Source organism: Adiantum capillus-veneris, chromosome 2 (genome assembly GCF_014529385.1).
Source record: "Adiantum capillus-veneris isolate H3 chromosome 2, ASM1452938v2, whole genome shotgun sequence".
In the NCBI taxonomy this organism is placed as follows: Eukaryota; Viridiplantae; Streptophyta; class Polypodiopsida; order Polypodiales; family Pteridaceae; genus Adiantum; species Adiantum capillus-veneris.
In genome coordinates this window covers 136,316,075-136,460,253 of record NC_140932.1, presented here as the reverse complement: position 1 = coordinate 136,460,253, position 144,179 = coordinate 136,316,075, and the positions used below count along the sequence as shown (strand labels likewise).

At 43.0% G+C, this 144,179-nt stretch overlaps 2 protein-coding genes and 1 pseudogene across 2 annotated transcripts; 2 read left to right on the top strand and 1 right to left on the bottom strand.

Annotated features, from left to right (window-relative positions):
* Positions 1-15,278: 15,278 nt before the first annotated feature.
* LOC147463707 (uncharacterized) lies at positions 15,279-15,899 on the top strand (annotated as a pseudogene).
* A 3,750-nt stretch (positions 15,900-19,649) lies between these two features.
* LOC147463706 (pentatricopeptide repeat-containing protein At3g09040, mitochondrial-like) lies at positions 19,650-21,932 on the top strand. The gene has a single exon (XM_086490367.1). The coding sequence runs from the start codon at positions 19,752-19,754 to the stop codon at positions 21,585-21,587; it is 1,836 nt and encodes a 611-aa protein (XP_086346493.1). The 5' UTR covers positions 19,650-19,751; the 3' UTR covers positions 21,588-21,932.
* Positions 21,933-28,680: 6,748 nt separating this feature from the next.
* On the bottom strand, positions 28,681-104,403 carry SWC2 (DNA binding protein SWC2). The gene is made up of 11 exons (XM_086490356.1): positions 104,126-104,403; positions 32,864-32,933; positions 32,524-32,595; positions 32,391-32,434; positions 31,996-32,305; positions 31,853-31,925; positions 29,927-30,046; positions 29,791-29,859; positions 29,677-29,722; positions 29,426-29,491; positions 28,681-29,354 (listed from the first exon to the last, which is right to left on the bottom strand). Exons 1-11 carry the CDS (start codon positions 104,191-104,193, stop codon positions 28,727-28,729), a joined length of 1,566 nt encoding a protein of 521 aa, XP_086346482.1. The 5' UTR covers positions 104,194-104,403; the 3' UTR covers positions 28,681-28,726.
* Positions 104,404-144,179: the final 39,776 nt, after the last annotated feature.

Here is a 144,179-nt window from a genome sequence, read left to right as displayed (position 1 = left end):
CCTTGGCAATCTCAAATGGTGACTTCCTATTAAAGTGTGAAGAATGTTGTTGTAAGAAAACTCCATCAATGGAAAATACTACTCCCACTGAGACTTATGTTCAAAGATGTAATGTTTAAGAAAATCCAAAACCAATGAATTGGTTATCTTTGATTGCCCATTGGCATGTAAATGAAACTATGATGAGAATTTGAGCGTAAATCCCACACTCTCACACACTACTCTCCAAAACAATACTTGTAGGAATCCTAGTAATGTTGGATGCTTTAGGAATCACCCTAGGAACCATTCTTGCACAACTTGATGGTGACATAGAATTCTCCAATCTATTTTGTTAGTCAATGCTTCTCTAATGCTAAGAAAAATTACATTATTACAAAACCGGAAGTGCTAGGTCTAGTTTGTAGAGAATTTTTCCCATTATCTAGATAATGCGTTTATTTTCTTTTTAGATCATCAAGAATTTCTCTTCTTGATTAATAAGGTTCAAATGAAAGGGAGGTTTCTATGCCGGATGCTTCTACTCTAGGAATTTGATTCTCAGATTTGGAGAAGAATCATTTTAGCAAAAATTTCCTTTCACAAGGAATGTCAGTTCATGAAGGAGATCTACCAAGCATTTATAATTAATTTCTTGATGCAAACCTATTACACTTATCAAGTCAAACAGCAAGGGACAATATTGTGTATTTCCTATAGACATTCAAATATCCCATCGGGTAGACTTCAGCAAAAAGGAAGGCCTTAGTTCTTTATTCATTAAAGTTCTTGTTGGTAAACTAGGTTTTATATCCGTCAGGTAAGGATGGGTTTCTTTGTGTATGAGCCAAAAAGGGCATAGATTTTGGAAGCATCGCATGAGGGAGATGTAGGAAGCCACTATTCAAGAAAAGTCACAAGCTTGGAAATTATACAAGCTGACATATCATGGGAATCAATGTTGACAATAAGGTGGCAAAGCATTGTGATGCATTCCACAAGCCAATGGCTAAGGATATGATGCCTCGTCATCCAGTAGCACCATTGGATCCCTTTATGCAATGGAAATTGGACTTCATGGGTCACTGCAAGACTACATGACATAAGAATAAATACATTTTGGCTACCACAAACTATGTCACTAATTGGGTAAAAGCTCATCAAGTGCTACTAGATAAGATGGCCCAACAAAGAGCTAATTTCATTCATGAAAAAATCATAAACCAAATATGGTTGTCCTCTACAATTGGTATCAAATAATGACTCAAAATTCATCAAAAAAAGTGGTAGAGCAATTAATGGATGAGTGTTCCATCAACCTTAGAGTTCCACTACTTTATTATCCTAAGAGCAATGGTCAAGCTCATAAATCCAACAAAATGATAAAGCACATTCTCAGGACCATGGTGAACACCAAAGGGACTTTTTGGGGTAAAAGTTTGATAGACACAGTTTGGCTGTTCTCATGACAATTGTAAGGACGCTACACCATAGATTTCATTCATGTTAGTATATGGTCAGGAAGGTGTTATGCCTTTATTTCCAATCTCAAGGCAGCTTTCAAATATGACTTGAAAGACACCCACATGGTCCAAGAGAGTAGGTACCCTAACTTAAAAAAGGAGGTACACCAATTTGCATTAGGATTTTGTGAAGTGAAGCAAAGTAAAGGAGTATCATGATCAAGGTCTCAAGAAGGATTTTGAGAAGGGAGATCTAGCACTGCAGTACCAGGGTAAGATAAGGGGCAGATCTATTATTGTGGTCCAAGTTGACTATTGAATGAGCAAGGTCACATCAGGTCCACCATGTATTCAATAATGGTTCACATTCCAAATTTAGGACCTGATTCGTCAAGAACTCACCTTAATGAAAGAATCCACATTGAAGATTTACGAGCCACCACCTGGCATTTAGGAGATGGTAATAGTTCAAGAAGAATCATAGTGGTATCAAAGAGTGCAATAACCACATTGACATGTGGAGAAGCATTGGTTTTTGCAACAAAATAAATGAGATACCATATGAGCACAAGAATCAAGTAGCCTAAGAAGGCCAATCAACGATCACATCAACATCCAAAATCATGCCATACAATACATGTTCTCCATATCCACTTCTTTCTACCATTATCATTTTACTTTTGCTACTTTAGAGTGTAAAGCTACCTTATTATTTTGCCTTTGGTCACTCTCTACCATTGTGTTTGTTTGCACTCTTGCCATGATCTTCATCATTGTGCACACATAGCATATTTCTACCCTTCCCAAACTCTTTGCATTTTTGTTTACCAACTTCACCTAAACCCAATTACACCTTCCTCTTCTCATAGACCTATGGCCACCAAGGAAACCTCTCTTGAAATCTTCACCATTTTCAACCAAGTCACACCAGGTGACCCAGCTTACAGAGAGAGGAGACAAAGAATTGTGCCAAATCCAACGTAGACTAGTCCTATGAGACATTATAGTGACCTCTCAACACTGATATTTCAAGGGAGGTTACCCAAAACTACATTTCAAAGGAGCCTGAAGCAAAGGCAACTAAAGAAAGTTTGGTAATGCAAAATCTCTACCTCATTAGAACACAAGTGTTGCATGGACAAAGGAGCGATTATAGAGTCTCCTAGGAGAAACTAAGGAAGAGAAAGGAAGAAAGCTACTCAAGGTGTACTTGTTCAGCAATGAATGACTAGAAACACACTGGGGTCTTTATGACTACTTTATAGTGCTAAAAAAGGAATGCAAACATATTTTAAAAACTTGCTATAGGAGATGGCCAATATCATGAAGAAAAATCAATGGCTATAGCCTACTCTCCCATTGTTTCTCTCTTCCTAGTGAGCTTCACATGGGCAACAACAAATTGAAGCTCGGAGCTTCCATGGCTATGGAGGCATTGTGAGCTCGGCACATGGAGCTCATGCACCAAGGTGGCAAGGGGTTGAACACCACAACCCACAAGGGGTGAGAGATTGAGCTTTCTGTGAGCTCAGAGAGAGAGAGAGAGAGAGAGAGAGAGAGAGAGAGAGAGAGAGAGAGAGAGAGAGAGAGAGAGAGAGAGAGAGAGAGAGAGAGAGAGAGAGAGAGAGAGAGAGGGACATGCAGGTTGCTCAATTTAGGAAAGATTGATAGTAGGTCACTGCTTTGGTCATAATTTGAGCTAAACTCCAATTCAAAAACTTCTTTTTATCAAAATGGAGATCTCTTCAATCTCTACGACTTTGTAGAAGAGTGCATCAGCTAGTTCGGAATGCAATTGTGTCTAAAATCAAAAACACAAAAAAGTTGTTTTCTCATGACAGGTGTGCATTCAAGTTGAGTAAGAGAGGAGAGAGAGTGTAAAGAGAGAGAAAGAGATAGCTTCATCTCAACTTTAGCATTGAAGGCCTCAAATACACACACTCTCAATGAAGAAGAGAAAGAGGATTCGACAAAAAGAAAGAGGGATTTTGTACATAGTACGACACACAGACATACACACACTCCAATTCTCGGCATCGACAACCTATATTCTTGGCTTGCAACATTGATGACTTCTCCTTCGACATCGATAGGCACGGGTGGGGTGCCTTTTCCATAGAGGAGTGGCACCCGACATTGGCATTGACTTTGAAGACATCGACTATAGGTATTCACATGCTCTCTGGCATTGTAGAGAGACATAGGGATACATTTTACAGATTGACGTTAGCAGAAGTTCTATGCATTTTTTGAGAGTAGATTTGGATTTCCATGTGCTTATTTGGCCATGATGTATGTTCTCATGCATAGCCGTTGAAAGCTTCTTAGAGATAGCTCTTAGGTACTGTTTTGCATGCACAAAGACAATCGCATGTTCTTGACACAATAGATATGTGAACATCTTTGACATTGATAGCCATTACAATTCGAGTGGGAGTTTGGATGCATATGGTATGTGTGACTACCACTTGAGAGTGTGTACTCTATTGAAAGTGTTTCTCCCCGTAGGGAGTTGGTTATGGCAGTCTATTTGAGTGTGTGTCCTGCGGTTTTGTACCTTGATGGTTCTATGGATTTTATGTACGTTGTGTTGCAAAGACTGCCATTATACATCATTGTGGAGCCAATTTTGGCTTGTTTTGGTAGTTCTAGTCATTTTTGAGACTCGGTCCCCTTTCAGAGACTGTGACTAGTCATATCTCTACACCTTGGTCAATCCCTTTTGTTTATGATTATGGATAATACTATTGCAAATGGATTACAGAAGTCATTATGCTCAGCTTGGGATGGCAAGAGTGCCTCAAACAAAGTTTCTCATGAAAAATCACATGCATTTGAATATGAAAGAGGGTAGCAATGCTAGTTTACACTTAAAAGAATTCAATAGTGAAATCCATTTTCTTGCTATACTCTTTGCCTGCATCATGAGATACAGTTAACACTGCCATTAGTAACTTCATCCTTCAGGGCAAGATTTTTTTCAGTAATGTTACTAGTGCTTTGTTCACGGAAGAGATTTGATGTCAATCTCTTGACACTAGTGGGCACGGTGATGCATATAGGGCTAGTGGAGGTAGCTAGAAAAACCATCAATGCCAAAGGGGTCGTAGTCACCGCGGTCATTCTTAGGATCATAAGGAATGCAAAAAGCAAGAGTTGTGGACATGACACGAGGAACATTGAATGCTATCATTGTCACAAGAAAGGACACATGAAAAAGGATTACCGTTTGCTGCAAAGAGAAAAGGGTAAAGCCATTGTCGTAAGTCCTACACCTCCTAAGAGTAGTGTGAAGATAGAGGAGCTCAATGTCGTTAAGTCTTCATATGTCAATGTTGTTCTCGACGTTTCACAGCCATTAGATGTATTAGTCTTTACATTCGATTTGAATCTAGAGGTGTTGGTAGCTCTTAACAAATGCTATGCGTAGAATTGGATCATTGACTCAGGTGCCAGTTTTCATGTTACTCCTCACAAGTAGTGGTTCTCTAGTTATGCTTCTACACATGGATCAATTAAGCTTGGTGATTCTCATCTTGTATATCTCTAGTGTGTAAGAGAACTCTATCTATGTAGCCGAGATGCCTTCTATTGAGTTGTGGCATAACCGGCTTGGTCAGATGAGTCAAAAGGGAAGGAAGCAGTTACAAAGTTTTGGTTGTATCCCTATGTTAAACTATTCTAATTTTAGTTTGTGTAAGCATTGTATATACATGAAACAAACTAGGCTTACCACTTTGCCACATCATATCAAAAGTTAGGGAATCCTCTAGATTTGGTTCATAGTTATCTATGTTGGCCTATGCTGCATATGTCTCTAGCGGGGGTATTATATTTCCTATCATTCATATATAACTTTGCTTGAAAGGTGTGGGTCTACCTCTTGAAGAGGAAATACGAAGTCTTTAGTGTCTTCCAAAAGTTCCTAGCTATGGTCGAGAACCAGCCAAACAAGAAGTTGAAGGCTTTGTGCACTGACTAAGGGGAGACTACGTCTCTAGTGAGTTTAAGGACTTTTGTAGAATTTGAGGCATTAGAAGCAATTCACTACAACGTACACACCTACTCATAATGGAGTTGTTGAGCACATGAATACGACTATTCATGAGCACATGAATACCCTAAGAGGAAATTTTAGAAAATTAGTTTTTTTTTGGGTTTTTACACTATTTTTCTTTAATTTGGGGCGGAATTTCTCCCTTTCCCCTTGTCCTCAACCGGCATTTTTACCTTGATTATCTAATAGCGGTTTTCAGATTCCTGCAAGGAGACCTACGCCACTTGGCAATACCTCATTGGAGGAGTTAATATTAAAGAGGAGATAAAAATGGCATGCGTGCGCGCGTTGCTTTGCTAAAAATAAGCAGAAAAGCAGCCATCACCTTAGAAAAGCAGCCGCAGACCCAGCTTATATAGTAGCCGCAGCCACCACAGAGCGCGCGCGCACACACACACACACACACACAGAGAGAGAGAGAGAGAGAGAGAGAGAGAGAGAGAGAGAGAGAGAGAGAGAGAGAGAGAGAGAGAGAGAGAGAGAGAGAGAGAGAGAGAGAGAGAGAGAGAGAGAGAGAGAGAGAGAGAGAGAGAGAGAGAGAGATCAATTGACACAGAGTGTAGAAGAAGGTTGACGGAGAGTGCATAAGACGAAGCGCAGAGAGGTAATATTCCTTGCTTTTCCATGCTACTGTCGGAGGGAGAGAGAGAGAGAGAGAAAGATAGAGAGAGTGTTGTGGTAGAGCAGGAGAATTTGCTTGAGTTTTTTCATCAATAGCTACTCTAGTCTGTGTCACTGCTTTTCCATGAAGTTTTCTTGGTGATAATGATAAAGAGTCTCTGCTAAGAGAGAGAGAGAGAGAGAGAGAGAGAGAGAGAGAGAGAGAGAGAGAGCTGCATCTCTGCTGAGAGAGAGAGAGAGAGAGCAGAGGAGAAGCCATGGCGCTAATGATAAAGATAAAGAGTCTCTGCTGAGAGAGAGAGAGAGAGAGAGAGAGAGAGAGAGAGAGAGAGAGAGAGAGAGAGCTGCATCTCTGCTGAGATAGAGAGAGAGAGAGAGCAGAGGAGAAGCCATGGCGCTGAAGCTATGGGCCTTCCTGGCGGTTTGCTCCAGCTGATGGAGAACGTCATGGACTGTGGCTTCGACAAGAAGTCGGGCCTTGTCTGGATCCGCCAGAAAAAACCATGAAGTCTACGTTACTTCTTTTCCATGAAGTTTTCTTAGTGATAATGATAAAGAGTCTCTGTTGAGAGAGAGAGAGAGAGAGAGAGAGAGAGAGAGAGAGAGAGAGAGAGAGAGAGAGAGAGAGAGAGAGAGAGAGAGAGAGAGAGAGAGAGAGAGAGCGTTGCAGCTCTGCCCTAAGAGAGAGAGAGAGAGAGAGAGAGAGAGTAGAGGAGAAGTCATGGCGCTGAAGCTATGGGCCTTCCTGGCGGCTTGCTCCAACTGATAGAGAATGTCGTGGACTGTGGCTTCAACAAGAAGTCGGCCCTTGTCTGGATCCGCCAGAAAAAACCGACCCACCATTCTTTTCGTCGCATTCATCGCACTATAAGCTTCGGCATGGAGGTGCGTGCCTATATCTCCCCCAACCGCCTTCACTCTGTCTCCAGAGTCCATGCCAGAGAGCTCCTCCTTTGGGCACCCGTCGGCGATGTTTCACTTGTCGATGAAGACAAGCTCAAATTCAAGACGTATGAAGGTATCTCCAAAACATTCCCTGTTGATGCATTTGCTAAAGGGGAGTGAGTTTCACCTTACTCCCTATCTCCTCAGCATTGTAATTCTTTTGTCATGAAAGTTAATTGATCATTCATATCTAAGAGAGAGAGAGAGAGAGAGAGAGAGAGAGAGAGAGAGAGAGAGAGAGAGAGAGAGAGAGAGAGAGAGAGAGAGAGAGAGAGAGAAGAGAGAGAAAGAGAGACGTCTAGGACTTTATGAAAAGCTAATCTCAGCAGAGAGAGAGAGAGAGAGAGAGGGAGAGAGAGAGAGAGAGAGAGAGAGACCTCGCTTGCATCAAATGATACCCTACTTCACACCACAGACGATTTGACCACAAACCCATGGCTATTGCATCCTATCGGCGGTATTGTGCCTTTGCCCGATGGGTATACTTGCATTGGTTCATAGTGGCGTTCTTTGTACACATTTCTTTCTTTGAATACGAACTGTGATAGAAAGCAGGATGGGGAGTGGCACAATAGTAGGGGGTGTGCATGTGAGTGCAGGTGCTTCAGGTCTTGGGATCCTCACTGAACTAACCAAATCACAAACATGTTCTTTCTGAGAGAGAGCGAAGACTGTTGCATTCTGGCTGACTCCAACTGGCTGACTCCAAGTCGGCCGGGGGGAGAGAGAGAGAGAGAGAGAGAGAGAGAGAGAGAGAGAGAGAGAGAGAGAGAGAGAGAGAGAGAGAGAGAGAGAGAGAGAGTGCAGTCTGCAATCGCAAGATGGTAATATAGACAAAAAAAAAAGCACGATGACATTGTTAGTCTAAGGCTTTTCGATTATGCTATTGAGCAGCAGCCAATTAGTTTTTTGAAGTAATTCACAAAGATATTGTTAGTCGATGGCTTTTCGATTATACTGTTAAGCAACAGCCAATTACTTTTTAGAAGTAATTCACGAAGATATTGTTAGTCGAAGGCTTTTCGATGTTCTGGCTGACTCCAAGTTGGAGAGAGAGAGAGAGAGAGAGAGAGAGAGAGAGAGAGAGAGAGAGAGAGAGAGAGAGAGAGAGAGAGAGAGAGAGAGAGAGAGAGAGAAGGAGGGAGTCTGCGCGCATCTTGAGTAATTCACGATGATATTGTTAGTCGAAGGCTTTTCGATTATATTGCAACCAATTACTTCTTTGAAGTAATTCACGATGATATTGTTAGTGGAAGGCTTTTCGATTACACTGTTTTTTATTATACTATTGAGCAGCACACAATTACTTTTTTGAAGTGGCCATGCTAGTCCTTTCTTAAAAAATAATGCATGCATGCTTGTTCCTTCAATCGAATGTAAGAAAGCGAAGCTAACAAACTATCATCATTTAAAAAAAGAAAAAATTTTACTATAAAAACTAGCCCCTCTAACACTAGAGGAAAAGCATAAGTCCCCCTTCAACACTTGAGGGGATAAAAGCGACGGGGGAAAGGCACATTCCTTACGGTATTATAAAAAATGTGGAGAATTGTGCCAGCTCTACACCATACTTATGTATGGGTTTTTTTCCCACAACACACCAGCATTCTGTGCACGATGTTTGCGCAAAAAACACTAGCATTTTGCATGTGCATGTTGCTGCACTATATGGTTTACTGCAACAAATAATTCCATGCACTCAATTAACGCAAAACTTCTGCATTGCCTTTTTTATTGAAAAACCATATTTCCTTAATCCTCTGTCAGTACTTGGTGATTTAGTGATCAAAGTTGCTCATCTATTATGCAGTACTACGATGTTGTTGTTGAAATGCAGAGATCAATTGCAATCGTCCTCTCGATTGCAAATGTCATGCTCTTTTTTTTGTATACATATCAATTTAGGATATTAAGAAAAAAATTGAATTCTAGTTCTGTTGTTGGGTAGATGTGAAGAACTGTACGACTCTCAAAAATCCTGATTACTTCGACATCAATCGTCCTCTCGATTGCAAATGTCGTGCTCTCCCATTCACACACTATAGTCATCATCTCATTTGTTTTGTGCACGTCCCCGTCTTAAATTGTAAAATTGAATTTACTTTTGTTGTGACGTAAATATAGAGACCTACATGACACTCCAAAAGCCTGATCACATTGACATCAATTGTGTTATTGATTGCAAACATCATCATCTCTCATTTGTTTAAGTCCACGTGCATGCCGTTGTATTGTACGGTCTACTGCGACAAATAATTCCATGCTTTCAATTAGTGCAAAACTTCTTCATTGCCTTTTTAATTGAGAAACCATATTTTCTTAACACTCTGTCATTACTTGGTGATTTAGTGATCAAGGTTTCTCATCTATTATGCAGTACTATGATGTTGTTGTTGAAAATCCAGGGATCAATTGATGGCTACTCTATTCTTTAGTATTATCAATTTATCGTTCCAAGTTTAGAGGTCGTTTTTCTGTACATATCAAATTAGGGTATTAAGACGGAAACTGAATTTTTTTCTGTGTACATATCAAGTTACGGTATAAAGTAGAAAACTGAATTTTACTTCTGTTATTGGGTAGATGTAAAGGATTGTATGCCTCTCCAAAAGCCTGATCACTTCGACATCAATCGTCCTCTCGATTGCAAATGTCGTGCTCTCTCCTTCAGACATTGTAGTCACCATCTCATTTGTGCACCCCCCCGTCTTAAACTATAAAATTAAGCTTAGTTCTGCTGTGGCGTAAATATAGGGACCTATATGACACTCGAAAAGCCTAATCATTTCGACATCAACTGTCTTATCGATTGCAAATGTCGTCATCCCTCATTTGTGTACATCCCCGTCTTTAACTGTAAAATTTACCGCACACCAAAAGCATGATTACTTCGACACCAATCGTCCTCTCGATTGCAAATGTCGTTGTCTCCCATCCATAGTTATAGAACTCCATTGTTTAACTTGGCGACTACAAAGATCCGATCCCGTTCTACAACATTGGCTATCATTTTGACCCCCCCCCCCCCCCCCCCAATGTCGTTGTGCCTAACCGAGCCACTTTCTGTTAGTTCCCATTGTAGGAGCGCAATTCCCTTTAGTTGTTACCCTTAGCATGCCATCCAATGTGAAACAATTGCACTTCCTATTAGTTTGTACGTGGAGGGCCCGTCCTAGGTTACGAGCATCAATCTTGCCCAAACATATTGCATTGCTGTATCAACTATTTGATGCCATTTACAAAATTCATTTATACACACTAATTTATTCAATACAATACTGGTCATTGATGCAAGAAATCTAGCTTCCCTTTTGAGCTGTGAAGTGATAAATTATCTCGCCAATACATCATAATGTCGTTTGAATGGTTGTAGGTAAAATGCTTCCCGATCAAGCAATGCAATTGAAAAAGAGATTACGCACACAATTAGTGCATGTAGTGGATGCCCTCACATTAGACGAGATAACAACAACCTTGCGAGATGAGCGGCGCTTGCAGGCCTTGCTCTCTAAAGTGGTCCTCTTAATAGCCTCGAAGTTTGAGGGCGCAGATATTAGTGACGTGCAGCATCTTCTCTTTAGTGTTGTTGGAGACATGCCAAAATGTGCTATCGACCTGCGATCTGACTTACAAGAGGGCATACAAATGGAGAAATTACAACATTGGTATAACTGCTGGAAGATTGAAAAGGAAAAATCCACTCGCACAAGGAATATTGACACACAGAACACCTTCAGTAAGAAATTGCGGAAGGAGACCCTTCAAGATACCAGAGGATCGATGTCTAGTCTGCACATTCAGAAAACTATACTGAACTCATTTTGCTCTGTCACCTTGGGCATTCCATTTGAGGCTATAAAATGAGGAAGGAAACTAGGATCTGGGTCATATGGAGACACTTATGAATGCAAGATCGAAGGGATTTCTTTCCTTCCGTCCAAAAATGTGTATTGTTGTAAGGAATTCAAAGGTCAAGCAAAACAACAATTCAAATCATTCGCAATCGAGAGCAGTGTTGACCTCAATCACCGAGGTATTGTGCGTGCTCTTGCACATACAATTCAATCACCATGGATACTTATATTTCCTTATTTCAATGGATCTTCCCTTGGCGATTTGATGGAGTGTGTGCCTACACCTTTTGGAAGCATCAGTGAAATTGTACTTGCGATGGGTGATCAAAAACACCAAAAACCAACTGAACTGGAGTTGCAGCAATGCAGGCTTATCATCAATCATGCTTCGTCTTTGATTCATGCACTAATAAAAGCTTTGGCATTTGCACATGAGAATGGAGTTATTCACAATGACCTTCACCCTTGGAACATTATGCTAGACTTCACTAGAGAGGGAATACCAAGAGTAGGCATTATAGATTGGGGTCTTGCCCTTCGACCACCGTATGAGAGAAGACCAACAAATATTCGTAAGCCAAAAGAGCATGCCAAGAGGCCTTGGCGAGCAGCCGAACTATTGAATACCAGATCTACATGCCCTTGCAGCAAATCAACCGATGTATATGCACTTGCATGGGTCATCAATCAGCTCGGTATTTTTTGCAACGAATTTTGTGTGTATTACAAACTTGACTTGATGCAAACAAGTACTGCTATAGAGGTTGAAGCCATACAGAATATAATCAATAATGCCTACCTTCTGGAGAATCCGTCTGAAAGAAAGACGCTCACTGATTTAGATAAAGATCTGGAACATTTGCATATGCACCCCGAACAATGCTTGCGTCCCATCACTGAAATGTGTATTTCTTCTTTCCACTGATCCTAGAATATTATATCGCAACTACCAAAGCTCTTTTTATTTATTGCCTACCTTCTGGAGAATCCGTCTGAAAGAAAGACGCTCACTGATTTAGATAAAGATCTGGAACATTTGCATATGCACCCCGAACAATGCTTGCGTCCCATCTCTGAAATGTGTATTTCTTCTTTCCACTGATCCTAGAAAATTTATCGCAACTACCAAGCTCTTTTTATTTATTGAGCTGAAAGTTCCATTATGATTTGCAATAGTTCTTTGAACATTAATTTGTTGCCTTCTAATTTGAATCGGACTTAACTTTGTATCTGATTGTGTTCACAGTTTTCATTAAGTGTAAGGTCTTCTCAATGGCAATTGGCTACTACTACGCTACGTGCTACCCCGCAAAACGCCCGAGAATACGCCGCTTTTCAAACTATGAATAGACGGAAAGTTCTACTCTGTCCTGTTGCTTCTTCATGGTTTAATGTGCAACATATTTATGAGGCTTGGCAAGAAGAATGCAACATCACAGCTCGCAACATTTCCATTTGCGGAAGTTGTGGCATTTGCAACCTATCAAAAAAAGATACTCAGAACGATGGTCTTAATACCACACACACGAAGCTAGCAAATGCAACCTTATTGCAAAAAACTGCAATGCATAATCTCAAAGTGAGTTGGACTTGCTGTTCTGCTTGCCTAATAAGTTCAAGAGCAAGCAGTGTTGTCATCTTGCAACCCGACTACATACAAGCCATCCTAAACACAAATCAACTAATTGTGCAACTCCTTAGCGTCATCGATGTCACAATCAGCGTCACAAAAACAGCAACTGCGGTTGTAAAAGGCTTGCTTGATAGAAGATCGCTACTCGACAATCCACTAATCTGCTGGTCGACAAAGCAAAACATTTCTCGGCCAACTTCGTTACTTGCAAACACGCCACTAGCAGCAGTGCTAGCATACAACATAAAGAATAATCCAATTCTCAATAAGTACCGGTGCATCGCTGAGCAGCCAAACAAAAGGACATCTATTTGTATTCTATCAGCATCGGCTATACAGAATATCGTAAGGGACCACTCAGAGAACAATCCATTTGAACTTATGCAACAAGCAGAAGCACAATGTGAAATTAGCATATTGCAAAATTTGTTCAGCACAACAAAGAGAACTGCATTTACTGCTAAAGACAAACACGAGTTTGGTTCCATACAAATAAGTGATACCGCTTATCTAAGCGAGCAGACAATCAGCTTTCAATACAATGGACTTCCGTCTCATGAATCTCAAGTGCATGATATTACATTAGAATCAGGGATATTCCCTTTCCTCTTTCCCACAGGAAAAGGAAACTACCAAGGAGAATTCGACTTCAGTGAATACATTAGAATGAGAATCGGAACTTCCTTCTCTGTATACACATTGTACAAGCCATATTTGCTCATGATGTACCAATTGAAACAAGCTATCATGATTGCAAACTCCACCAACAATACATTTTTACAAAGGGATATTGATAACTACAAACGAGCGCACACCGCGACATCTACACATGATGCAGTGAAGCATATTATTCGATACAATCTCCCAGCCACAATTCCAGGTACTCCACCATGGCATCGACGAAACTTGAGAGACCTCATAACAATGGTGGACACATGGGGACTACCACATCTGTTCTTGACATTCACTGCTGATGAGGTTTCCCAAACAAGATGGCAAGAAGTCATCACAATTGAAAAACTTGCTCAAGGCTACAACCAAGACTTCAAGTGGAACGATTGCCCTGTAGAGTGTGCAACACTGTTTCACCTTCGCTTGCACATTTTTTTGAATAAACACATCATCAATGGAAGCAGCATACTTAGCCCTGTAGAGCATCACATGGTGCGCTACGAAGTGCAAAATCGAGGCTCACTGCATGCACATGTCATACTGTGGATCTCTAACGAAGATTTGTGCCGAGTTACAAATGAGATTGCTGCATACATACCAGCAGAATCACAAGACACCTTTACCACCGAGTTGCGAACCCTCGTTACCACAAAATAGATACACAGATGCAGAGACTCTTGCAGAGTCATGGGATCAGCTAGAGTGTGCAAATATGGATTCCTATTTGAACCACAGTATAGCACGACTTCAACTATGAATGCCTGTACTGCTAGATGGCTTTACTACCGCCCTGGGTATGACCATCGAAATATTGTCCCGTACCATCCCACAATCTTGCTCCTATGGAAGGCACACATGAATATTCAAAGAGTCACAAATTCATCTATATCGCATTACCTTCTCAAATATGCAATGAAACCAGAAACCCTTGGAAAACTGAACCTCTTCACAGACGATGCAGAAAGGCTTGGACTTCACGGCTTGGACAAAGTAAAGCTTCAACTAATTACAGCCTCTGTATTATCAAAGCCAATATCTGCGACAGAGGCAGCAATCAACTGTTTGAAGATTCCAATCATCACAAGGAGTGAACGGGTTGAATACATCGACTCCTCTCCACCATCACTACGGCAAAGGTTGCTATCTCGTAGCCAGACTATAGTCATGCATCCAATTGATTTATATTGTGCAAGGCCCCTTCATTTTGAAAAGATGACATTCTATGACTACCATAGAAGATACAAAATTCTAAAGCCACACGAACATACTCCTGTACTGAGTTTCCGTGATGCATACAACAACAACATCATAGAGAAACAACGCCTCGTCAGATTTACAGAGTATGATCCTGGCCATCAACCAGAGGGATTCTTCTTCAATGTCTTGTTGCAAAAACATCCCTTTAGGAACGAGATGGAACTTCTATCACCAACCAACACACTCTCTTCTTACTTCCTGGAGTGCAAAATCCGTCGGATCATTCTTTATGATGAAGACTTGGAGATGTACATAAATGAGCACACCCAACGCAATATGCTCGTCTCTGAAAATACAGGACACACTTTAAACCTCATAAAACAAAAGTTCATCCTCAATCGTGAAGATCCACTCACTTGTACAGTGAATGACACAGTTGAACCAGGAGTATCTCAAAGTCGTGCTACATTGCTGAAGCTACTACAAGAGTTCGCTGAGACCAACAATGCAGCTCTGACCTCTCAATAGCAAGAAATCTTCGATCGTATATCAGGCCTGAGTAATGTCCTCCATGTCATTACGGGCGTTCCAGAATGTGAAAAACATTCCTCATAAAATTATTCACCTGAAGCTTCATAAAAAATAATAAGACCGTTAACCTGACTGCATCAACTGGAGCACCAGCCGCTCGCCTTAGCAGCCTTGCAACTACAGTCCACTATCAATTCAGGATCCCTTGTTCTAAGCAACATTTCCCACAAGCAATTCATCCCACAGATGAAAGATTTGTCGCTATACATGGTGCCAACATCATTATCATAGACGAGATATCAATGCTAATGAGTACAATCTTCAATATGGTCGTTCGCCAGATAGTTAACATCACCAACATAACACTTCTTGACCCATTCAGTTAGAAGCTCATATTGCTTTTTGGGGATTTGGCGCAACTTCCTCCAGTCTGCCATCACCAGGAGCCATTATGAGTATACAAAACTCAGCTTACATCGCTACAGCCAGTACCCACAACATGACCTTCTCAGTTCGCCATGATGCAAACCCCACTTATGTCCAATTCTTGGATACGATCCGTGTCAAGCAACCAACAGAACAACAAATAGTAGAAACGTTGTCACAGTGTGTATTTAATGAAATTGAACTCTTGCGAGTAATCGATGACGCTACTACACTGATATGTACTCATAGGGAAGATGTATATAAGTACAACAACTTGATTCTACAAAAGTCTTTCTCGGCATCTGATATTGTTGCCATTCCACTGAAGACCAATGCTCTTGATGAACCATTGCTGCAGGAATGGCTCCAAGACAAGGCATTCCATGAGATGGACAATACTGCAATTGGGACTAGATGTATGATTACAGAAAACATTAACTTGGCTATGGGTGCTGCGAATGGATCCACTTGTCGTATACTTTCCTATTCATACGACTGTACCGGTCAAATTGTTGCTATAGAAGTAATGCTACTTTCCACTGATACCACCATGACAATACGAAGGACTAAACATGCTATAAGAGCAATCAATTGCAAATGGTTCCACAAAAGCACATTCCCTTTGTCACTCGCGTACTCAATCACTGGACACAAATCTCAAGGAGCTACGATATCAAAGAAAGCCATCCTCATTATAAAACAAGCTTTCGCCCCAGGATTGGCATACGTCAGGTTCTCTTGAGTGATAGAAAGATGCCATCTCAAAATATTGAACATCCCAACCCCAAGGATGTTATGGCCGGCCAGTAGAACACTCCCCCAATGGTTAGACATTTTCTCGCTTGTCTTTAGACATTTCCTCGCTTATTTTTAGACTTTTCCTCGCTTTTTTTCACAAACAAGTCCTCTAGCTCTTTCAGTCTTTCATCTCATAAGGTGCATGGACTACACAATCAATTATTTGACGATAGTTTTCTTGACTGCAGATTTTCTTCATAGCAAGGAACAACCTCTAGCATCTCCTCATGGACACCGATCAGGTAACGATTCCTCAAATTAATCTATTTTGTAGCTACATTTTATGCCATTCAATATGTAAAAAACTCAACCATCATATTTCTCCTTCTCTATCATTCAGATATTCGATAAATTCATCAACATCGCAGCTACCTCAAAACCAAAAAACAATTATTCTGCATACCCATCTTCAAATCAAATGCACCTAGCAAATATGGTTGGCAAGGCTCCGAGTGCATTCATCGAAGGGTTCCGCACGACTCAACTCCTCCACTCATACATCAATAAATGTAGCAATCGAAACAAAGAATATAGAAATAACGAGCTAAAGCTGGCAACAGGTACTTCGAGCTCTTCATATTCTTGTATTGCAAACACTAAAAGTAAACAAATTTGGTTGCTTCTACAACATCTATCCTTCTTTTTCTACAGGGTTACAAAAAGAGATACTGCTATCGTTGGGCATTGACTTCGATGAGTCAAACAAACTACTGCTAGACACAGAAGCCCAAGAAATACTGAACACAAAGACTGCTGGTATCACCACCTATGCAATCAAGATGCTACACTACGGTTACAAAATTGCCCTCGACAAATTGGTCGTTCTCGACAAGAATACAGCAAGCCAGGCACTTTCCAACATGGTCAAAGAGTTTGGGAACGAATTCAAAGGGAACGAGAGAGCAATCTTAACTGATGAGAAATTCACATGGCATTTTAATAGAGACCTTTTTCATGCCCGGTTCGGTCAGACAACTGATCCATTTCAAAAGCTTGAACCACTACATGGTAACCATATGCACCCCTTATAGAATATAATTATCTGATTATTATCTGATTACATACTAATTCAGCACATCACTTCAGTGTAAGACATTGACAACGAAACCAACAAGGAGATCCCCAACAACATATCAACTTCACAAGAGGAAGCAGCACGTTCCGACGTTGTTCCAACTCCCAAAAGACAACGACAGATGAAGAGAACTACATAGTTTAGTCTATTAGGTGCAAAATCAATAACCGTGTTTATATAGGCATGACATCCGATTTTGAAGCTAGGAAAATAGCACACATGACAAATCCACCAAAACGGATGAAACATGATGTGTCGTTCTTTCCCCCATTTTGTCAAAACTTTGAGTTTCATGTACTGCACAATACACACGATAGGAGCACTGCTATTGCACTGGGAGCACAAGAGATAATTACTCAAGATGCAACGTCCACGAAAGGATACAATAATTTGAAGGGACATCCTCCAAACTGCAAGAAATACTATTATTTAAAACATCATAGAAAAATATAGCGTGCAATGAAACTTAATCTTTGTTCTGAGGTAGCAACTCCCATTCAGTTTTCTCTTCTGTATTCAATCACTTCTCAAGAGTCTTTTCCTCTAATATGTGTGATAATTTTTATGTTATGCTTCTCTATTATCTGTGAGACTTTCTTTATGTTGTGTTCTGTTCAGGTTATGTTCTGCAATTTTTTTCTCGATATCATATTATGTTTAGCTTATGTTCTTGCTTTCCTCTACATGAACATCATTCAGCTTTCAAATTTTAGGATTCAACCGCTACATGTACTGCAGCTCAATGACTGATCACCATACTAGTCCGTCCACATTACCTAGATGTCTTGCAATAATATCAAGAGAAACAGACAATCCATTCCAGCAACCCCATGTCTAATACTTCTACAAAAAATTATCAGCTAATAAGAGATAAATCATGTAGCAACAACTTATATATTTTACAAAAAAATTATAAATGTACAAATGCTGCTCCTTGTCTTCAACATATTAAACAACACGAAAAAACAACTGCATTAGGTTATAACACTTGTTCTGGACATCCACCAAGGTTGAGAATATATTATTTTTTGAAAAAAAACAAGAAAATATAGTTGCGAACTTATGCCATCTTTATTTAATTGCTTTGTTCAGTGTCTTTGTGATATAACGTTAATCATTGGCTACAACAATGTCTTTTTTTTTTCCATTCAGACTATGACAGACTTGACTACTTATCAGCTTCTTTGATTTAAATGCTTTTTCTTTTCAGTTAACAATGGGTATGCTGATCCCAGCTGATCTGATTGAGCAACAACCAGAATTTGAGACTGCAATGTATAAGTTGCAATACTGTCTTTACCCACATTTGCAAGAGCGGGTGCTCAGACACTACATGCATAAATGGACTGAGTTCATTCCATGGCCAGTTCAACCACCTACCCCATGGCATCCACATTACATCACTTGGAACACACTCGGTCGAGAAATCACCATCGACATCGCCATGCTGTCTGGTTGCTCCACAAAACACGATTGTATGTTGTTCGTGCAGATTGCGGACGTGCTCGGCCTAGTCGAGACTATAGAATTGAATTACTCTAACATGGTCCCCAACCACCTTCAGTCAGCTAAACAATTCGTTTCGCGCTATTTTTCTGTCAACCAGTTAGTCACACACGCAACTTTGAAGATCATCTTACCGATATAGCCCTTACTTTGTGCATCAAAATCTCCCACTAATATGTGTTGTTACCTAGTCCTCCTCCTCTTCTCCACAGAATTTCTGTCCGTTTCATTGTGAAGAAGTCATTGTATGCTACATTCAAAGTCTTACCAACTCTCGTTTGCTTAGTTCCGTTCTTGATTCATCAACTTTTTACCATACTATTTCCAGTGACTTACACTCACTTGGCGTAACAAGATTTGAGCAAAACAAGTAATAAGCTCTCCCTGCCTCTCTCTTTAAAAAAAAAAAGGTCTGCCTCCCTCTCCCCCCCTCTCTCTCTCTCCCTCTCTCTCTCAAAACAAAATAGTACATAAATTCTTGTATATATGAGTGACTTCTGCTAACTAACGCTCACAAGATTTGTCGACATTAAAATAAGCGCACTCACACACTCCCTCCCCCCCTCTCTCTCTCTCTCTCTCTCTCTCTCTCTCTCTCTCTCTCAGCTTTCACTTCTATGTTCTATTTACTAATGTATACTCTTCTTCAATGCTTCGATGCGAACAAAATAGTATTTACAATGGTGCTCTTGCTCTCCATTCATTTCCATAAACATCCAGGTACCAAATCCATAAACATCCAAGCACCAAAAGGAAGCTCTCTCTAATTGCAATAGTATTCCTTGCTATTGCTTCTCAATAACTCATTCAAATACTCTCCAACTTCATGCCTTCTCCTCCAAAGCTTGGCAATTAAGGCATACTAGTTGAAATTGAAAACGGCACGTTAGTAAGCTGAGACACATAGATCCCGAGCCCTGCCTCACCCCCCTTTAATAAATTTAGGTGCTACTTAGTGGGCCTCATGGCTGCGGCAAAAAAGCCATAGAGATGAATGCTGCGGCTACCCAAACGGAAGACCAAGGTGAGAAATCCATGGCTACCGCCTGTCTCACAAGCCTACAACTTGGCCTCCAGCTATGAGCTAATACCCACAGATCACTGCCCTCCACCTCATCCACCCCATACATCCTTAGCGCGACTGCCCGCAGACAAAACCTACTTACCCTTCTCTACCCTCGCCTCTACTGTCAAAGAATGTGCTTCTAAGAAATCCCTGCTAGAGGGCCGTCTTGCTCACTTCCTTGCAGTATGGCGCGGCTTCGATTGCGACCGATACATGGGAAACCTGCTGATCGACATGTATGGCAAGTGTGGATCACTGCAAGATGCCCGATCTACTTTCGACAAGATGGTCTCACGCAATTTGTTTTCTTGGAACATCTTGCTCTCTGCATATACAGGGTGCCGCTGTGGAGAAGGTGCTCTAGAGCTCTTCAGCTTGATGCTGGAACAAGGAACACAAGCGGATACATGCACATTTTCCAACGCCATTGTTGCAAGCTCAATTTTGATGTCTCTTCTCGAGGGAAGGCACGTGCATTTTGCCATTCTCAATGAAGGCTTGGAACTGGATGCTCACCTGGCGTCTGCACTTGTCAGCATGTATGGAAAGTGTGGCAGCCTTGAAGACGCTCGAGAAATATTTGACTCCCTTCCTCTGAAGGATGGTGTCTCATGGAATGCAATGATCACTGCCTACTCCATGCATGGCTGTCATTTTGAGGCTTTGCATCTATTCCAGGAAATGCAGTTCCATGGGGTTAAATATGCGAAGGTTACCTTCTTGAGCTCATTGGGTGCGTGTTCAAATCTCATGGCCTTGCTTTATGGTATGCTAATTCATGCTATCATTGTGGAGCAAGGCTTTCAGTTTGATCTCTCCATAAGCACAGCTCTCATCAGTATGTATAGCAACTGTCGAAGCTTGGAAGATGCACAATGTGTGTTTCGAAATATGTCACACCATGATTTGTTCTCTTGGAGTGCAATGATCTCTGTGAATGCCCAACATGGAGAGGATGAGGCAGCTCTTTCCTTGTTCTCGCAAATGCATCAGGAAGGAATGAAGCCAGATAGAGTAACATTGGTGTCCGTACTCACTGCATGCGCTAATCAAGCCGCTTTAGTACAGGGCCAGCTCATCCACGCAAATACATTAGAATTTGGAATTGAATTTGACTGTGCTATCGAAAATTCCCTAGTCAATATGTATGGGAAGTGTGGAAGCCTTTCAGATACCAAACACATTTTTGACAATATGAATACACGTAATGTTGTCTCATGGACTGCCATGATTGAAGTGCAGGCATATGTTGGTCAAGCAGCAGAATCTTTCAAGCTCTTCCATGAAATGCAAGAGGAAAATGTTGGCCCAAATGATGTTACATTTGTCAATATCTTGTCCTCTTGCAGTCATGCAGGTCTGATAGAGGAAGGCTGCTTTCTTTATAAGGCCATGGTTACCGAGTATAACATTGAGAGCACCATGGAGCACTATTCAAGCATGATAGATCTTTTCGGAAGAGCTGGTCGGCTGGCAGAGGCAGATGTATTCATTTCCGAAATGTCAATTGAGCCCAATGCTGTTATATGGGAGACCCTGCTAAGTGCATGCCGAGTCCACAATGACTTTGATCGAGGAAAACAAGCAGCAGAGCGTGCGATTCTGTTAGCTTCAAAGATCTCATCTCCCTATGTACTTCTATCCAACATTTACTCTGCAGAGGGGAAATGGGATGATGCAGCCCGAATCTGGAAGTCTATGTTTGAAAGGGGTACGACAGGAAGTCAAAAGCCAGAAGGCGGATTCGAGTTATGGTATGATTGATCTTCAGGACCTGTTGTAGTCGCACAGTTAGCTGACATGGTGGAAAGAGTACCTTTGATTAGGATCAAGGTTGGAGCTCACTTGCACAAATGCCACTCACATGAGCAGGTACTTGAAATTAGATTGGCAGGCAGGCCACATTTTTGTACTGTGTCACCATCAAAGTTATAGTGTTTGGTTGCTTGGTGATAGCAAGAAACCATGTACTGGTTGTATCTGCCCCCCTCAATATCTCAACTCCTTGGGAGTAGCTTTGTAAATTTTTCTGTCTATTATTAATTCAAAACGTGCTTAAGGTATAAGAAAAAATAAATTTATAAAGACAATTATGTATCATTTTTTTCGTATTGGGTCATCATCAAAGTTTGGCAACTGTTTGCTTTGTGAATTGTGATATTAAGACAACCATTAAAGGTTTTTCTTCATGGATTTTCACAATTAATTTTATAGGTAGGCACTATATCTAACTGCACCACCGTACTAATCAACAATACAGATGTTATCAAGCCCAGTGATCAATTTCTAATTAAGAAAGTAACCATAGTGGTAGTAAGACATGGTTCTTTCTAATCAGGATTGGATGAGGTTTCAAGAAGCTTACTCTATCTCTAAACAAGCAAGAAAATTATCTACTTTGGACAGACAAAAGCTTGGCTACACACAAGGCCAAAGTTTTTCTCCCCTGGAATGAAAATATTTTGGACGCTTAAGAAAAGTTGGCTGCTTTTTTTTCTTTCTTTGTTAGTAGTAAGTAAAAGACGGGACACATGAAGCAACATCCAAGCTGTCACACAAATGCCAACACCCTTTATCGTTCAAGACTTTTCTCGATGTTCATAATTTGGCATGTTTTGGACTCCCTTGCCCAATTCCAGTATAAGATTCCAAATTCTAATCAATAGACTTAACAAAGTAAGACAAGGGACTTGAGATAGCTTCTTCCACTAGGCAAGCCTTGTGATGTCACAAGGTTTAGCATTGATGGTTCGCACATGGGCATAGAAGTTTGATGTGCTCTTAATCATTATGTGTGTGTGTGTGTGTGTGTGTGTGTGTGTGTGTGTGTGTGTGTTTGGATTAGATTCCGGGTGCTTTGGATGGTTTGGAAAGCACGTAATCTTCTCATGTTTCAACGGGTTCAAGTGGATTATGTATTCCTCTTCGAAACCTCCCTTCTACAGTCTCCTAAATTTGCTTGGGACTTGGATGAGCTCTCCCCCTTCACACTGAGCTGTACTTTTGACTGTTTTTTATTTACCGCATGTAATGTTTTTCATGGGTTTTCCTCGTTTTGAGGTTTCCTTTTAGTAAATCAAATAATATTACTAAAAAAAAGTGTGTGTCTGTGTGTGTGTTGGGGGGGGGGGGGGGGGGGGGGGGGGGCTCTTTTCTTTTTTCAAGGTATCACTTAAGCAATCCTTACAGTTTTCCCTTGATGTTGGGGACATATCCCCCAATATCCTACACCTATCCTATGTTTGCTTCTAACCGCCGGAACACTTATGTGATCTTTCCTTTTGTATCTATCTTTTTGGTGGGTTTTCCTCACTCCGAAGTTTCCCACTTGTAAATAAATCAAATCAGATTTACAAAAAAGTGTGGTGGGGGGGGGGGGGGGGGGGGGGGACGTGCAATGCAAGGGGTGTTCATATATCAGTCACCTCATTGCTGATTGGAAAAAAATGACCACACGTCTCTTGGCATCCCAACAATGCTTTGCTTGGTTAATCTTAACGTAAGGAGAACTTGCTGATTTTTTAGAAATTGAGCCTCAAGAAGTCTATTTTGTGGCACAAAGAAGGTTGTGCTGCCAAATGTCCTTTTGGCTTGGGTAATCATTACCGCTCAATTTGGCATATAGGGCATGATTCAACCATTTCTACCGATTTTAACCCTTGAACCTCAAGAAAATATAACTAGCTGGCATCTCTGTGACCCTCCGCTCACGGTTCAATCTATTTATGCCAAGCTACAACCAACATCATGTGTATTATAACACATGTAATGCACTTTGGCATAATCAAAATTTGACCACTTGGGAGGTAAGGCATTATCTGATATTAGTCCCCTTTCTTTTGAGAGATGAAGGGGGGGTGGAGCTCTATCTCTAGGGGGTATGAGGAGCCCTCGAGCACAATCATGAAGGTCATCAAGTTGACATAGCTCCAAAACTGTTTGTGGGGCGGGGGGGAAGAAAGAAAGAAAGAAAGCTTCTTAACGTCTGTGTGAGGCTGAAGTTGGCCTATGAGACAAATCAAGTATGCATATGTTGTATGTCCTCTGTCTATCGTAAAAGGCAAAATAGTTCAAACTACTACTAAATAAATAAAGGAGTGGAGGACGTCTGGTGGGTGATGAGATCTATGGGGATAGGTGGAGCTCTAGTACTAGGGATTTGTGCATATCTATATGTTGTGAGAGAGAGAGAGAGAGAGAGAGAGAGAGAGAGAGAGAGAGAGAGAGAGAGAGAGAGTGTGTGTGTGTGAGAGAGAGAGAGAGAGAGAGAGAGAGAGAGAGAAAATGAAATGTTATATTAAAGTCTTCAAAAGGCCAAAATGACCTATGAGACCAAAGCGTTACAATGCGTTGGATCTGATACAAAGTCAGAGTAACAAAATGATAATAAAAAAAAACTATGGAATCCTAAATTAGTGAGTGTGAACTAAGCAGCTAGCTAGGATAGCTAAATCACAAGTCACAAGAGATTCAACATTGGTCGTTGGCGGATCTCATCAATCTCCTCCATGGTCAGTAGTCTGACCAGGCGTCGTGCATGTCGGGCCAAAGTGATCCGAATCCTCAGATGTAGCCTCCGTCGATGCTGTGTAGTCCTTCGCAGTCGTGGGTGTCTGATTCTTCCAGCTCAGTCGCTCGGTCGATCAGTGTGCCTCTGGTGTGAGGCGACAAGATATGTTGAGGTAGTAGCTCCTCCGGGTGTCCAATGTCTGCTCTAAAGAAGTTTGTGATGTGTTTCTGAGACTAGCTGGCCTCTCCTCTCATCAGGCTCTCTCTGTGTCTACGTAGCAAAAGCAGAAACAAACCCAAGCATCTCTGATCCTCGTACCTCATGACTTCAGAGAGTGGTCCAAAGCCCTCTCTGAACAAGCAGTGGAAGCCACACAGGGAGGCATGTCTTGGCCTCTGCTGTTACTCCGCTGTATCTTCGAGTCTCGATCCGCAACTGGTGTGAAGATGTGCGTTATCTGGCCAATAGCACATCGTATCCCAGGAGACAAGTGGGTGTCCATGTATTTGGGCCTCGTCACAAAACCGTCCACTGTAAGCTGGAGAAGATGCTCTCTGTAGAAAGCCATCTTCGTACCCAGCACAGGTGGCTATATCCATGTCCTCCTGGTGTCTAGCTGAGTTAGATCTTGGCGGATGAGCCTGGTGATCTCGGACTGTGTAAGCGTCAGAGAGGGTGCATCCAATGAGTACTGGAAGGGGGGCAATTTGTCTATACCGAACCCATGCGTTTGGAACCATGATGTCCTCTCCCCATACCAACATGTTGTATCTCCCTGCATGGCTAACTGTCGAGAGGACTCAAGTGCAAGGCGGGAGTATCTGTCTCTGGGAGGTTCCCACATGCGGTGTATGAAGGAGACAGATCTGGTGAACGCCTCAACCACTAGTGGGGGGACAACTAGCTCTGCTCGGATAATGGCACGTGGTACTAAAGCCTTGGCTCTAATGAGCCGCGAGATCATAGAGACCAGGGGCTTCTCCATGTCCCCCCATCCATCAGTGCCACCTGCCCTCCCATGATGATCCAATGAAGGCCCCCATATCTCAAGTCCATAGAGCAATGCAGAATCCATCAAAGTGTCAAAGAGCCATAGCTTCATCCGAGGCTCTTGAAACTGAACCTATGAACACATCCTCTCCAATCTACGCAATGTCGAATGGGCTCTGGTCAATCTAGTCTCTGCTACTCTCCTCAATGAAAATGTTGGTCCACAAAACCACTCCAAGGTAAGTGTAAGCATCTATATATTCCACTGTCTCCTGGCTGTATGAGAATGCGGGCACTGACCTCCTGATCCACTGTGGGGTGGTATTAAAAACCATGAACTTGGTTTTACCAAGGTTGACAGACAAACCACTTTCATCCGCAAACCTATGCAAAGCATCCAAGTGATGTTGCATCCCCTCCTGAGAGTCGGAGATCAACACAATATCATCAGCATATAACAATAGCGGAATCCATGTCCCTGCACGGGGTACCTCTATCACCATCTCTCTCAATGTAGTCAGAAACCTCCTCCACATACATACCAAATAGAGTAGGAGACAACGGGCAGCCTTGCTTCACCCCAACAGTGGAGTGAACCGGTGTAGATAGACTCTCTGAGGTGTGTACATGCCCTACTACTAATCTGTACAATGCCATGATCCCCCAAATGAGCTCTATGGGTACTCCCATCTCCTGTAATCTGCGCATCAATCTAGCTCTGGGTACTGTGTCAAATGCTTTGCAGAAGTCCGCAAAGCTACAATAGATCCGTCTCCCACGGGATCTACCCTCCTCGATGATGGCCCTGAGTGTCAAGATATGGTCAAGAGTAGAAAAACCTCTAATGAACCCTGCCTGCCAAGCTGCACGCATTCCCGCTCTCTCTGCCCATCTACTCAATTGCTGCTCAAGAATGGATGCGTACAACCATGCCAATGTCCAATCATGATAGTGCGATAATTCCCAGGCTCCATAGGGTCTGCTGATTTGAAGATAGGTACAATCGTAGATAGACTCCAAGTATCAGGCAAGCCCTCACACATGGCACGGTTAAACATAACTGCTAGTAGATCTCTGGCATGCATGAAATGCTCAGCCACTAAGCCATCATGATCATAGGCTCTCCCAGTGTCAATGGCCTTCTTTACCATCTCAGCGGTGAAAAAAATCACATGTGTGGCATGGATTGGGGGGGTCGAGAAGGGGCGGTTGTCCAGAAACTGTGTACAAAGATGATGCGTACTGACCCCAAGTCTCTGTAGAGGTAATGGCAAGGAGGGGGGGAGGGGGTGGGGGGGGGACAGCTCATGAAAGAGCCGCCATGCCTCACGCGAGTCCTGACTCAAGAATAGTTGGTATAGATCTTGCTCTAGTCGAGCCAAAATGCCCTCTTCGTCCGCTGCACTTGGCGTCGGAAGTCAATTGACTGTCTGTGAGTGATATCCCCCAAAAGCACTTCCCTCTGAAGTCTAGCTCTAGACTAGTGGCATTCCTCATCATACCAGTTGTTCTGAGGCATGCTCCCAGAACGACGTCTCTACTCAGGTTGGGTGTGTGGGTATGCCTCTACTACTGCATCATGTAATGCCTGTGTCAGTATAGTAGTAAGCTCCTCCAGAGGTCGCCCTGGCTCCTCAATGCATAGGCGTCTGTAGATCCCGTCTATGTATAATGAATCCATCTCGCACGTGAGGTGTAGCGAGTAGGGGATGCTACCCGTGGATTGTGTGCTATACTGAAGTAGAAAGAGATGGTCAACGACACAATAGCATGATCCACTGCCACCCCAACAGGTATGGGCCCAACTATGAGATCCTGGATACTAGAGATGAGGCTTGGTTGTGCCATGACATAATCCACTATGCTGGCTCCATGTCTGTGTGGAAAGCATGTGAAACCTCCCGCAGCGGAAATCTCTGTAGGCCATTCAAGATGGCCAATCCATGTGCAGTCCCCATGTCTATCAAGTGTCGTTCATACTCACTATGTTTCCCATCCTGTGACAGTCTGGATAGGCCCGTCTCTGCAATATCCAGCTCTCTCAGCATCTCCTCTGAAGTATCATAAAATATTGTCTAATGATGGGCAGTCCTAGCATTGGAGTCCCCTAGAATGATAATGTCACCATCTCTAGAGAATTCCCATGTGTCATCATCCAAAATAGAGAAGGGAGACTGTCCTCTGGGAGGTGCATATACTGACGTACTCGGGGGAAAGTAGCAAATAGCAATGTAAAGATATCTGTCAGTCTCTACTCTCAATCTCACCCACATGTACCTAGCTTGCTCATCCCTACGAGCTATATGTATCAATGGCTGCAACTCCTCCCTGAACACCACTGACACTCCTCCTGAGCCCCGCCCTCTGTGCTCTGATCGTGTCTCTTGTCTACAGCCTGTCTCCTATCTATATTACTAATGTGAGGCATAGACTACCCAAGGGCCTGATATGTCTCAGAGTAGAAGGTGATGTCTCTCGAGATAAAACTCTCCTCAAAAGCACCCACATCCAGACGCATACATCCATTACAATTCCAGGAAGCAACTTTAAGTGTGGCCCCATAGGCCTCACACCGTCATGTGGAGCGGCAAGGGAAAAAGCCGTCTTACCTTTTTCCCTTGCCGCTCTAATCTCTGGCATTACCTCCTGCATATGGGCGACCTGTGAGAGGGTAAGGTCATCCCCGAGAAAGATGCCCGTCTTCTTAAGAGTTGGTCTCTTCTTCAAAAAGTCCTTGCTTCCATGGAGGGAAAACGAAGGATGAGTGCCCTTTCTTTCGAGGTTTCCCCCTTGCTCCCATTGTTCTTGTTGCCCACTCTCCAAGCTCTTGAGTGGATCGGCTCATGAACCCCCTTCAAAGCCATGAGTTCTTTTACCTCTTCGTCTACATTATCTTTGTCTTTAAGGCCGCAAATTCTCACATTTAGAGAGCGTACACGTCTTCTTTGCTCCTCTTCTAGTGTCAAGTTGATAATGATGGGTGTGGATGTTGTTTCCTTACTTTTCCCTTTCTTGGCAACCTCAATCCAATTCTCAGCCTCATCTGCTTTCTGTTGAGTCTTTGAAATAACGTCCACCCAAGAGGTCGTCATTTCTTTATGCTGCTCTTCCCCCTCTTTGATGGCTCGCACTTGCTCTTTGATTGTGTTGAGTTCTTCAATTACACACACACACACACACACACACAGAATTGGCACTTCAATCTTTTTGCCATCCTGTCTGACAAAAGAAGCGAGTATTCGTAGAAACTAGCTAGGCCTGACACACAGAGATGTTAGAATGTTAAAAAGAACTTGCTGAGACTGACAAATATGAACACAAAGAAAATGAAACCCCGACACCTCAGAGATGCTCAGAGACCAAAACGTACCACAGATTTGGCCATTAAACAGTCCTTGTAGCATCACAACACAACATTTGAGCTAAATTCTGGGGGCATTGGCAGGACATCCAATGGCAAGAACATTCCTTCAGAAGTGGGATCTCCAATGTCAAGCTCATATTCTCTTCTGGATTGGCTAGTAAAATCATGTTGAGCAGCCAATATTGGACCGAAATCCAAAGATGTCAGGTCGTCCAACAAGTAGTCGTCCTCACTTGGCCCCTCCTTGGGGGGTGGTATTTCAACCCAACGTGCCTCACTTTGAGCCTCATATGTTGAGGGTGGTGCATAAGCTGAATGAGGCTCATTTTCTACTAACTCAATATCCTGTGAACCGTCTGATAGAGCACGGCTTTGCGTAGGTTGATGAGGCGAGTTGCTATGGAACAAAAGCCGTGAACTCAAATTTACAACAGTGCTGTTTATGGGTGAAGCCTCAAGATCATATGTCTGCTGAGCTACTCCGCTCATAAAAGATTTGACGCTTGCAGCCCTTGCTTCCATTCTGTTGCTCCCATGAGGAGAAGAATATAGGCCAGACCTCCTTGCTTTTCGACCAGAGGAACGGACACAAAGCCGTCCAGAAACTGATCTTGCAGACCTTAAATTTTTGCCTGGTGTCCTTTCTCCAATATCATCTTCAGCAATTCTGTGTCATCAAAAGATCGTGTGGTTATGTAATGTGTCTGACAAGTTAGAAAACAATGGACAGCTGAGCACCTTTCTCTGATCATCTTGAAAGCGTCGATTGTGGCATACGGCAACCTAGTCAAGGGATCAAGGTACCTATTCAAAAGGTTAATAATAGTTAACCTCATGATTTTGTAGCCAAACTCCAAAGGGAAACAGCCTCATATATATCAAAACATCCCTTTCTTATCATGCTAAAGAAACATCAGCGACCTGGTTATGAAATGCATAGCCATAGATGACCATATCAGAAAAGCATGAAAGCAAAAAAGCATTCTTACTTGGCGGGCAGACCTGTTACCGCGCACAAATGTGACCGCTTCTGGCCTGAAACAAGAGCCCCTTTTAGGCATAGAAACTAGATAGAAACTTCTGCTTTAAGAGAAGGATTTTACTCTGTCTGGGCTGTTCAAACAGCTGTTGCCACTCAGAAACATCTCCCATGAACTCCAAAAGGTTCTCACCTGTGGTCAATCAGACTATCAATACACAATGTTCAATCCCTGCATCGCTAAACACCCACATACTAACCATCCCGTGAATAAAACCGTATTTGTGGACCACTGTATACAGCCTTGTGAACAATAGCTTTCTGCTTGACCTCCTCTTCACGTGCCAGCATTTGTTCCAAGTGCTGCTGATTTAATATTTCTATTGTACATGAAAAAGTCACAATTAGACAGTTATTGGTGAACATTTGGTTTAGTAAATGAAAGCTTTACAAAGCACAACAATATTGTAGAGGAAAAGAGTGGAGTGTGCTCTCAGTGTAGTGGGTTGCCTCTTCGCAATATGCTGAAGTCTCACTATCACATCAACTGATACACTAGAATAACAAATGTGCAGGCAGTGTCGGGCGGGTCCTCCGGCTCATGTGGGGGCTGTTTTGCAGCATAGACGATGGCCATAATAGCCTGAGTTCTTTGAGTCTGTATCGGTGATTTTCCCGTTGGCACGTGGTGCTGGCCGGTTACAGAATCCAATGTAGGCTGTAGCCTATCCATGTGGCACATACAACCATGTGTCATGTGACACGAAAGCTCAGGGACTACGCTCAATCCGCGGTTTTACCAATTTCCTAATCTAAGTCTAGAGAGACAGATCTCTCGCATTTAAGTGACTACCCCTATCTCAGGGAACCACAGATCCCCAGTCTGTCCTTGAGATGTCAACTCTCGAATCTGAGGGACTGTGACCTGCCTGATAGAAAATAAAGTTCCTGAGTCCATTGCGACCTCCCATCACAGAATGCTTCGAGTAGAAGCCCCACAGTCGAGAGCCTTCTATTGTTCTTGCTACTAAGAGGAAGTGTACTTCTGAAAAAAGACAAAAAAAAAAAGCATGACCTATCAGGGCTTGGTGGTGCAAGTCGACACCGGACTCAAGATCATTGCAAAGAGGGTCCAATCCACCAATCATGACGTACAGAACGTTATCGAGGTCTAAACTGATGTATACAGCCCCGTCTACGAGGTCTATGGGCTGTAACCAGCGATCTCTCGTGATGAAAGTGGTTCAAACAATTCCTTCTTTGCAATGGTTATGTGCTATATTTCCCAGGCGGTGCTGGGAGAGTCCTCTGGTCGAGGTGGGGCTTTGCAACATAGACGATGGTTGTAACAGCACAAAATCAAGGAGGTAGCACAGGGACCAGAAAGAGGGGCATCACTGTGTAGATCAGAGACAACCAGACAGGCTACCCTCAGAAGAGCCCCTATATTTTACCTGAAAAACTCAATCAAAGGTGATTTTGTTGTGATACTTGCTAATACACACTTGTTCCGGTGTCCCCAGATTCAGTCTTGCCCTGAAATGCACGCAATTACGCAAAAATAAAATTTCCAAGGTTTGATGATCTCATCTTATTTATGTGCTTGTTCTAACTTCTATCACGCTGTCTCTACGCAGTACAATATAAAGCTCTGACTGTGAGATCTCTCTCCACTTTGAGCTCTGGCCACCCACCTTGTGACACAATGGGAAAACTTTTATTACAGTCGGCTGTCCGGACCTAGGAAATATTTGGTTCCTAATGCTCTAGCCACTCATCCTGGGACGCATCAGAAATACTCGTTCTGGATGTTTTAGCGCATAACCAATCTTGATGATGGGTGACCCTCAAAAGTAGCCATTCTGGGTGGTCTATTCCCTTTTCACAATACTCTTGTCATCTCTTTGATGCAATTTTACCTTCCTAGAAGAACAAAGCCAATATAAAACCAATCTTGATGATGGGTGACCCTCAAAAGTAGCCATTCCGGGTGGTCTATTTCCTTTTCACAATACTCTTGACATCTCTTTGATGCAATTTACCTTCCTGAAAGGACAAAGCCAATATATAACTTAATCTTTAACATTTCCTGAAAGAACAAAGCCAATATATAACCAAATCTTTCAATTCCTAATATTCCAAACAAAAAAATTGGCCATGATAAAAACAAACCCAACACCTCCTACCAGTTTGAGCAGCCTCCAGGAGCATGTCTTCTTGAGTTATCCGTCTTTCACCTTCTCGCTTTTTCTTCACTGGCTGTAATGAAGAGAATATCAAAATAAGAAACTTGCCAGAAAACAAAGTTTTGAGCATATATGTATCTTGCCTTGATGGTTGTGGCTTGCATAGCAGCTCGCAAGGCCTCCCTTTCAGCCTGTCGAATAACAACTGCAGTCCTTGTTGACTTTCTCACTGTCTTCTCACCCTCTAAGTCGGTGTAATTCTCATTTATGTCAGTCCCCTCCTGATTAGGCTCAGGAAGTTGAATAGCGGTTGGCTCTTCATCCTTTGCATGCACAGCCGCTGCAACTGCTGCCTCAATGATGTCAAGACCCTTAGTTTTTGGTGTTGCAGCTTTTCTCTTATCTGTTTTAGATGGCTTTGACCCAGGAGGAAGAAGCCTCTTCTTTTTAACTCTGAGAAGTCGCATGACATGGTAATTGAGAAATAACGTGTGTCACTCTAGCACTGTAAGCAATATTACTAGCATCTGGGAAGTACCTTTCAACTACATCTTCTGGTGCCTCCTCTTCTGCGTTTGCTTCCTTGTGACAATAAACCATTCAAGAGTATCAGAAAAAGTTATTCCCAGTGTGCTCAAAGCTTCAATGGCTTACATGTTGAGGTAGCTTACATCTTCATCAAAGTCGCTATCAAATTCATCAATAACATCCTCTTCTGCTTCATATTCGGCATCATCTGCAGCCTAACAATGACAAAACTCAACCCTGGAATCTCAACATACAAATAGAACAAAGGCGCAGCAGTCTTCTTCATTCTTGAGGAGCAGAAAACAATCCAACCTGATTCAGGAGCTGAATCAGTTTAACCGTAACTCTAAGAACCATGAGTATAAACAAATATCATCTGGGCTAACTGGTACCTTAACAGAAGCCCAGTAGAGACTTTGTACCCCATGATTTACACATTTCTTACAAATTGCCATGGCATTTTTGAACTAGCAACCAAATTACCTCTTTAAATGCATCTTGACCCCAAAACTCCTCATCAGCATCAACTTCATCATCCACAAGATTGTTCAGTCTGGTAACCAAAGCAGAAAAGAGTTCATATACATTTAATGAAAAATGTGGAATAACCTGATGTGCACTAGCATGAAATAAGATGTCATATGATCAAACTTGTAACATTTAATGGCCTAAAAACTTGTGTGTAGCGGAAATTAGCATGAACATAGTGGGCATTTCATTAGAATAGATTCCTAATGAGAATTACAAGAGTGCTTGGGTGGAGAGAGCAACAAAAAGCATAACACCTAGTTAGATAGCATGAACAATACTTTCAAAAGAGAGAGAAATTAAGCTATTGACAACAGTTGAGGACCGGATTTACATGGAGCCGGTCCCCCCTCCAAAAGGCTTTGTATTATGGTTTCTCCCATCAAGAGAGACATTGTACAATACAATTCTTTGTGTTCCTTCAAGACTAGCTAGTGCAATGAAGATGAAAGCTTCATGCACTAAGCAAAACACTTAGCAAACACAACTTCAATTATCCCCGGTCTCAGACCCAAGACCTCACACACCTTCAAAGATGGAGAGCTAGCAGGGTATGAGAGTAGATTGAGAGGAAGAAGGAGTAGTCTTACGAGAAAGATGTACATCTCCTCACATAATCACTCATATTAGCATAGCTTAGCTTAGTAATTAGCATGGTAGAGGAGATGAGCATGCATTGAAGCTTGGCTCTTGGTTGGATTTGCATCACAAAGCCAAGAGTTGTTGGTGTAGGCCTCCCTTCTCACAAGCTTGGAGTAGGTGATAAGCTTTCCATTAAAGCTTGAGAAGGAGAGAGAGTCTTCTTTTCTTCACACATGAGATTGTGTGAGTGTGTGTGTGATAATCCTTGCAAAAATCAGCCCCCTCTCTCTCTTGGTCGACCCCTCTTGCTATTTGCTCATGCTCTACCCTCATTGGACCTCCCCAGGCCTAGCCAATGGTAATTAAGCAGTATAAGTGATAGCCTTCTGACATGTGTCCCCCTTTCCCCTTTTGTGAGAGCTTTAGGTAATTTAATAATTCAACTAAACTCTCATTGGACCCTGTAACAGACTTGGACACTCCAAGTCAAGAATCAACCGCGACAGCACCAAATAACCACTTCAAAGCAAGTCACAGATCACAATAGATGTACACTGGCCCGGCGGAGTTCCGTGCCTAGAGATATTGGTCCCAAAGACTGGCGTCCCTTTCGGTATTTCTTTTCGTATTAATCAATCATCAAAGTACAAGACAGCGGTTAGGGTTTCACTCTCACACTCTGCGTCCAGATGCTCTGAGAAGTGAGACCCTCACCACTAATTTAAAGGTTACAAGGGATGCCCAAAAGCAGAGCCCCAAAAGCTTCAAATCAAAAGCAATTGCTCTCTCTTTCACAGAGTCAAAAAACAAAATTTGCGTCGCTCATCATTTTCCAATTTTTTTTATTTTTTTAAAGCCTACACGATTTCCGGAAATTAGGGTTTTTGGCAAAATTAGGGTTTGCAGGAATTTTAGGGTTTCTGCTGTCCGTAGCCACGTCATCACTTTGTGACATACCCCCCTCTTGAAAGCATTGTAATAGACCGCGATTACGCCTGCAAAACCGACAAAAGCCATAAACCGTCTTAGCAGACACTGACTATTAGTACCTACGTACTAGGAACACACATCTAGCACATATACAAAATCGACAGTCACATCACACGACATCACAGGACATCACCAAACATCACAGGACATCACATGACATTCAACATTCATTCGGATCTTAGACCATGATTTATCGGCAATGTAGCTAGGAATCACATCTAGGTCCAATCGGGACCTCATCGATGTCCGATTGACTAACCCCTATTGCAACCATGTCTATTCGAGATCAATCAGACCAAAATGCTACAGTCATTTCGGCTATCAGTTCCTACACTCACAAGAAGTCAAGAACAAATCAGTATCATTATCAGGAATTCCATTTCATAAAGTCATCCAGCAGAATACTGTCAGCTCTCAGTCTCCCTGAAGCTCAAAGAGACATCAGTGACTTTAGTATCAAAATCGAGGCATCTGTTGACAAGGGAGCGGAGTGACTCCCCTCTTGTGCATCCCACTGCACCAGATCTCCGGCCAAGTTGAATTTCTCGGTTCCGTTTGGAGTAGACTATGCTAAACCAAAACATCAAGGTAAAGTTTCACAATCCGAGGAGTATCTGCTAGGTCCTCCTTCTCCATCCACCTTCGCATCAAATGCAGGAAAGTTCTTGAACTTAACCAAGAACCGCCTTCGGACTTTACCTTTCTTTGTATCGTTATGTGCCAAAATCTGTTCATGAACAAGGATCTCCTCGTTTTCTTCCACTTCGGGTTGCTCATCAGGCACATCACCCTTAACAGGTTTCAAGAGACTCACATGCAATGCATTGTGAATCCTCCAAGTATCTTTCAATCGGAAGGAGACATCATTTATCTTTTCAGTAATCTGGAAAGGTCCGTAGTATCGCATACTAAGCTTTGGAAAAAGCCTCTCCTTTCCCTTTTTCTTTCGTAGGCGTGCCTTCTCAAAACGTAAGAGCACCCAATCATCCTCCTTCAATTTCATGTCGCGACGATGGCGATCCGCTGCCTTTTTCTGTCGTTCTTGAGACTTCTGCAATGTCTCGCGAACCTTGGCAAAAGCCGTATCCAGATCTCGCGTATATTCATCCGCTTCAAAGATCTTATCTTTCGTGCTCAGGAAGGGTGGAACCTTCGCAGCACCTTCAACAATCTCAAATGGCGCCTTCCCCGTCGACGAGTGTATCGTGTTATTGTAGGCAAATTCCACCAAAGGTAAATATCTTTCCCATTGAGTCTTCTGATCTGATCCCATTGAGCCCACCGCATCTGCTTTTCCGAAAGCTGCTTCTGTGACAAGAAGTAGCGCAAACTCTGATGGTCTGTAAAGACAGTGAAATCCGCTCCGAGTAGGTAATGCCACCACTGAGTAAGAGCATGGATAACCACCAAAAGCTCTTTCTCATAAATCTGTGCTGTCATCTCCGGCCTAGAGAACAAACGGCTCTCGTAAGCTATGACATGGCCTTCTTGCATCAAGACCGCACCGAGACTACGACCACAAGCATCACAATATACTTCGAATGACTTCTGCAAGTCCGACAAAGTCAAAATAGGTCCCGTAGTCAATTTCTCTTTCAATGTCTGAAACGCAGTCACCTCTGTGGGTCCCCACAAAATAGGTACTCCTTTCTGTGTCAAGATATGCAAAGGGGAAGCAACCTCTGCAAACTTTCGTATGAACCACCTGTAGTACGAACACAGTCCCACGAAGCTTCTAACTTCATGGACATTCTTCAAGTCGGGCCAATCACGGATAGTCTCTATCTTGGCCGGATCCATTTGCACTCCTGCTGCTGACACAATGTGTCCCAAAAAGTGTATCTCTGGTAGGAAAAATTCACTTTTCTTTGCATTAATCACTAACTTGTCATCTCGTAATGCCTGAAACACCTGAGGTAGATAATCTCTGTGTTCTGCCTCATTCTTGGAGAAAACAATGATGTCGTCAAAGAAAGTGCCAACAAATAGCCTGTACTCTCGAAAAATCCTATCCATCATCAGGTTAAATGTCGCAAGAGAATTGGTTAAGCCAAAAGGCATCACCAAAAACTCAAATAACCCAAAAATCATCCGAAAAGTTGTCTTGTAGACGTGTCCCGGCGCTATTCTGATCTGATGATATTCACTCTTCAAGTCAATCCTGCTAAAGCACGAGGATCCCTGTAACCTGTCGAGTATATCATCGATCCTAGGAATCGGAAATCTGTTCTTGATGGTGATTTTGTTGAGAGCTCTATAATCGATGCACATTCTCCAAGATCCGTCTTTCTTCAAAACCAACAACACTCGAGAGCAATACGGTGAAGTACTAGGCTGGACAAGACCCTTTTCCAAGAGGTCTTTCACTTGGTTGATAATCTTTTCATTTTGTACTCGGCTCACACGATAAGGTGGCCGATTCGGTGGCGTGCTTCCAGGTATCAGATCAATGGTTTGATCTTCAGGGTCTCTGAAAGGCAATCGGCATGATTGTGGAAAAAAATCCTGGCGTTCTTTTGATCATGTCAAAACATATTCAACCTTTATCCATCGTTCAGTTCTCTCCCAAAAGAATGAGTAAGAAACTGAAGTTCATCAAGTACAATCTCTAAGCCCTTCATTTATCAAAGTCGCTTTCTCGGCCCGGTAGTCAACCACGGCGTAGTTCTTGTGGTACCAAGGGATCCTGAGTAGAACGTCACTCGCGTGCCCTGAACACCCCTGTCATTGCAAACAAAGTTTGCCAATGCTCGGTGTAATGGCAACATCCCATCCGGGTGCCAGTCGAACTACCTCTGCCTATGGCGTCAGTCTGTCGAGCGTAATTCCAAATCGAGCCGCCAATTCCAAGTGAAAAGAAGTTGGCCTTGGCTCCTTCAAAAGAGCTTCCTCATCCTTCACTTTGTCCCAAAAGCAGCAAAGTTTGTACTTTCATTCATTAGATTCGGTGCAGGTCCCACGCCATGTGGTACCAATTCTGCTTTTCTATCTGTCTTTTCTGCCACATACCTCAGCTGCTCTCGAACTCTCAGGCCTGTCGTTGTCTTTATCATTCTGTTCTTTCTGTACCTTGTTAGGGCACTTCGTGGAGATATGTCCATGTTCCCCGCATCCAAAGCACTTCCCCTCTCTGATGAAGCGAGCTCTCTCCTCAGGAGTAAGCTTGGGTCGTGCATCATTTTTCTCTGGGTTGCTCTTTTTCTTTCTACTTTCATTCCCAGAAGTCTGTTCGGCTCGTTGTGTCATGGCCTCATCTGTGGGGTAGGTCAAACTGCCAGAGTGAATGGCAAAGCCCCGCTTCGCATGACTCATCAACTCCTGAATAGAAGGTGACTTCTGTTCCAAGCAGTGATCTCGGATCTCTGTTGGTAGACCCAAGGTAAACCGCTCAATCTGTTCTCTGAACGAGATCTTCTTGAATGAAGAGGCAGGTAGAAAAGAGCTCCAGAATCTTTCACAATAAGCATTGATTGTATCCTTCTTGGTCATCCGAAGATGGTTCCAAGCAACTCGTACATCTCGTTCATATTCTTGCGTCAACCAAGAAGAAATAAAAAGCTTTTTAAATTTCAGCCATTTAATTAGCGCAGTCTTGTTTAAAAGAAGCGTGGATCACCAAGTACGAGCATTCCTCTTAAAGTAAGAGGCATCTCTCCGAATCTTGGAGTGCTCTGAATAGCGTCCTCCCGCGAAAGCGATGTCAAACTGCTGTATAAAAGACAAAGCTTTCGAAGCATCTGAGTATCCCGAAAAAGTATCAAACTTGATCGAGTGGCCACCTTCCTTAAACTCTCGGACTTTCTTGCTTTTATCTTCGAGAAAGTCATATTGGTTAGCTTTGTAAAAGAATTCTTCTTGTTCGCATAAAAGTTTCCGTCATCGAAATCTGAGCTATTTGTAGACGAGTCCTCAGTAGAACTGTCAGTCTTTGGGCGAGATGTAGCCTTCTTTGCCTTTTCTTGCCCTTTTCGAAGCTTTGTTTCTTGCTTCGCTTTTTGCTTTTCTTTTGTCTTCTTCGCGCGAGTCTGAAGAGCTAGAAGAACTGTCAGAAGAAGAAGAAGAACTGGGTAAGCCTTCAAACTTGACACGTTTCTTCTGTTTCTTTGCCTTGTCGAATGTCGACCGACGACCCAAATATCTCGGGAAGTCAGTGCCTTTCTTCTGCTTTTTGCCGTGCTTTCTGTCCTTCTTTTGCACGTCGAAAAGCTGAGCAATCTGTGCATCAATCACATTCTCTAGTTCCTTCTCCGTATATTTCTTGGAGGCAGAAGGTTTCTTGAGAGCGGGTTTCGAGAGTGGTGTTGTGGTTCTTTGCCACTCCATATGTACCTCTTCCAAAGAGGTCTGGTTCATATATTTTTCCATCTTCGGGTCCTTGGCAAAATTGAGTATCATCTTTGTTGCATCGCCAATCAATTGACGACGCTCTATCTCTCTTTGCTCCGCCTGAGTAGGCCGAGGCGGGCCATACTAGAGAGAGAGAGAGAGAGAGAGAGAGAGAGAGAGAGAGAGAGGGAAAACAAAGGGAAAGAGAGAGAGAGAGAGAGAGAGAGAGAGAGAGAGGGGGGGGTAGAAGACGAAAACCCCTTTCGGTATTTCTTTTTGTATTAATCATCATCAAAGTACAAGAGAGCGGTTAGGGTTTCACTCTCAGACTCTGCGTCCAGATCCTCTGAGAAGTGAGGCCCTCACCACTAATTTAAAGGTTATCAGGAATGCCCAAAAGCAGAGCCCCAAAAGCTTCAAATCAAAAGCAATTGCTCTCTGTGTCACAGAGAGTCAAAAAGCAAAATTTGCGTCGCTCATCATTTTTCAAAAAAATTATTTATTTTTTTTATTTAATAGCCTCCGCGATTTCCGAAAATTAGGGTTTTTGGCAAAAATTAGGGTTTGCAGGAATTTTAGGGTTTCTAGCAAAAATTAGGGTTTCTGCTGTCCGTAGCCACGTCATCACTTTGTGACAGACCCCTTTGCCTCTTGGCCAATAGGAATTAGGCAAGCCATTGGGCTGCTGAATGCTCATTGGACCCCTTGGGAGACTGTCCAATAGTCTTCTAGAGGACTTAATTCTCATTGGTTCTTTTATTAAGTGTTTTTAAATTAATTAAACTAGATTTACTCTAGCCTAATTCTCATTGGTCTACCTCCAAGGCCATCCAATAGGAATTGGGTACACCTTGTGGGCATCTGGGCTAGGGAGCTGACATGTGTCCCTCATTCCCTTTGTGTAAAGGGAGATTGTGTATGTGTGTGTGACTTTCTCTCTCATCCCCTACAAGCAAGGTTCGCCCCCTCCTAAGTAGGGATTTGTAAAGACTTTTTTGACACACACAAAGCATCCAATTCCCCCGTAGTTGACCTTTGGACACAACCTTTGAATTTTGGAACCTTAGCATTTTGGAAGTCTTAATGGGCTGAACCTTAGGGTCTTTTTAGCCCATTGTTGCACATGGCTCTTTTGCAAATGGCCCCCCCTTTGGATCCCTACTGTGGCTGGTCTGCTAGCTTAACCAATATTCTAGCTTTTTCTCCCCCGGCACTTCCCCTTATTAAATGATCAGTTTAACATGAGAAAATCATTTAGGAGAATTAGATATTGATTATTATGACAAAACTAAAGCCGTCAAAGTACCTCACCGCTACCCTGCTCTCAGCCCTTTACTTAACCCACTCCTCTTTCTACCGAGTCCTCGCCAGCGAGTTAGAATCCTCCCACCTCCCTTTTTCACTAAGTACCACCCCTCTCACTATAAATAAACTCCAGTTCTCCTTTTCATGTTGCCACGTTCAATCACCACCATGTCCCATGCACCCCGAAACTTTTATCTACTATCATAGACACAAAACAGCCTAGATTGTATGTGCCTCCTGATCTTGTACCTTACTGTAACAAACTTGGACACTCCAAGTCAAGAATCAATCGCGACAACACCAAATAACCACTTCAAAACAATTCACAGATCACAACAGATTTACACTGGCCCGGCGGAGTTCCATGCCTAGAGATATTGGCCCCAAAGACTGGCGCCCCTTTCGGTATTTCTTTATGTATTAAAATCAATGTCAGAGTACAAAGAGCGGTTAGGGTTTCACTCTCAGACTCTGCGTCCAGATGCTTTGAGAAGTGAGGCCCTCACCGCATATTTAAATGTTACAAGGGATGCCCAAAAGCAAAGCCCCAAAAGCTTGAAAGCAAATGCAAATTCTCTCTCTCTCTCAATGAGAGTTAAAATAAAGCAATTCAACTCTCTTTCTCTCATCCAAAATCCTTGCGTAGCAAAAAGCTAAGATTTGCGTCGCTCATTTTATTATTAAAAATGAAAATTAAAAAAAAAAATCTTCCACCTCGCGATTTCCGGAAATTAGGGTTTCTGGCAGAAATTAGGGTTTGCAGGAATTTTAGGGTTTCTGGCAGAAATTAGGGTTTCTGCTGTCCGTAGCCACGTCATCACTTTGTGACACTTACCCCACACTCTACAGAGCTCGGCACTCTCATCCTCGTGGTCCTTGGCATCCCCATGAAATCTGCTAAAAGCATAGTCACATGGGGACGGGGACAGGTCTCGGGGACGGGGACGTGGGACGTGACAGGGGACGCGCTTTAAAAAACACTTTGAATTTTGAAATTTGAAAGGCCCCCCAAAAGTGGGCTTTTGAAATTTGAAAGTCCCCCCAAAAGGGTGCTTTTGAAATTTGAAAAACCCCCCAAAAAGTGGGCGCTTAAACAGTGTTTGAATTTTCAATATCCCGCCCCCCGTTGGCTGCAGCCCACCCCCTGCCCGCGTCCCATCTGGCGGTGTCACCGGGGACCCGCGACCCGGGACCCGTCCCCTTGCCCGTCCCCTGTGAGGGACGTCCCCACGTCCCAAAAACGGGTCCCCGTCTCCGTCCCGACGTCCCTTGTCACGTCCCCGCATAAATGGGCCGCGTCCCCCCGTCCCCTGTTTCTATGGCTAAAAGTCCTGCCTTCATTTTCCCCTTCTTTGCAGCTTGTTCTTCTACCACTTTCGATGTCCCCGGCTTGTCTTCTGGATTTTACTCTTTCTTTGGACACTCTGGCAAAGTGTGCCCAACTTCACTGCAACCATAACACTTTCCTTGCTTGAAAAACTCTCCTTTCTGCTCGGCAGTCATCTAAGGCGCAGTATATTCTTCCATTGTACTAACTTTTCCCCTTCTTCCCTTTGGAAGGTTCTGTCTCTACTGACGTGGATGCCGGAGCACCTGTCTGAAATGTCAAGGAGCCTACATGTAAGGAATACCCGTTCAAAGCATGGTCCATGAGCTACAAGATGCTATCGGACTTCTGCTTCAAGCAATAACACTGTTACTCATCTGGTAAGCCACAACAAAATCGCTCCATCTGCTCTTTCATAGAGACCTTCCCGAAAGAAGCTACGGGTAGAAAAGTGTCCCAAAATCTCTGGTTATAGACTGGCATCCATAGATGATTCTAGACCGTTAAAACCTTGGCCTCATACTCTGGTGTCAACCACATTGATGAAAATAGTCACTTGAACCCCACATGATTGCGAGGTGTCTGTGCGTGTAACAATTGTCTTTGAGATGAGAGGCTACCTTCCTCACTTTGGAAGCTTCCATGAAGTACTTGTAAATGGAACCCTCTAAACAACACAAGCTGTGGTATTTGGATCGTTTAATTGTATTTGGAATTAAATCTATTCTGGCAGACTACGGTCTTAGCGTCATCCAGATGGGCTAAGTTTATGTCTTTACGTTTTGTGACTCCATTTGTGTTAATTGTATAGCATTCTGTGAAGCATATGGTTCTAGTGCATCATTAGTTCCAATTTGGACGAGATACGCCGGGTATGTGATCTTAGTGCATCTAGACACCCCCTGAGAGACCAACATGCTTTGGGCAAGGTTGATGTGTACGTAATGTACATGGTGGACACATTGTCTCATTAGGAGTACAGATGGACCCAATAGAATTCGAGACTAACCTAAAGAATGTTCACGAAGTTCGAAGCTTTTTGGGCTTGTGCTCTTATTATCGGCGGTTCATTCGGCAGTTTGTAGAGATAGCTTCACCTTTGCAATTACTGACTCAAAAAGGAGTCCCTTTCACCTGGGGACCGACGAAGGTGACTAAATTTCAGACGCTCAAAGAAAAATTAACTACCGGACCAATGTTGGCTTTGTCAGACTTGCAAAAGCCATTCGAAGTTTATTGTGACGCTTGTGGTCGTAGTCTGGGAGCAGTTTTGATGCAAGAAGGCCATGGCATTGCTTACGAAAGCAAGATGTTTTCACGGCCAGAATTGGTAGCACAGATATATGAGAAAGAGCTATTGGCAGTGATCCATGCTTTTACACAGTGGCGACACTATTTACACGGAGCTGATTTTACAGTCTTTACAGATCATCAGAGTTTACGCTACTTCTTGTCACAGAAGCAGCTTTCAGAAAAGCGGATGCGATGGGCTAACATCCTGTCACAGTTTCACTTCCAGATTGTTCATGTTCAGGGACAAAAGAACTTAGTGGCACATACATTGTCTCAGAAGCCCTTGGTTCCGACTATTTCCGCAATTTAGCACCAAAGCTTTGAGGATATGGTTGACCAGTACGTCACAAATCCTAACTTTGCTGACATTTTTACCCGGATACAGAATGGGGAGACAGTTTCAGGCTATTCCATACGGGATGGCTATTTGATGCGGAAAACGATATTGTGTGTTATACAGCCTTTGAGGGAAAAGGTCTTGACAAAGTGCCATTGTCCACCTTTTACAAGCCACCGCGGCATAGATATCACCTTGAAGGGTGTGGAGTGTTACTTTTATTCGCCGAGGCTTAAAAAGGATGTGGATGACTTTGTTCGCATTTGTTTAATATGCCAAAAGGTCAAGTTTGATCATTCAGTGACATTGTTTATTGCTCACATTCTTCGGTTACATGGCATGCCTAAGACGATAGTGTCGGACAGAGATCCCTGATTCACGAGTTTGTTTTGGAGGGCAATTGGCATGCGGTCATCATTCCATCCGTAGACTGATGGGCAATCTGAGAGAGCCAATTCAGTGGTTTTGGATTTGTTGAAGTCTTACATCTTTGATCAGACGACTCAATGGGAAAAATATTTGTCTTTGGTGGAATTTGCCTACAATAGCACGGTTCACTCTTCGACGGGGAAGGAGCCATTTGAAGTAATCGGAGGTGCTAAGAAGGTTCCTACATTTCTAAGCACCAAGGACAAGATTTTTGAAGCAGATCAATACACGAGGTATTTGGACACTGCTTTTGCCAAGGTTCGGGAGGCTCTAGAGAAGTCTGAAGCACGGCACTAGAAGGCAGCAGATAGACATAGACGCGACTTGAAGTTAATGACTGGGTGCTATTACGTTTTAAGAAGGCACGCTTAAGGAAACGAATGAGAAAGGAGCGGCTTTTTCCAAAGCTTACCATGAGGTATTATGCCTTTCCTGTCACGTGACACATCCCAACCCTATGTGTCCGTGGACAAGGTACACCACAGCAGGGTTCAGTCAGTTCAGTCAAGTCTAGATAAGCAATGATCTAGCACTTTTGTGAGTCTATTCGTAGACCGTGCATGCCCAGTCACTTAGCTTAGATACATATCCTCCGGTTGCACACAGCATGATCATCGGAATTCCCATCAGAATCCATTAGCATCAGTTAGGGGAATTTTCCAGTGCATTTAGCCTATTTTCCTATTTTTGGTTATTTTCACTTATTATTCTTAAGTGACTTTCCAACAAAAGTAGGTAGGGCAATTTTGCTAAGTTAATATATAAGCAAACCCAAGTTAGCACTTTCTGGCAGAAGAGGCAGCAGGAGCTTCCCGCTCAACAGGCAACTTCTCAGCAGTACCCCCCTCAGCATTAGACCATTGCCATCCTCTCCCATCCCTTGGCGTTTTCCCCTACAAAAGCCATCGCCCACAACCTCCTTGTTCTGGCGCTTGTTCCCCCTTCAGGCAGCCCCTCAAGCTAGTGTTTTGGGATAGCAAACATCAGCAGGCCATAGCGTTTTTCCCTCAGCGTTTTCAGCCAAAAACGCCAGCCAACTGTTGCAGATCATCAGCGTTTTGCAGCGTTTTTGCAGCGTTTTCAGCAAGTGCTTAAAGCCATAAAAACGCAGCCTGACAGGTGCATAACATCAACGTTTTCACCTTCAGCAAGAACCCCGGCAAAGCCCTCACTTTCAGCCCTTAAGACAGCAGTAAGACAGTCCATTTCAGCCCCGAAACAGTCCACGAAAAACAGCAGTTAGAAGACCACAGATTTCAGCCACCAAGTCGTCGTCGTCACCACCGTCGTCGGCGGCGGCATAGTCCCATTGCATCAATCCATTGCATTCGCATTGTACACCTTTGTACAATCAAAGTAGACCACTCTCGCCGACGAGAGTGGGGCCTTCGGAGGAGGGTTTTACAACCTCTCAGGTGTCGTATCTCTTCTCTCTCCTTCTCTCAGTCTCATTCACTTGCACGCACAATATCCACTCACTTTGTTCGTGATCATAGCACTCTCCATAAGACGGAAGGCTCTCTCCTTCCTTAAGAACTAAAAGGAACCTTGAGCAATAAAGATCACTAATCTTGAGAAAATACAACATTCATTCCGCTGCACCTTACATTGGTATCAGAGCTTTGGAAGTGTTTTGCATTACTCAAGGAAAGAACCACAAGAATTTTTTTGCTTGTTGCGATCGCCAGAACCCAAGTTTACTTGGGCGTGGCGATTCCTAATCGTGTTTTGTTGAAGAGTGACAGGAATCCCAAGAAAGAAGGGCTTGTACAGCCTCCCCTTGTGTCTCTTTTCACTCATTGAGAGCGGACCGTGCACTTGGCGGCCAGCCAATCGACGTGAGGTGGGAAAAAGCAACCTTGGTGTGAGCGCAAGGCCACCAAGGGGTGCGCCCGCTGAAAAAGGTAGAACTCGGGTGAAGAGAAGATCCTTCTCCAACGCAATTTGCAAGCGAAAGAAAACCTCAAGACCCTCAAGAACTCAAGAACCTCAACAACCCAAGACCCTCAAGACCCCAAGTTCCTCGCGAGCTTAAGAACCCAAGATCATAGTGCATGGTCGTCACCCGAAGCGGAATGGATACTTCGCATACAGGTGATGAGCATGAGAGAGGCGACGAAGACTCGTCCCCACCCGGAGATGATTTCTTTAACTCTCCCCCTTCGCCATCTACGCCACCAAGTGTTATGGAGGCAATGGTCAAGCAGATGATGGCCATGATGGATAGACAAGAAGCAAGTCGCCTTGCTTAGGACCGTGAGCACCTTGCTCAGGAACGTGAGCGCATTGCTCTTGCCGCAAAACAAGAAGAAAATCGACTTGCTCAGAAACGTGAGCGCCTTGCTCAGAAACGTGAGCGCATTGCTCTTGCTGCAAAACAAGAAGAACATCGACTTGTTTTCGAACGCGAGCGCGATAATCGAGAGGCTCAAAGGGAGATTCGTCATCAAGAATTTATTTCCCACATTCTAGCCTCGAAGACCGAACCACCCAAAGATCGTGGGTGTTCGTCAAGTGGCGCAAGCCACGACGCGGATTCCAATCATCCAGTTACAGAAAAGTTGACTTTCAGTAAGTATGACGGTAAGATGGATGCTACAGTTATTCATTCTTGGTTGCATCAATTTAATGCTTATTTTGCGACAACTAAGAAGACAGGAAATAGCAAAGTTTTGACGGCAGCTATGTACCTTGCCGGTGATGCCATCAATTGGGTACCACGCATGGCAAGAGGCACAGCTAGCCGCACACCTAGAGGCAACCGACGATTTCACGCCCTCTCTTTTAGTTGGGCTGATTTCCAAGACAAGCTCAAGGTGCGGTTTATGCCACCTCAGTACCTCGCACGATTGAAGGACGATTGGCGCGCTCTCAAGCAAAATGGTATGCCAGTTATATCTTTTTCTAATCGTGTTTTGCAGCTAGGTACCCAATTACGCATGTCGGATGATGAGCACAAAGAGGCTTTTCTCTTTGGATTGGACGAGTATATCAAGTACGATGTCGAGGTATTCGATCCAATCGATCTCAACAAGGCGGTAGCGATTGCTCTCGCACAGGAAATGAAGCACAACAAGGGAAAGCCTAAGGAGAACAAGACTTCCACAAGTACCTCGCAGACTTCTCAGAACCCTCACAACGGTAAGAACGGTAAGAATGGTAAGAATGATAACTCTTCGAACCAATCTTCCAACAGTATCTCATCAAAGAATTCTTCCAATGAATCTAAGGGTAAGGCTAACACAACTGCTAAACCTAAGCTTACTCCAGATGAAAAGGTAGCACAAGGAATTGTAGGAGGATACATCACGTCGGAAGAACAAAGCACTTATTCTAAGGAAGGTCGTTGTTTTCATTGTCACATTAAGGGTCACATAAAACGAACCTGTCTTAAGCTTGAATCGAATGAATCTAAAGAACCCACAGCACCCACTACATCTGTCAATGCAATGAATGATAACACGAGTGTGCCCCAAGTTTCTCAGGACCCTCCCTTTGATGATTAAATGTTATGGTCGTACGTCGGGGCACCGTTTTGTCATATTGTTTGACCCAGGTAGTATGCATGATGTGATCAGTTCCTCTCTTGTTGAGAAAGCCCGCCTCGAGGTTAGTCTGAGATGTCCTATCGAGGTCTCTGACTGTCGTCCCGGTATGGACGCTCTCATCACAAAGGAATGCCTTGATGTGTTGTTTGCAATTCAACAGACTGCCTTCACTAGAAGATTTGTTGTTTCTCCTCTCTCAGGATGTGATATGATTTTAGGCATTAAATGGTTTCGTGAAACTGATGCTTTCATAAATTTTGCGGCTAACACTATAACTCTCAATGCCGACAGTGATTCTCCTACTGTCTTTCATGGAGTGGACACTGTTCCTTCTCCATCTCTCATTGCTAATATGCAAGACAAGGTTGAAAGGATTCACGAGAAGAAGACTCTCTCAGTCTCTTTTTCTCCACAACATGACACACAAGATTTGCATGATTATGAGAAGCATGATGATTTGAATGATAATGATTTGGATGACAGAGACAAGCATGATGACTTGCATGAAGAAGATGTGATTGTTCACCAGGATAGGTGTTAGTGGATGCTTTTTCTAGCGAAGCTAACCTCGTTGCAGATTCGATCAATCACGAAGGATCGATCTTGGCTCTCGAGCCTAGGTCCCAAGAACCCCTTCAGGAAGAACCGATCTTGGCTCTCGAGCCTTGGTCCAAAGAACCCTCACAGGAAGTATTATGTGTCCGCATGATTGATACACACGCATTGTTCGAGTGTTTCATTCGTGAAGGTTTCCTATATTTTAGTCAGCATCGTTATGTGATCCCTTTTACTAGGCATGACATATTGTATGTTGAGCACGTTTCTCTCATGGATGAGCACGAATGTATGCGGATTGTTCATGAAAAGCTGAAAAGTTTGTATGACAGGAAGTCACATTCCATGTCTCTTCCTTGGCATGACACAGTTTCCGAAAGAGCACATGACACTATGAGCACCAAGCATGGGCATTTCCATTGTGATTTGCCACAGTTGATTGATTTCGATCAAACAGAAAAGATTCGATCTCATTGTTTGCATGTGTTTGATGAACGGGTTGTCACTCCGTCTCTATGTCCATCTACATTGCATGCAAAGTCTTTAGAGAAGACAAGATTTTTTTCCTTCACTTTACATGGAATGGGTATGTTCATGGTTTTGTGTTGGAGATGGTTTCAGGAATTTTCAGCCATGGAGATTCTTCAAGACGAAAGAAGCAGGACTCTCGACGAAGTTGAAGCAAGAAAGGAGATTCAGAAGACTTTGTGTCGCTTTCGGCGCGGCCAAAAGAAGCAAGCATTGTAGACCTTTATGAAGTTCAAGTACCGCTCGACCCACACAGCAGAGTGGGCCGGCGAAGAGTCCCTTCCAGGATTCCGGATGCTGTTGGCGATCTCCCTCAACGCCATACAGTTCGGTACCAGTACCTCACTTTGAAAAGGAGGGGATGTCACGTGACACATCCCAACCCTATGTGTCCGTGGACAAGCTACACCACAGCAGGGTTCAGTCAGTTTAGTCAAGTCTAATTAGCAATGATCTGGGACTTCTGTGAGTCTATTCGTAAACCGTGCATGCCCAATCACTTAGCTTAGATGCATATCCTCCGGTTGCACACAGCATGATCATCGAAATTCCCATCAGAATCCATTAGCATCCGTTAGGGGAATTTTCCAGTGCATTTAGCCTATTTTCCTATTTTTGGTTATTTTCACTTATTATTTTTAAGTGACTTTCCAACAAAAGTAGGTAGGGCAATTTTGCTAACTTAATATATAAGCAAACCCAAGTTAGCACTTTCTGGCAGAAGAGGCAGCAGGAGCTTCCCACTCAACAGGCAACTTCTCAGCAGTACCCCCTCAGCATTAGACCATCGCCATCCTCTCCCATTGTAGCAGACTTGGACACTCCAAGTCAAAAATCAATCGCGACAGCACCAAATAACCACTTCAAAACAATTCACAGATCACAATACATTTGCACTGGCCCGGCGGAGTTCCGTGCCTAGAGATATTGGCCCCAAATACTCGCGCCCCTTTCGGTATTTCTTTTTATATTAATCAGATCAAAGTACAAGAGAGTGGCTAGGGTTTCACTCTCAGACTTTGCGTCCAGATGCTCTGAGAAGTGGAGTCCTCACCACTTATTTTAAGATACAAGGGATGTCCAAAAGCAGAGCCCCAAAAGCTTTTAAAATAAAAAGCACCAATTCTCTCTCTCTCTTAGAGAGTCTTTTCTCTTTTTTTTATTAAAAAAAAAGCAAAATTCGCGTCGCTCATTATTCTCAAAAAAAAAGAAAAATCAGCCTCCACGATTTCCGGAAATTAGGGTTTCTGGCAAAAATTAGCGTTTGCAAGAATTTTAGGGTTTCTGATGTCCGCCACATCATCACTTTGTGACATACCCCCCTCTTGAAAGCATTGTAATCGACCGCGATTACGCCTGCAAAACCGACAAAAGCCATAAACCGTCTTAGCAGACATTGACTGTTAGTACCTACGTACTAGGAACACACATCTAGCACATGTACAAAATCGACAGTCACATCACACGACATCACAGGACATCACCAGACATCACATGACATTCAACATTCATTCGGATCTTAGACCATGATTTATCGGCAATGTAGCTAGCAATCACATCTAGGTCCAATCGGGACCTCATCGATGTCCGATTGACTAACCCCTCTTGCAACCATGTCTATTCGAGATCAAGTAGACCATAATGCTGCAGTCATTTCGTCTATCAGTTCCTGCACTCACAAGAACTATCTCTCTACCCCCTTCATGGTGGTAGCAATGCCGCGATGACCCGTAAAAGGTGGACAGTGGCATTCAGTCATAACCCTTTCCCTCAACGGCTGTGTAACGCACAACATAGTCTTTTTCATCAAGTAGCCTTCCCGAAGGGAGTATCCAGCTACTGTCTCCTCATCCCGTATCCGTGTGAAAATATCTGCAAAATCTGTATCTGTGGCATATTGATCGACCATATCCTCGAAGCTCCTATGATGTATCGCGGAAACAGCCAGAACCAACGATTTCCGAGACAAAGCATCTGCCACCACATTCTTCTGTCCCCGCACATGGACAATCTGGAAGTGGAACTGTGACAAGATGTTCGCCCATCGCAATCTGCTTTTCCGAAAGCTGCTTCTATGACAAGAAGTAGCGCAAACTCTGATGGTCTGTAAAGACAGTAAAATCCGCTCCGAGTAGGTAATGCCACCACTGAGTAAGAGCATGGATAACCGCCAAAAGCTCTTTCTCATAGATCTGTGTTGTCATCTCTGGCCTTGAGAACAATCGGCTCTCGTAAGCTATGACATGGCCTTCTTGCATTATACTTCAAATGACTTCTGCAAGTCCGTCAAAGTCAAAATAGGTCTCGTAGTGAATTTCTCTTTCAATGTCCGAAAGGCAGTCACCTCTGTGGGTCCCCAGGAAAAAGGTACTCCTTTTTGTGTCAAGGTATGCAAAGGGGAAGCAACCTCTGCAAACCTTCGTATGAACCGCCTGTAGTACGAACACAGTCCCACGAAGCTTCTAACTTCAAGGACATTCCTCAAATCGGGCCAATCATGGATAGTCTCTATCTTGGGCGGGTCCATTTGCACTCCTACTGCTGACACAATGTGTCCCAAAAAGTGTATCTCTGGTAGGAAAAATTCACTTTTCTTTGCATTAATCACTAACGTGTGTGTGATCTCGTAATGCCTGAAAGACTTGAAGCAGATGATCTCTGTGTTCTGCCTCATTCTTGGAGAAAACAATGATGTCGTCAAAGAAAGTGCCAACAAAAAGCCTGTACTCTCAAAAAATTCTGTCCATCATCCGGTTAAATGTCGCAGGAGCATTGGTTAAAGGCATCACCAAAAACTCAAACAACCCAAAAGTTGTCCGAAAAGCTGTCTTGTAGACATCTCCTGGCGCTATCCTGATCTGATGATATCCACTCTTCAAGTCAATCCTGCTAAAGCATGAGGATCCCTGTAACCTGTCAAGTATATCATCGATCCTAGGAATCCGAAATCTGTTCTTGATGGTGATTTTGTTGAGAGCGCTATAATCGATGCACATTCTCCAAGATCCGTTTTTCTTCAAAACCAACAACACTGGAGAGCAATACGGTTAAGTACTAGGCTGGACAAGACCCTTTTCCAAGAGGTCTTTCACTAGGTTCATAATCTTTTCATTCTGTACTCGGCTTCACACGATAAGGTGGCCGATTCGGTGGCATGCTTCCAGGTATCAGATCAATGGTTTGATCTTCAGGCCCTCTTAAAAGCAATCGGCATGAGTGTGGAGAAAAAATCTTGGCGTTCTTTTGATCAGGTCAAAACATATTCAACCTTTATACAGCGTTCAGTTCTCTCCCAAAAGAATGAGTAAGAAACTGAAGTTCATCAAGTACAGTCTCTTAGCCCTTCATTTATCAAAGTCGCTTTCTCGGCCCGGTAGTCAACGACGGCGTAGTTCTTGTGGTACCAAGGGATCCTGAGTAGAACGTCACTCGCGTGCCCTGAACACCCCTGTCATTGCAAACAAAGTTTGCCAATGCTCGGTGTAATGGCAACATCCCATCCGGGTGCCAGTCGAACTACCTCCGCCTGTGGCGTCAGTCTGTCGGGCGTAATTCCAAATCGAGCCGCCAATTCCAAGTGAAAAGAAGTTGGCCTTGGCTCCTTCAAAAGAGCTTCCTAATCCTTCACTTTGCCCCAAAAGCGGCAAAGTTTGTACTTTCATTCATTAGACTCGGTGCAGGTCCCACGCCATGTGGTACCAGTTCTGCTTTCCTATCTGCCTTTTCTGCCACATTCCTCAGCTGCTCTCGAACTCTCAGGCCTGTCGTCGTCTTTATCATTCTGTTCTTTCTGTGCCTTTTTAGGGCACTTCGCGGAGATATGTCCATGTTCCCCGCATCCAAAGCACTTCCCCTCTCTGATGAAGCGAGCTCTCTCCTCAGGAGTAAGCTTGGGTCATGCATCCTTTTTCTCTGGGTTGCTCTTTTTCTTTCTACTTTCATTCCCAGAAGTCTGTTCGGCTCGTTGTGTCATGGCCTCATCTGTGGGGTAGGTAAGACTGCCAGAGTGAATGGCAAAGCCCCGCTTCGCATGACTCATCAACTCCTAAATAGAAGCTGACTTCTGTTCCAAGCAGTGATCTCGGATCTCTGTAGGTAGACCCAAGGTAAACCGCTCAATCTGTTCTCTGAACGAGATCTTCTTGAATAAAGAGGCGGGTAGAAAAGAGCTCCAGAATCTTTCACAATAAGCATTTACTGTATCGCTCTTGGTCATCCGAAGATGGTTCAAAGCAGCTCGTATATCTCTTTCATATTCTTGCGTCAGCCAAGAAGAAATAAAAAGCTTGTTAAATTTCAGCCATTTAACTGGCGCAGTCTTGTTTAAAAGAAGCGTGGACCACCAAGTGCGAGCATTCCCCTTAAAATAAGAGGCAGCTCTCTGAATCTTGGAGTGCTCTGAATAGCGTCCTCCCGCGAAAGCGATGTCAAACTGGTGTATAAAAGACAAAGCCTTCGAAGCATCTGAGTGTCCTGAAAAAGTATCAAACTCATAGTTACAGGGGACGGGGGGAACGGGCCCTAGGGCCGGGGGACGGCCGTAACCGGGCCGGGAACGGAAGGGAACACCGAGGGACGGACGGAAATCGGGCCGGACAGGCGGGTCGCAGGGGGGACGGCCGGGGACGGACCGGGGTCCATTCAAAAGTTTGCCCGTTTTTTACCGTTTTTAACGGATCTGTGCAGCCCCAATTGCCATATTTTTGGAGCCTTGGCCCTTGGGAGGCTATAAAAGGCTCCCTTGGGCCTCTTAATACTCATAGTCTCAATGCTCATTCCATTTCCCTCAAGCTCAAGGCTCAAGCTACTCAAGTCTCAATCATCAATGCTTTCCTCTCTACTCAATGCTCATTGCTCAAGCTTGAAGCATGACCATTGACTACTCTACACTCTAGTCTCCACTCTCAAGTCTCTCCCTCTTCTACCCACTTTGAAGTTTGAACTTTGAAGCTCTCCTCTCCCTCTTCTACCCACTTTGAAGCTCTCCTTTACTCTCTCTCCACACAAGCTCTCCTCTAACTCTTCTAACTTCTAAGCTCTACTCTCTCGAGTCTCTCCACCATCATGTCATCTCAAGCCAACTCCACTTCTCAAGCCGCTTCTTCTCGAAGGAGGCCCACCGTGCAAACGTGGTCGTGGTGAGATGAAGTCGACTTTAGCTCGCGTGGCAAAGGTGGCGGTGCAAGACCATGGACGTGCAAGCTATGTCCATACAAGAGATCGGGTGGTTCAAACAAAGTGCGAGCCCATCTTCTTCATGAACCCGGTCACGAGGTGAAGTTTTGCCCTCATGTAGCTCCCGAGAAGAGGTTGGATCTTCTTGAGAAGCTCACGGTGTATGAGGTTGCGGAAGCGGCCAAGAGGGGCAGTTTTGTTGCCGTTGATCCCTCTGCCACGGCGACACCGCGAGAGCAAAGGGAAGCCAACCTTGACGACATCTCTCGAACCTTCAAGAGCCATGGATCTACACCGTCCTCTTCCGTTCCGCATCGCCAAACCACTCTCAACGAAAATTGGAATCCTAAATTGAAGGAAGAGGTGGATAGGTCGGTTGCCCGATTCTTCTTCCACGACCACATTGCCTTCCATGCTTCGCGGTGAGTTTCCCTTGGCATATGCACATTGCAATCTTCCATTTTGTATTCATAATGGGTTATAACTTCTCGACTCTCGACTCTCCATACTAACACAACATGCTCTATTTTGTGTGGATAGGTCTCCATACTTTCGAACCATGGTTACAAAAATAGGGGAATATGGCTCCTCTTATGTGCCACCTTCATCGGAGAGGCTTCGCACCACCCTCCTTGACAAAGAGAAGCTTGCCGTGGAGCAAGCGGCCCAAGCAACAAAGGATTTGTGGGAGACCAATGGCGTCTCTCTTCTTGTAGATGGATGGAGCGACACCCGCAAGCGGTCCATCCACGGGGTGGTGGCCTACTCTTGGGGGGAGATGTACTTTGTGGAGTCACATGATGCATCCGATAGTGGCAAGGCCGCCGAGATGCTTGCTGCGGAGTGGACAAGCACCATAGAGATCACCGGCCCGGAGAATGTCCTTTGTATGGTTGCAAATGGAGAGGCGTCAAATAGGGCAGCCAGAGCTATCATTGAGGGCATGTATCCCTCACATTTTGCATAGCGCATTGCCTCAATAACCTCCTCAGGGACATAGGGAACTTGTCATGGATTTCACCCACCATTGGTGACGCCTCTCGAATTGTCTCCTTTGTGCTCAACCATCATAAATCCTTGCTCAAATATTCAGAGACAAGATTTGCATTTAATTGGCTTATGCTAGGCCGCTTGTCTACATGTGGCGGAGCCTTAAGGGGCCTCTTTCTCAGTGATGAGTTCCAGGGCATGCCGGAGTCTACATCAGCAGTAGGATTGAAATGCCAAGAATGGGCCGACGACGCAACTTGGTGGGAGGAGGTGAAGACTCTTGACGCCATGGTCAAGCCTATTCTACACCTACTTCGAGTGGTGGATGGCTTGCAGCCATGCATTGGCAAAGTCTACGAAGCCATGGATCGGATGATAGAGGCACTTGAGAAGCTTGTGCCTGACCCTGTTCAGTATGCGGAGATTCATGGCTTGTGTGAGTGGAGGTGGAATGGATACTACTCTCCACTTCATGCGGCAGCTTATGTGCTTGACCCTGAGTTTCAAGGAAGGCGTCGAGAGACCGACAAGGAGGTGAGCAAAGGATGGCGGCTTGCATTGGAGCGCCTTGAGCCTAGCAGTGACATTAGGCGCAAGATTAGAGACGAGCTACTCAACTACAGGCAAAAGAAGGGCTCCTATAGATGTGTAGATGCACAGCTTGATCGCAACAAGATTGGCTCGGTTTTGTGGTGGGAGGACTATGGAGGAGATGGCCCACATTTGCAGCGCTTGGCTGTTCGTGTCCTTAGCCAAGCATGTACCACTAGTTGCTTGGAGCAACTATGGAGTGTGTACAGCCACATTGCCTCTAAGAAGAGGAATCGCCTTGAGGTTCAGAGGGCCAATGATTTGGTGTTTGTGAGCGCTAACTTGCGCATACTTGCCAAGAGCGTCACACACAAGGCAGATCCTTTCACTGAGTGGGAGATGGCACAAGAGAATCCATCTATGGCCGATACTCTTTTGGAGGAGCTAGAGGAGGATTTCGAGCCTCAATGCGAGCCTCCCGAGCCCTCATACGTCGCTGACGACCTCGACTACGACGACGATGTGGAGATTCAGCAGGCGAGCACTTCTTGAGTTTGATGATCATTGATCACTCGACTCTCGAGTCTAGACTCTTGAGTCTACGACTCTACCTACTACATAGCCCTTTGTACTTTTTGTTATCCTTGAGGCCTCAGGCTTGTCCTAAGTCCTTTAGGCTTTTTGACTCTTGAGCCCTTGTGGCATGCACTTCTCATTTTGTATCCATCGATCATCGATGTTTTATTAGCACATTTCAGCCTATATGACTCGTGTTCTTTGGTCTATTTAGTGTAAATTTATGGTCAAAGTGATGCTCTATGTGTGTGGCATGTGTGTAGGTCAAAAAACTCTCTTTTTTTTTTGTCGTTCCGACTCCTGTCCCCGTTTCCTAACTTTTGCCGTCCCAACCCCGTTCCCGACCCCGACCCGCCGTCCCATGTAACTATGATCAAACTTGATCGAGTGGCCACCTACCTTAAACTCTCGGACTTTCTAGCTTTTATCTTCGAGAAAGTCATACTGGTTGGCTTTGTAAAAATTCTTCTTGTTCGCATAAAACTTTCCGTCATTGGAATCTGAGCTGTCTGTAGACGAGTCCTTAGTAGAATTGTCAGTCTCTGGGCGAGATGTAGCCTTCTTTGCTTTTTCTTGCCGTTTCCGAAGCTTTGTTTCTTGCTTCGCTTTTTACCTTTTCTGTCTTCTTCGCTCGAACCCGAGGAGCTAAAAGAACTATCAGAAGAAGAAGAAGAAGAAGAATTGGGTAAATCGAACACGCATCTTCTGTTTCTTTGCCTTGTCGAATGTCGACCGACGACCCAAATATCCCGGGAAGTCAGTGCCTTTCTTCTGCTTTTTGCCGTGCTTTTTTCCTTTCTTTTGCACGTCGAAAAGCTGAGCAATCCGTGCATCAACCACGTTCTCTAGTTCCTTCTCCGTATATTTCTTGGAGACGGAAGGTTTCTTGAGAGCGGGTTTCGGGAGTGGTGTTGTGATTCTTTGCCACTCCACCTGTACCTCTTCCAAAGAGGTCTGGTTCATATATTTTTCCATCTTCGGGTCCTTGGCAAAATTGAGCATCATCTTTGTTGCATCGCCAATCAATTGACAATGCTCCATCTCTCTTTGCTTCGCCTGAGTAGGCCGAGGCGGGCCATACTCTCTGTCTGAATCTTCGTTGTGATCCTAGCCCGCATCTCCAAATGCAGAGGGAGTCGACTGATCATTGCCTGAAGCCATTAGTGCCGCGGGAAAAAAAATTCAGGGGTCGGATTTCCCGTAGAAGAGATATCGGCCGTGCTCTGATACCACTGTAATAGACTTGGACACTCCAAGTCAAAAATCAATCGCGAGAGCACCAAATAACCACTTTAAAACAATTCACAGATCACAATACATTTGCATTGGCCCGGCGGAGTTCTGTGCCTAGAGATATTGGCCCCAAAGACTGGCGCCCCTTTCGGTATTTCTTTTTATATTAATCAGATCAAAGTACAAGAGAGTGGCTAGGGTTTCACTCTCAGACTCTGCGTCCAAATGCTCTGAGAAGTGAAGTCCTCACCACTTATTTAAAGATACAAGGGATGCCCAAAAGCAGAGCCCCAAAAGCTTTAAAAATAAAAAGCACCAATTCTCTCTCTCTTAGAGAGTCTTTTCTCTTTTTTTTATATAAAAAAAAAGCAAAATTCGCGTCGCTCATCATTTTCAAAAAAAAAAATCTTTTTCTTTTTTTTTCAGCCTCCACGATTTCCGGAAATTAGGGTTTCTGGCAGAAATTAGGGTTTTTGCTGTCCGCCACGTCATCACTTTGTGACAGCCATCCCTTGGCGTTTTCCCCTACAGAAAGCCATCGCCCACAACCTCCTTGTTCTGGCGCTTGTTCCCCCTTCAAGCAGCCCCTCAAGCCAGTGTTTTGGGATTGCAAACATCAACAGGCCATAACGTTTTTTCCTCAGCGTTTTCAGCCAAAAACGCCAGCCAACTGTTGCAGATCATCAGCGTTTTGCAGCGTTTTCAGCAGGTGCTTAAAGCCATAAAAACGCAGCCTGACAGGTGCATAACATCAGCGTTTTCACCTTCAGCAGGAACCCCGGCAAAGCCCTCACTTCCAGCCCTTAAGACAGCAGTAAGACAGTCCATTTCAGCCCCGAAACAGTCCACGAAAAACAGCAGTTAGAAGACCACAGATTTCAGCCACCAAGTCGTCGTCGTCACCACCGTCGTCGTCGTCGGCATAGTCCTATTGCGTCAGTCCATTGCATTCGCATTGTACACCTTTGTGCAATCAAAGTAAACCACTCTCGCCGACGAGAGTGGGGCCTTCAGAGGAGGGTGTTACAACCTCTCGAGTGTCGTATCTCTTCTCTCTCCTTCTCTCAGTCTCTTTCACTTGCACGCACAATATCCACTCACTTTGTTCGTGATCATAGCACTCTCCATAAGACGGAAGGCTCTATCCTTCCCTAAGAACTAAAAGGAACCTAGAGCAATAAAGATCACTAATCTTGAGAAAATACAACATTCATTCCGCTGCACCTTACATTTCTTGATTCAAGAAAAGATAAATGATGTATCCTTCACACTCAAGTTGCCAGACACCAGGAAGATTCACAATGATTTTCATGTGAGTCTCTTGAAACCCTTTAACGGTGAGGTACCAGTTGACAGGGAGCCTGATGAGCAACCTGAAGTGGAAGAGAGCAAGGAGATACTCGTTCCGGATTAGGTACTGGCCCATAAAGGAAGAAACGTGAAAGGTAAAGTGATTCGGCGGTTCTATAGTGAAATTCAAGAACTATCCGGCATTGGATGCGAAGTGGATGGAGGAGGAGGACCTAGCAAATACTCCTCAGATTTTGAAACTTTACCTTGAGGCTTTCGGCTTAGATGCGTCTATTCCGAAAGATCCTGCACATCAGCAGGGTTGAATCTAGTGCGGACGGGGAGGGTTCCGAAAGATCCCGCAAATCAACAAGGTTGAATCTGGTGCAAACAAGACTGCACGAGAGGGGAATCACTCTGCTCTTTTGTCACAGATTACCTGGATAAAATAAAGTCACTCATTACCCTTTGGATTTCATGGATACTACTGTGCTGACAGTATTCTGTTGTATGACTTTACGAAATAAGGAAATTGAAAATGGGAATTCCCGAAGTTGAATTTGATTGATGTGTACTCTCTCATGTGATTTTGTTTGAGTGATTAATTGAAGACGAAATGACTACAGCATTTCGGTCTTGAGAATCTATAGACATGATTGCAATAAGAATTAGCTAATCCGACATCAATGAGGTCCGGGATGGATCTAGATGCGATTGATAAATATATTGCCAGGAATCATGGTTTAGATCTAGAATCAATTTTTATGTGATTGACATGATGTGAATGTGCACTGACTGAGTCGTCTTTGTGCAAGTGCTAGATTTGTCTTTGTCTAGTGCATCGGTACTTAGAGTCAGTGTCTACAGAACTGGTTTATGACCTCTGTCTGTTTTGCACGAGTAATCGAGGGCTATTACAACTCTTTCAAGAGGGGGGTATGTCACCAACTGATGATGTGGCCATGTCCATAAGTGTCCCAACTTAGAGGGCACTTGTCGACAGGGCCCTAGGGACACTAAGCTTAAAAGAAAACCAGCTAGCCGCTACTGTAAATAGCGCCACAAAACGTGCTGCAATGCTGACCTGGCTGGCCATACCGAACTTCGCAAAACATGTTGACGTGTTGACGTAGCAGGCCATACGGAATTCCGTCTTTTGAGCTGGCTTCTTTTGGGAGCCAAGTCCTTTTGAGTTTGGAAGCTTTTCATGTACTGCTTTTCCCCAAGGCCAAGGGTGTCACAAAGTGATGACGTGGCTGCCAGAAACCCTAATTCTGTTGAAACCCTAACCCTAAAACCAAAAACCCTAATTCTGCTGAAACCGTAACCCTAAAACCAAAAACCAAAATTCTGTTGAAAACCCTAACCCTAAAATCAGAAACCCTAATTCTGCCCTAAACCTAACCCTCACCCTGATTTGTTGGACATCAGTGTGGTTTACGGAAAGCTGGGCAGCTTTTTGGCGTTGCTTTTTCTACGCAAATTGCTGAGAAAAGAGAGAGAACCCTCTTTGCTTTATTTTAGCAAGAGAGAGAAAGAGAAAGCCTCTCTGCTTTATTTATTAAAAGAAAGAGAGAGGAAGAACTTTTGCTTTATTTGCCAAGCTTTTGAGCTTTTGACTTTCAGCTTTTCGGGCTCTGCTTTTGGCAACCCTTGTAACTTTAGATAAGTGAGCAGGCCTCTCACAACTGAGAGCATCTGGACACATGTCTGAGTGTGAGCGCCTGCCCGCACTCTTGTACTTTAAACTCAGATTAATACAAAAAGAAATACCGAAAGGGGCGCCATTCTTTGGGGCCAATATCTCTAGGCACAGAACTCCGCCGGGCTAGTGTCGAATAAATTGTGAATTGTGAACTGTTTTGAAGTGGTTATTTGGTGTTGTCGCGGTGACTTGGAGTGTCCAAGTCTATTACAGTGGTATCAGAGCATGGCCGATTTCTCTTCTACGAAAAATCCGATCCCAATTTTTTTTTTGCGGCACCTATGGCTTCAGGCAAAGATCAGTCGACTCCCTCGGCATCCGGAGATGCGGGAAGGGATCACAACAAAGGTTCCGGCAAGGAGTATGGCCCGCCTCGACCTACTCAGGCGGAGCGTCAAGAGATGGAGGGTCGTCAATTGATCGGCGATGCAACAAACATGATGGGCAATTTTGCGAAGGACCCAAAATTTGCAAAATATATGAGCGAGACTTCTTTTCAGGAGGTGCATGCGCAGTTGCAGAAAACCACAACCCCACCCCCAAATCCCGCTCTCAAGAAACCTTCTGCTCACAAGAAGTATTCAGAGAAGGAATTAGAAGACGTGGTTGATGCACGAATTGCTCAGCTTTTTGACGCGCAAAACAAAGCTAAAAAGCATGGCAAAAAGCAAAAGAAGGGCACTGACTTCCCAGGTTATTTGGGTCGTAAGTCGACGTTTCAAAAGGCAAAGAAATAGAAGAAGCGTGTTTGATTTGAAGGAGTACCCAATTCTTCTTCTTCTTCTTCTAACAGTTCTTCTCGCTCATTTGACTCGAGCAAAGAAGACCGAAAAGGCAAAAAGCGAAGCAAGAAGCAACGCTTCGGAAAGGGCAAGAAAAAGGCAAAGAAGTCTAGTCTCGCCCCGTGAGTGACAGTTCTACAGAGGACTCGTCTACACACAGTTCAAACTATGACGACAGCAACTTTTATGCAAAGAAGAAGAATTTTTACAAAGCCAACCAGTATGACTTTCTGGAAGACAAAAGCAAGAAAGTCCGAGAATTTAAAGAAGGTGGACAGTCAATTAAATTTGACATGTTTTCGGGATATAGAGATGCTTCGAAGGCTTTGCCTTTTGTACACCAGTTTGACATCGCTTTCGCGGGAGGACGTTACTCAGAGCACTTGGAGAGTTGCCTCTTACTTTAAGGGGAATGCTCGAACATGGTGGTCCACGCTTCTATTAAGCCAGACTACGCCAGTTAAATGGCTGAAATTCAAGAGGCTTTTTATTTCTTCTTGGTTGACTCGAGAGTATGAACGGGATATCCAAACTGCTTGGAACCATCTTCGGATGACCAAGAAAGATACAGTGGACGCTTATTGCGAGAGATTCTGGAGCTCTTTTCTACCCGCCTCTTCATTTAAGAAGATCTCGTTCAAGGAACAGACCGAGCGGTTTACCTTGGGTCTACCTACAGCGATCCAAGATCACTGCTTGAAACAGAAGTCAGCTTCTATTCAGGAGTTGATGAGTCATGCAGAACGGGGCTTTACCATCCACTCGGGCAGTCTGACTTACCCCACCGATGAGATCATGACACAAAGAGCTGAACAGACTTCGACAAATGAAAGTAGAAAGAGAAAGAGCAACTCAGAAAAGAAAGATGCACGACCCAAGCTTACTCCTCAGGATAGAGCTCGCTTCATAAAGGAGGGGAAGTGCTTTGAATGCTGGAAACTGGGCATATCTCCGCGAAGTGCCCTAAAAAGGCACCGAATGAACAGGATGAAGAAAGGCCAAAAAGTTCTAAAGCAGCTGAGGAACGTGGCAGAAAAGGCAGATAAAAAGCAGAACTGGTACCACATTGCGTGGGACCTGAACCGAATCAAATGGATGAAAGTACAAACTGTCACTTTTGGGGCAAAGTGAAAGATCAAGAAGATCTTTTGAAGGAGCCAAGGCCAACTTCGTTTCACTAGGAATTGGCGGCTCCATTTGGAATTACGCTCGATAGGCTGAGGCCATAGACGGAGGTAGTTCGAGTGGCACCCGGACAGGATGTTGCCATTACACCGAGCATTGGCAAACTTTGTTTGCAATGATAGGGGTGTTTAGGGCACGAGGACTTTTACGTATTTGCCTTGAAAGGTTGTGACGTTCTACTTGAAATCCATTGGTACCACAACAACAACGCCGTGGTTGACTACTGGGCCGAGAAAGCAACTTTGACGAATGAAGGGCTCAGAGATTGTACTTGATGAACTTCAGTTTCTTTACTCACTTTCTTTGGGAGACAACTGAACGATGGATGAAGGTCGAATATGTTTAGACCTGAACAAAAGAACGCCAATATTTTCTCCACTCTCATGCCGATTGTTTTTCAGAGGGCCTGTCAGGCGAGTTACCACCCGCTCGTCCTGAGGATCATACTATTCATATGATACCAGGAAGCACACCATCGAACCGGCCACCTTACCGTGTGAGCCAAGCCCAGAACGAAGAGATTATGAACCAAGTGAAAGACCTCTTGGAAAAGGGTCTTGTCCAGCCTAGTGCTTCACCGTATTGCTCTCCAGTGTTGTTGGTTTTGAAGAAAGACAGATCTTGGAGAATGTGCATCGATTATAGAGCTCTCAACAAAATCACCATCAAGATCAGATTTCCAATTCCTAGGATCGATGATATACTCGACAGATTATAGGGATCCTCGTGTTTTAGCAGGATTGATTTGAAGAGTGGATATCATCAAATCTACAAGACAGCCTTTCGTACGAATTTTGGGTTATTTGAGTTTTTGGTGATGCCTTTTGGCTTAACCAATGCTCTTGCGACATTTAACCGGATGATGGACAGGATTTTTCGAGAGTACAGGCTATTTGTTGGCACTTTCTTTGATGATATCATTGTTTTCTCCAAGAATGAGGCAGAACATAGAGATCATCTCCTTCAGGTCTTTCAAGCATTATGAAATCACAAGTTAGTGATTAATGCAAAGAAAAGTGAATTTTTCCTACCAGAGATACACTTTTTGAGAGACATTGTGTCAGCAGCAGGAGTGCAAATGCATCCGGCCAAGATAGAGACTATCAGTGATTGGCCCGATTTGAAGAATGTCCATGAAGTTAGAAGGTTCTTGGGATTGTGTTCGTACTACAAGCAGTTCATTAGAAAGTTTTGCAGAGGTTGCTTCCCCTTTGCATGTTTTGGCACAGAAAGGAGTCCCTTTCTCGTGGGGACCCACAGAGGTGAATGCCTTTCAGACTTTGAAAGAGAAATTGTCTACGGGACCAGTTTTGACTTTGCCGGACTTGCAATAGTCGTTTGAAGTATATTGTGATACTTGTGGTCGTAGTCTGGATGCGGTCTTAATGCAAGAAGGCAATGTCATTGCCTACGAGAGCCGATTGTTCTCGGCCGGAATTGACAGCTCAGATTTGTGAGAAACAGCTTTTGGCAGCTATCCATGCTCTTATTCAGTGGCGGCATTACCTACTTGGAGTCGATTTTACCGTTTTTCATAAATGATGGGAGTTTATGCTACTTCTTGTCATGGAAGTAGCTATCGGAAAAGCAGATGCGGTGGGCAAACATCTTGTCACAGTTTACTTCCGGATTGTCCATATGTAGGGACAGAAGAAATTGGTGGCAAATACTATCACAAAGGGTGACGTGGCTGCCCGAGAGGAAACCCTGACTGCTACTGAAAACCTTAAATTTGGAAACCATACCTAAAACCTGCAAACCCTGAAATCTACTAGAAACCCTAACCCTAACCAAGGCAGCAAGGAAATCCCATAAAATCTGTACGTTGTGCTGACGTGGCAGCCCCCAAAACGCAGCGAAAATCAGAGAGGCTGGGCTTTTGCTTTTACGGCAGTTTTGGGGCTATTTTTACGCCAATGATGAGAGAGAATTCTTTGCTTTAATTTTGTAAGCTTGAGAGAGAGAGAGAGAGAGAGAGAGAGAGAGAGAGAAAAGCCTCTGCTTTATTTTATGGTTAGGCTTTTGATTTGAAGCTTTTGGGGCACTGCTTTTGGCATCCCTTGTAAACATTCAAATATGTGGATTGGGCTCCCAGTCTGCAAAGCATCTGGACGCAAAGTCTGAGAGTGAGACCCGAACCACTCTTGTACTTTGAACATTGATTAATACAAAAAGAAATACCGAAGGGCCGCCAGTCTTTGGGTCCAATATCTCTAGGCACGAAACTCCGCCGGGCCAGTGCAAATCTATTGTGAACTGTGAACTGTTTTGAAGTGGTTATTTGCTGCTGTTGTGATTGATTCTTGACTTGGTGTGTCCAAGTCTGTTACATTGGTATGAGAGCACGGCCGATTTCTCTTCTACAAGAAATCCGATCCTCAATTTTTTCCGCGGCACCTATGGCTTCACGCAAGGATCAGTAGACTCCCTCTGCATCTGGACATGCGGGCAGAGATCACAACGAAGATTCCAGCAGAGAGTATGGCCCGCCTCTCCCTACTCAAGCGGAGCTACGACAAATGAAGCGTCGTCAATTCATCGGCGAGCAACAAAGATGATGCTCAGTTTTGCGAAGGACCCGAAATTGGCAAAATATATGAGCGAGATTTCTTTTCAGGAAGTGCACGAGCAGTGGCAGAAAACCACAACACCCCCGAAACCCGCTCTCAAGAAACCTTCTGCTCACAAGACATATTCGGAGAAGGAATTAGAAGAGGTGGTTGATGCACGGATTGCTCAGCTTTTTGACGCGCAGAACAAAGCCAAAAAGCACAGCAAAAAGCAGAAGAAAGGCACTGACTTCCCGGGTTATTTGGGTCGTCAGTCAACATTTGACAAAGCAAAGAAATAGAAGAAGCGTGTTCGATTTGAAGAAGAACCCAGTTCTTCTTCGTCTTCTTCTTCTGACAGTTCTTCTAGCTCTTCAGATTCGAGCGAAGAAGACAGAAAAGGCAAAAAGCGAAGTAAGAAACAATGCTTCGGAAAGGGCAAGAAAAAGGCAAAGAAATCTACATCTTGCCCAGTGAGTGACAGTTCTATAGAGGACTCGTCTACAGAAAGTTTAGACTCCGATGACGGAAAATTTTATGCGAACAAGAAGAATTTTTATAAAGCCAATCAGTATGACTTTCTAGAAGATAAAAGCAAGAAAGTCCGAGAGTTTAAGGAAGGTGGACAGTCGATCAAATTTGACACTTTTTCAGGATACAAAGATGCTTCGAAGGCTTTGTCTTTTATTACAGCAGTTTGACATCGCTTTCGCAGGAGGACGCTACTGAGAGCACTCCAAGATTCGGAGAGCTGCCTCTTATTTTAAGGGGAACGCTTGAACTTGGTGGTCCACGCTTCTTTTAAACAAGACTGCGCCAGTTAAATGGCTGAAATTTAAGAAGCTTTTTATTTCTTCTTGGCTGACGCAAGAGTATGAACGCGATATACGAGCTGCTTTGGACCATCTTCGGATGACCAAGAGAGATACAGTGGATGCTTATTGCGAGAGATTCTAGGATTGAGCGGTTTACCTTGGGTCTACCTACAAAGATGCGAGATCACTGCTTGGAACAGAAGTCAGCTTCTATTCAGGAGTTGATGAGTCATGCGAAGCGGGGTTTTGCCATTCACTCTGGGAGTCTGACCTACCCCACCAATGAGGTCATGACACAACGAGCCGAACAGACTTTCGCGAATGAAAGTAGAAAGAGAAAGAGCAACCTAGAAACGAAGGATGCACGACCCAAGCTTACTCCTCAAGAGAGAGCTCGCTTCATCAGGGAGGGGAAGTGCTTTGTACTCGGGGAACATGGACATATCCCCGCGAAGTGCCGTAAAAAGGCACAGAAAGAACAGAATGACAAGGACGACGACAAGCCTGAGAGTTCAAGAGCAATTGAGGAACGTGGAAGAAAAGGCAAGATGAAAACAAGACTGGTTCCAGATTGTGTGCGTATCGATCCCAACACTGCGGACGAGAGTACAGAACTTTGCCGAGCTTGGGGCAAAGTGAAAGACCAAGAGGCCCTGATCTTCTTTGATGGAGGAGCCAAGGCCAACTTCATTTCACCAGAATTGGGGGCACGGCTCGAGATCACTCCCGATCAAATGGGACCACTTGCGGAGGTAGTTCTAGCGGCACCCGGCAGGGACTAGCCATTACACCTATCATTGGCAAACTTCAGTTGCATTGTCAGGGGTATTTGGGGCATGAGGACTTTTTCATAATGCCTTTGGAAGGTTGTGATGTTCTCTTAGGGATTCCCTGGTACCACAAGAACAACCCCGTGGTCAATCGGGCAAGGAAAGCGACATTGACTACAGAGAAGGACAGAACCATTGTACTTGACATTAAACTGAAGGGCAAGTCTGTCCCTATTGTATCGGCTTCGGCCATTTCTAAATTAATGAAATCCAGTCTGTTTGTTTACTCGATCTTTATGGAAGAATTGAGCCATAAGGATAGGACAAATATGTCTAAACTTGATAAAGAACGCCAACATTTTCTCCACTCTCACGCCGATAGCGTCTCAGAGGGCCTACCAGGCGACTTACCACCTGCTCGTCCTGAAGATCATACCATTGATCTAATACCTGGAAGCACACCACCGAACCAGCCACCTTACCGTGTGAGCTGAGAACAGCACGAAGAGATTATGAACCAAGTGAAAGACCTCTTGGAAAAGGGTCTTGTCCAGCCTAGTACTTCACCCTATTGCTCTCCAGTGTTGTTGGTTTTGAAGAAAGACGGATCTTGGAGAATGTGCATCGGTTATAGAGCTCTCAACAAAATCACCATCTAGAACAGATTTCAGATTCCTAGGATCGATGATATACTCAACACATTACAGGGATCCTCGTGCTTTAGCACGATTGATTTGAAGAGTGGATATCATCAGATCAGAATTGCGCCGAAAGACGACTATAAGACAGCTTTTAGGACGACTTTTGGGTTATTTGAGTTTTTGGTGACGCCTTTTGGCTTAACCAATGCTCCTACGACATTTAACCAAATGATAGACAAGATTTTTCGAGAGTACAGGCTATTTGTTGGCACTTTCTTTGATGATATCATTGTTTTCTCCAAGAATGAGGCAGAACATAGAGATAATCTGCTTCAGGTCTTTCGGGCATTACGAGATCACAAGTTAGTGATTAATGCAAAGAAAAGTGAATTTTTCCTACCAGAGATACACTTTTTGGGACACATTGTGTTAGCAGAGGAGTGCAAATGGATCCGACCAACATAGAGACTATCCGTGAATGGCCCGATTTGAATAATGTCCATGATATTAGAAGCTTCTTGGGACTTTGTTCATACTACAGGCGGTTCATTCGAAAGTTTGCAGAGGTTGCTTCCCCTCTGCATGTTTTGACACAGAAAGGAGTCCCTTTCTCGTGGGGACCCACAGAGGTGACTGCCTTTCATACATTGAAAGAGAAATTGACTACGGGACCAGTTTCGACTTTGCCGGACTTGCAGAAGTCATTTGAACTATATTGTGATGCTTGTGGTCGTAGTCTGGGTGCGGTCTTAATGCAAGAAGGCCATGTCATTGCTTACGAGAGCCGATTGTTCTCAAGGGCGGAGATGACAACACAAATTTTTGAGAAAGAGCTTTTGGCGGTTATCCATGCTCTTACTCAGTGGCGGCATTACCTACTCATAGTGGATTTTACTGTCTTTACAAACCATCAGAGTTTGCGCTACTTCTTGTCTCACAGAAGCACCTTTCGGAAAAGCAGATGCCGTGGGCGAACATCTTGTCACAGTTTCACGTCCAGATTGTCCATGTTCAAGGACAGAAGAATGTGGTGGCAGATGCTTTGTCTCGGAAGCCGTTGGTTCTGGCTATTTCAGCGATATATCATAGGAGCTTTGAGGATATGGTCGACCAGTATGCCACAGATACAAATTTTGCAGATGTTTATACACGGATACGGGATGGGGAGACAGTAGCGGGATATTCCATTCGGGATGGCTACTTGATGAGAAAAACCATGTTATGCGTTACACAGCCGTTGAGTCACTGCGGCATCGCTACCACCATGAAAGGGGTAGAGAGATACTTCTTTTGGCAGAGACTCAAGAAGGATGTGGAAGAGTTTGTGCGCAGTTGCTTGGTATGCTAGAAGGTCAAGTTTGACGGGCATAAAGCACAGGGCTTGTTACAGCCTTTGCCCATAGCCACCCGCCCCTAGGAAAGTATTGCAATGGATTTCATTTTTGATCTCCCGAGAACACAAAGTGGTCACAATGGTATCTAGACTGTTATTGACAGATTTAGCAAACAGACTCATTTCATTCCAGTGAAGAAAACAGTCAAGCCGGATCACTTAGCAAGATTGTTTGTGGCCCAGATTTTCAGATTAGATGGCATGCCTGAGACGATTGTCTCAGATAGAGACCCCAGTTTTACGAGTTTGTTTTGGAAGGCAATTTGGGAGAACATTGGCACACGGTTGCAGTTCTCGTCATCGTTCAAACCGCAGACTAACGGGCAATCTGAGATTGCCAATTCAGTGGTTTTAGATTTATTGAAGTCTTATATGTCAAATCCGAAGACTCAATGGGAAAAGTACTTACCTTTGGTGGAATTTGCCTGCAATAACACGATACACTTTTTCGACGGGGAAGGTGCCATTTGAGATTGTTGAAGGTGTTGCGAAGGTTTCACCCTTCCTAAGCACGAAAGATAAGATTTTTGAAGCGGATGAGTATACGCGCGACTTAGACACTGCTTTTGCAAAGGTCCACGAGGCTTTGTAGAAATCTCAAGAACGACAGAAAAAGGCAGCGGAATGCAATCGTCGCGATTTGAAATTGAAGGAGGATGATTGGGTGCTCTTATGTTTTGAGAAGGCACACCTGAGAAAGAAGAAGGGAAAGCAGAGGCTTTTTCCAAAGCTTAGTATGCGATACTACGGACCTTTCCAGATCTATGAAAAGATCAATGATGTCTCCTTCCGACTGAAACTGCCTGACACTTGGAGGATTCACAATGCATTTCATGTGAGTCTTTTAAAACCTTTTAGAGGTGATGTGCTTGATGAGCAACCCGAAGTGGAATAAAACGAAGAGATCCTTGTTCCTTAACAGATTTTGGCACATAAGGACACAAAGAATAAAGGTAAAGTAAGAAAGCGGTTCTTGGTTAAGTTCAAGAACTATCCTGCATTGGATGCGAAGTGTAACAGACTTGGACACTCCAAGTCAAGAATCAATCACAACAGCACCAAATAACCACTTCAAAACAGTTCACAGTTCACAATAGATTTGCACTGGCCCGGTGGAGTTCCTTGCCTAGAGATATTGGCCCGAAAGACTGGAGCCCCTTTCGGTATTTCTTTATGTATTAATCAGTGTTCAAAGTACAAGAGTGGATCGGGTTGTCACTCTCAGACTCTGCGTCCAGATGCTCTGCAGAGTGTGAGCCCTCACCACGTATTTAAATTACAAGGGTTGCCAAAAGCAGAGCCCCAAAAGCTTCACATTAGAAGCAAAATCTCTTTCTCACAAGCTCTCTTGAGCTATTAATAAAATAAACCAAAGTCTTTTTCGCTCTCTCTCTCACACTATTGCGTAGAGAAAAGCTGTGGGCTGCCGTAAAATACGCCGCAATAAAACGGGTCAGCCGTACGGTGCCACGTCATCAAGTCAACGCTTCATCCGGGAGTATCAACCTACTGTCCTAGGGTTAGGGTTAGGGTTTATGACAGTTTTTACGGTTAGGGTTTCTGGCAGATTTTAGGGTTCACAGGTTTTAGGGTTAGGGTTTCCAAAATTAGGGTTTTCAACAACAGTCAGGGTTAGGGTTTCCCGCATGCTCTCGGGCAGACACGTCAACACTTTGTGACATACCTACCTCTTGAAAGCATCGTAAACGCCCTCGATTACGCCTGCAAAACAGACAGAGGCCATAAACCGTCTTAGCAGACACCGACATTAGTACCTAGTAGCACACATCTAGCACATGTACCAATCAACAATCACATCACACGACATCACAGGACATCACTAGACATCACAGGACATCACATGACATTCAACATTCATTCGGATCTTAGACCATGATTTATCGGCAATGTAGCTAGCAATCGCATCTAGATCCAATCGGGACCTCATCGATGTCCGATTGACTAACCCCTATTGCAACCATGTCTATTCGAGATCAAGTAGACCAAAATGCTGCAGTCATTTCGTTTATCAGTTCCTGTACTTAAAAGAAGTCAAGAACAAATCAGTATCATAATCAAGAATTCCATTTCATAAAGTCATACAACAGAATACTGTGAGCTTTCAATATCTCTGCAGCTCAAAGAGACATCAGCGACTCTAGTATCTAAATCAAGGCATCTGTTGACAAAGGAGCAGAGTAACTCCCCTCTTGTGCATCCCACTACACAAAAACTCCGACCAAGCTGAATTCTGGGTTCCATTTGGAGTAGACTATGCTAAATCAAAAGCATCGAGGTAAAGTTTCACAATCTCAGGAGTATCTGCTAGGTCCTCCTCCTCCATCCACTTCGCATCCAATGCAGGATAGTTCTTGAACTTAACCAAGAACCGCCTTCGGACTTTACCTTTATTCTTCGTATCCTTATGTGCCAAAATCTGTTCAGGAACAAGGATCTCCTCGTTTTCTTCCACTTCGAGTTGCTCATCAGGCTCCCCATCATCAGGCACATCACCTCTAAAAGGTTTCAAGAGACTCACATAAAATGCATTGTGAATCCTCCAAGTATCAGGCAGTTTCAGTGATCTGGAAAGGTCCGTAGTATCTCATACTAAGCTTTGAAAAAAGCCTCTCCTTTCCCTTTTTCTTTCTCAGGCATGCCTTTTCAAAACGTAAGAGTACCCAATCATCCTCCTTCAACTTCAAGTCGCGACGATGGCGATCCGCTGCCTTTTTCTATCGTTCTTGAGATTTCTGCAAAGTCTCGCGAACCTTGGCAAAAGCCGTATCTAAGTCTCGAGTATATTCATCCGCTTCAAAAATCTTATCTTTTGTGCTTAGGAAGGGTGGAACCTTCGCAGCACCTTCAACAATCTCAAATGGCGTCTTTCCCGTCGAAGAGTGTATCGTGTTATTGTAGGCAAATTCCACCAAAGGTAAGTACTTTTCCCATGGAGTCTTTTGATCCGAGATATAAGACTTCAATAAATCTAAAACCGTTGAATTTGCAATCTCAGATTGCCCATAAGTCTGCGGGTGGAACGATGACAAGAACTGCAACCACGTGCCAATTGCCTTTCAAAACAAACTCGTAAATCTGGGGTCCCTGTCGGGGACAATCGTCTCAGGGATGCCATATAATCTGAAGATCTTGGCCACAAACAGTCTCGCTAAGTGATCCGGCTTGACAGTTTTCTTCACTGGAATAAAATGAGCCTATTTGCTAAATCTGTCCATAACAGTCCAGATACCATCCTGACCACTCTGTGTTCTCGGGAGATCAAAAATGAAATCCATTGTAATACTTTCCCAAGGGCGGGTGAGTATGGGTAAAGGCTGTAACAATCCATGTGCTTTATGCCTATAAAACTTGACCTTCTGGCATACTAAGCAACTGCGCACAAACTCTTCCACATCCTTCTTGAGTTTCGGCCAAAAGAAGTATCTCTCTACCCCTTTCATGGTGGTAGCAATGCCGCGGTGACCCGTAAAAGGTGGACAGTGGCATTCAGTCATAACCTTTTCCCTCAACGGCTGTGTAACGCACAACATGGTTTTTCTCATCAAGTAGCCATCCCGAATGGAATATCCCGCTACTGTCTCCCCATCTCCTATCTGTGTATAAACATCTGCAAAATTTGTATCTGTGGCATACTGGTCGACCATATCCTCAAAGCTCCTATGATATATCGCGGAAATAGCCAGAACCAACGGCTTCCGAGACAAAGCATCTGCCACCACATTCTTCTGTCCCTGAACATGGACAATCTGGAAGTGAAACTGTGACAAGATGTTCGCCCACGGCATCTGCTTTTCCGAAAGGTGCTTCTGTGAGACAAGAAGTAGCGCAAACTCTGATGGTCTGTAAAGACAGTAAAATCCACTCTGAGTAGGTAATGCCGCCACTGAGTAAGAGCATGGATAACCGCCAAAAGCTCTTTCTCAAAAATTTGTGTTGTCATCTCCGCCCTTGAGAACAATCGGCTCTCGTAAGCAATGACATGGCCTTCTTGCATTAAGACCGCACCCAGACTACGACCACAAGCATCACAATATAGTTCAAATGACTTCTGCAAGTCCGGCAAAGTCGAAACTGGTCCCGTAGTCAATTTCTCTTTCAATGTCTGAAAGGCAGTCACCTCTGTGGGTCCCCACGAGAAAGGGACTCCTTTCTGTGTCAAAACATGCAGAGGGGAAGCAACCTCTGCAAACTTTCGAATGAACCGCCTGTAGTATGAACAAAGTCCCAAGAAGCTTCTAATATCATGGACATTATTCAAATCGGGCCATTCACGGATAGTCTCTATGTTGGCCGGATCCATTTGCACTCCTGCTGCTAACACAATGTGTCCCAAAAAGTGTATCTCTGGTAGGAAAAATTCACTTTTCTTTGCATTAATCACTAACTTGTGATCTCGTAATGCCCGAAAGACCTGAAGCAGATTATCTCTATGTTCTGCCTCATTCTTGGAGAAAACAATGATATCATCAAAGAAAGTGCCAACAAATAGCCTGTACTCTCGAAAAATCCTGTCTATCATCCGGTTAAATGTCGCAAGAGCATTGGTTAAGCCAAAAGGCATCACCAAAAACTCAAATAACCCAAAAGTCGTCCGAAAGGTTGTCTTGTAGACGTCTCCCCGCACGATTCTCATCTAATGATATCCACTCTTCAGATCAATCCTGTTAAAGCACGAGGATCCCTGTAATCTGTCGAGTATATCATCGATCCCAGGAATCGGAAATCTGTTCTTGATGGTGATTATGTTAAGAGCTCTATAATCGATACACATTCTCCAAGATCCGTCTTTCTTCAAAACCAACAACACTGGAGAGCAATAGGGTGAAGTACTAGGCTGGACAAGACCCTTTTCCAAGAGGTCTTTCACTTGGTTCATAATCTCTTCGTGCTGTTCTCAGCTCACACGGTAAGGTGGCTGGTTCGGTGGTGTGCTTCCAGGTATTAGATCAATGGTATGATCTTCAAGACGAGCAGGTGGTAAGTCGCCTGGTAGGCCCTCTGAGACACTATCGGCGTGAGAGTGGAGAAAATGTTGGCGTTCTTTATCAAGTTTAGACATATTTGTCCTATCCTTATGGCTCAATTCTTCCATAAAGATCGAGTAAACAAACAGACTGGATTTCATTAATTTAAAAATGGCCGAAGGCGATACAATAGGGACAGACTCGCCCTTCAATTTAATATCAAGTACAATGGTTCTGCACTTTTCTGTAGTCAATGTCGCTTTCCTCGCCCGATAATCAACCACGGCGTTGTTCTTGTGGTACCAGGGAATCCCTAAGAGAACATCACAACCTTCCAAAGGCATTAGGAAAAAGTCCTCATGCCCCAAATACCCCTGACAATGCAACCGAAGTTTGTCAATGACAGATGTAATGGCCACGTCCCTGCCGGGTGCCGCTAGAACTACCTCCGCAAGTGGGCCCATTCGATCAGGAGTAATCTTGAGCCGCGCCACCAATTCCGGTGAAATGAAGTTTGCCTTGGCTCCTCCATCAAAGAAGATTAGGGTCTCTTGCTCTTTCACTTTGCCCCAAGCTCGACAAAGTTCTGTACTCTCGTCCATGGTGTTGGGATCAGTACCCACACAATCTGGAACCAGTTCTGTTTTCATCTTGCCTTTTCATATGGAACCAGTTCTGTTTTCATCTTGCCTTTTCTTCCACGTTCCTCGGTTGCTCTAGAACTCTCAGGCTTGTCGTCGTCCTTGTCATTCTGTTCTTTTTGTGCCTTTTTAGGGCACTTTGCGGAGATATGTCCATGTTCCCGGCATCCAAAGCACTTCCCCTCCCTGATGAAGCGAGCTCTCTCCTGAGGAGTAAGCTTGGGCCGTGCATCCTTCTTCTCTGGGTTGCTCTTTCTCTTTCTACTTTCATTCCTTGATCTGTTCGGCTCGTTGTGGCATGACCTCATCTGTGGGGTAGGTCAGACTGCCAGAGTGAATGGCAAAGCCCCGCTTCGCATGACTCATCAACTCCTAAATAGAAGCTGACTTCTGTTCCAAGCAGTGATCTCGGATCATTGTAGGTAGACCCAAGGTGAACCGCTCATTCTGTTCTATGAAAGAAATCTTCTTGAATGAAGAGGCGGGTAGAAAAGAGCTCCAGAATCTCACAGTAAGCATCCACTGTATCTCTCTTGGTCATCCAAAGATGGATCCAAGCTGCTCGTATATCGCGTTCATACTCTTGCGTCAACCAAGAAGAAATAAAAAGCTTCTTAAATTTCAGCCATTTAACTGACGCAGTCTTGTTTAAAAGAAGCGTGGACCACCAAGTTCAAGCATTCCCCTTAAAATAAGAGGCAGCTCTCCGAATCTTGGAGTGCTCTCAATAGCGTCCTCCCGCGAAAGCGATGTCAAACTGCTGTAATAAAAGACAAAGCCTTCGAAGCATCTTTGTATCCTGAAAAACTGTCAAATTTGATCGACAGTCCACCTTCCTTAAACTCTTGGACTTTCTTGGTTTTATCTTCCAGAAAGTCATACTGATTGGCTTTATAAAAATTCTTCTTGTTCGCATAAAATTTTGCGTCATCGGAGTCTGAATTGTCTGTAGACGAGTCCTCTGTAGAACTGTCACTCACTGGGCAAGATTTAGACTTCTTTGCCTTTTTCTTGCCCTTTTCGAAGCATTGTTTCTTACTTCGCTTTTTGCCTTTTCTGTCTTCTTCGCTCGAATCTGAAGAGCTAGAAGAATTGTCAGAAGAAGAAGAAGAATTGGGTTCTTCTTCAAATCGAACACGCTTCTTCTATTTCTTTGCTATGTCAAATGTCAATTGACGACCCAAATAACCCGGGAAGTCACTGCCTTTCTTCTGCTTTTTGCCGTGCTTTTTGGCTTTGTTTTGCGCGTCAAAAAGCTGAGCAATCCGTGCATCAACCACCTCTTCTAATTCCTTCTCCAAATATGTCTTGTGAGCAGAAGGTTTCTTGAGAGTGAAATTCGGGGTTGGTGTTGTGGTTTTTTGCTACTGCTCGTGCACTTCCTAATAAGAAGTCTCGCTCATATATTTTGCCAATTTCGGGTCCTTCGCAAAACTGAGCATCATCTTTGTTGGATCGCTGATCAATTGACGACGCTTCATCTGCCGTTGCTCCGCCTGAGTAGGCTGAGGCGGGCCATACTCTCTGCTGGAATCTTCGTTGTGATCCCTGCCCGCATGTCCGGATGCAGAGGGAGTCGATTGATCCTTGCATGAAGCCATAGGTGCCGCGGAAAAAATTGAGGATCGGATTTCCTGTAGAAGAGAAATCGGTCGTGCTCTCATACCAATGTAACAGACTTGGACACGCCAAGTCAAGAATCAATCACAACAGCAGTAAATAACCACTTCAAAACAGTTCACAGTTCACAGTTCACAATAGGCCCGGTGGAGTTCCGTGCCTAGAGATATTGGCACCAAAGACTGGCGCCCCTTTCGGTATTTCTTTATGTATTAATCAGTGTTCAAAGTACAAGAGTGGATCGGGTTCTCACTCTCAGACTCTGCGTCCAGATGCTCTGCAAAGTGTGAGCCCTCACCACGTATTTAAATTACAAGGGTTGCCAAAAGCAGAGCCCCAAAAGCTTCACATCAAAAGCAAAATCTCTTTCTCACAAGCTCTCTTGAGATTTTAATAAAATAAAGCAAAGTCTTTTTCTCTCTCTCACACACAACTGCGTAGAGAAAAGTTGTGGGCTACCGTAAAATACGCCGCATAAAGCGGGTCAGCCGTACGGTGCCAAGTCATCAAGTCAGTGCTTTATCCAGGAGTATCACCCTGCTTCCCTAGGGTTAGGGTTAGGGTTTATGACAGTTTTTAAGGTTAGGTTAGGGTTAGGGTTTTTGGCAAATTTTAGGGTTTGCAGGTTTTAGGGTTAGAGTTTCCAGAATTAGGGTTTTCAGCAGCAGTCAGGGTTAGGGTTTCCCGCATGCTCTCGGACACACACGTCATCACTTCGGATGGAGGAGGAGGACCTAGCAGATACTCCTCAGATTGTGAATCTTTACCTCGAAAATTTTGGTTTAGCATAGTCTACTCCAAATAGAACCCAGAATTCAGCTTGGCCAGAGATCTGGTGCAGTGGGATGCACAAGAGGGGAGTTACTCCGCTCCTTTGTCAACAGATGCCTCGATTTTGATACTAGAGTCACTGATGTCTCTTTGAGCTTCAGGGATACTGAGAGCTGACAGTATTCTGCTGTATGACTTTATGAAATGGAATTCCTTGATATGAAACTGATTTGTTCTTGACTTGTTTGTAAGTGCAGGAACTGATAGACGAAATGATTGCAGCCTTTTGGTCTAATTGATCTCGAATAGACATGGTTGCAATAGGGGTTAGTCAATCGGGCATCGATGAGGTCCCGATTGGATCTAGATGCGATTGCTAGCTACATTGCCGATAAATCATGGTCTAAGATGCGAATGAATGTTGAATGACATGTGATGTCCTGTGATGTCCTGTGATGTGACTGTCGATTGGTACATGTGCTAGATGTGTGTTCCTAGTACGTGGGTACTAACAGTCAGTGTCTGCTAAGACAATTTATGGCTTCTGTCTGTTTTGCAGGCGTAATCGAGGGCGATTAAAATGATTTCAGAGGGGGCTATGTCACAAATGTGATGATGTGGCTATCCAGCGCACACACACAGCCTCTACTGCTACCCCCACTGACACGGCATGACGTGGCTACACCGTATTGACAGGCCGGTGAATGGCGGAAATCCGTACGACAGGCTGTACGGACGACCAGCGGCAGTTGGACGATGGCTTTTCTCCGCGATGCTTTATTTTTACGCAAAGTCTTGCTGCATGGATTTCCTACGCAAGGACTTAGAGAGAGAGAGAGAGAGAGAGAGAGAGAGAGAGAGAGAGAGAGAGAGAGAGAGAGAGAGAGCTTTTTAAATTGCTTTATTTTAAGGCTCAAAAGAGCTTGTGAGAGAAAAAGTTAAAAGCCTTTGATTTTTAGCTTTTGGGGTTCTGCTTTTGGCATCCCTTGTAACTCTTTATAATTGAAGTTGGTCTCTCACTTCGCAGAGCATCTGGACGCAGAGTCTGAGAGTGAGACCCAACCACTCTTGTACTTTGAACTCAGATTAATACAAAAAGAAATACCGAAAGGGGCGCCAGTCTTTGGGGCCAATATCTCTAGGCACGGAACTCCGTCGGGCCAGTGTCGAATAAATTGTGAACTGTGAACTATTTTGAAGTGGTTATTTGGTGCTGTCGCGGTAGATTCTTGACTTGGAGTGTCCAAGTCTGTTACATCATTCTCATATGATGCCAAGCCGTAATGACATGTTCTTTATATTCTTTCGTTATCCATGCATAAGTGAAAACTCTTTGAATTTTACCCATTTCTTAGGTGCTTCTCTGCATAACAACAGAGTAGACCACCATGTTTGTGCATTTCCTTTCGAGTAAGATGCCACCCTTTGCACCTTGGAGCATTCCGAGAAACGACTTCCTAAGAAGGTGACATCAATTTGCTGTATGAATTCAAGAGCTCGATGGGTGTCCTGGTAGCTTCAAAACGTGTCAAACTTGACTGCTTGACCCTCATCCTTCAACTCCTTGGTCTTCTCTTCTTGTCCTTTTTGTTCACTATTTGAACTGTCAATAAAGGATAAAGTCTCCTCCGATGTAACTTATAGCTGGCTCCTTGTGCCTTCTAGACTTTTTCAAAAACCTGCTTTTCTCCGCTTCTTAGCGCTTTTCTCATCCTCTCTAAAACTAGAGGACGATGAACTGTCGGAACTCTCTGAAGACGAAGAAAATCTGGGTCATCCTCGAAACGACCACACTTCTTGGATCTTCTTAAGTCGACTTCTAGCCCGGATAACCGAGAAATCTTCTTCTTCTGAGAGTGCTTCAAGCTTTTCAACTATTGGTTTGTCTTCTTTTTAAGAGCTTGGTTAAACTCTTTCTACGAGTTCCTTTTTGCACTCGGTTTTTCTTTCCGCTTTCTTGTTGTCTTGAGAAGAGAATCGACGGCCTCTTGCCATCTCAAGTGAATCTCATCAATCGGGTAATTCTTCCGGTGATTCACATATTTCAAGTCTTTGAAGTACTTGATCAATCTTCTCACACACATGTCAACCTGCAATTGACGTTTGTACTCGGCTCTATTGAGATTCCCCATCGCAAATTTGCCGAAATCTCCTTATTGCTCGGAAAATTTTTGAGAAATCTCCATTGGTTTCTTCTGTTCCCACGCTGGGATTCAACTTTCTTCATCTCCTCAGTGACCAACAATCAGAGGGGTGTCGTCTCTATGAGATTCTCCACGAGAACCCATGTGTACTGCAGAAATGATCGAATCCTCCGTAGAAGAAGAATCGATCTGAGCTTTGATACCACTGCTATAGGCTTGGACACTCCAAGCGAGAATCAATCGCAACATGAGAACAAAATCTGCAAATAACTGAACTTGACTAGAGAGAGAAAAGAGAAGAGTTGACACGACATGGCACGGTAGAGTTCCAAGCCAAGACGCACTAGCCCCAAAGACTTGTGCCCCTTTCGGTATTTCTTTATTGTTGCCTCGCAAAGGTACAACTTTCGAGGGTTCAACTCTCTCTGAGACTGAGTCCAAATGCCCCAAGGGTCCTTATAAACAGTACAAGGGATGCCCAAAAGCAGAGCCCCAAAAGCTCCAGTTCCAAAAGCTCTTGCACTCAAAAGCTCACACAAAACTACTAGGAGCCAGCCAGGGCAAAACGCGGAAATCCGCATAACTGCCATGTCACCACTGTCAACGCAATTTACAGAAAGCTTCCCCAGAGTTAAAGCTTTTAATATTTAGGTTTTAGGCCCCTCGGTCGGTGCTCCATAAGTTGGTAGGGGTTAGGATTTTAATTCATCTTCTCGGTTCGGTTTCTCTTGTCCTCTCGGCCAGTTCTCTCTTTCCAGTTGAGCACGCCACGTCATCACTTTATGCAACCAAAGCATCTGGGAGTGGAACTCCGCCACGTAGGGCAGCTTCAATAGGCCTAAGAAACCACGCTATGTTTTCATTCACTTATGGCGGCCTAGACCGTTTGTTACAGTGAGTCATGCATTATACGAGCACTACAAGCCACCTATGTGGCTCTTTCCCCCTCCCATACAATTAAATTGTTGTACGTCTATTTCTCACTTTTGAGTCTCCATCTTTTTGTACAATGCACGCTGTCATGTCGCCTTGTTAGGTGCAGCGGAATGAATGTTTGCGCTTTGCTAAAGATGAATGCTCCGAACTGTGCTCAAGGTTCCTTTTGTTCTTATGGAAGGGAGAGCCTTCCGTTCTTAATGAGAGAATGCTATGATCACAACAAAGTGAATGGACACTCTGCGTGCAAGTGTATGAGACTGAGAAATAGAGAGAGAAGAGAGATACGATACCAGAGACGTTGTAAAACCTTCCTCCGAAGGCCCCACTCTCGTCGGCGAGAGTGGTCTACTTATGATTGCACAAACTGGTACAAACTGAATGCATGTGACTGATGCAAGTCTAGGCTATGTTGACGACGACGACGGGGATGACGAGGCCGACACTAGGGCTGAAATCTGCAATCTTGTATCTGCTCCAAAAACGCTATGGGCTGAAATCTGTTGTTGCCGAAAAACGCTGATTTTAGGACTGTTTTCTGATGGTCTTTGTCGCTGAAAATCTGCAGGTCTTAGGCTGAAAATGAGGCTTCTTGGGGCTGAATCTGCTACTCTTTAGGGGCTGAACTTGCAGGTCTTTTATTGCTGAAAATTGCTGCATGTTGAGGTCATACCTGATGAAAACGCTAGGCTGATGTCTGTCAAAAACGCTAGGTTGCTGGGTTTTCAAAAACACTAGAAAAGGGATCTTCAAAAACGCTAGCTGATGGGGGATGTGTGGCGATGATCTCTTGATGGGAAAACGCCAGGCTGATGCAGGTGATGGCGATGTTCTCCTGCTGAAAACCTAGGGATGAAGCTAGCAAAACGCTAGGTTGAGTCTTGCTTGGAGGAAAATCCACCAAGTTCTTGCTTGAGAAGTTGCCTACTGAGCTTGGCTCCTGTTGCCTCCTCTACCATGTAGTGCTAGTCTAGGTTTGCTTATATACAAACTTACTCAATTTGCCCTACCTACTTTCCAACAAAAGTCACTTAAAAATAATAAGTGAAAAATGTCAAAACTAGGAAAAATAGGCTAAATGCACTGGAAAATTCCCCTCATGGATTCTAATGGATTCTGATAAGAATGTTGATGATCATGCTGTGTGCAACCAGAGGATATGCATCTACACTAAGTGACCGGGCATGCACAGTCTACAATAGACTCACAAAAGTGCCATATCACTTCTAAATCACTTCTAAATCTAGACTAACTGGACTGACTGAACCCTTGTCGTGCTGTAGTTTGTGCACGGACACATAGGGTTAGATGTGTCACGTGACATCCCCTCCTTTTCAAAGTGCGGTACTGATACCGAACTGTATGGTGTCGAGGGAGATCGCCAATAGCATCCGGAATCCTGGAAGGGACTCTTCGTCGGCCCACTCTGATGTGTGGGTCGTGCGGTACTTGAACTTCAGAAAGGTCTACAACGCTTGCTTCTTTGGGCCGCGTCGAAAGGGACACAAAGTCTTCTATGGCTCCTTCAATGCTTCAACTTCGTCGAGAGTCATGCTTCTTTCTTCTTCAAGAATCTCCATGGCTGAAAATTTTTGAAACCATTTCGAACACAAAAACATGAACATACCTATTGCATGTAAAGTGATTGGAAAAAATCATGTCGTCCTAATAGACTGTACATGCAATGTAGATGAACAAAGAGATGGAGTGCCAAATTGTTCACCACACACACGCAAACAATGAGATCAAATCTTTCTCTTAGGATCTAGAGCAATCAACTGTGGCAATTCACAACGGAAATGCCCATGCTTGGTGCTCATACTTTCATGTGCTCTTTCTACAAATGTGTCATGCCAAGGGAGAGAAATGGAATGTGACTTCCTTGAATGCATACTTTTCAGCTTTTCATGAAAAATCCGCATACATCCGTGCTCATTCATGAGTGAAACGTGCTCAACGTACAATATGTCATGCCTAGGAAAGGGATCACATAAAGACGTTGACTAAAATACAGGAAACGATCACGAATAAAACACTCGAACAATGCGTGCGTATCAATCATGCGAACATAATACTTACTGTGAGGGTTCTTTGGACCTAGGCTCCAGAGCCAAGATCGGTTGTTCTTGAAGAGGTTCTTGAGGCCTAGGCTCGAGAGCCAAGATCGATCCTTCGTGAGTGATCGAATCTGCAACGAGGTTAGCTTCGCTAGAAAAAACATCAACTAACTCATCATCCTTGTGAACAATCACGTCATCTTCATGCAAAACGTCATGCTTGTGAGAAATCGCATCTTGATCATCATGCAAATCATCATGCTTATCAGTGTCATCCAAATCATCATACTTATCATTGGCATGCACATCATCATGCTCATCCTTATCATCTAAATCATCATGCAAATCAATGTCATTCAATTCATCATGCTTCTCATAATCATGCAAATCCTGTGTGTCATGCTTGGGAAAAGAAGAGACTGAGAGAGTCTCCTTCTCCTGAATCCTTTCAATCTTGTCTTGCATAGTAGCAATGAGAGAGGGAGAATGAACAAAGTCCTCTCCACGAATGACAATGGGAGAATCACTTTTGGCATAGAGTGAAAGTGTTAGCCTCCCAATCAATGAAAGGGTTAAGATCACGAAACCATCGAATGCCCAAAATCATATCACATCCTGAGAGAGGAGAGACAAAAAATCTTCTAGTGAAGGCAGCTTGTTGAACTATAAACAACACACCAAGACACTCCTGCGTGATGAGAGAGTCCATACCGGGAACAAAGCTAGAGACCTTGAAAGAAGATTTCTGACTAACTTCTAGGCGGGCTCTCTCAACAAGAGAGGGACTGGTCACTGATCACATCATGCATACTACCTGGGTCAAACAATATAACAAAACGCTGCCCCGACACCTGACCATAACATTTAATGAGAGAATCATCAATGAGAGAGTCAAGAGAAACTTGGGGCACACTCGTGTTATCATTAATTGCATTGACAGAGGCAGTGGGTTCTGTGGATTCTTTAGATTCATTCGATTCAAGCTTAGGACATGTTCTCTTTATGTGACCTTAATGTGACAATGAAAACAACGACCTTCCTTAAAATAAGTGCTTTGCTCTTCCGACGTGATGTATCCTCCTACAATTCCTTGTGCTACCTTTTCATCTGGAGTAAGCTTAGGTTTAACAATTGTGGTAGCCTTACCCTTAGGTTCATTCGAAGAATTCTTTTCTGAGAGACTGTTGGAAGATTGGTTAGAAGAGTTACCATTCTTACTGTTCTTACCGTTCTGAGGGTTCTGAGAAGTCTGCGAGGTACTTGTGGAAGTCTTGTTCTCCTTAGGCTTTCCCTTGTTGTGCTTCATCTCCTGTGCGAGAGCAATCGCTACTGCCTTATTGAGATCGATTTGGTCGAAGACTTCTATATCAAACTTGATATAGTCGTCTAACCCAAAAAGGCGTGCCTCTTTGCGTTCATCATCCGACTTGCGTAATTGGGTACCTAGCTGCAAAACACGATTAGAAAAAGACATAACCGGCATACCATTTTGCTTGAGAGCGCGCCAATCATCCTTCAATCGTACAAGGTACTAAGGTGGCATAAACCGCGCCTTGAGCTTGTCTTGGAAATCAGCCCAATTGAAGGAAAGAGGCGTGAATTCGTCGGCTTCCTCTAGGCGCGCGGCTAACTATGCCTCTTGCCATGCGTGGTACCAATTGATTGCATCACCGGCAAGATACATGGCTGCCGTCAAAACTTTGCTATTTCCTGTCTTCTTAGTTATTGCAAAATAAGCATTAAATTGATGCAACCAAGAATGAATAACCGTAGCATCCATCTTACCATCATACTTACTGAAAGTCAACTTCTTTGTGACTAGATGGTTGAAATCCACATCGTGGCTTGCGCCACTTGAGGAACTCCCACGATCTTTGGCTGGTTCGGACTTCGAGGCAAGTACTTGTCGAACCAATTCTTGAGTGCGTAGTTCTCTTTGAGCCTCACGCTCGACCTCCAAGGCCACTCTTTGAGCTTCACGCTCGGCCTCCAAGGCCGCTTTTTGAGCTTCCCATTCCTCCTTTCTTTGTGCTTTTCTTTCTTTTCGTTCATCGCGCTCGCGTTCTAAAGCAATGCGATTTGCTTCTTGTTGTGCCAACGCAATTCGATTTGCTTCTTGTTGTGCCATGGCAAGGCGAGTTGCTTAGTGATTGGCTTCTTGTTGTTGGCCATCATGTCCAACATCGACTTGACCATCGTCTCCATGGAAGTTGGTACAACTTGTGGCGAAGGGGAAGGGTGGGAAAAATCTCATGGTGGGGAGTCTCTCATGCTCACCACTTGTATGTGAAGTATCCATTCCGCTTCGGGTGATGACCATGCACTATGATCTTTGGTTCTTAAGTTCACGAGGAACTTGGGTTCTTGAGGGTCTTGGGTTCTTGGGTTCTTGAGGGTCTTGAGGTTCTTGAGGTTCTTCTTTCGCTTGCAATCTGTGTTCGAGAAGGATCTTCTCTTCACCCGAGTTCTACTCTTTTCCGCGGGCGCACCCCTTGGCGGCCTTGCGCTCACACCAAGGTTGCTTTTTCCCACCTCACGTCGATTGGCCGGTCGCTAAGTACACGGTCCGCTCTCAATGAGTGAAAAGAGACACAAGGAGAGGCTGGACAAGCCCTTCTTTCCTAGGATTCCTGTCACTCTTCAAAAACACGATTAGGAATCGACACGCCCAAGCGAACTTGGGTTCGTGAAACCGCAACAAGCAAAAAAAATTCTTGTGATTCTTGTGGTTCTTTCCTTGAGTGATACAGAACACTGCTAAAGCTTTGATACCAATGTTAGGTGCAGCGGAATGAATGTTTGCGCTTTGCTCAAGATGAGTGCTCCGAACTGTGCTTAAGGTTCCTTTTGTTTTTATGGAAGGGAGAGCCTTCCGTTCTTAATGAGAGAATGCTATGATCACAACAAAGTGAATGGACACTGTGCGTGCAAGTTTATGAGACTGAGAAATAGAGAGAGAAGAGAGATACGACACCAGAGACGTTGTAAAACCCTCCTCTGAAGGCCCCACTCTCGTCGGCGAGAGTGGTCTACTTATGATTGCACAAACTGGTACAAATTGAATGCATGTGACTGATGCAAGTCTAGGCTATGTTGACGATGACGACGGGGATGACAAGGCCGACACTAGGGCTGAAATCTGCAATCTTGTATCTGCTGTCCAAAAACGCTATGGACTGAAATCTGCTGTTGCCGAAAAATGCTGATTTTAGGGCTGTTTTCTGATGGTCTTTGTCGCTGAAAATCTGCAAGTCTTAGGCTGAAGACTGAGGCTTCTTGGGGCTGAATCTGCTACTCTTTAGGGGCTGAACTTGCAGGTCTTTTATTGCTGAAAATCGCTGCATGTTGAGGTCATACCTGATGAAAACGCTAGGCTGATGTCTGTCAAAAACGTTAGGTTGCTGGGTTTCCAAAAACACTAGAGAAGGGATCTTCAAAAACGCTAGCTGATGGGGGATGTGTGGCGATGATCTCTTGATGGGAAAACGACAGGCTGATGTATGCAGGTGATGGCGATGTTCTCCTGCTAAAAACGCTAGGGATGAAGCTAGCAAAACGCTAGGTTGAGTCTTGCTTGGAGGAAAATCCACCAAGTTCTTGCTTGAGAAGTTGCCTGCTGAGCTTGGCTCCTGTTGCCTCTTCTGCCATTTAGTGCTAGTCTAGGTTTGCTTATATACAAACTTACTCAATTTGCCCTACCTACTTTCCAACAAAAGTCACTAAAAAATAATAAGTGAAAAATGTCAAAACTAGGGAAAATAGGCTAAATGCACTGGAAAATTTGTCTGATGGATTCTAATGGGAATGTTGATGATCATGCTGTGTGCAACCAGAGGATATGCATCTACACTAAGTGACTGGGCATGCACGGTCTACGAATAGACTCACAAAAGTGCCAGATCACTTCTACATCTAAACTGATTGGACTGACTGAACCCTTGTCGTGCTGGAGCTTGTCCACGGACACATAGGGTTGGATGTGTCACGTGACACGCCTATAACGGCTACGGACAGGTCGACCGCCTTCTGGTTGCTGAGTCGGAAAGCGGGTTCAGGTGGAGACCGCCTGGCCGGAGTGCATGGGCAACTAGACCAATATGAACAGCAGGCCACACATTATAAATGGTCCGGGAATGAGGGGCAAGCATCCTTTTTCTCATAGGCTGGATGGTGAACAGAGACTTGCACTCTCCTTGGTAGTGGGCATGTAGCAGCATTACAAGGGTGCAACATTGGTATCAGAGCTCGTGCCTCGTTCAATACATGAACGGACCCACCCAACTATAAGGCCATGATTATTGGCTAATGAGGTGAGCTAGAGGATACGGCATCTCGTTTCAACGAGGAAGATGAAACAGAGCAAGGTGAAGGAGTGCCATAGCTACTCAGAGTAGGCAATCCTTTGCTGGCTCTCTCTCTCTCTCCTCGCCCATTCCCCTTGCTATTTCGTTGCCGCTTCCTCTCCTACTAGTCCAATAGTCATCGCCCATACTCTTTTTGCCACTACGCTCAGCTCGTCTTTATCACTATTTGCAACGACCAACCCCCCATTTGCAGCGTATGAAAGTCAACAAGAGGGGGGGGAGCGCAACTCTCTCTCTCTCTCTCTCTCTCTCTCTCTCTCTCTCTCTCTCTCTCTCTCTCTCTCTCTCTCTCTCTCTCTCTCTCACATAAGGTGCAAGCGGGCGCCAACTGTGGGCACCCATGAACACCGGCACCCATGAACACCGCCAGCAAAGTCTGTCACAAATTGGTGACGTGTCATGCTTGGACTGTCGCTAATTGGACTATTTTCTTATTTTTAATGATTAAATCTTTTTTTTTAGGATATTTGATTATGTGCACTAAGAACTGTTAAAAGATTGTAGCTACAGGAACGGACAACTCTGATGTGTCATTTGATGGGTGACGGTAAACATCGCGAAGGAGTTTCCGTACGTTCGATGAAATGGGCAGGGTTACGAGTGCCCCTGATGCGTCACATGATGGGTGACGGGTGCATCAGTAAGGGGGCATCCCGTAGGCTAAGGAGGAAATCCGAACTGAGTAAGAAAATACGCGTAAGAACGCAAGCACAAGAATAAAGATGGGTTCAATGAAGCTTTTTACGAAAAGCAGGAACAATCGCGGGAAGGCAGACGCTTTCCCGCGAGGAATCTATGCTTGCATTGCATTCGTGCATGTGGTTGCATCCAGGGACGCCTGGGAAGTGTTGTTAAATGCATTGGTTCTAAATTATAACGTTTTATTGAGTTTTTGGGCAAGTTCAGACCAATTTTAAAATATGCCGACAGCCCACTTAATAAGTGGGCAGCCACTTAGAAGATAAAGCAACAAAACCAGCCAACGAATTCTCTCTCCCTATTGCGGGTAGAACAGCGCAACAAAAAAAAAAAAAAACGGCCGCGATCTCTACACGAGCAGTTATTCGTGCAGTGGCCAGGGAGCTATAAAAGCACCACTTGCACTCACTCACGGGGGGTACCAACATCAGCAAGAGAAGACTCTACCGCAAGAGATCGCGAGACTACGAAGCACGGAAGTCGCTTTTCCCGCACAAGAACGACACATATCTATTGTGGATTCGCCATACGAATTGTTGTCGTGTGTTTGTGTGGTTTGTTTTGCAGGAATCTCCCGTCTTACAGGAAGGCCCTTCACGGGAAGTACGGCTTCACGCCTAAGTCCCTTACGGGAAAGTACGGCTTCGCGCCTTAGTCCCTTACGGGAAGGAACGGCTTTGTGCCCAAGCCCTTTACAGGAAAGCGCGACCTTCAGGTCTAAGATTACAGAACAGAGGGGTTTCCTCGGGTTCTCGTGCTTGTATACGAATTCTCCCTGAATAAAAGAATACTCTTAACGGGGGGGGACCCGCCCATCTTCTGGTCCCCAATACTGTGTCGATCTTCTCCCTTCTCTCACATTTGCAAAGTATTTTAATTTTCAGATTTTCAAGTGCTCGTGTACGCTCCCGTTTGTGACAGTGGTATCAGAGCTCGGACTCTTCTCTTTCTCTGCAAAGAAGGACGATTCCGGGAAGAACGGGAAGAACCATGTCGAGCCAAGGGAGAAGCGTTGAAGAGGAGCTTCAACAAGTGCAAGCTCAGCTTGCCGAGTTGCAACAAATTTTACTGTTGCCAGACGTCCAAAAGCTTTTGGGCGGAATGAAGAAACCGAATGGAACTGATGCAGTCAAGCATCCACACAACACTGTTGGCTTGAGACCACAGGAGGCAAGAGAAGAAGAACGTGCCGAGGTGCACAAAGGATCTTCGGATCGTAATGAACGGCCTACTCCAAGGAAAGGCAAGGAAAAAGCGCTCTCTGTGCTAGACGAGAGCAAGGACATTTCTATCTCATCTCCATCTTACTCTCCAGATTATACTTCTACTTCTCGATCATCTCGTCAGAAGGAGGAAGCCGCTACTACTACTACTCTTCATCCACCTAAAGATAAGCCTCGATTCAAGAAGCATGGTCGCAAGTCTCAACATCCCATGACAGTATTCAAATTGGGCGACAAGGACATCAAGTTCGAAACCTACAATGGACGGAGAGACATCTCCAAGGCACTGTCCTTCATCAGACAATTTGAAGTCGCCTTTACCAATGGGCACTTCACAGAAAAATCCAAATTACGCCATGTGGGGATGCACCTCAAGGAAACGGCAAGTAATTGGTGGTTAGCCAAGATTCTGGAAGGTTCTCAGGCCAGAACTTGCGAGAGCTTCAAATCTGAATTTTATGAACAATTTCTTCCGCCTGACTTCGAGCAGGACATACGGAAGGAATGGGACTGGCTTGCCCAAAAGGAACATGAAAGAGTAACGACCTATGTGGACAAGTATTGGTCGGTTCTTCTGAAGGTCACTCCCTTCATGAAGATTGCCGACGAGGAAAAGAAACGAAAGTTCGAAGCGGGTCTCCAACCACAGCTTCGAAAGAGTATCAAGGTGTATCCGCATGATACTCTTCAAAGGATAATGGAGTAAGCAATCATTGCTGAGGATTTGCACTCAACTGGGACGCCCCGAAAGATGGAGCATAGCACTTACCGTGCAAGACAAAGAGGGGTCTACGATGACCAAGGGGGCCAAGGAAGAAAACGTCCTCAATCTAGAGACGATGATCATTCTAAGAAGCCAGAGGGCACTGGCAAGCGAACTAAGTATCTTTCTCCTACTCAACTCCAAACTTTCAGAGAGGAAGGAAGATGCTTCTACTGTGGCGAGAAAGGACATATGAAACCGGACTGCCCTCTAAAGCAGCAACGGCAAGAACAAGCTTCTGCGAGGCAAGAAAAAGCAAGGAAGGAACCCGCACCGCCAAGCTCGAACTCAATTCCAGATATTCAAGGAAACAGAGAAATGGAGAAAGGGAAGCGTCAACTTCTGAAGGGCTGGGGGTCTTTGAACAACCAGCGAGTGCTGATTCTTTATGATCCAGGATCCACGGATAACTTCATCTCCCTGGATACTGCGGAACGTTTGTGCCTCACACCGGCTCAGCTTGGCACACCGGTTACATCCGGATCGGCATTCGAGGGGTTGACAACCAATGCAACTCCCGTGCAAGGACAGCTCAATCTTCGGATTGGCGAGTACAAGGACCGCGAATCATTTTTTATGGCACCCATCGAGGGATGTGATATCATCTTGGGTATGCCATGGCACTTTCACATGACACCTATTCCCGATTATGTGGAAAAGACCCTCACTTTTGATCATGGGGGTAAGAAAATAACGATTCAAGCTGATGCAGGAGATTGGCAGTTCCCAATTGTAAGCCATATCTCCATTAAGAAATGAAGCAGTGTGTTTCTGCTTACTTGATTTTTGCAAAGGATAAAACTAGTAGGGACTCTCTCTCTAGTTTGGAAATTAAGCGTCTTCAATTTATTGAAAAGTACAAGGATTGTTTCACGGAAACACTTCCTGATGAACTCCCTCCGATACGCCCGGAAGATCACGGCATAGATCTCATACTCGGGTAGCTCGCCTCCCAATCAACCCCCTTATCGGGTAAGTCTTGCTCAGCAAGAGGAAATTTTGAAGCAAGTCAACGAGCTTCTAGAGAAAGGGTTAGTACGGCCAAGTGCTTCACCCTACTGCTCTCCAGTTCTACTGGTGCAGAAGAAAGATGGCACGTTTCGAATGTGCATAGACTATCGGTCTTTAAACAAGATCACAATCAAGAATCGCTTTCCGATCCCTCGGATTGATGATATACTTGATAAGTTGCGGGGTGCAAGTGTCTTTAGTCGCATAGACTTAAAGAGTGGGTATCATCAGATACGGATCGCCCCTGAGGATGTCCATAAGACTGCTTTCCGCACAACCTTTGGATTATATGAATTTTTGGTAATGCCTTTCGGCTTGACCAATGCTCCTGCGACGTTCAATCGCATGATGGACCGCATTTTCAGTCCGTATCGAGCTTTTACGGGAGTATTCTTTGACGACATACTCATCTTCTCTAAGTCAGAAGAGGAACATCGGAAGCACTTGGACTTAGTGTTTCAAGAATTGCGAAAGCATGAGTTGCATGTGAATGCAAAGAAGAGCGAGTTATTTCTCTCTGAGATACACTATCTCGGGTATATAGTCTCTCACAATCAAGTGAGAATGGATCCTGCCAAGATCCGAGTGGTAGAAGATTGGCCTATTCCCACTACGGTACATGATATACGTAGTTTCTTGGGATTATGTTCGTATTATCGAAGGTTTGTCCGAGGATTTGCTCATGTAGCAGGATCCCTTCATGATTTGACAAAGAAGAAGATTCCTTTCAGATGGGGATCGAGACAACAAGGAGCTTTTGATCGGCTCAAGTACTTGCTAAGCCATGGACCTATTTTGATAGTGCCTCACTTAATAAAACCATTTGAGGTTCACTGCGATGCTTCAGGCGATTGCATCGGAGCAGTGTTAAACCAAGAAGGTCATGCAGTGGCCTACGAAAGCAGACGGCTTAAGGATGCAGAGTTGCATGCATCAATCTACGAAAAGGAACTCACGGCTGTGATTCACGCCTTATCCAACTGGAAGCACTATCTTCTAGGAGCGGATTTTGTGATCAAGACTGATCACCAGAGTTTGCGGTATTTTCTTACGCAAAGGAAACTATCTGAGAAGCAGATGAGATGGGCAAACTTTTTGTCTATGTTTCACTACCAGATCCTTCACACGGCAGGGAGTAAGAATGTGGTCGCGGACGCATTGTCTAGGCGGCCAAGGGTGAACGCTATCACTTCGGTGTATCATCAAGAATTAGAAGCACTACCGGATTTGTATCCGAATGATCCAGACTTCTCCACCATTTGGGGAAAGCTACATCGTGGAGAGAATGAGTTTCCCTATTCCATTCGGGACGGTTATCTCTACCACCATCAGGCCATATGTGTGGCGGAACCATTAAGAAAGAAGATCATGGATGAAGCCCACGCTTCGCCTTATGCGGGTCATCGGGGTATTCTCCCTACAACCTTAGCAATGGAAAGATATTTATTTTGGCCTAGCCTTAAAGCAGACATTGATAAGTATGTCAAGGAATGCTTGGTTTGCCAAGAAGTGAAGTATGATCGGCATAAGACGCCTGGGTTGCTACAACCTTTTCCTATGCCTAATGAACCTTGGGAAAGTATTGCCATGGACTTCATCATGGACCTCCCTAGAACTCAGACTGGAAATGACGCGATCTGGACCATTGTGGACAGGTTTAGCAAGCAAGCACACTTTATACCGGTCAAGAAAACGATCAGAGCAGATCATATGGCTAGGGTCTTCCTAGCACAGATCTTGAAGCATCATGGAATGCCTAAGTCAATTGTGAGCGATCGAGATCCTCGCATGACAAGAAATTTTTGGCGTGCCTTGATGGATAATCTTGGTACAAAGCTGAATTTTTCATCTGCCTACCATCCTCAAACGGACGGGCAAAGTGAGATAGCCAATTCCACAGTATTGGATATGTTAAAAGCTTATGTGTCAGACCGGCAATCTGACTGGGAGAAATATTTGCCTCTTGTCGAGTATGCGTATAACAATACCATACACTCATCGACGGGGAAAGCACCTTTTGAGATTCTTCATGGTAAGCCTTTGCTTCCACCCATCCTTTTCACTAAGGATAAGATCTTTGCAGCAGATGAGTTTGTCCGGGATTTGGACACCGCCGACGGGCAAGTTAGGAGAGCTATTCTACGCTCTCAGGAAAAACATAAGAAAGTTGCAGACAAGCACAGAAGGAATCTAGACTTAACAGTCGGACAGTTAGTCTTACTCAAGTTTGAGAAGGCAAGACTTAAGAAACAACCGTCTCATAAGGGGAAGGTGGTAAAACTTTCTACCCGTTATTATGGGCCGTTTAAGATCACTGAGCAAGTGAATGATGTTACATTCCGATTAGAGCTACCGCCTAATTGGAGGATCCACAATGCTTTCCACGTCAGTTTACTCCGGCCATATGTGGGACCGCCTCCAAGCCAGCCTAGTGCTGAGGAACCTCCTGAGGTTGAGGAAAAAGAAGAAATACTCCAACCGGAGCAGATAGTAAGTCATCAAGAGCGGTCTCTCAAATCCGGAAAGATAACACGGAAGTATTTGGTTAAGTTTAAGAACTATTCGAATCTAGATGCTCAGTGGATGATGCAGGAGGAATTAGCAGCTTATCCCGAGATACTGGGGGTATATGTCCAAGCACTACAGTTGAGGTCAACTGTTTAGAAGCCAGAGGGATTTTGCTAATTGGACTATTTTCTTATTTTTCATGATTAAATCTTTTTTTTTAGGATATTTGATTATGTGCACTAAGAACTCTTAAAAGATTGTAGCTACAGGAACTGCCATCAGGAACGGACAACTCTGATGTGTCATTTGATGGGTGACGGTAAACATCGCGAAGGAGTTTCCGTACGTTCGGTGGAAAGGGCCAGGTTACGAGTGCCCCTGATGCGTCACATGATGGGTGACGGGTGCATCAGTAAGGGGGCATCCCGTAGGCTAAGGAGGAAATCCGAACTGAGTAAGAAAATACGCGTAAGAACGCAAGCACAAGAATAAAGATGGGTTCAATGAAGCTTTTTACGAAAAGCAGGAACAATCGCGGGAAGGCAGACGCTTTCCCGCGAGGAATCTATGTTTGCATTGCATTATTGAGTTTTTGGGCAGGTTCAGACCAATTTTAAAATATGCCGGCCGCCCACTTAATAATTGGGCAGCCACTTAGAAGATAAAGCAAAACCAGCCAGCGAATTCTCTCTCCCTATTTCGGGTAGAACAGCACAACAAAAAAAAAAAAACGGCGCGATCTCTACGCGAGCAGTTATTCATGCAGTGGCCAGGGAGCTATAAAAGCACCACATGCCCTCACTCACGGGGGGTACCAACATCAGCAAGAGAAGACTCTGCCGCAAGAGATCGCGAGACTACGAAGCACGGAAGTCGCTTTTCCCGCGCAGGAACGACAGGTATCTATTGTGGATTCGCCATACGAATTGTTGTCGCGTGTTTGTGTGGTTTGTTTTGTAGGAATCTCCCGTCTTACAGGAAGCCCTTCACGGGAAGTACAGCTTCACGCCTAAGTCCCTTACGGGAAAGTACGGCTTCGCGCCTAAGTCCCTTACGGGAAGGAACGGCCTTGTGCCCAAGCCCTTTACGGGAAAGCACGACCTTCGGGTCTAAGATTACAGAACGGAGGGGTTTCCTGGGGTTCTCGTGCTTGTATACGAATTCTCCCTGAATAAAAGAATACTCTTAACAGGGGGGGGACCAGCCCATCTTCTGGCCCCCAATATTGTGTCGATCTTCTCCCTTCTCTCACATTTGCAAAGTATTTTAATTTTCAGATTTTCAAGTGTTCGTGTACGCTCCCGTTTTGTGACATGGACACTGCCAGGCAGCAGAGGACACAACCACATACACACCCGGACTGTCTGGCTGACACATGGCTACCCCTGTACGGACACCAGCGCAAAACGCGGCGCAGATTGCAGAGTTCCATACTGCTGATGTGGCAGCGCTGTACGGCAACCTCTCTGCTTTTGGCTACGGGATCTCAGAGATGAGAGAGAGAGCTCTTGCTTTTGCTTTTTCTACGTAAAGGAGAGAGAGAGAGAGAGAGAGAGAGAGAGAGAGAGAGAGAGAGCTTTAAATTTTAAAGAGATTTTTTTTATTGCAAGCCTGTTATTAGGGCAGCTTTTCATGGGAAGCTTTTGAAACTCTGCTTTTGGCATCCCTTGTCCCTTGTATTTTTAAATAAGCAGGCAGGGCCTCATAACTCAGAGCATCTGGACGCAGAGTCTGAGTGTGAGCGCCTGCCCGCACGCTTGTACTTTGAACTCAGATTAATATAGAAAGAAATACCAAAAGGGGCGCCAAACTTTGGGGCCAATATCTCTAGCCATGGAACTCCGCCGGGCCAGTGTCGAATCAATTGTGAACTGTGAACTGTTTTGAAGTGGTTATCGCAGTAGATTCTCGACTTGGAGTGTCCAAGTCTGTTACAGTGGTATCAAAGCACGGCCGATTTTCTCTTCTACGGGAAACCCGATCCCTAATTTTTTTCCGCGGCACCTATGGCTTCAGGCAAAGATCAGCCGACTCCCTCTGCATCCGGAGATGCAGGAAGGGATCATGAAGATTCCGGCAAGGAGTATGGCCCCCCTCGGCCTACTCAGGCGGAGCATCGAGAGATGGAGCGTCAATGATTGATTGGCGACGCAACAAAGATGATGCTCAATTTTGCGAAGGATCCAAAATTTGCAAAATGTATGAGCGAGACTTCTTTCGAGGAGGTGCACACCTAGTGGCAGAAGACCACAAAACCACCCCGAAAACCCGCTCTCAAGAAACCTCCTACTCCCAAGAAGTATACAAAGAAGGAATTAGAAGAGGTGGTTGATGCACAAATTGCTCAGCTTTTTGACGCGCAAAACAAAGTAAAACAGCACGACAAAAGGCAAAAGAAAGGCACTGAATTCCTGGGTTATTTGGGTCGTCAGTCGACATTTGAAAAGGCAAAGAAACAGAAGAAGCGTGTTCGATTTTAAGGAGTACCCAGTTCTTCTTCTTCTTCTTCTTCTTCTTCTTATAGTTCTTCTAGCTCATCTGATTCGAGCGAAGAAGACAGAAAAGGCAAAAAGCAACGCTTTGGAAAGGGCAAGAAAAAGGCAAGGAAGTCTAAATCTCGCCCCGTGACTGACAATTCTACAGAGGACTCGTCTACAGACAGTTCGGACTCTGATGACGGCAACTTTTATGCGAAGAAGAAGAATTTTTACAAAGCCAACCAGTATCACTTTCTGGAAGATAAAAGCAAGAAAGTCCGAGAGTTTAAGGAACGTGGACAGTCAATTAAATTTGACACGTTTTCTGGATATAGAGATGCTTCGAAGGCTTTGTCTTTTGTAAAACAGTTTGACATCGCTTTCGCGGGAGGGCGTTACAACACTCTAAGATTCGGAGAGCTGCCTCATACTTTAAGGGGAATGCTCGAACTTGGTGGTCCACGCTTCTATTAAGCAAGACAGCGCCAGTTAAATGGCTGAAATTCAAGAGGATTTTTATTTCTTCTTGGTTGACTCGAGAGTATGAACGTGATATACGAACTGCTTGAAACCATCTTCGGATGACCAAGAAGGATACAGTGGATGCTTATTGCGAGAGATTCTGGAGCTCTTTTCTACCCACCTCTTCATTTAAGCAGATCTCGTTCAAGGAACAGATTGAGCGGTTTACCTTGGGTCTTCCTACAGAGATCCGAGATCACTGCTTGGAACAAAAGTCAGCTTCCATTCAAGAGTTGATGAGTCATGCGAAACGGGGTTTTGCCATTCACTCTAGCAGTTTGACCTACCCTACCGATGAGATCATGACGCAAAGAGCCGAACAAACTTCGACAAATGAAAGTAGAAAGAGGAAGAGCAACCCAGATAAGAAAGATGCACGACCCAAACTCACTCCACAGGAGAGAGCTCGCTACATCAAGGAAAGTGCTTTGGATGCCGAAAAACTGGACATATCTCCACGAAGTGCCCTAAAAAGACACAAGAAAGAACAAAACGACAAGGACGACGAAAGGCCTGAGAGTTCGAGAGCAGCTGAGAAAAGTGGAAGAAAAGGTAAGATGAAAACCGGACTGGTTCCAGATTGCGTGGGTACCGATCCCAGCACGTTGGACGAGAGTACAAAACTTTGCCGAGCTTGGGGCAAAGTGAGAGACCAAGAAGCCCTGATCTTCTTTGATGGAGGAGCCAAGGCCGACTTCATTTCACCGGAATTGGCGGCACGGCTCGAGATCACTCCCGATCGGATGGGACCACTTGCGGAGGCAGTTCTAGTGTTGCTAAACTGGCTTTATTTGACAAGAAAATAATTCTAAATGAATTATTGGATTTATAAGTGAGAGGGTTTTCTCACTTGGAACAACCGGAAAAATAATTCTAAATGAATTATTGGAATTTTAAGTGAGAGGGTTTTTCTCACTGGAGACATCCGAGTACAGAGTATTCCTAGTGCGTCGTTCAAAGTAATGACAGAAGCACTGAGAACGGGAATATCTGTAAGGCCACCAGGAACGGGTACTTCTGATGCGTCACATCGGATGGGTGACAGGGAGCATCGGAAAGAAGTATCCGACCATCCGGGAATGGACATCTCTGATGCGTCATAGGATGGGTGACAGAGAGCATCGTGAAGGAGATTGTACCGTAAGTTCGGTAGGAAAGGACTAGGTGATGGGTATTCTTGATGCGTCACGAGGTGGGTGACGGGTGCATCGGAAAGGGAATATCCATAGTCGGGAGGAAATTCCGAACTGTGTTAGAATTGTGCACAAGGAAAAGCAAGCACTTGAATGAAGATGCGTTCAGAGGAAACTTTGAGGAAAAACAGATGCTTTCTGAGAAAGCGGGATTGCTTTTCGGGAAAGCAGATGCTTTCCTACGAGGAAGTTTATGTTTGCATTGCAATTGTGCGTGTGATTGCATCCAGGGACGCCTGGGAAGTGCTGTGAAAGCATTGTTTTTAACTTATAAGGTTTTATTGAGTTTTTGGGCAGGTTCAGACTATTTTTTAAAATACGCCGGCCGTCCATTTAATAAGTGGGCAGCCATCTGATAAATAAGGCAACAGATCAGCCAATGTTTTCTCTCTCTCTTTTTCTGGCAGAACGGAAAAAAAAATGATTTTTTTTTTTTTGAAAAAAAAAAAAAAAACGGCCGCGATCTCTACGCGAGCAGCTATTCGTGCCTATAAAAGCATTACATGCCCTCACTCAGAGGGGAGGACCAATCTTTGCAAGGAGGAGATGCTGCTGCAGATTTCAGCCGTAAAGAAGACGTTGCCGGTGATGCCCATGGCTGCCCCAAGTGTACCAGATGTCGCCAAGACCCAGTGCGCGAGTTCCCTCGCGAAGAAGTGCCTACGAAGTGTGTTTCCATCGCGACAAGTTGCTGTTTTTCTCTGTTTTCAGCCCATAAACGTCATAGACGGGGCTGATTTACGAGAAAAAACCCAAGAACACACCTCTTTTGTGTGTAGGATTGGAAGAGAGGATTTTCTATGGAGAGATCTCTTCCGAGGAATTGCTTTTCGAGAATCGAGTTACGTTTCGAGCGTCGAGACTTTGAAGGTAACGATTTTCATGTTCTGATCTTTGAGTATTTGATTGCAGGTATACTTCCTCTTCGTGAGGGAGTAGGAGCAGAGGAAGGCATGAGCCTCTGCAGGAGAAAAGCGCTCTGAGGAACTAGAGCCAGATCAGCCCAAGGGTTTCGTACTCGAGTTTGGGAAGTAGATCCACGGATCAGAGAGAGGTAGTCTCTCAAGTTGTGATCCGGAAGTTGGGATTCCCAAGTAAGGACTTCGTGTCCGGGAAAGCAGAGTTGTTCTGCAGGAAGAGGACTCTGGAAAGAGAGTTGGAAAAGAGTTGCAGGGATGCCATGCCCTGAGTCTGGAAGGTGAGATCCAGAGGCGAGAACCTTGATTCTCGAGGAATTGGAATAAGGAACGGAAGTTCCTTGGAATAGGGTTTTGCCCTAGGAATCAGAAGCTGAGGCTTCCAGGAACCATCAAGTCTTATTCTAGAACGAACGTGGTAATACGTTCGGTTCAAGTGCTTGTATAGACTTCTCCTCAGTAATAAAGATACTATTGCGGGGGGGGACCAGCCCATCTTCTGGTCCCCAGTACTGTGTCGATCTTCTCACTCTATCTCTCTCTCTCTATTTATTTCTCTCTATATCCTCTGGCTTCAGTAATAAGTGATAAATCCTATTTATCCGAATGTATTTTATATTGTTATGCGCTCCCGTTTGTGACATCTAGTGGCACCCGGCAGGGACGTAGCCATTACACCTGTCACTGGCAAACTTCGGTTGCATTGTCAGGGGTATTTGGGGCATGAGGACTTTTACATAATGCCTTTGGAAGGTTGTGATGTCCTCTTGGTAATTCCCTGGTACCACAAGAACAACACCGTGGTCGACTATCGAGCGCGGAAAGCGACATTGACAACAGAGAAGGGCAAAACCATTGTACTCAATATAAAACTTAAGGGCGAGTCTGTCCCTAGTGTATCGGCTTCGGCCGTTTCTAAATTAATGAAATCCAGACTGTTTGTTTACTCGATCTTTTTGAAAGAATTGAGTGATGAGGATAGGACAAATATGTCTGAACTTGATTAAGAACGCCAAGAACTTCTACACTCTCATGCCGATTGCTTCTCAGAGGGCCTGCCAGGCGAGTTACCACCTACTCGTCTTGAAGATCATACCATTGATCTGATACCTGGAAGCACGCCACCGAACCGGCCACCTTATCATGTGAGCCGAGCCCAGAACGAAGAGATTATGAACCAAGTGAAAGACCTCTTGGAAAAGGGTCTTGTCCAGCCTAGTACTTCACCGTATTCCTCTCCAGTGTTGTTGGTTTTTAAGAAAGACGGATCTTGGAGAATGTGCATCGATTATAGAGCTCTCAACAAAATCACTATCAGAACAGATTTCCGATTCCTAGGATCGATGATATACTCGACAGATTACAGGGATCCTCGTGTTTTAGCAGGATTGATTTGAAGAGTGGATATCATCAGATCCGAATCGCGCCGGGAGACGTCTGCAAGACAGCCTTTCGGACGACTTTTAGGTTATTTGACTTTTTGGTGATGCCTTTTGGCCTAACCAATGCTCCTGCGACATTTAACCGGATGATGGACAGGATTTTTCGAGAGTACAGGCTATTTGTTGGCACTTTCTTTGACGATATCATTGTTTTCTCCAAGAATGAGGCAGAACATAGAGATAATCTGCTTCAGGTCTTTCGGGCATTACGAGATCACAAGTTAGTGATTAATGCAAAGAAAAGTGAATTTTTCCTACCAGAGATACACTTTTTGGGACACATTGTGTTAGCAGCAGGAGTGCAAACGGATCCGGCCAACATAGAGACTATCCGTGAATGGCCCGATTTGAATAATGTCCATGATATTAGAAGCTTCTTGGGACTGTGTTCATACTACAGGCGGTTCATTCGAAAGTTTGCAGAGGTTGCTTCCCCTCTGCATGTTTTGACACAGAAAGGAGTCCCTTTCTCGTGGGGACCCACAGAGGTGACTTCCTTTCAGACATTGAAAGAGAAATTGACTACGGGACCAGTTTCGACTTTGCCGGACTTGCAGAAGTCATTTGAACTATATTGTGATGCTTGTGGTCGTAGTCTGGGTGCGGTCTTAATGCAAGAAAACCATGTCATTGCTTACGAGAGCCGATTGTTCTCAAGGCCGGAATTGACAGCACAGATTTATGAGAAAGAACTTTTGGCGGTTATCCATGCTCTTACTCAGTGGCAGCACTACCTACTAGGAGCGGATTTTACTGTCTTTACAGTCCATCAGAGTTTACGCTACTCCTTGTCACAGAAGCAGCTATCGGAAAAGCAGATGCAGTGGGCGAACATCTTGTCACAGTTTCACTTCCAGATTGTCCATGTTCAGGGACAGAAGAATTTGGTGGCAGATGCTTTGTCTCGGAAGCCATTGGTTCTGGCTGTTTCCGCGATACATCATAGGAGCTTCAAGGATATGGTCGACCAGTATGCCACTGATCCAGATTTTGCAGACGTTTTCTGTCACAAACGGGAGCGTACACGAGCACTTAGAAAATCTGAAAATTATAATTCTTTGAAAACATGAGAGAAGGGAGAAGATCGACACAGTATTGGGGACCAGAAGATGGGCTGGTCCCCCCCCCCCGTTAAGAGTATTCTTTTATTCAGGGAGAATTCTTATACAAGCACGAGAACCCGAGGAAACCCCTCCGTTCTGTAGTCCTAGACCCGAAGGTCGTGCTTTCCCGTAAAGGGCTTGGGCACAAGGCCGTTCCTTCCCGTGAGGGACTTAGGCGCGAAGCCGTACTTTCCCGTAAGGAACTTAGGCGTGAAGCCGTACTTCCCGTGAAGTGCCTTCCCGTGAGACGGGAGATTCCTGCAAAACAAACCACACAAAGCAGCAATTCTCAATGCGTATCAACACCTTATACCTGTCGCTCCTTGCTCGGAGAATCGACCTCCGTACTCAGTCGTCACGCGAGCACTTGCAAATTCCGTCGCCAGTCTCTGCTCCAGAATCCCAACGCTTGCACTTCCTGCTGCTTCCGGCTCCTCCAAACTGAAACGCTAGCTACCCTTTTTATAGGGTCTGACACCCGGCAGGAATAGGGGTCCAAAAGCAGAGCTTGACGCTCCTAGAGAGAGGAGAGAGAAAATCGCATTTTTTAGAGAGAGAGAGAGAGAGAGATCGCAATTCAGCCTCCCTGCGTAGGTTTTAGCGCTGGTTTTTTTTTTAAGGGCCTTGCTTGCTTTATTTTATTAATAAAAGCCTGGTCACTTAAAAGTGACCGGCCACTTTAATAAAATAAAGTGTGAACGTGTTCAAACTTTAAAAACTCACTTAGTTAGTGAAAACAATGCTATACGAACACATTCCAGGCGTCCCCGGGTGCAGGACACGACACAGATGCAATGCAGACACAGACTCCCCGCGGGAAAACATCTGTCCTCCCGCGACTGTTCCTGCTTTTCGTAAAAAGCTTCATTGAACCCATCTTTATTCTTGTGCTAGCGTTCTTACGCGTATTTTCTTACTCAATTCGGATTTCCTCCTTAGCCTACGGGATGCCCCCTTACTGATGCACCCGTCACCCATCATGTGACGCATCAGAGGCACTCGTAACCCGGCCCTTTCCACCGAACTTACGGAAACTCCTTCGCGATGTTTACCGTCACCCATCAAATGACACATCAGAGTTGTCCGTTCCTGATGGCAGTTCCTGTAGCTGCAATCTTTTTAACAGTTCTTAGTGCACATAATAAAATATCCGAAAAAAGAGATTTAATCATTAAAAATAAGAAAATAGTCCAATTAGCAACATTTTCATACGGATACGGGATGGGGAGATAGTAGCGGGATATTCCATTCGGGATGGCTACTTGACGAGGAAAACCATGTTGTGCGTTACACAGCCGTTGAGGGAAAAGGTCATGACTGAATGCCACTGTCCGCCTTTTACGGGTCACCTCGGCATTGCTACCACCATGAAAGGGGTAGAGAGATACTTCTTTTGGCCGAGACTCAAGAAGGACGTGGACGAGTTTGTGCGCAGTTGCTTGGTATGCCAGAAGGTCAAGTTTGATAGGTATAAAGCACAGGGATTGTTACAACCTTTACCCATACCCACCCGCCCCTAGGAAAGTATTGCAATGGATTTCATTTTTGATCTCCTAAAAACACAGAGTGGTCACGATGATATCTGGACTGTTATTGACAGCTTAAGCAAGAAGGCTCATTTCATTCCAGTGAAGAAAGCAATCAAGCCGGATCACTTAGCGAGACTGTTTGTGGCCCAGATTTTCAGATTACATGGCATGCCTGAGACGATTGTCTTTGACACGGACCCCAGATTTACGAGTTTGTTTTGGAAGGCAATTTGGGAGAACATGGGCACGCGGTTGCAGTTCTCGTCATCATTCCACCCGCAGACTGACGGGCAATCTGAGATTGCCAATTCAGTGGTTTTAGATTCATTGAAGTCTTATATCTCGGACTAGAAGACTCAATGGGAAAAGTATCTACCTTTGGTGGAATTTGCCTACAATAACACGATACACTCTTCGAGACAGGGAAGGCGCCATTTGAGATTATTGAAGGTGCTGTGAAGGTTCCACCCTTCCTTAGCACGAAAGATAAGATTTTTGAAGGCGATGAGTACACGCGCGACTTGGACACGGCTTTTGCCAAGGTCCACGAGGCTTTGCAGAAATCTCAGGAAAGACAAAAAAAGGCAACAGATTGCCATCGTCACGATTTGAAATTGAAGGAGGATGATTGGGTGCTCTTACGTGTTGAGAAGGCATGCCTGAGAAAGAAAGAAGGAAAAGGAGAGGCTTTTTCCAAAGCTTAGTATGAGATACTATGGACCTTTCCAAATCTCCGAAAAGATCAATGATGTCTCCTTTCAACTGAAACTGCCTGACACTTGGAGGATTCACAATGCATTTCATGTGAATCTCTTGAAACCTTTTAAAGGTGATGTGCCTGACGATGGGGTGCTTGATGAGCAACCCGAAGTGAAAGAAAACGAGGAGATCCTTGTTCCTGAACAGATTTTGGCACATAAGGACACAAAGAATAAGGGTAAGTAAGAAGGCGGTTCTTGGTTAAATTCAAGAACTATCCTGCATTGGATACGAAGTGGATGGAGGAGGAGGACCTAGCAGATACTCCTCAGATTGTGAACCTTTAACTTGAAGCTTTTGGTTTAGCATAGTCTACTCCAAATGGAACCCGGAATTCAGCTTGGCCAGAGATCTGGTGCAGTGGGTTGCACAAGAGGGGAGTTACTCCGCTCCTTTGTCAACAGATGCCTCAATTTTAGAATACTAGAGTCACTGATGTCTCGTTGAACTTTAGGGATACTGAGAGCTGACAGCATTCTGCTATATAACTTTATGAAATGGAATTCCTCAATACGAAACTGATTTGTTCTTCACTTGTTTTTAAGTGCAGGAACTGAAAGACGAAATGACTGCAGCATTTTGGTCTGAATGATCTCGAATAGACATGGTTGCAATAGGGTTAGTCAATCGGGCAGCTATGAGGTCTTGAGTGGATCTGGATGCAATTGCTAACTGCATTGCCGATAAATCATGGTCTAAGATCCGAATGAATGTTGAATGTCATGTGACGTCCTGTGATGTTCTGTGATGTCGTGTGATGTGACTGTCGATTGGTACATGCGCTAGATGTGTGTTCCTAGTGCGTAGGTACTAACAGTCAGTGTCTGCTAAGGCAGTTTATGGCTTCTGTTTGTTTTGCAAGCGTAATCGAGGACGATTACAATGCTTTCAAGAGGGGGGTATGTCAAAAATCGGTGACGTGTCATGCTTGGACACTGCCGGGCAGCAGAGGACACAACCACACACACCCGGACTGTCTGGCTGACGCGTGGCTACCCTTGTACGGACCCGCATGCTGATGACACGTGGCTGCCCCTGTAAGGACGCCAGCGCAAAACACGGCACAGATTGCGGAGTTCCATACTGCTTACGTGGCAGCACTGTACAACAGTCTCTTTGCTTTTGGCTACGCGATCTCAGAGATGAGAGAGAGAGCTCTTGCTTTTGCTTTTTCTACGTAAAACAACATAGAGAGAGAGAGAGAGAGAGAAAGAGCTTTAACTTTTAAAAAGATGTTTTTTTTATTGCAAGCCTATTATTAGGGCAGCTTTTTATGGGAAGCTTTTGGGGCTCTGCTTTTGGCATCCCTTGTACTTTTAAATAAGTAGGAAGGGACTCATAACTTAGAGCATCTGGACGCAGAGTCTGAGTGTGAGCGCCTGCCCGCACTCTTGTACTTTGAACTCATATTAATATAAAAAGAAATACCGAAAGGGGCGCCAGACTTTGGGGCCAATATCTCTAGGCACGGAACTCCACCGGGCCAGTGTCGAATCAATTGTGAACTGTAAACTGTTTTGAAGTGGTTATTTGTGCTGTCGCAGTAGATTCTCGACTTGGAATGTCCAAGTCTGTTACAAAGTCCCTAGACTCCATCTACAACGCCCAAAAGCGCCGCAAATACCCACAGGTGCCGCCTACAGCAATGCAACTGATCACCATCGCCTCTGGGCACCTCCAGGGGTAGAGAGCCGTCACCGCATTGACCAGATTAACCCTTGGTTTTACCATTTATTAAAGTTAAAAACTATAAGGGGGTGGTTCCACGGGGCAGTGGCAAGAAGCAAGAAAACTTGAGACCTTGCCTCTTGCTATCAACAGCATTACTTGACGATTGCTAGCATTCAAGTCGCATTATGGCTATCTAAAGTGCGAGCAAAGGAAGTCGACCAACACCGCAAGCGATCATGAGTACACAGTCTCATTAAATTTGAAAATGGACCAAGTAAACAAAGATTGAAAAGGTCGGCCAAACGCCGCCTCATAAGAAGTACGACCAATCACACTAGAGAACGAATCATTGAGGACAGCCTGAACTAATGCCAAATATTGCTCCCACTTAGATTGCTTATTATGCACATACAATTTGAGAATATCAAATGCCAACTAGTTGTACATCTCAGTTTGTCCATCGGACTTCACAAATTCTAACAATATTGTGTCTATCCAAGCAAGTAACATCGAAGTTCATCAACATCAGCAACTACAAAACGACGGACAAAACTCTACGTCAACAAGTCGTATAGATGCGTTATGTGCATCCAAATCTCCATTCGTATGCGTTTGATTGGACAGCTCAACGAGACTACGAGACAAAGCACGACTTCCGTTTCTTATAATCTCTGAGGCACTTGTCATTGCATGATGAAAAGTTTAACTGGTCGCATGGTTTTCCTATAGCTTGATAAACAAAGTCTCTTTCTCAGAAGAGAAGCCTACTCGATTACCATGTCAATAGTCCAATTTAATTTTTGCATTTCTTTACAATACAATTTACTATATAAACATACTGTTTGTAACTTGAAACAACACATCGATATTAAAACCATCAACAAATTGATATGGCAAAGCAGCATGATTAGTTTGTTTTTCATTGACAAAAAAAAACCCAAAACGACAATGTATGAATGTACGCATGTACACGGGTGAGTTGGTAGCTCATAGCATTGTATGTGTGAAACGGGGGCGGAGGGGGTACCTTTTCCCACGAGTAGCTCGGCTTGAGCGTTCCAACAAGACCTGTACGCCTTCGCTTTCCTCCGCCATGCTGCTCTCCTCTTTCTCCTCCTTCGCGACAAACAGCAATTCGACAACACGAAGTACGCCACAACTTATTGAAACATTTCTGCGTTTTGTTCGGTCTGTAGCGAGGAAAATTTGTTGTACGTCTTTTTTTTTCGTTTTTTTTCATAATGTGAGTTTATAAAAGCAAAGAAAAGACCACGTCCAGACGGTGCCATGGCCCACCCTCGAAACTAAGTGGCACGGGCATTTGTGGGGGAGGGGGGCGGGGGAGGGGGTGTGTGGATCTACGATGGGGGGATTGTGGGCTGTAGATTTGGTGCAAATGCCTTAGATTACTTTTTTGTAATTTAGGGTACCTCATTTTGCGAGCGTAGGGTTTGAACCCGTGACCTGACCCATGAGAGGCACGTGCCTTAACCACTTCACCTTGCCCCGTTATTGAAGGATGGGAGCCTTAATTTACTTAAAACATGTGTGCAAGGCGGCAACCTCCAAAAGTAATCTACGGCACCGTAAATTACTTTCGGCGCCCCCCAAATCTACGGCCCACAATTCCTCCATTGTAGATCCCACCCCCCCATACCCATGCCACTTAGTCCCGAGGATGGCCCACCACCCAAATTCCAAAGACATCATCAGGAGGGCTTTTATAGGGAGTCCCCCAAACTCGGCTAACGAACAAAAAACCAGACCTTGCCCTAGCTTTTACAAGAAGCCACAACCTTACATACATCACCATTACATAACGCCAAAAAGTATAACCAATTGAACCTGCAAGGGGGTTGCCACCATACCGGTTGGTCTGTCACCCCAGCCCGGCATGTCCACCATGTAGAAAATCCCCTAAAGACACAAAAACCACCAGCAGCAGTAGCCACCAAGGGCCGGAAAAGCATCACGAAACGATCCCAAGTCGACACGAGCCTTCTGATGCCACCAAAAGGACACATGCTTCCATCCTCGCAAGGCTCCATCCCAAGCAAAACAGAAACAAGCAAGCACCCTTGCCATGAAGATACCACCACACCACAACCAGCAACCTCGACCCCAACAGTCAAGCTTGGAGTGCCAAAATCGCCGGTTGAAGTTCATTGCCGGCCACAATCCACCTTACCGCTAGAAACTACGTTTGGGATTCTAATGATTGCATTCTGCTCAAATATGACATCATGTAACCCTCATGGATCTACTTGCCATTGTCGATGTTAGCAGGTGCTTTCCAAGATGAACACATAGATTTGCATATGTTGTTGCGTTTGTCATTTGTTCCTTTGCATTTGCATCTATTTGCTCTATGTTTAGTTTTGAACTAGCTTTGTCTCTGCACCATGGCTACATCCTGGGAACTTATTTTTTGAACTTAGAACTTCATAATCATCTGAGTTGGGATCTCATATCCCATTGTGGTTTCAACCTTGAAGATGCCAGATGCCAAACTTCTCTCTCCAAAGTAGCACATAGCAAGTTACACACTCAAAGGACCCATCACTTTTAAAGCATTGCTTACTCAATTTTTGTGGAAGAATAAGTTGTCTATGAGGTCAGCAAGTATTGCAGCGATCATAGCTAAGCAGCAGGCTCAATTTTAGTTTTTGAGCATCAATGAGTCTAAGTTGGAGAGCATCAATGCTTCAAAGGCTCAAAGCATTAGTTCTTTAGAACTCAAAGGGCCCATCAACTTTAAAGTATTTCTTACTCATTTTTTGTTAAATATAAGCTGGTTGTGAGGTTAGTAACAAGTATTGCAACAATCACAGCTAAGCAACGTGCTTAGTTCTTCAGAGCTGCACAACATTAGCTATAATATGGTCATACTTCATTTGAGTTTATTAGTTAATCAAAGTGAATAAAGACTTTCAAAAATGAGCACGAACTTGACATGGAATGACCTATGGTAATCTTGTACGCACTCGCACATGTGCTTGGCCATTTTGTGTAGTAGTAATAGCAACCATGAATTGCTTCCATGTCATAACCTTGTCACTCTGTCCCTTCAACTCCATTACATTTGGCATACATGTCAAGGAAAGTTGTGTTAAGTAGGATTACTCCAAATCTTGTCAAAAATCCTTGCATGTCGAAAGGCACCCGAGTGACTATATGCATAAAGTATTCGCAAAAGTGACAGCATCTCAAGGAGATGCCATCTTTTGGCGTCAATTAAAAATAGTCTAGATCTTCTTTTCCCTGACCTAGCCTTGTTTGGCATAAAATATCCCATATCTAGAGAGGCCCTCATCTCAAATCCTTTGAAAGAATCCTAAAGCTTCTTTTCCTTTGCCTTCATCCACTAGACTTGAGTGACTGCATGCATCAATCACAATTACATACTTCCCTTGTTGGGTCTATTTTCATGGATTCCGCATTTCATGAAATATTTCACTTACTTTGTGCAAATCTCTGTACATTTCCAATAAATCAGTGATGACAAAAGAATCAATGTACATTGCCAATAATTCATTGTTGAGAAAGGAATCGTCTCTTAACAATCCTCTTTTTCTAGCTTGCACAGTCAAAGCTGCCCAAACCGCCCATGTTGCATACACTAATATACCACCCTTGCTCTAGTTATTTTGTTCCTACATCGGTGCACACAATAGTATGGCAAGAAAGTTGGTTGCAAGAAGAAACTATTGGTAATTTACACTATTTAAACGTACGATAAATACATCTTACTCCCTATGGCAACTTGAACTATAGAAAGTGTTCATAAGGAGTGATTGTTAGTAATTTTCCCATGCTTGGTGTACCTCATGAATAAGTCAATAGAATTGGTTACCTTTAGAGTACCCTCACCTACCACAATTTGCACTACTAAGCTTATTGACTTCAACCTATCAACAAGAAGTTCCATTTTGTTTCATTGGGTTGCTTTCAATCAAGATCGTGTACATGAGAAGGTTGCATTGGATTTAAATCGTGAGGAACTAGCTATTTAATATTTGGATTCTCAAATCAAGTTAAGTCTTGTATGTTGAATGCATTAGCTTAGTCAATTTGTAATCACACTAGTATTGTAGAGAAATACACTTATCATCCTTGTGACATTCATTTCCATGTTATTGATCATAATTGCAGTACACAATAAGAAAGTCAAACATATTTGTTTTGACCATGATTACAATATACTCTTTTAAAGAACGTTGGCCCTTGGTTTTTCCACACAAAAATTTAAGAAAAGACCAATGCTTAACGATGTAAAAAACATAAAAGTAGCAATGCCAAAACAAGTTCATGAGGCAAGTCTCGAGTGGAGCAAAAAGTTGAAGATTGTGCAAGCTTAGAGACCTTCTCTTATGGATCCAAAAAGCAGATGGGGCCTTAACTTGCTACAAGCAGATGCAACGAGAAATTTTGTTGCCAAATATGATCCCTTTCGTAAGCAGCTTCAACGCTCATTGCAACTCACTACCATCATGATCAAAAGAACAACCATTCTGGCATTTAATTTGGAATCCCACCAAAGACATGTCCACTAATGGCTTCTCCTCACAATGGGGGCCTCACAAATGTGCAACATACAACAAAGTGAGATACATGGTAAGAGGCGGGGGCATTGAGTATACACTAACACTTCCAAGGTTCAAGACTTCTACATTTTTAGGAGAGGGAGAATTGTCAATCATAGGTGCAATATATAGATTGTCTTTAAATAGGCATAGTCGACTGATGTGAAAAGAATCATGCATGCGCCAATGAGGAGGTAATTCTAGCCCATAAGCAATGTCGTGTAGCTTTTGAACGATTTTAAAAGGGCCATGAAATCAAGGAGCTAGGCCCTAAGCTTTGGATTTTCAAAGTTCTTAACATATTGGTTTTTGTCATAAGTCATTATTTTATGTCTCTTGTGTGAATATATGGGAAGAGGAGGAGAGGAAATAAACACAACTCAAATATGAGAGATACAATGATATAATGTAATGGAAAGTTGTATTAATCACAGAGTTACCATGGGATACAATCCAGGCATTTGAGGTACTTAAAGAGGTACTTTAAAGTTCTTTTTATTGACTCAAGGAGGTAGCTTGACAGGTGCCAAGCTAGAGGCTAAAGTCATGACTATGTTTTCCCAGCTAACAACACTCTATACAAGATGATTTAATGCCTCACAATGCCTCTCAGCTCCTGATCTGTGTTCTCTGTAGAACTAGTGTATCAGTACACATTTCTATAGCTACAGATCTCAATACCAAGCATAATTCATGGATTTCTTTGATAGGTAGAAACACCATAATGTGAGGAAAATTCCTTCTTCACACTCATGAAGAGATCACAATTATATCTTTAGGTAGGTAGCTCTCAAGTTGGTATGGTGGCTACAATGTCTACAGCCATCCGACTAGCACTATTGTGGACTGCATATCTTCACATGTAAATCAGATATTCAAGAGAACTTTGGTCTGGCTATTCTTCACATTAAAGGGACCATTTTCTCTTTCTAAGATCCAAAAGTTGATGGTTGTATTAAGAGATATCAACTCCTCTATTTTTGTTGGAATTAGGATTCCAAGGATGCACACATAGCTTGGAGAAGATGAAGAAGCTCAAGGCAAACAACAGCGAGTATATTACTTAGTGTGCAAATAGAAAGATAACTTAGCCCTATATTATGGACGTATAGTGGTCCTAAGTGTGTTCACACATATTACTAGCATATAAACAAATCCCCCCTAGGAGGGATGCAATGAATGAGAGCTAACACATAGTGTATAGGGAATTTTCTTCTACGAGCATTTCTACCAACTCAACCAAAACGATCAAAAAGGTACTCTTGTTAAACTCCCTCTCCTATAAATATGTCAATCCGAGGATGTAGCCGACCCGACTAGTGCATGAAATGTTGAATGCAATGCCCTAACGACAATGCACTGAGGAGAAAGGTGTCGCTCTCCAGCCAAGAACCAACTAAAAGGGAAAATACGGTCTAACTAACACTCAAATGGTCATAGAGGTGTCAAATGAACTCCAAATGACATGAAACTTGAGATTGGGGGACTGTAGGCTATAAGCAATAGGTTTCCAGCATCAAAACCTGCAAAAGTCACAATTAGATAGGTGAGCAACCACAATTGTTTCCACCTCTCACCTTCACCAACAATGATGAATGAGGGGTCGTTTGGCTCCTCCTAAGGCCTACTTACATGTGTCCATGCTTAGTTTCACTTAAAAACACCATCAGCAACTCAAAACAAGCACTTAAACACATTAGGCGACCTAGAGCTAAAACTGCTCATTGCGTCGCACACACACACACTCAAACATAGCACATTGAGCATGTATAAAAGGCCAAGAGTATGTGGAAGCAACACATGAAGTTTCATTAGCAATGCTTACCCATACAAAGAGTAGTGAGCGTGCAAGTGTGGGTGTACTCTTCACTACATGAGCTCCAAAATTAACAAATCCTCTAATAATTACAAATTTTGGCTTATACACCCTGTTAGGAAATAGAACGTAGCTAAGTAGATGAATGAGTAGTTTACTTAATGGAGAGAGACAAATTATCACACACAAGAGATTACAGAGGAGAGAGAGAGAGAGAGAGAGAGAGAGAGAGAGAGAGAGAAAGCACGATATACGTGGTTCACCCAATGTGGGCTACATCAATGGAAAAGTAGCCACTCAATGGCTTTAGTACTTCAAACAAGAAGTAGTTTACAAAGGGATTATACCCTTAATAGAGCTCCTGCCTTGCTTCACTCTCACCACCTCACACCCACCTTGTTGCATCAACTTCACACTCTCAAATGTGTGTAGAAATGGCCTCCTTTTATAGGCCAAAAGGGCTACCCTCTCTCATGAGAGGCAACCATGTGTAGCCGCCCTTGTGTAGACAAGTCCAAATGGACTATCCGCCCATGTGTGGCCCCCCTTGAGAAGACAAGTCCGCCTTTGAAATCACCACCAGCCATTGACTACTGGCCACCAGCCAAATGGCTGGCCGTTTTCCGACCACTTTCTGGCCGCCGTCCGGCCATAATATTCCGGTGAAGCCAATCTCGAGCTTTGCTCGAGACTGGCCATGAAAATTTTGGTTTTCGGTGAGTGATTTTTCTTCACACACAATGGCTTCTCCTCATAATGGGGCCTTACAAATGTGCGTTTAAAATACAAAAAGTTACAAGGGGTAGATCAGCCTCCATACTTAATACCCAAAGTCAAAAACTCGCCATTTGGCTAGGAAGGGATAATTACTTCAAAAATGTGATGGACTAGGGTATCGAGTCTCTTCATTAAGTACAAAATTGTTTGGAAATAATCAGATTCTTTCGGTTTCATGATTTACAACACCGGCTTAGGCGGAAAATAAATGACAGAGAGGGAGAGGTTTTGCAGGCCCATCTGAATTGGCATAATTGGGTTCCTTGCTTCAACACTCCCTCTCCTGGCTTCTTGTCATCCTTGACAAGACTTCATTCTTTGAGAAAGGGCTTTCTTTGCTTCTGCTTGTTGACATATTGCTGGAATGCCATCATCATTTGATGTACTTGATCTTCTTTCAGTGGCTTGTAGATTCTTGTTAAGGGGTTTTCTTGTTCGTGGAGTGTGTAGGCCACAAATTTGATCTTGAGATCCTTGCAGATTGGCATGAACATTGTGGAATCCGTCTCAAAGTAGCCCATATAGAAAGCCTCCTTGAATGTCTGCATGTAGTAGCTTGGGAGAAACACAATTTTGGAGAATAGGCCATAAATTACTTTCATCTTGAGGGTATCATTCAAGTTGAAGATAAGTCCTTTGTAGCCCTCCAAGAATGAAGTCCACTTTACTTTGGTGGCCTTTGTATTTCTGAAAGTGTTGATACATGCAAAAAGCATGTAACAGATCTTCAGCATCATCTTGCATGCTATATTTGGCTTTCCTCAAACTAGGTTGATTATCTGCTTGATGGCCTTCCTCATGTAAACGAGCGAACGTGCCTCTCTTGGTTCAGGGAAGACCACGTAGTTTAGCCATGTGGGGTGAGAGACAAGCAGTTGTTCAAAGTAAACCCACCTTCTCCTGTTGATGATTGGGCAATATGTTGGGTCGATTTGAAGGTGGGTTCAAGCAAAAGAGTTTATTGTGATTGTCTGCTTGTTCTCCCCCATGAATTGAACTTTCCATTCTCGTTTGGCTTCTTTAATCTCTTCCATGGTCCATTCCAAAAGATTATCCTCTTTGTAACTCCCCTCAATATTTGGTAGAAGTGTTGGTAGTAGCTCCTTCTTCTTTTCTATTGTCAGGTGGAAAGGGAAGGTTTGACTCAAGGACCTCCTCTCATAGCTGCTCTAGAGTGATGTATTTTAGTAAATCCGATTTCAATAAATGATGCTCGTAGAGGAGGTTCCTGGCCACAACTTCCCTAGTCACTTCTCATTGTTCCTCCGGTAGATGTGAGTACTCTTGAGGTACTTTATGGGGTTTAGTTGAAGGACTCACATCTATCGGGCCTTCAAACTACTTGTCCTCCTGCTCTATCTCTTGTTCTATATTCTCAAAGTGAGGCCCTGTTTCCAAGGGTCCTTCCTCCGAGAGGGAGGTTCTGGAACTGCTCCACTTCCTTCATAAGCATCTCAATGCTTTCGTCTTTTGCTTTTCCCTCTTTTGTCATGGCCTTGCTCTTAGTGTGTAGAGCCTCTTCCAACGTAATTCTAGTTGTCTGAGAAACTTCTAGTGTCTGTTGCAATTCTCCAATATTCTTCTTATAGATGTCAGTCTGCTCAGAGCTACTTGTCACGATGAGCAAATGATCTTCTGTAAATGCCTCTAGTTGTCTATTCTGATCAGCTATCCAGCCTTTAAGCACATCTATTGATATCTTTGGCTTTTGAGCTACTGTTGATGACTCTCTGGCACTTTGATGGGCTTGTTGATATTGCTTTTCCTTTTGGTCCAGGGAAAGATTACCTGTTTGAACTATACTCTCCTATATTTTCATGTTCATCATCTTCTTCTCATACAGTTCCTTGTACTTTGCCAACTCTCGGCTGACATGTTCTAGTTGTACATCTCTTCTTTGAAGATATTCTACCAAAAATTTGTTCGTCTCGACCAACTCTTTGTTTTCACTCCTTGTTTTGTCCATCCCTTGCTGTATGTTGACCATTGCTAAGCTTAGATCGGCATTGTTCTCTTCTTCTCTCTCGCATTTGAGAGTTATCTGCATGATTTCCTTGTTTAGATCCTCAGTCAGCTTAAAGATCAATGCTACATTGGCCATACTAGACATTGATTCTTGAATGAGTGGCCCTTGAGCAACAATTTGTGTCGTTTCTATGGTGGTCTTGGGGCCGGACGCCTTGCTCTCATCTTTCTTGATAAGTGTGATTTTTGGTTGAGCGGTTATCTATGTCGTGTGGCTTGATCTTTCTCCATGTGGAGCTTCCTTAAGAGAGTGTCTGGGCAAGGATTTTAGCCCTGCCCTCTGGTGATTTCTCGAATTTCTTGTATCTTTGTAGCCGCATGGAGAATCTGTTGTTGTTGAGCTTCTGATAAGATAGGTAAACCAGTCATCCGAAGGTTTTCTTGTACTTTTAACAAGCCTTAACGCTGATCTACTCCTTTGTGTACCTATTTATTTTTTATTTCATGTTCTTGATTAGTCATCATGGGGTTTTCTTGCATTTTTTGCAAGCCCTCTACCTGATCATCTTCTCTTGTAGCCTGTTTCGATGTCCTCAATCTGGGCTGGGCTCTTTTATGAAGGACAAAGATATGTTTGTCTGGACCTCTTCTAGACTATAGCCAGCTTCTAACAAATCTTTGATTATCTTCTTTGCTTGCTCCTCATCCGTGAGTTGTTCGTATGTGACCTCAACCCTCGTGCTTTTCGTATGAACTTGGCTGGCTTGCTTTGATTGGAGGCTTATATCAATGGGGAGGGGCTCCATGTGGATCATATTGGTAGGCACCGGGCTTGGTATCTTTGGTTCTTCTTGTTGTTGCCCTTGCCTCATCTGCTCCTCTTGCTGATGGATCTAGTCCATCATTTCTATAACATTGTTGTCTTGGGTTTTATCAAAGTATTCTTCTTCCATAGTGGTGGTAGTGGTCTGTTGGCGATCAAGTCTTCTCTTTGTTCTTAGTTCTCTGGAGGAGGCACTTTCTTCATGTTGTCTTTGATTCTTGATTCATTTGGCCTCCTCTCTTTCGTCTCCTTCTTCTTTTGGTCTCTTTGATGTTTGGCTCATCTGTTCTTTGATCTTGGCCCTAATCATGTCTGACAAACTTTGGGCCTGCTCTTCTTTTCTAAGATTCTCTTTATCTCTTCTTTTTTGAACCGCTTCTCTTTGTTTTTCCTTTCTTTCTTCCTCTGCCCTTTGCTTTCTCTCTTGTTCTTCCTTAGCCCTCTACTCTCTTTGCTCCACTCTCTTGGCGTACGCAGATGCTGGCTTTCTTTCTTGTGTAGTGGGATCTAACTGTTGGAGCTCTATCTTTTCTTCATCAATCTTATTGGAGCTCTATCTTTTCTTGATCCTATGACTCAAAGTTGGTGGCCCCTTCATCCCAAATATACTCTAGTTGTGTTGTTTTCTTTGCTCTTGTGGTCCTTGTTGATGCAAAAGATGCCACTACCTTCTTTGCCTTGGGTTGACATACTTATTCTACCCATTCATTTGAAATCTGGGACGTCCTCTAGTGAATCTCTTTTTTCGACAAGATATGATGCTCTTTTACTCAAAAAGTTGGCTCTCCCTAGGTGTGTGATGCCGGACTGCTTAGCCCATTGCTTCTTCTCGAGTGTTGCTACTAGCCGATCGAATCTCGATTTGGCTAGGTCATCAAGTACGTGTCGATGTTGCGGTAGTAGCTTGTGTAGAGTTGATGCTAGATTTTTGTCTGGCTTGGTATATCTTGCCCATCTATCGTAGTGTAGATGCTGATGCAAAACTCTCTTAGGTGCTTTGTCCTCCTTTTTTTGATGCTACTAAAGGTTGGCAACTTCATTGTACTGAAGTCCTCATCAGCATAGCCTTGTGGTTTAATCGGCTCTCCCCTTAGTAGCTTGGTGATTTTTGCTATTGTGTCTGGAGTGATTTCAACTGTCAACTTTTACCCGTTTTCTTTGGTGGGTGTTGCCGTCATTTTCTCTTTATCTATGTTTTGGAGAGTGGTTATCAATTCATGAGCACGTCTATAATTGGCTTGAACTATCGGCTCAAATAGGAAGTCCTTGACTCCTAGCCTAGAGATAGCTCTATCGGTATTTTGCAGTGTGTAGGCAATGGTGTTGAAATCTTTGGGCATTTGAGGTGCCTCCCATCTTTTACCTTGCTCGTCCTTCCAGACACAGTTGAAGACTCTGAGACCGTGCTGCACTTGAATGGACTCGTTGATAAAACAGTCTCTTGAACCTGTTGTGTGGTCCATGTCAACTTGATAGCTCTCTTTCTCTTCTAGCTTGTAAATACTTCTATGTCTCATTTTTTTGGGTGTGTCTGATCATGTGGCAAAGAAATGACAAAGATCCATTTTTTAGCTGGATGGATAGTCATCAAATGTCATTCATTTGTGCAGTTAGTCCCCTCATAGTTAGTTTGGTCGATATCTTGAGCTCAAGGTGTCCAATTTTCGCATATGAGGTCTCATTGGGATCCCCTTGAGAGGAACTTCATCATAGTCTACTATAGCCTCTGAAATCTGATAGATGGCAGCAACCACGGTAGGTGACATCAATGCCAAATTTGAGATTTTTTCGCATATTTGGTAAACTCATCTTCTCTTGATCCCACCCATGCTATATATGATCAATTTGGACACCTAAAACCTCAAATTAGGCCCAAAAAGGACCTGGAGTCTTTCTGACTTGGTCTTCCTGGAGTTAAGTTGGGATTTTTACTTTTGACCTACCTTTTTGACTCCAATTTTGTATTCTACTCTTCAAGTGGGTTCTCTGGATGGACTGGCAACATGCTATAGCTGTCAATTTTCTTGACTCAAAGTGCCCTTTTTAGGTCAAGTGACAACAACCGCCGCCGTTGTCAATTGTGCCCATTCTTAGCAGAAGTGGTAGCATCTGTGTGTAGAGTCTATTGGCACCTTGCATGGTCAATGTGGATCACTGGTTTGGTCGCAGCTTAGATTTTTATCTTATCAAAAGTCATGTTTGTTAAGCAAGCCCTAGTTATAGTTTTGCAGTTTGGTTCAGATCTTCCCTATGGCTTCCTATAATCACTTATGAGCTTCTGGAGTGTGGGGTTGAAAACTTTGTCCTATGGGCTAGTCAAATTCCCAGTTTTCAAAAAAAACACACATTTTATGATAAGTTGAACTCTGACCAACTTTTTGCTCCATTCCCTATGGTAATGGGCTCCTAATGGTTCAAAACTTCAAGGCTTTTATTTGTTTGGTTTTGCAGTATTCATGGCTGTTGGACTCTGAAATATGTAAATCTGAGTGTGGAAATTCCATGTTGGTCTAATTTGAGCAAATGAAGTGCCTATGGACTCCTCTTCACTTGTAGAACCTGCTGACATCATCTTTGGCCTAGTATGAGCCATGTGGCAGCAACCACGGTATGTGTTAGATGAGGCCATTTTGCACAAAAGTCATATGGCTGGGTGTCCCATGCTAAGGAAAACATCTTGGGGTCTTGCACCTGTAGTTTGGCAACATGCACTGTGTGAGAGGGAAAAACCTAAGTTCCTGGCCCTTTGGCTGTTCCTGATGAGTTTTAGGTGTCTATTTGAGGTGATCATAGCCTCATTAGGACCCTCTGCAGGTGAGCTACTTGCTGGTACTCTGTGGTTGATTTGATGTCTAATGGCAACTACGATAGACTTGGGTCACATTTTTGCATTCCTCATGCTTTGGGTATTATTTCGATGCCCTGTACCTGTAATTTGGACTTCCATGTGAGGTGACAATACCCCAATTTTATGTTTTTGGTGAGTGTGTTAGTTTTTGGCATACATGCACATGTTCTTTAAGCATCATAGAACTCATCCGCCAGAAAATGACTAGGAAATTCTCATAAGTTAGTATATGTGCCTAGTGCTTTCAGAAACCCGTTTTCCTTTTTAATTCCATCATTCCCTATGCATACCTTAGATTTTGGATGGATCTTCAATTTTCACATTTGGACTTTATATGTCCCAAAAATAGCAGGTTTACCTTTCGGGTCACCGTCGTATTTAGGTCAAAATTTGATGTCTTCCATTTGCTTCCAAAATTTTTATGTGAGTCCCTTCTGTTATGGTATTATGTCGTTTGGCTTTAGATTCTCCATTGCTTCTTTGGAAATTTTTATTAGATTTTTAGAAAGAAATTTCAAAAAGGTACTTTAAAAAATGCGATAAATCCCAAAATCAAGCCAAAAATTATCCAAAAAAAGATAAATTATTTTCGATTAAAAAAATAAGCTTCTAGCTATATACAAATTTTTTAAGCCATCATTGGTCCAATTTTTTTACCTTTTCTCGAATTTTGACAAAGGTTGACCATATAGTTAGAAACAAAATAAGAAAAGCTCTTGTGTATGGAGTAAATACAAGACTATGGGGTTACAATTGGCCCTGACATGACCTGATCCCCCTTTAGTTTACTTTTCAGTCATTACTTAGCATTTTTAGAAAAATCAAATTGTAATAAAGCACAACAAGGTTTAATCCATTGTAAGACACTGCCTGGTAATATATAAAAAGCTTTTTGCCATGAGTTTTAACATGTCTCTCCCCTCTCGTGTCTAAGTCATCCTGGATGAATTGGAAATTATGGATACAAGGTGGGTGAAGCAATATTTCTGGGCCCATATAGATCTGTTGGAGTAGTGCAACACGTGCTTTTATAGGCATCTGGAAAAATTTGACAGAACCGATCGTGTTAATAACTTGCTTGGGTTGTTTTGGCCACCATACTTGTTGTTTTGGCATCTCCTTACAAGGTCTTGCTATTTTCCTTGTGTTGTTGCCATTGGAATCCAGATCCAAAGCTGATTTTTTTGTGCTTGGCATAGCTCTTTGGTTATACAAACTTGCTTTGTTGACTTGGTTAATTGTTGATTCGCTAGGTGGTGCTTGGTCTATTTGTTTGGCATCATAGAGAGATTCAACTTACTGCGCTTAAGAATCCAAATAAGCCCCTGTGTTTTTTAAGCTTGAACCAACTTCTTTGGCACCCATATTTTTGTGATATATGCATTGGTGTTCTTTATGGGTATGTGAGATGGTACTGAATTTTGTGCTAGCTTATGGGTTTTGAGTGATTCTTTTGCATATATTTCATCTTTTTTGACACAAACCTGCTTTGTTTTGAGTTGTTGCTTGGGTATCCATCTTTCTCTTTTGTTTCGCATTTGTCTCATTGGATTGTTGGTTGGTTTTGCTGTGGATGAAGCTGATGTCACCTTTAATTGGAGTGTTGGTTTTTGTGTCGACTCTTTGGGAATCCATTGCATGTTTCCTGTAGGCAAGGGTTTTTTTCCCCTGTTAGTAGTCTTTGCCATTGTTTTCCATGTTTCTGAGATTGTGTGTTTCAGTCTAAGTTTGTACCAGATCGGACTTCCAATCTATCTGAACATTGTACCTCCTTTTCCATGGTTGTCCTAGCAATAATTTGTGTTGGTTTTTAATGGAGTTCTAGAAATGGGTGAAGAAGGATGATGATGGCTAAGGGGACCTGCATGATCACTTAGCAAGCTTCCATCATGCATTGAGGGCAAATGGAGTACACTCACTCGGCTTGAGTGGTTTAGAAGGCAAAGAATCAAAATCTCTAACAAAAAGATTAGTAGCTTTGTTTTGTAAAAATGGGATCAAAGTGCCCAAATCTATAGCTTTAAGTAGAAGCTCAAGGAAGCAATGAGCAACTGTGCCAATAGAATGAGACAAGATATATTTAGATTTCATGGAATAGAAATATTTAAAGAAGAGACTCCTTTCACACTTTTTCAAAAAAATAATAATGAAGACTTCACATGCTATCTTACATACTATGAAACACACAATTTTGAATGCTTGTAACCAAAATGCCATAGATACCAAGAGTCATAGGATGGAAGTAGTTGATATACCTACACAAGCTGGTCCAGTGGAAAATTTGATCCTAGCTGATTATGTAGAGCAAGTAACTAAGAAAATGGCTCACTTGATGAGGATTCCACAACGAGCGATGTCGGGCCTCTTCAAGGACAACCAATGGCTCCACAAAAGTAGCCCAAATGGTGTGCCATCGAGGGAAATTGGACAAATCACAAGACCCATGAGTATTACTATAGGTATGAGTATGATAGAAATATACCCTATGTACCTCGAAAGACTACAACTTGTCTATTAGTGAATTACCGTGATGGTGATGGACAATGCACACTTGTGTTTGGGCACGAATATATAAATGTCAATACGTAGGGACCTGGATTGCTTATAGAATGGGATCTTCTGGTGTATCACTTTTAGGAAGAGAAGAGTCCTTGTGTGGAGACAATGGGGGAGTGGTGCAAGGTGTAGGGATCTTCAGACTATCCTTTCATTTTTTTGTGTGGATTATCTTTAGTTGCTTTCGCCTCCACTTTTCTCTTTAGCTCTTCATTGAGCTTCTCTAAAAACTCTTTTTCCGTTGTAGCTTTTTTTGCTTGTTTTCTCAATTGTGCTTTGGTGACAAGGCAATCTTCTTCTTCTTAGTTTCCTCTTGCTATTTCTTTGTCATTTTAGCTGCTCTCTTTTTCTTTCTTCTCCATCCACTTTAAGAAACCTTCCATCACTTGATTCATTCTTTGCTTCTTAAAATGTGATATTTGAATTGGTTTTCCTCTTCTTCTTGATCACTATCCTTGTGCTCAGAGTGTTCTTAGATTCTTGCCTCTCGTCTTTATCTACATGGGTATCCTAAAATTTTGAATCCTTCTTGCTACGCTTGGCCGATGAACTTGCCGACCTTGTTTCTCATTTTGAGGACCCAACTGTGGCAAAGGAAGACGCAGGTAATCCTTTAACATGTGTCACATGGTGTCTTGTTACTTGGATTAGCATTAACAATGTCTTTGCTTGCAACAATTGTTCCATCATTCCCACAACTTGATTTTACAATGTGGGTCAACATCCATCCGTTGTTGATGTAGGAATGATACCTACAAGATTATTTCAAGCTAGCATCAACAAAGAAGTCAAATAGCTACCCTGCAAAGTCACAATGGACTATCGGCTTTATCATAATTAAGAGGTTGGTGCAACCAACCAACCTGTATGTGCAATTGGGATGATCAAGGCTTCCATCATGAGGTCTTTTGTGAATTTCACTACCACAAGATCTCCATCCGTTGTAGTAATGATGTCTGAACCATCAAAGTGAATCGTTGACATTGAGTCATGGGCTCTTAGATAATTTGTTCCCAAGCGGTATGTGAAATTGGGATGATTAAGGCCTCCATGATGAGCTTTTTGGTTCATTTTCACAAGCTCTCCAACAACAATGGCTTAACCATAAAACTAAATTGAAGACATTAAATCATAGGCTCTTAAATAATATGTTCCCCATGGTAGCATCAAAAAATATTTCTTGGGGGTTCAAACGGTAGCATCTAGATGGTGGTCTTCACAATTCTTTCCATTTTCTCAATAACTTGATATGAATACATTGACAAGAACCTTCTGTAGCTATTCCTTGGTCAAGAAGCAAGCTTTATGGGATGCTATTTCCATCACTTCATGTGGTGGAGTTGCCCATTCCTTGTTTGGTCTTGGTCTCTTGGGGGCTATTGTTGCTAGAAGCAAGCCAACACATGTGGTCGAGCCATGTCAAAAGTTGAACTTATTTAAGGTTGCACCAGTGTTGCGATTTTTAGTGCTAGTAAAATATGAACACTTTATGAATCATCTTGAAAACAAGGTATTCAAACTTATGCAATATCAAACCCTTAGCCTAGCCATAACTCTAGGAAACCACAAAAAGTGGAAACAAACATATTTTGGCAATGGTTGATGGATCACAATATATGTGTAGCATCATTTTTCTCTTTTGACCATGTGGCTGTGTTGCCCTAGTCGTGCAAAGGCTTCCCTTGAATTATTGTCCAATTTACACAAGCTTGCCAAATCACTTTGGTCCAAATTAGAGATTCTTATGGTTTTTTATGATTCCATTTTGCTTAAAATTTCTTGAGATTCTCTACTTTTTCTACTAGTACAAAAGATTTGTGAAATCTAAGTCTGAGAAGGGGGTGCATAAGTGCTCTTTGCAACTAGTTAAATGTAGCCAGATCAATTTTTATGTGTTCTTAGTGTCTAATTGGACAAATGGACAAAGATCCCACCCAGTACAAGAGATTCTATACCCTTGCTAATGGTATAAAAGATTTGTAGAGTCAAGGTCTTAGTAGGGGGTGCATAATAAATTGTGCTCCATGCAGACTAGCCAAATGTAGCCAAATCAATTTCTATGTGTGTGTCCCTAATGCCTAATTGGACCCATGGCCAAAACCACATGAATCTTGATCCCAGTTACCCTTGGTTTCTAATGGTTTGGTCATTTTGACCATAACTGGCCCTCTCCTTGGATCCTTTTGGTGTGGTTGTGATTTTGTACATGGTCTCTTGCAGTCAAGACATAGGTTGTGCCATCACTAGAGTACTTAGAGTATTGTACTTTGTTGGAGCTAACTTGACACGATTTAGAATCTGAAGTTGCTTGGCTGGTGTGCATGGAATGTCCACTTGGTAATGCGATTTGTAAAGGCCAATTTCTTTTGGTGGCCAAAAGCCCAAATTGAAGTAGCTACAAGCACCCAATCTTGGATTAGGGCTGCAGGGAAACGCACACAGCTTGGAGAAGACAAAGGAAGCTCAAGGCACACAACAGAGAGTGTATTACTTGTTGTGCAATAGAAAAGATGGATAGCCCTAGAATGAATGTGCGTATATACAATGCACGGGGGAAAAACCTCCTAAAGAGGGGAAAAATACCCCGGTGGTCCTAAGTGTGTTCACACACATCACTGGTGGAATTAGGGTTGCAGGGAAACGCACACAACTTGTAGAAGATGAAGGAAGCTCAAGGCACACAAGAGAGAGTGTATTACTTGGTGTGCAATAGAAAAGATGAATAGCCCTAGAATGAATGGGCATATATACAATGCACGGGGGGGGGGGGGGGGGAAATCTCCTAAAGAGGGAAAAAATGCCCCGGCGGTCCTCAGTGTGTTCATACACATCACTACCACATGTATATAATAACGAGAGATAAACGAGAGCTGGCACATGAGTAAAGGGAAGTGCCATGCCCTGAGGACATGATCAGTCCACAAAGGGGAGTAAGCCCAAAGCTTTGCGGAAAGCTTCAAATTTCTCATGAGACAATGCCTTTGTGAAAAGATCTACAAGGTTGTCCTGTGTTGACACATAAGCCAAGCCGATCTCTCCTGCTGAGAGACTCTCCCTTACATAGTGGTTATGCACCTCAATGTGCTTTGTGCGAGCATGAAAAACTGGGTTCCTCGCAATTGCCAATGCACTCTGATTGTCATTGTAGATAGTGATGGCAGTGTCTTGTCCAACACCCAAATCATCCATAAGGCGTATGAGCCATACACACTCAATCGTAGCTGTGAAGACTGCCCTATACTCAACCTCACAACTAGAAGTGGCCACAGTAGGTTGCTTCTTGCTCAACTATGATATACATGAACAGCCAAGCATGAAATAAAAACCATTTGTGGATACTTGCATATCAAAACAACCAATCCAATTTAAGTCCGAAAAAGCATGTCAGTCTGGCGCCAATGATCCCCCCTTGGGATAAAACAAGCCAATATGTAAAGTGCCACTCAACTAGCGGAAAATCCTCTTGATAGCCTGCCAATGCTTAGACCCTGGGCTATGCATAAATTTGTTGACGTGTGAGACTACAAAAACTGAATATCCGGCCTCGTGTTGCATACATAAATGAGGCATCCAACAACAATTTGGTAAAAAGTGACATCTGTAGGATCACCAGCATCATGAAGACTCAATTTCAAACCTATTTCCATGGGAGTGGCAATAGGTTTGCAACCCTCAAGTCAAAACTTACATAGCAATGTTTCTATGTAAATTCTTTGACACAATGCAATACCACCATCACACTGCTTAAATTGAATACCCAAGTAATGATGCAACAACCCCAAATATTTCATCTTGAAAATAACATTGAAATCAGCCTTAACTTCAGCAATATGTCTCTCATTTGGTCCAGTGATCAACAAATCTCTACATAAAGACCACAATGAGAAGTACATCACCCTCTCGCTTTACATACAATGTCTTTCTGTTGGTCTGTTGCGAAAGCTCCGATTGACCAAATGAGTGTCAGCCTTCTCATACCAAGCACGAGGAGAATGCTTCAACCCATACAAAGCTTTGTTACAATTGCACACCTTATCCTCTTGTCCTTTTTTGACAAAACCGCGAGGTTGTGTTACATAAACGTCCTCAACGATGTCACCATTCAAGAATGCACTAAAAATGTCTAGCTGATGTACATCCAACCAAAATGATCTGCCAATGCACATAGAAAATGCACAGAAGTCATGTGAAAAGTGGGAGCAAAAGTCTATTCATAATCTATGCCTTTTTGTTGTGCATAATCTTTTGCAGCAAGTCGATAAGTTATTAAAGAATCTTTGTTTCCTTGTCCCGGACTCACCATTCCGCTTGCGTTTCAACTTGTAAACCCACTTCGTACCAATGGCCTTTTTGCCAGAAGAAGGCAAATCACATAAAGTCCATGTGTCATTGTCTATAAGTGCATCATATTCTGATTGCATGGCAGCCATCCAATTTTTTGAATTTTGTGCCATCAAAAGACAGAGGTTCCTCAAGAGCATGTAAGCATAAGAATCTGATGCATGGCAAGAGCCTGAGTGTGACTAGAAAAAGGTGCGTCCAATTTATGTCACGCAATGTATACACCAGCCATTTTGGCATATCTCTAGCCTGCTCATTTTCAGCCCTTTCCTCATCAAGTACATCATGTAAATCTACATCAGTAATAGGCTGATCTATAACATTTTCAGAAACTCCCAGAGGTTGTACATTTTTCTGATTGGAATTTACATTCGTACTTCCACCATTGAAAAGAGGCAACAAAGTGTCATAAATGTCATGTGAGCTTTCATTATTGTCTCTAGTACATGACAGCAAGGGTTGAACAGAATCTTCCACAAACACAACATCCCGTGAAACTAGAATACACTTTGTTTGTGGATGATACAACCTGTAACCTTTGCTTTCAGCACTATAACCAACAAAAATACATTTGATAGCCTTATCATCCAATTTTTTGCGTTGTGTTTGTGGCAACAAAGCATATGCCAAACAGCCAAAAACATGCATGTACTCAATAGAAGTCTTTCTATCATGCCATGCTTCATATGGAGTAATAGACTGCAAAGCTTTTGTAGGACACCTATTAAGTACATAAGTGGCACACATGATGGCCTCAAGCCAAAACAAATGCGACAAAGCTTGACTTTTGACCATACATTGTGCCATTTCCGTGAGTGACCTGTTTTTCCTCTTAGCAACACCATTTTGTTGAGGCATATAAGGCATTGTGCACTGGTGTTTTATCCCATGACTAGCCAAAAATGCATTAGATTATGAGACATATACTGCCCCCCTTGATCAAAACGGGGGTGCCCATAGTACATTTCGAGACATTTTGAGCCATAGCCAAAAATTGTTTGAAGCACAGAAATACTTCGTACTTCGCTTTAAGCGGAAATACCCATGCATGCCTAAAGTAATCATTAACAAAAGTTACGAAGTAAAGGTAATTGTCCAAGGACGAAGTTTGCATGGGCCCACAAACATCACTATGCACAAGCTGCAACCTGCATGTGGCCCTAACTGAACCATCCTTTGTAAACTTCGAACGCTACATCTACCCAAAATACATCCTTCACAAACATGTTTGACAGGTGCTTCAAGAGGCGGCAAAGAAGCAACCATATCAGATTTATGCAAATGTAGCAAACTGGCAAAATTCAGATGACCAAAACGTGCATGTCAAACTTTTGCATCTGAAATAGCCTTTGAATCCACAACTGCATTTGCAAAATTATGCCCGCACTTTTCATACAAAGTGAGCTTATACAGCCCACGGCATAAAATGTGAGATGCAATAATTTTATCACCGAAACTAAGATCATGTACAGTACATCCGTCATCCACCAATTTTACTACAAGACCAAGTCTAGCAAGTACAGATACAGACAAAAGATTCTTCTTGATCCAAGGTACATAAAGTGCATCAACAAGTGTAAAAGAATTGCCATTTGCATAAAGTGCATCAACAAGTGTAAAAGAATTGCCATTTGCAGCAGTAAGCACAATCTTCCCAACTCTCTGAACTTGATAAGAGGCATTGTTGGCACAAGTAACTGAATTCCCATGAGGAATAGACTCAAGAGAGGTGAACAAATTATGATGTGAGGTAATGTGCTTTGTAGCACCACTAACAAAATACCACACATGTAATTATGTAGCAACTCATGCATGCATCATGGACAGCAGGATTATACATACACTCTGCACTAAAAGCCCATTTTGCATCAACATCAGCATCACACTCTCCTTTCACAGAAGACTCAACAATAGCTGTATTTGTAGTGGAACCAGCATTTGCAGTGGAACCACCCTCTTTCTTCTTAGCCTCTTTGCCCTTCAACTTAGGACACTGCTTGATCAAGTGATCATTAGCTTTACAATAATGGCAACGCATCTTCTTTTTACCCTTATCATCAGAATTTTCAAACGAATTGCTGCCAGTAGAAGCATTAGGAACATGTGATTTGCCACTTGCAGAAGAACCACAAGAAGTGGTTGCATTGTTGTTATTACCACCCTTTCTTTGAGCAGTAATAAAATCATGTTCAATTGTACGATGTCTAGTCCTTTTTTTTTTTGGAAAGTGACTCTTAACAGCAATGTGAACAATGCATCAAACTTAACAACTTCAGGATTTCCTTGGGTCATAAGTCTCCAAGTACTAGCAAAAGTCTGGTAAGAATCTGGCAAGGCATCAAGAATAGTCTGCACAAGGGAACTATTTGAAATGACTTCAGTTGCATAAATAAGTTGCTCAATGATATCCTTGACACCAGCAAGAAAAGTGTCCATATCATCTTCGTCGTGCATAATCTTCGACTCCATCTCTTTACGCAGCAATGCAATTTTTGCCTCATTGCGGCTTGCATAAAGACCAGCTAGAATACCCAAGCCTGTTTTGCAGATTTTGCTGATTGAATGTGAGGAGTAATGGTGGGCTTCACAGACAATGCAATCAATGCATGAGCTTGTGCATCCTTTACATCCCAATGAGCTTGTTCTATTGTAAGCAAAAACTCTAGCAGCAACAATCCTTGCAACAAGACCTGCAACATCCTCAACATCGCCTACATCCTTAGAACCAAGACGTCTATCAATCCCTTGCACAATTTGAGACACCCTTTGACACAAGAACATGTTGCAACATGTAAGCCCACATAGGGTGATTGTTTTCATCCAATCTGTCATCAGCAACAAACATCTTGAACACATTTGTGTTGTTGTCAGCCATGGTAAACTGCCTGAAAAGAGGAGAAACGAAGCGGGAACAACACGTGCTATATAGCACAAACCGTAGAAGACTATACAGGACCTGTTGTGCAAAAAACGGCAATGATAGAAATTTGGCACAAATTGACGAAATAGCCTGTGCAAAACTACCTGTAGTGGAAACGGAGGCCAAAATGAGTCCGAATCAAAAATCTGAGCAGACTGAGCTCTATGAGCTCACCCAAACATTTTATCGACCTACGAACGCTTGCCAAAGCTCACTGAAATCAAAGAAAGTGAGCACGCGTGTGTTGGAGCTGCTCGCGACTAAGCTCGGGAGGATGCAACCTGCTCTGATACCAATTGTTGGAATTAGGGTTGCCGGGAAATGCACACAGCTTGGAGAAGACAAAGGAAGCTCAAGGCACACAACAAAGAGTGTATTACATGGTGTGCGATAGAAAATATGGATAGCCCTAGAATGAATGGGCGTGTATACAATGCACGGGGGGAAAAACCTCCTAAAGAGGGAAAAAATGCACGGCGGTCCTAAGTGTGTTCACACACATCACTACCACATGTATATGGTAACATCCAAAGGGAGGGATGACGAATTTGATGAAGGGTTACTCTTGCTTGCTTGTATAGATGTTCTCTAGTCGAGCTACAAAACCCAAAAGTTCTCCTCACGCCTAGGAAACCACATTCGATTGCATTGGAAACATCATTGGTTGAAGTTGAAATGTCCTTTATGTGTGTTAGGGTAGGATCCCAATAGACTTGGCTACTTATCCACTTCAAATTTCCCTCATGTTGCCTCTTATCCCTTGAGCAAAAAATTATGTGATGTCTTCAAACCTTGATAAACACTAAAATTTTCAAGTTCTTCATTGGATGATATGATCTTCTTAAACACAAACTCCTTCACCATTCACCATATCTCTTATGGATATGACACTTCCTTGTACACACACACACACACACACACATGGCTAGTTATAGCGTGTTGCTATTTCCTTGGTATTATTAGTTGGGGACTGTTGGCTTGGGGAACCTTTGGTGAATAACCGACTTGAATTCACTAGGTGATTTTTTGAAAAGATATTAGTAGGTGGTACCTTAATGGCACGTAACCCTTAGTAGTTAAATAGGGTTATGAGGTTGGGTGGGTTGCCTGGCTCTGTTAATTCTATCCTCTTCTGTGTAATATCACGGTGGCTCCCCCCTTGGTGGGTATGCGCTACAGTGCTCTCTCTCTCTCTCTCTCTCTCTCTCTCTCTCTCTCTCTCTCTCTCTCTCTCTCTCTCTCTCTCTCTCTGTGTGTGTGTGTGTGTGTGTGTGTGTGTGTGTGTACAAGGTGGTGATGTTGTATCTTCTCCCTATTGAAGCTAGGCCCACCATACTGTTGTGAAGGAATGTGGCCACAGTACAAGGTGGCACTGCTGTATCTTCTCCCTCTTGAAGCTGGGCCCGCCATACTACTGTAAAGGAATAGGGCCACTTGCTATAAGGTGAGTTTCCGTGCTCACTTAGAATTGGTACTATGTGTTTCTAAGGTGTGTCTGTGTACTTGTGTACAATGGATTTGTGAGGGTTTTACCCACAAAGGGTGTAGCGTTAAGTAGTCGGCTATATGGCAAAAGGACAGGATAAGCAGGCTATTGTGGAGTTGGCTGCTCCGACTCAATCTCAGGTGACGTATGGCATTGTTATGGACTAACGTCCATACTGTTTGGATGTGTTGTGATTCACTTGTTGTTATGGTAATATTCCTCATGCATATACCGGAATGTGTACATGAATGGAAACTTCTACTGAGCCTTTTCCGTCTACGGCACTGTTAGTTTACTCGCCTTTCAAGTTTAGAAAATGCTTTCAATTTTTGATTGACATATCATAAACTTTTATATGAGCACCCGTTTAGTATCTGCGGCTTTGGTTTTGTGATTCCCTTTTGAGTTTAGGGATATCTGTCAATGCATATATACGGTCTTGTCATAGGCATGTTTTAAAAAAAATCATTGGAAGGTGGTATCCTCTTTCAATACTGGATTTCTTTTTTAGCTAAAAGTAATGATTGAAGTTCTTCTTAAAACTTGGTGAATGACCCTATATGGTAGGGTTGACCTACTTGTGGGGTAAAGAACAGCGGCCTGGTATATTCTTGAGGCTGCCGCAACGGTTATTCTAATGTTGATGAGCTTCTGGGTTTGTTATCGAGCTTACCATTCTTACTCAGATACGGTCTATGCCGTTTTAGTGTTGTGTATATAGATCCTTTATAAAATTGCACAATTTGGCCGCATATGGTTATAAATGGTTGGTTGTGAACAGGGTTAAGATTGATTGTGGCCGAATGTCATAGGCATGTTTTTAAAAAAATCATTGGAAGGTGGTATCCTCTTTCAATACTGGATTTCTTTTTTAGCTAAAAGTAATGATTGAAGTTCTTCTTAAAACTTGGTGAATGACCCTATATGGTAGGGTTGACCTACTTGTGGGGTAAAAAACAACAGCCTGGTATATTCTTGAGGATGCCGCAGTGGTTATTCTACTATTGATGAGCTTCTGGGTTTTTTATCGAGCTTACCATTCTTGCTCAAATACGGTCTATGCCGTTTTAGTGTTGTGTATATAGATCCTTGGTAAAATTGCTCAACTTGGCCGAATATGGTTATAAATGGTTGGTTGTGAACAGGGTTAAGATTGATTATGGCCAAATATGGTTAAGAATATGGTTATGTAGGTTGTGTTATGGTAGATATGGTTGTAAATGGGCTGCAAGTGAGGTTGTAAATGGTTGCTTATTGCATTGAAGTTATGGGCCATGGCGGCTCCCTTTCCTAGATTTTGGAACAAATGTGGAACTATGGAATATCACATCTATATGTTGTATGATTTAGGGGATTAGCACTCATACTTACTACCTTACATGTGGTTTCGACTCCGTCTAAGGAGGTGTAGGACTTACTTACTAACATCTTTTTATGTTACAGGTGACTCCAAATTATAGATTGACTCCACGAGCACTGTCATTGGCCTTGAAAAAATAGCAGTAATTAATGCCAAACTATGTAAAGTCAAGAAACAGGTATATGTGGCCCACTTCGAGGCTAAATTGCCTCATAAAACTCGTCTCCAGCCTTATCTCATGAGAGCTTGCAAAGCAAAAGGGGCTCCAAATGTTTTTCCTCCCTTGTAAATGAAATCATCTCTGAATATATGAGTAGCTTTACCTTTCTTATTATTTATCTTTGAAAGCAATTTAGTTGGGTGACATCTATAACATGTGGGATGCCCATGCATCACCTGCGATGCCAATGCTAACTGAAAGTTGTGTTGTTTCCATGGGTGCAGGTGAGGGTTACCTTCTAACTATGGTTTTCAAAGTTCCTTGGCTTGAAGATGGCGGATTTATATATCTTCAGGCTCTTGATTCTCTTGTACTTGTGTATAAAGTCTGTTCTGTACTATGAATGGGAATTATACCACCTTTTCATTGACATAGTTTCTAGTGTCTTTTGTAATTTGAAAGGATTCTTTGGTGTTTATCTTATATTGTTAATGGAACAAACACACGCACACACACCTAGCACCAAGAGTAGTTTTGATACTATTCAAACCTAGTTACTATATTTTATCCCTCCGTTTGTGTCCTAGATAGATTACCTGGAACCGATCCCTACTTCACACGGCCCTTATAGGTTCTCCTAGTCGGTGAAGGCTGAAGAGGCTACCAATTCTTACCACTAGTCATATATTTCTCTAATCAACATTTATTTGACCATGCAGAGCTTAGCACTATTTCAAGGGTTAGAGTTTCCTATTGAGCCTCTTTCTAAAGCCTCGCTTCAAGTACTTAGATGCATTCATGACCCTATGGCATCTGAATTAATAGCAAGAGCTTCTGCTGATCTAGACAACTCCTTGGTTCAAACCATGTTGTTTGAGAAGTGTGTCCATACCCTCACCCAACTTGTTAACAACTCTAAGAAATCAGTATAGCGCGGGCGCGCACACACACATGCTACTGTTTATATGCAGTTTACCTCCTTCTGGAATATAGGAGTGGCTTGTTGCCACTTCCTAGGTATAATTAGCTAGGGACTGGTCTCAGTAACTAGTATTAGCCTGTAAATTTCTTGTGAATAATCGTTTGAATTCACTAGGTGAATTTCTAAATGGGAAATTAGTGGGTGGATTCTTAATGTATGGTACCAAACACTTTAGGATTTAAGTGGGATAGTGGGGTTTTGAACTGGCTGGCTTGACTTTGTATACCTTGTCCTCATCCGCTTGATGATGTGATGGCTCCCTCTTGGTGACGTCTTGTGTGTGTGTGTGTGTGTGTGTGTGTGTGTGTGTGTGTGTGTGTGTGTGTGTGTGTGTGTGTGTGTGTGTGTGTGTGTGTGTGTGTGTGTGTGTGTGTGTGTGTGTACAAGGCGGCACCGATGGTTCTTCTCCCTCATGAAGATCGGACCCGCCATATTGATGTGGAAGGAATTTGTCTACTGGAATCATACCCTATAAAAGGTGAGCTTCCATGCTCACTTAGCATTGGTACATATGTGCTTCTATGGGGGGTGTGTGTATGTGTGTGTGTGTGTGTGTGTGTGTGTGTGTGTGTGTGTGTGTGTGTGTACTAGTGAAGGGTTGTCTGTACCTTGGGATTGTGAGGGTTTTGCCTACAAGGGTGTATATTGTTAGAGTGGTTGGATCTATGGAAAAAGGCAAAGACAAGCAAAATATTGTGGAGCTTGCTGCTCTAACTCAATCTCAGGTGACTTAGGCACTGATATGGAACTTTTGTCTGAGCTGCTTGGATGTGTTGTGATTCACTTTTTGATATGGTAATAGAACTCATGCATGTCTTGGCTATACTAAGCTGAAGTATGAATTTTATATGGTTAGCAACTTCCATTGACCCTTTGGTATCTGCGACACTGGTTTTTTTACTCTCCTTTTGACTTTAGGGAATTCTTTCAATATATGTCTACTACCCTGTCATAGGCGTGTATATGAGCAGTGAAATACATTGAAAGGTTGTATCCTTCCTTCAATGCAAGATAATGGTTGCCTTGAGATTTTTTTGGCTAAAACGTAGTGATAGAAGTTTTTTCTTACAACTTGGTGGATGTCCCTATATTATATGGTAGGTATTGGCTTACCTTGAGCTGTTGCGGTTACTGTTCAGATGAGGTGCCTCTGGGGTTTTTTATTGAGCTTTCCTTTCTTGCTCAGATATGGTCTATGCATGTTGATTGTTGTGTGACAAATCTTTGGCAAAGCTGCTCATGTGGCCGAATATGGTTGTGAATATGGTTAAGAATGGTTGTGGCCGAATATGGTTGTGAAGGGTTGTGAAATATGGCCAAATATGGTTGTGAATGGTTACCTTATAGCTGCGTATGTGACTGAATATGGCTACTCATTGCATTAATTTTATGTTATTTAATGGGCTTTGGACTCCCTTGGCCTTTGGAACAACTGGGGGATTCTGGAATATCCCACCTCTATGTGTTTATGATTAAGGGGAATTGAGCATTCATACTTACTACCTTTTATGTGGTTTTTTTCGACTCCATCTAGGAAGGTGTAGTACATACATACTAACATCTCTTTGTGTTACAGAGGCGAATCCAAAGTATAGATTGACTGCATGTATGAGTACTATTACTGACCCAAAAAAAATAGCGGCTATTAATGCCAAACTCTATAAAGTTAAGAAACAGGTATATGTGGCCCACTTCGGGGCTAAAAAGCCTCATAAAACTCGTCTCCGAGCTTATCTCATGAGAGCTTGCAAAGCAAAAGGGGATCCTCATGGTTTCCTTGCAACCCCTTGTAAATCAAACCATCTCTGAATATATGTTATGGTTAGCTTTACCTTTCTTATTATTTGTCTTTGAAAGCAATCTAGTTGGGTGACAATTATAACATGTGGGATACCCATGCATCACCTGCATACGGTGCCAATGCTAACTATATGTTGTGTTGTTTCCATGGGTGCAAGTGAGGGTTACCTTCTCAACTATGGTTTTCAAAGTTCCTTGGCTTGAAGATGGTGGACTTATATATCTTCAGGCTCTTGATTCTCTTGTACTTGTGTATAAAGACTGTTTTGTACTATGAGTGGGAATCATACCACCGTTTCATTGACATAGTTTCTAGTGTCTTTTGTAATTTGTAAGGATTCTTTGGTGTATATATTATATTGTTATTGGAACACACACACACACACACACAAACACACAGGTACTGCTATTGACCATAATTGATTAAACCCATGTCCTCACACTCTCTCCCTCAAAAACACTATCTCTAACAGGTTAGGGTTTCCCTTTACCGAGTTCATGTTATAACTACTAATATGAACACGCTCACTCACACTCGCAACAATTTTGATTTAAAGCATGTTTCTATGGACAGTGGGTATCTTGAACCTTGAGCAATTTTTTTATCCTAAACCCTCCTGACCACTTTAAAAAAGGGTTCCCCCCCCCCCCCCCCCCCCCCCCCATCCCCGGGGTGATTAGTTTATCTCTCTCTTGCAGGGGACTCCACACCTGGTTGCTTCTCATTTACGACTTATCTCCTATGGCCCTCATAGGAGGGCACCCTTATTGGGAGTGTGGTAATTTTGACACTCTCTACGTGGCACTTAAATGTGTTATGACTCCAACTTATTCTTATAAAATAAATTCACGACCTTGCTGCCTCCCCTCTCTCTCTTCCCCTGGCACATAACCCTTGTCTATCATGTGCAGACAACCATGCTCTGTTGTGCATACTCCTACCCTTTTCTTCTCTCTCTCTCTCTCTCTCTCTCTCTCTCTCTCTCTCTCTCTCTCTCTCTCTCTCTCTCTCTCTCTCTCTCTCTCTCTCTCTCTCATCATATAGCTTATACCGTGTAACCCTTGGTGGTTGCATTGGGTATGCTTTTGACTGGAAACTCACACCTGCTGAATGATCAGATTGTGTGTGGGGGGGGCAGGGGACTCTCTGCCCTGTGCAATATAAGAGGCTTCAACCGTGTGATTCATATAATAGGCTTCAACCGTGTGATTCATCTATAAAAAGAGGTGAGGTTTTCTTTGGCCCCTCACTTAGCCTTGTTTGTGTTGGTGTGTCTATGTGAAAGAGAGGAGAGAGTGCATTGCCGCTTGCTGAGCATTATGGAATTAGTGGAACAACCATCTCAAGTTGATGCTTATCTGGTTCTCGTTTGCAGCTTTTACTTGGGGTTTTGTTAACATACTAATGTACTGTGCATATGTCTTGACCTTTTGGTGTTTCTTTTTTGGCTATATGGGATGGAATGATGGTATGCCGCGTGGTTTTGGTTTAAAAAACGGGGATGGCACCTCACCCACTTGAGAATTCTCGCTCAATTAATTGGTCTACATGGTACTGGGGTTATTGGAGCACAATGATCTTTGCTGTCTGTACTACCCAAAGGGGTTTTTTTTTCGCAACCTTTAGTTTTTGCGTAATAGGTTTAAACCTCCACATGATCTGCTTGATACGTGCCATAATGTTCATGCTACACATGGTTGGGTAATTTTTCTCACAACCTGTGCTTGATGTGTTTTATCGTGTTTAGCACAAACTCTGCATTGGTTTTTTTTTTAAGAAACACACACACACACATCTCGCTTTGTAAACTATCGGTACTTATGTTGGCCTACTCTATATGTGTGTTGCACATGCGCTAAAATGTTGGTTTTTTAATGGATTAAAGAAAAACACAGACGACACGGTGTTTGCCTATTCTCTTGACTTTCCATTTATCTTTTTTGACGTTGAAGGATGGGATGGTATCCCGAGGACTTAAACACTCTTACTGAGTTATTTAATCAAAATTTTTTTTGAGACTGATTGAGCAAAATTAGGCTCCATCTCCGATTTGGGTTTCTTCCGTTTGAATCTTGTCCCAGGAGCACTTAAAAGTGGTAATAGCATAGTTTGATATCTCTGGTTGAAGCATTGAAACCTTTGGCATAAAGACTATGGATCTGCTTTGGTGGTTAAAGAAATGTATGGGGTATCTCTTTGCTTCGGGCATCTAGGAACGCCTTTACTAAAAACCAGTTACCTCAATTACTCTGGCTGGTCGTTTTAAAGTAGCTTGTGTGGCTTAAGTAGTGCTTTGTTCTAAATGGATCACAAGTGTGGCCTATGCAATCCGTGGCAACATTAAAATTCTTTAGAAAAATCAAGACATTTTGAGCAAGATACCTATTGGACTGATTGGTAGAAGGATGCATTAAAATGGGGATAAAAGTTGGGTGTAATACACTTGGATCAGAAGGTGTAATGGCCTTCTGATCAAAAGTTTAAACTACATAAATAAGCTATTCAAAGGCTTAAAAATTGGGGTATTTAATAACCATATTAATAACCTACAATAACTTACTTGAATCTCAAAGGAGTGATGACCTTTTTGATTACAAGTTTAAAAGGAATGTAAAAAGGAACAAAAAATACACACCTTTATACTTGAAAAAAAGCAAAAACTGCTTTGGATAATTGGTTTTTAAGTTAAAAAGGTTGTAAGACGGACATGGATAACAACTGATAAAGTCCATCGACATATGTAAAATGAATTTAAGGCTAACATATATATTGTCTTGTCTGAATGGATGCAAGTAAGGACTCTATCCTTTTAGACTATAGTTTAGGATTCGTGCTCACGGCTATTGTAGTCTTTTGACTTTGCCAATTTTATGGTTGCAGGTCTATCCAATTATTCTAACTTTGATTTATATAATCTTTTAGGTACACACTCAATATAAATTGATTGCTTGCATGAGAGTCATCCATGACCCGGAGAAACATGCAAGGATTATAGAACAAATTAGACTTTACCTAAAACATCATCCCTCTAAAAAAGCCCATGCCCCTAGATCTAGACCCTTTCTTGCCCGAGAGACCAAAAGCATTGTAATCTCTTACCCTAAATAGTATCCTTCTAATTCTTCAAAATGTTTGTTACAGGCCATTTTCCTCTCCCAAGGTATGGAGATAACTTTTGAACCTCTTTCTGTGGTGGCCTCTCTTGTCTTATGATGTATAAGCAGCTTGGAAGCATCACAACTTATCTATAAATCAACCCTTGCTTCTGACAAGAAGTCTTCTATTTTACACATACTCTCTTTTAATGACTGGGTCAAAACTTTGGATACTTTAGACAAAGATGGTAACGATGGTACAGCTATGATCTCCCAATACATTGCCCAATTACCCATACTTTCCATACAATACAACCAAGAGTTGGATCGTTTTTCTTCCTCTGGTGCAAAATTGTCAAATTTTTTAAAAAAATTATGCGGCCTCAATCCTGCTTTTGTTAGTACCCCTACTACCCCTATTATCCCATTACCTAGCGGCATCTTTTGGAGGGACAATGCTACTCTAGAAGCTGTCAAAGAATTTCAAAACAACCTTTTCTCCGTCAGTGACCCCAACCTGTTAGAAATGGTTCCTAAAGTTTCCAAAGTCTTCCCTATTCTTCAAGTCAGACAAATTGAGGTAGAATCGTTTGAAGTTGACCATCACCTTTGGGTCCTTCCTAACAAAGCTTTTTTGGCACCTATCCTAAGTGAAACATGAATATATATAGCCATCCTCCCCGCCTCCACTGTGGAGGATTACAGACTCAAAGTTCTTAAAGGTGGATAGTTCCTAGACAAAGGGGAACTCATTAAGGCCCCTTTAAACCTAAATTTATTGACCACTCTAAGTGTTTGTCTAATGCTGGTCTCTATATTTACATGAAAGAAAATATGGAGTTCGCCAAGATATATCTAGACTTCTACCCTGAGTCTATTTGGAATGTCTTTTGACCATACATAAAATGTGCCTACAAGTTCTGGACCCAAAGGCCTCGTGTGAGTCCAGTATCATGTGTTTTGACCATGATAGTTGGTTTATTCTCATCACTTAGAACAAATCTTCCCTCAAAAACCTGTTGACTTTCATTTATCCCTTGTTTGCTCATGGTTGGGAGGACAATCCAAACCACATTGCTCAGATTTCTTTTAACACCTTTCGTGGCATGATGCTTGATATTCTTAAGGAACTCACATCAAAAGAACCTAGCACTTATCTCACCACTTATTCCAAGTACAAGGGAGTCAAAATTGTTACTGGATTACTCAAACCTTGCATTGAAGATGACCATTCTCTCTCATAAAAAGACCTAACTCTTTAACCACCCCCAATAGCTCTTTCACATCTTTTCTAACACCTAGCACTTTTTCTAGCTTCAATAGGGGAAAATCTTATAGCTTTACTGGAGGGAGAGGAAGGAAGCGTCTCTTAAAAAAGACTTCTAGGCAAAGCTTATCTATATACATTGTTTGTACCAGATATGAACTCTTGGATTGGTTTTTACCTAAGTCTATCTTTTGTGAGTGTTTTGATATACTTTTTGGTAACCATAAGATATTAGATAAGGTCTTAACTGGCTGACATATTATCAACATGTTTAAAGTTTAGTCTACAATAATGACTTTTTATGCCACAATACTGTCCCTGATTGTTCTTGTGAGTTTGATACTTTTTGTAAAGACTCTGGTGATTTAGGAAGGCATGTCTGCACTTGTGACCTTAAGGTGATTAGTGATCCTACAATCCAAAAAATCATTGCTAAAGGACTTAATCACATTCCAAATTTTCCAAAAAAAAACCTTTACCTTTTCCTCTCAGCTTTACTTAGCTGTTTGACTGAGCTAGTAAATACTCTCCGATTGGAGAAGACAGTCCTATTGGACTTAACCAAATTGGTTCAACAATGTTTTTTGCAAAAGGTGACTCTTTTCCGCATAAATGGCTATCTACTGATAGCACTTGGATCACACCCGACCTCAGCTTAAAATTTCAAAGACTTGCACAAAGTTGGTTTATTGTTGATCTTGATAAAGCTGCCAATTGCCCTACTCTTATCTACAAAAACCTTACATGGAAAGCTGCTCACTTATGACTATCTAGGGGTGAGTTTACTTTACTTAACTTATCTCCTCTTGAAGTTACCAATATTATTTCAAAACACTGTAGTGATCTCGGGTATTCTCTTAAGACTGTCAAATTACCTGTATTATTTCCTACTTACAAACGTCACAAACACAAGCTCCGGTGGATATCTGATGCCTCAAACAGAATCTTTACTGATATTACTAAGGACATTACTTTATGCCTTGACCTTGTATTAACCGAGTTTGAATCTGTGTGTGTGTCAACACAAAAGATATGTTTAGATTTTCTCAAAATCCATTACAATCCCTTTTGGATGGTTAAAAGCTTTAGAGAGGTTATTCTTAACCTTCCCACTCAGATCTTTCACCTTTCTTTGCTGACATTACTGAATGTTACAAAAACATTCCCCTTAATGTAGATACATGACTGAAAAATGTTTTGAAAAAAATGACTAAGATTGCATTTAGCCACGCTCCGATAAGAGGACTTTTCTCACCAATAAACCTAGATGGATTAAAAAATCTAACTCATAACATACATCCCATTTTGATGAGAATAAACTTAATACCGTCATTTCATGGCTTCTTGATCATTTTTGTGTACACTTTGGTAGCCAGTGCTATAACCAAAGCCTTGGTATTCCAATGGGCTTTTCATGCTCACCCCTTATGTGCAACTTATACCTAGCCTTTTTTTAATATAAATGGTTTCTTGAGACCATGAAGAATAAAAATACCAATCATAAACTTTCTCTATTTAATCATACCTATAGATACATGGATGATATCCTTAGCCTCAGAAAAATTCCTTAATTTCTCAATTCTGCTACACAATCCTTGTAATGGAAACTTTGATTTTCGTTTCATCTGAAAAAGGGACAATCTTAAAATCTCTTCTATATAATTTGTTAAAAAGATTAGTGATCGACCTCATAAGGCAGCAATAAACACATGTATTAGTCTACTTTACATGATCTTATATTCTTCTTCTAACTGCTTCTCGGCATGGGAAGACATCAATCATCTCATTCACAAATTCTGCCTCAATGGCTCCAAGAGAAACAACCTAATTAGTGCTATCACTAAGGCTATTTCATTAAATAACTAGCCTGGCTTAAAAATTAATTGCACTAATCTCATTTGTTTAATGGAAATAGGCCCATACACAATGGGCCTAGTGCCAACCCATTCTTTATGGCGCCTGGGATAGGAGAACACACACACACACACACACACACACACACATGTACTACTATCAGCCATAATTGATTAAACCCATGCCCTCACACTCTCTCCCTCAAAAACACTATCTCTGATAGCTTAGGGTTTCCCTTTACCGAGTTCATGCTTTAGCTACTAATATGAACATGCTCACACTCACACTCCCAACAATTTTGATTTGAAGCATGTTTCTATCTAGAGTGGGTACCGTGAACCTTGAGGAATTTTGCTAATCTGAAACCCTCCTAAGCACTTAAGAAAAAGGGTTCCTCCCTCCCCCCCCCCCTTGACTAGTTTATGTCTCTCTTGCGGGGGACTCCACACATGGTTGCTTCTCATATACTACTTATCTCCTATGGCCCTCGTAGGAGGGCACCCTTATTGGGAGGGTGGCAACTCTAACACTATGTACGTGGCACTTACATGTGTTATGACTCCAACTTATTCTTATAAAATCCATTCATGACCTTGCTGCCTCCCCTCTCTCTCTTCCCCTGTCGCATAACCTGCGTCTATCATATGCAAGTGACCCTGCTCTGCTGTGCATACTCATAAACTTTTCTTCTCTCTCTCTCTCTCTCTCTCTCTCTCTCTCTCTCTCTCTCTCTCTCTCTCTCTCTCTCTCATCATCATATAGTTTCTACTAGGTAACCTATGGTGGCTGCATTGGGTATGCTTTTGCCTAAAAACTAGCACCTACTGAATGATCATATTGTGTGTGTGTGTGTGTGTGTGTGTGTGTGTGTGTGTGTGTGTGTGGTGGGGGGGGGGGGGGGGGGGGGGGGGGGGGGGGGCGACTTTGTTACCTTGTGCAATATAAGAGGCCTCAACCGTGTGATTTTGCTATAAAAATAGGTGAGGGTTGATTTGGCCCCTCACTTAGCCTTGTTTGCATTGGTGTGTGTATGTGAAAGAGAGGAGAGAATGCATTGCCGCTTGTTGAGCATTACGGAATTAGTGGAACAAACATCTCAGGTCGGTGCTTATCTAGTTCTAGTTTGCAGCTTTTACTTGGGTTTCTGTTAACATACTACTGCATTGTGCATATGCTTTAATGGTTTAATGGTTTTTTCTATCGGCATACTGGCATTGCTAGGTATTTAAAGAATGCCTTACCTACACACATATGGTGCTTACTGTCTTGACCTTTGGTGTTACTTGTCTTGCTATCTGGCATGGAATGATGCTCTGCCATGTGGTTTTGGTTTTAAAAATGGGGGGATCGCACCTCACCCACTTGAGCATTCTCGCTCAATTAATTGATGTAAATGGTACTGGGTTAGTGAAGCACAATGAGCTTTGCTAACTATACTACTTGGTGGGATTTTTTTAAAATTTTTGTGTAATAGGTTTAAAACCTCTGCATGATCTTCTTGATACATGCCATACTATTGGTGCTACACCTTGCTGGGTAATTTTTCTCACAACCTGTGCTTGATGTGCTTTATCGTGTTCAACATAGACTTTGCATTGGCTGTTTTAAAAAAAGAAACACACACATGCATCTCACTTTGTAAACTATTGGTATTTATGTTGGCCTACTCTATATGTGTGTTGCAAATGCTCTAAAATGTTGGTTTTTTTTTGGATTAAAGAAAAACACAGATGACGCGGTGTTTGCCTACTGTCTTGACTTTTTGTTTATCTTTTTTGCCATTAAAGGATGATCAATTGCAAATTTTTTTGAAAAAAATAGGGATGGCACCTCGAGTACTTAAATATCTCACTCAGTTATATTTTTTAGATTAATTGAGCAAAATTAGGCTCCGTCTCTGGTTTGGGTTTCTTCCATTTAAATCTTGTCCCAAGAGCATTAAAAGTGGTGATAGCATAGTTTGATATCTCTGGTTGAAGCATTAAACCTTTGGCATAGAAACCATGGAGCTACATTAGTGTTTAAAGAAATGTATGGGGTATCTCTTTGCTTCAAGTATCTAGGAACGACTTAACTAAAATCCAATTTTTTAACCTCAATTACTGGTTGTTAAAGTAGCCTGTGTGGCTTAAGTAGTGCTTTGTTCTAAAAGGATCACAAGTGTGGCCTATGCAAAAACATTATGAATTCATGGCAACATTAAAATCCTTTAGAAAAATCAAGACATTTTGAGCAAGAAACGTATTGGAGTGATTGGTAGAAGGATACATTAAAATTGGGATAAAAGTTGGGTGTAATACACTTGGATTAGAGGGGGTAATGGCCTTCCGATCAAGATTTTAAACTACATAAATAAGCTATTTAAGGGTTTAAAAATTGGGGTATTTAATAACCATATTTATAACCTACAATAACTCTATGGAATCTCAAAGGAGTGATGACCTTTTTTTATTATACATTTACAAGGAATGTAAAAAGGAACAAAAATAACACACCTTATGCTTGGAAAAAATCAAGAACTACTTTGAACAATTGGTTTTTAAGTTAAAAAGGTTCTAAGATGGACATGGATAACAATTGATAAAGTCCATGGACACCTGTAGAAGGCATTCAAAGCTAACATATATGTTGTCTTTTTTGAATGAATGCAGGTGAGGACTCTATCCTTTCTTGGAATATTTTTCGCCTAGCTGCTATCCATCACTAATGTCTTGTCACATTATAGAACAATCAGTACTAACTACCCCATGTTCAAAAACACTAGAATGAGACCTCATTCTTATATCTATGTATAAAAATAATTCAAGGACTAAGTTTTTTTTGTGCTACTCCTTGTTGCTTGTATAAAGCCAACTGTCTTTTGAACTATTATGTTCTTTTTTGTATATCCATTAATTTAAAACAACAACAAACACACACACACACACACACACACACACACACACACATATACACACGTGATTTACTTGATGTTCTCTCTTCTCATATCTCCTCTTAGAGTAGAACCCTCTCTCTTCAAGAAAATCGGCGCTTCGCACTATAATCCCAACGGTTGTCCTAAATTGATGGTATGCTCCCACTTACCTCCCTCCCAGCTATTGTAGCTTGCTAACACATAACGACTATCTGAGACACATAGTCGTCGGCCAATGGATTGTACAATGGTTTGTACAACCATGCCCTAAACTTGATACCTTGAAAATGGACTTCCCACTCATGGTGATTTTCATGTGGCATGGACTCTTTCTTTCCCTCACGCCTTGACCTGCATATTTCGTGTAGCTATTGAACATGGATCTGCTACTCGTGGAATCATGCTCCCCTCTTTGTCCAATGCTACAATGCTTGAATTCCCCCCCATATGGTGTCTCTACATCACCACATCACCCTTGGAGTACCCAATTGTCTGTCTTTCCCCTCTGATGTTCTAACGAGTCAACTTCGTAAGGCACTAATTTCCCCTCCTCCTATTAATGACAATTTAGCTAAACGGGCTAATACTTGGCTTGGTGGATAGTGGCTGCCATCTCACTACAAAGGCCTCAAACATTTATTTAAGAGGTGAGGGACTGTATTTCCCTCACTTTGTTTTGGTTTACTGGTTGTCTTTAGGTTTTCAAGAGAGTGAATGTAGAGGGATCTCTCGTGATGCTATTTTTTTGTTTTGTTGATTCACTAGCATTACTCAACAATGCAACACTTGGGAATGGTTGACGGAGCTTCATCTTCATAGATCTTTGATAATATTTAAATGATGTGTCATTTTTTTCTCTTCAAAGTTTGTCTATATTAGTTCGTGTTTGAAACTAAAAAACTAGCTAAAATTCATTTGACGAAATCATATTCTCATACTTGGAAAGGGCCATCCAATTTTGCATTGCCTGAAAAAAATTTGAGTGAAATACTGGCTTGATTGGATTTTGAAACTAGCATACTAATGTTGGTTATTTGAGTAATGAAAATGGCGTTTTAATGATGGGCTACTAGCCTATTCTTGAAGTCATTTGTTGGTCTCCCACTTTGATGCTCCTTTGGTTTTCTCGGTTAAACGATTATTTGATAAGCAACCATGGTGCTACTTGCCTCATTTGCTGTATAATTCTATTATTCATTTACCTTTGCATGAATTTGTTTGCACACATTGTGTGGTTGCCTATCTTTGGCTCATGCGCACTTTTGTTTGTACTAGTAAATTGATTCTATTGCTTTGGGTATTTTTTCCCGTGCTGGAGTTAATTTGGGTGTTTCTTTTTTTGAGATTCTGAAACACTTGGACAAGGATCAATCTTTGTTTTGGACTCAACTATAACTATGATGAGTTCCTCTATGTCTAGACTTATTAATGAAGGTTTTGAACAACATATTTGGTTGGATCTTGATACCCTACTCTTTCCTTCAATGTTTATTCACCCCATTATGGTTAATGTTTACTAATGCTTGCTTTAGGTGAGATTTAGTTTTTAGTAGTGATGAATCTTGGCTTCTCCTAGCTCATTGCTTTGGCATGAATGATATTTATAGCAAATAACTCTATTCATTATTTTAACTAGTTGGTTATTGATCATATGGTGTCTCTCTTTACGTGATGATATTGACACCACTTTGGTTTATTGTTGGCATTGGTAATGTTTAAAGGAGTGATGTACTTGGGGTGTTGTGTGTTTAAAGGCATGTTGTACTTGGGGTGTTGTGTGTTTAAAGACATGTTGTACGTGGGGTGTTGTGTGTTTATACTCTCTAATTGTTCTATAATTGACTAGTTGGATACTGATTTGAAGGTTAAATATTAATTATTTTGATTATTTTAATACTGCACAACTCAAGGAGAGCTCAAGAAATCTATTGTGCTGGATTGACTAATTCTCCTTTTATTGTTTTTTTGAATTTTATAGACAATGCACCGATGGAATTTTGATCTTCTGTGTACAAATGTTCTTTTTCTAAAAAAAGCTCAGATAAATGCAATTTGCACTTTGATTGGAATATTTTTGACTATTGGATCAAGTTTTATAAACATTTTCAGTTCTCCTTTACTTGAATCTAAAGTAACCGTAACTTTACATATTTTTTGCTTTTGATTATTGATCTATTTGATCGTGGTTACATTTTTTGATAAAGTAGGAATGCTCTACTTCAAAGGATCTGGGATTTTTTTCTTTGACTAGGTTTTGATCTGCTTGTACCGAACGAGTATTGATCTTAAAAACTTATGGTTCAGTGACTCTTTAATGTCACTAACTCTTAAAAGAGGTATATTATGTTGGTTTCTTGCTATGGTATTGCTCGGGCATAAACTTTGATTTGGTGTGCCTTGCTTGGGCACTCACGACACATATGCTTGAGGGAAACCCCAACTATAGGATATTGCTTTCTTTGGCAGGTTCTAGATTCTTGAGGTTGGAGATTATAGGTGGAAGAGATAGGGTTGCTAACAAGCTACATTTTGAGTTTGTTTGATCCTATTTGTAATTGTTGTTTATTCTAAGAAGGAGCTTCCCTACTTGTTTTGGCTTGGTTTCATTGGTGATTTTTATTTAAAAAATGAGGTATAAGAGGATGAAACTTTGGCAAAGACGACATGAGGCATCACTACTCTCTTCAGACTTGGATTCTTGCATATGTGAACCTAATTGACCGGTCAATTATTACGCTCTCTGATTTGAGACTTACATGTTGCCGAATTTTGAATACCTAGTTTCTTGAGTGGCTTGATTTGGATGGATTGGATAGGGTTAGATTAAGAATAGTTGTTTGAAAACCCTAAAGATCTAATTTTCCAATTTTAAAAAATAAAGAAAATCTTTGAATTATTATATAGTTATTTTTTGAAAGAGGGAAAGCAGGTGAGATCCCTTCATACACTTAGACATTTAGGATAGTAGCTAGTCTAATAATTTTTATGTAAAACATGGATAACAACCGATAGGTTTTTTGACATCTGCCATACGTATCCAAACCAAACAAAATCTATGGTCTTGTCTATATGGATGCATGTGAGAATTCTATCTTTGCTTAAAGAGGTTTAGCTTTGTTGCAGTCCGAACCTTAGAGATGAAGGATTATTTCATCTCGTAAATTGGTGTAGTCCTAATGTATAAGATAATTGTCATTCTGATCAAATTATGAAAAAGTAAATCAAATATGGAACCTTTTATGCAAGCCACCTTCCTAAAATGTTATTTTGTGTATATCTTACCACACACACACACACACACATCAGCTTCATATGTGGCCTACTATTGGCCTATCCTATGCCTACAAATTCCTCACTCAAATTTTTATGACTTTGCCCTATGATATGAAATACCTTTCACCTATTGCTTTTGATCTATAGCTCTCCTATGGGCTAAATCTCTCACCTCCAGAGGGCCTAACCCCAACTCGGTCTCTTTATTGTACCTCTCAATTTTTGTACCTGAATACCTTGCATTATTATGTAATAGCTTA

Excerpts from the sequence above, each read along its gene's own strand:
- SWC2 (XM_086490356.1), bottom strand. The coding sequence starts at position 104,193 with ATGGCGGAGGAAAGCGAAGGCGTACAGGTCTTGTTGGAACGCTCAAGC. Across the intron at positions 32,306-32,390 it reads CCAGAAGATGTAGTTGAAAG|AGTTAAAAAGAAGAGGCTTC; the intron begins GTACTTCCCAGA and ends GCGACTTCTCAG. Across the intron at positions 29,860-29,926 it reads ACGGTTTTATTCACGGGATG|GTGAGAACCTTTTGGAGTTC; the intron begins GTTAGTATGTGG and ends GATTGACCACAG.
- LOC147463706 (XM_086490367.1), top strand. The coding sequence starts at position 19,752 with ATGCTGCGGCTACCCAAACGGAAGACCAAGGTGAGAAATCCATGGCTA.